Below are 144,179 nucleotides of genomic sequence, written 5' to 3'. Positions count from 1 at the left end.
TTTTTGGGGTTTGTTTTTTTTTTTAGGAAGCTGATATTTGAGAGAAAACACTTGCATCTCTCCATTTGTCTTGATTTATATCTTATCCCCATAAATAAAGGTTTCTTTCTATGGCAGCAACATTATAAATACTGAAGAAAGAAAAGGCATTTATTTTCCTATAAACCTTTTACACTCAACTGTCTCCCCCTTGTCACTCTACTGTGAAGTGGGACAGCTTGCTTCATTTAATAACCCCTGTGTAGTCTGTGCATTCCTTTGAAGTTTTGTATTTCTAATACTTTCTAAATAAAACACCAAACAAGCTCATCATATAAAGTGCATCCAGTCATCACCTGAATTTTAATGCTCCCTTTCTGAAGTCTGTTTTCTGCCCCACAGATTCTTAAATATATGTTCTTATTGTGTGCCTGGAAAAAGACATGACTCAGTGACAACTAAACCCATTTAAGTAGCCATTTGTCTCCAGATACAGAAAGCTTTTGCAAAGCTTGCAAAGCATTGCTCTGTGCCCACAAATCATATAAAGCCAGGGAATTAAATGGAATTCCCTGACCTAAAGCTTATTTAGAAAGAAGGAAAGCTAATCACATTTAAATAATCAAAAATGAGAGAACTGCCTGGGTCAGATGTCCTTGTCATCCAGGAACACGTCTCCAGAAAGGAGAGAGTGGAGAGGATTTAGGTGTGTATACATTTGCTATTCTGATAGAATCTGTCAGGCAGGTGTTTATGGACTTTCTGAGCCAGAGGCTACATCCAGACAACTACATTTAATATTTTCTGATGGACCAGGCTTCTCCTAATAGTTACAATGCCTTTCTGAACCCATTTTCACCTGCTGTGACCGTGATGTCCTGCAGCAATGAGTTCCACAACTCTGACTCTTTAGGAAGACATCTCTGTGCAATGCATCTGACAAAGTCACAGGAGTGACTTGCTATTTTTTGTAGCATACCTCTCACCTGCCTTCCATCACAGCTTTCTGTTCTCCCTTCTGAGATTAAGGGAATATTTGATTCCACTGGGTAGCACTGGGTACAGTTAGTATTGGAGTTGTGAAGACTGATTCCTACAGCACCTAAATGACTAAGTATTTTGTTCTCAGGGTTTTTTTTCTTAGTAATTCCTAATGTTCCCTTTCCCTTTGAATTTGAGTATCAGCTCTTCCCTGAGTGCTGGTAGGTAAATCACGTGTTTGTGTTTAGCAAGGGCCATTCCCTGCCTTGTGCATTACTTGCAGTCGCTGATAGAATTTCACTTGTCATTTTCTTAACAGGTCAGCCAGCATAATGAAATTCTTACTGCAAGATGAACTCTAGACACCAATTCAAAAATTTAAACTGAAAACAAATCAACCTTGTCTGCTGAAGGGTGAAAATGAGAGAAAATAGTAGGACAAAAGCATACTGTTTTATAGCACCTCATCTCTAAAGGAGCTGCTGTTCAGCTGTCTGCTTGGTAGCACAATTTACAAATCCCTTTATCTTACCAGGGATTAAGTTTCCAACCCTGAAAAGGATCAGTATTCAAATACTTCCCAGATTCTTAACAGTGACCTTAAGAAGGACTAAGTAGTGATTAAATTTTATATTAATCTCAAGTCAGAGAGCATTCAGTAAGTTCGTATTTGCTCAAGAAACTATAGACTTCTGAAGGAAACTTCTATATCCAAGACAGAGAGCACCAGCTCCACAGAGGCTCTGGCTGATACCACAAACAGTTGTTTGTGGTGGCTGTGACTTTCATACCTGTGACCTGGAAATGGCTCGTGAAGGGACATCCTGCCAATGGTAGACTGCAGGCGCCCTAGGAGATGAGCAAAACCATGTGCTTTCAAAGAAGTAAAATAAATACAAAAGAGGTTGCATTTTTGAGCCACTCTAGGAAGAAAAACAGCCAGATGAATCTTGGTTTGTGTGTTAGTTAATTATTTTTAAAATTGACACCAGAAAATATAATGCCATACACAGTAGAAGCAGAAAAGAAAAGTAGAAAATGTTTCTGTGAGCAACCATAAATCCCAGGAACTACAAGGTCTGGCACCTGTAGTACCACTAAATTTTTTAAGATGGCTTTAGAAAGTAGAGGCTCTACATGCAGAAGTCAGGTTCTATTTAATTATTAAAGCCTCTGTGGAATAATAAGAAAACAGATTGATCAACCAGATATTTAACAGTGCACAGGCACTGGGACAAAAAACATGCTCAATAAAATATATTTAACCCTCTGTAAGTATGTGTACACTTTATATGTATGCTCACATGCTGTAGCAAGCCCATAAGAGTGCACCTTCACAGCCTATTTTAAAAAAGCATTTAATTTTCCATCTTGTGCTGGCAATGGACTTTCTTGCCATTAGTGTTCAGTGCTTGGGCACTTCTGGGCAAGGAAATTAATAGTCAACAGGTCATAGCTCATACCCAGGCATGTAAATAAACTTTATACTTTTCGTGTGTGTTTCTTACAGAAAAATGTACTTAATTTGACCCATAGGAATTTAAATTTAACTACATTTGTATCTTGATGATCACAATAATTTGTTTTCCTATCTCATATGCAAAAGTATTAGGAATATTAATAAGATCACAGAATGTTTGTTAATTGATCTATGTTACAGCTTTAGAAGGCAATTTTGTGCACATAGTTAAATATAAAGAGACTAAAACTAGGATTTGCTTAATATACAGGGTTCCATTTGCAGAAGTGTTCAGCTGAAGTATATGAGTCTGTGTTTTATTTTCTGAGGTTGACAATGAAGAAGCAGGTTACATTTTGGTCAGAGGTAGAGTGCTGCAATATACATCTTTCTCCTTTTCCATAATACTACTTGATTCCTCTGATCTTGAGCATTCTAAAATTTTTTTTCTCATCTCATTATGATTAATTATATAACTGTAATTCCAAATAACATTACACAAATATTTATATGGAAAAGCAAAATGGCTGCTTTTGTTCAGAATTCAATCTGGCTTCTTTCCAGCAAACAAATTGAGAATTTTCAGTTTTCATTAAATTATCCCCTTTTTTAGCTATTACTCATTTCAGCCTTTTTAATAAAAAACCTTCAGTTTCAGAATATTTTAGCTAATTTATTAAATCTTTTAATGTACATCTCATTTGACTAGATCTAAATAAATTGCTGAACTAACAAAAAGACCAGATACCTAAGGAAATTGTTTCCCTAAATTTAATTAGACATACAGGCTTCCTCTGGACATCTTCCTCTCCACAAAGTACTTTCTGGAGTGACTTCACTTCCATGTTTTAAATGACCAGATTTTACAGGATATTCAAAGCACACAATAATAGAGTCACAGTCTTAATGATGGACAGTAATTGGGCAATCATTATTCCAGATGCTTGTATAGAAATACATATTAAAAGAAATTCAGATAAATAATACTTAGCAATATTTCCTCTTATTTGTACCCAGAATTTGTTGCATCAGCTCAATAGCAATAACCCATTGCTTATTACCTATGGCTCCTCCATGCTGCTGTAACAGAGGATCACTGCAGTCTCTGAATAAGTGGGTTTCAGCTATACCTTAGACTATGGAGTGTATACCCAGGATATGATATAATTATCCTGCAGTACAAAAGTAAGTTTTAATACTTTTAAGAGTGTGGATTGTGTAAAGGCATTTAGGTGTTCATTGGGACTTCCAAAAGCATCTAAGCATATGAAATTGTCAGGAGTTCAGTCCTCCTACACAACCTGCAGAGCACCCGTCTGCCTTGTTAGGCACTGAAATGCTTGTTAAAGTCTTGCCCCTTGCTAAGGAAAACTATGGCTCAGAACTGATTTTTCAGCCATTCAATGTAAGGTAATTATTGTGCCAGTACTGTAGCTGACCCACCTTCCAAAGTACTGCTAGAGGTGAGAACTCCTTCCTGTGATGAGCTTCCAGCCTGAACACTGAAAGTGATCGTGAAGCATTAACATAACTTTAAATACCAGGCAGAAGTAGCCCAAGCCCACTGGTGTTAGGCTGATCCTAGACTTTCTAACTACTGATAAAACAGACTCTTCCTCTCTAAAAGACACTGGGAGATATTTAACTAGGATGTCTTGGGTTTTCTTCTACTGCGTAGGAGTTTTGCCCCAGTGAGAGCACTGAGAGCTCTCTCAGCAGTAAGGCCTGAGCAAAGCTTGAGACTGACTTGTATTTGCAGGTGGATTGAGCCAGGATGGATGAAAGAGCCCCTGACCTGCTGCTCCCAGGGGCTGCTGCCCACAGAGCAGAGCAGCAAGGTAGCACTTGTGTTCTCCCTCGTGCAGAGCAGCACGGAGCATCACTCTGTGTATCAGCACGGCATGAAGTGCACACAGCTGGCACTGGTACATCAGGCTGTGACTCCTGCCCTTTGGAGGGGAACAAGCATCCTGTTCAGCTTCTCCTTCTCCAGGGACACCAGGCATTGCAAGAGGAGTGGTGCAAACAGTGGGAATGCCTGCAGCTACACCCACAGCTCTGCCTGATAACACAGGCAGCAAATGCAGCGGGAGCACAGGCAAGGCAGGGATGCAACAGTGACCAGAGTTCAGAGATATGGCTAAGAAGAGGTTTTTTAAAGCAGCATTTCTCAGAATAAGCAAAAAGCCCAGAATGGGAATGAGTCTTAAAAGAGATATGGACAAGCTCTTTCTCCCACTGTCCACTGAGATGAAGGGCTGGTAAGGAACAGCTATCCTCTGCAACCCTGAACTGAGGATGAGGGACTTTGTGGCTAAATTAAATAATGCTGGAGACCAATCCCTGGCAGCTTAAACAACTGGAATGGCACTGCAATGTCCCCAGTATCAAACTGGATCAGGAGACTTGTTAACAATTTAACTGAACAGATGACTGGGCTACAGTGCTTGTATCTGTGCCATAACATTTTTTTATCTACTAGAAGGAAGAGTCCTCACAAAATCCTCTACTGATATTCCTCAGTGGGCACTAGTTCACAGGAGTTTTGCAGCTCCAAAATCCATTCTGTTCGTGATTTGGGAACTGTCTCTGGTGTTTGCTGTAGTCATACCTTCCTGGTTTCACACAAATTTCTGCAGACTTTCAAACCTAAGGTGCAGGCACACTTGCTCATTCTCTTGAAAAAGAACCCCACAACAAACTACAGTCTCCTCCACACAGCAGGGCCTGTTATTACCTTGCTAATCAAAGCAAGTACTATCAAAGGACCTGCAGAAAGGAAACTTGCATATATATGTCAAGCTTCTTCCAATTTAAAAAATCACTCCTTGCCTAATTCATTAAACAGTAGGAAGTAGAAATGAAATGCTACATTTAGCAGAGATGCTACTGCTAATTATTAACCACAGTCTCTCATTAAACACTTGCCTATCATTCATTAGAATACAGTATGAACAAAAGAGGATAAAATATAACCGATAATCAAATTGGAACCTAATGATATCCAACTGAACAAACATGTGGTCATTTTCTCAGAAGACCAACTGGTGGCTTTATCTTGCCATTGTTAATTAATGGGGGCCTCATTGCCTGGAAATAGCGTGCATTATTTCCATATCACATTCATTACTGTCACAAATAAGGACAGAAGTGTACTTCACATCTGAACAAGAAGCACTGCCACAGGATGTAGCTTCAATTGCTATCTTTGTACTGCTTTATTTGACAAGGGGCAATTATCTTTACAAGACAAAATCTCCCCATGTGACTCAGGTTTGACTCTTCTCATGGTCAAAGGAGTTGCTTTGTGTAGACATTACATGATTTACTGCTCTTTTTGCTGGGTTCCAAAGCAAAACTGTGCAACTCTTAACTGCCATACTCATCAACTCTGAAAGGCAGATCAATATCCAGTTGCTTTGTCCTGGTAGCAAGTTAGTCATTTAGAAACCACCTATTCACGCTTGTGCTGAGGCCAGTGTTTCTAACTGCAAATGATGAAATTGCTAAGGTAAATGCTGCCTGTGTGGAATTCGGGGTAATAGCTCAAAGCAATATTTGCGGTTGTCACTCTTCCCAAGAAAATGCAGATTATAATGACCTATTTTTTTTTTTTTTCTGTGAGGCTTGAATTAAGCTGAATTCAATGGATAAGATCTTTTCCGTGGCTTTCTCAGTTTTGCCATCTAGATTTGCAAATCTGAAGTGTGTACTGGGGAAAAGAGAAACTTTGTGATCTGTGTGAGATTCTGCCTTGGCCTAACTCAAAGGATTCCTAGGAAAGCATATTCAAATTTGAGCTTGCTTCTAAAAATACACAAATGGCAACCACCTTCCTCTCAAATCCATTCCCATCTCCTACCATTTAGGAAATCAATTACAGATGATCCCAACTGTGACAAACCACATGAAAGTAAAAGCAGTAGGATTTAAACAATGTAATTCTAGATGTCAAAGTTAGTTGCCTAGGTGTCAACTGCTCAGCTGTGGTCAATCCATAATCAAAAGGCAACTGCAAAGAGCAATTCATTTGACCAATCTCAGCATGAGAGAAACTGCCTTCTGGAAAAGCCTGGTTTTATCCACTGATTACAAGAGTGTCTCTGGTAATTACCTTTGACATAGCCACCTTTTAGACAGATAGTTAAGTAGAGATGTATGTCACCTTATGTGCCACCTTACATCTACCATTCATGACAAAGATAGTACATATTGATGCAGTTTTCAATATGTAAGAATTCTGGGTTTCCAGGCTGCACAACTATTTTGTAGGTTGCTCCTTTATTATTTTCCAGTCTACCTCCAGTATTTCTGCCCTTTGACAGGAGCAAGTGTCCCTAGATTTTGCTTTACTTTTCAGCTCCACCGAAATGCACCAGTATTTGAATATGGGTTTCACAATATTTGGGGGACTTAGGTAGTTTTAAGAAACCCCTATCCTGCATTGCTTTGTTTTGCAGTTGTGAGCACACAGCAATTCAACACTCCCTACAGCTAAGGGTTATCATTTTTCTTTGTTCTATAAGTTCATTTTAAGACAGATCCAAAATGGCTGACTTGAAGATGGTCTTTTCTGAAAGAGATTGTTAATTAACCTGATTTCCCATGTTTGCTAAAATTTTGCATTGCTCTTTTTGCTAATTCCTCATCTCTTAACATGCCATTTAAGTTTGTGCCCTTGGCCTTCAGAACCAAACCTTCCTATTTCTTGATCTTGCAAATAGGTCAAGGGGCTGGCTCTTTAGTGCTTTCTATCACTCTTAGACTTCACTACAAGGAAGATTTTTGAAAACTCTGAACTGTCAGCATTTTGCCTGGTTATTGCCCCTCTCCTTTATTATCAGAAAATTTCCAAATTTATTACCATTGCAACACCTAAATTTCTGTTAGATTTTGTGACTGTCTAATCAGCATTAGCGGTTTAGTATAAGTTTGTCCAAAAGGTAACATTCATCTTGTCAGGACAGTTAAAGGATTAAAAATGAAAGAATTTGTCAATTACCTATTACATAAAGATTTGCTGTGACTGCTGCATTCCCAAATTAAGCTATTCCTACTCCTTTCCTCTAACAAGAAAGGGTGTCATAATCTCCCAGTCTGTTTCAATATTTTAATATTTTCTTGCAACACACTGCAACCCAGTGCCCATCAGAATCTTACCTGCAGCTTTTGTCCCCTATCTCCCTCTGCCAAGCACTCAAATTTGCACCCCCTGTTGCCTGCTGCCTTCATCTGGCATACTGTAACCACTTTTATCACAGATTGATCATGTTACTTTGCAATTGAATTTACCATGCCACCCAATGCCTTGGAAAGTAACTTATTGTCTCCAAAGTCCAAGACAGTGGGATATTTGATTAAGTTTTTCACAAAAGACTATCAGTTTTTCAGCTATAACTACTTTGGAATAACACTGTTCAGTTCCAGTCTGACTACATCTGTGAATAGCAGTGTTCATGCATTAGGTCTGGAAAAAAGCATTAATAAAAGATGTCAATGATAAGAAAATTGAATAGTAGGATTATGTTACAGCATAAACCACAGCATATGTCACAGTCGACAGGGCCATGATATACAGAGTAACATCATATAGCTTCAGAAAGCCTCAATCCACACAGAGCAACACCAGACCGCATCAGAAGACTTCAGGTGTCTGCCCATACAGAACAACATCACTTCTTCAGGCTGCAAGTGTCTGCCCTTCTTGTTCTTTAGCCCAATCTTTTATACCCTCATGTTCACGCATTGCACCTGTGTGCCCTCTGTTCCCTTTGGTGATTGGTCAGTGCACCTGGGCACTCCATGGCTCTTTGCTTTCAATGCTGTTCACCTGCTTTTCACAGCTGTAGCCCATTAGGAATGAGGTTCATCCACAGCCCCATTCCCACTTACCACAAACTGTGTACTTACAGGATTATACAAGCAAATTTAGGTATTAAATTGTAGGACATTTACCTTTTGAAGTGAGCAGGAATGTTTTCATGGCTGTCAGTGCCTCTCTGCAGTAGGGGCAAGATTCCAGCTCCACTCACACCATGGTCCTGTCTCTCTTGGCCTCAGAGGCCCTGCTTGCAGTTGAACACTATGGCCATTGGGTATGTGCACACACAGGAAAGAATTTGTCTGTTCTTATGCAGGTGATCCTCCATCTGAATCAGTCAGCTGTGCTATCATCATCAATGGCATGTAGAAGTTTTAGAGTGTGATTCATCTGATTTATTTAGATATCTGCTTTAAGATTACATGAATCACATCTTAAAACTGCCTGTCTCTCACCACAGAGCTGGGAGTGACAGCGATTTAAATGTATATAGATACAAATAGGTAGAAGTAACATCCATACTAATATTGTTAACAGTATCAGGGCCAGAGCGCAGGAGCAGGCCAGACAAACACTCTGTCCACCTTCAAGAAAGGATGGTGATGTGTGACCTGCCCATGGGAAAAAGCCCTAGATTTGGATCCCTTCTCAGTTCTCATGAGCTTTTCCAGGAAGTGCTAGTTGAATGAGACCAAAACTCTGTCAATGACTTTTCTAGCAAGTTTACAGCGTGGGCAATCAAGTTTGCAGTCCTTGGTCCATGGCATGGCACTCTTGATTTAATGTATGTTCCCAGAGTGCCATAGCTACTTTTTAACAGAATCCTGATACCAAGTTTCTCTCTCAGCTTTAGGTGCTAAAACAGACTTAGGACCAGGAAATTTTGGTACTGTATTATTTCTCTCTTTTCTCAGGACACCTAGGAATTTTCAGGATCAACGCCTTCTCACAGACAGTATTGCTTTGTTGAACTGCTTTACTGCTAGACGAATCACAGTTTAGTATCACATGCCATCACCTGGTAACTTCAACAACTGCACACATCTCCATCTGTTATTAAATGTTTACTTAAGCCTGGAGGGAATGAGGTGCCAAAAGACACACACGCACAGAGACAAAAGGCATTACTTTGTGAAGCTGCTTCCATACAAGACTAAAAAATTTACTGAGACCCCCATCCACAGCAGTTCTATGACCTGTTCTACAGGATGGGAACCAGAGCATCCCTGCCCACACTAACCTGCTGTCTGCTTATCCTGCCCACCTACACATGAACCTTCCAGCCCCTTGTACGAGGAACAGCTTCAACAGGAGGGGTTCAGCACCCCCTCTTTTTCATCCAGAACAACGTGGCTCAATGCTTAGTTCCCGTACATGCAACATAAATCTGAAGCTACTCAGTCAAAGAAGACAACATAATAAATAAGCTCCCATATCCTGTTTTATTGCTTTGGTTAGACTGAGCTCTATTGGGCATCTATTAAATCTACAGAATTACTGAGTCTTGTCAGGATATGGTATGAGATAAATAACTCTGCACAGCCCTGTAGAAAACAAGGTTGTTCTGGCATGCACAGAAGGAGCCCCAGCTTTTGCTGGAGCTGTTACAGAAAAATTAGCTGCCTGTGAAGCTCAAGCATCTCTGGCAACAACTCCATGGAAGTTTTGAAGATTTAAGTCTTTGACACCCAAGATACAGATTAAGTTGGGTTTATGCTCAAAGGTCTCTCAGTCATTTGCCCAGTAGAGAAAGTGTCATTTCCTCATGGTGGTGTAAAAGGCTGACAGGGATACCCTGAATATTGATGATACAGTCCTAGCTGTGGGTTCTCTGTCTTCCAGCAAGTTATTTGGCTATGCTTTGAGGGTGGAGGTTATCTTGGGCCACTGGTTACAGAATCCCTAAAACAGGCTTTATAATGACTTTTCAATTTGTATAATTTGATGTTTTCAAGAAAGGTAATTTGAACATACCGAATATCTTGACCAACCTGGTAGCAACATCATAGCAGGTGTTTCACTGAAATTTGTAATTAATGCAGAGATAAAACACCTTTAGTTCATACTTTATTATTAAATTTTCTCTCCATGACCCCTGCAGTAACTCTTCAGGGAACTGTAATATCATCTTTATCATATTTTTAGAAAAATATTCCCCCCAACTATTGCTACAGAACAATTTAAATTTCTCTATCCTGGATTTTAGTCTCAACTTTAAGGATTTCTTATCATCATCTGCAGCACAAGCTGCATGCATTTTTATACCACTTCTTCAAATATAAATAATCTTAAAATTCATCCATAAGAATATGACCTCTGTATGTTTACCTGGCACAAACTCTAGAAAAAATGTTCCCTGTTGGGAAAAGCTCAGATTGGGGAATCATTCCCTTTCTGACAGACGAGAGCATCAAATTCATAGACTTTGTTATTTTGAGACCTCTCTATCCACAAGAAGTTCTCTTGTGCTGCCCTCCTGCTTGGCCTCAGGGAATTTAGCAGTCAAGAGTCAGGATTTAGCCTCTGCCCCACTAGAAACTAATAATTCTCCCATCTTTGTGGCTTGTTTCAGGTGTAGCCTCAGCCTATAGCAGCTTACAAGACTCACACTGAACTGTCTTAGGAGGAACAGAAAGTAAGACAGGGGCATGGGGATGGAAACAGTGATTGCAGGCAGGCTGCCATGCAGACTCCCAAACCCATAGGGTGAGCATGATTCAAGCAGCTTTGACTCCTGGGAAATAATATGGTAATAGTTCTGTTCATATAAGGTTGTGGTTCTAGAAGGTTCCCCAGTTTTTCCCCCAATTGGTCATTTGGTGTAGAGTTTTCCATATTCCTAATCATTGTTTCAGATTGGACCCTTACCCTCAGATTCACCCCTCAACTGACCCTATATATGTATCCTGCCTATCCTATTCTGGGTCTTTGGAATTAGTCCTGTACTGTTTCTGGGCTTCTCCTGTTTGTTGTTTTCATCATTAAACCCTTTTACTTTTTGGACAATTCCATTGCATCCATCCTTTTATTTATCACCACCTCAGTCCCGACCAATAGGTCCCGGGGTTGCGGAGCCAAAGCCATGCCAAGCTGCCTTTGCTCAGCTGGAGAGGTCCCTTCCTTGGTTCCTCACAGCATGAACAGGAAGAAGATGTTTTGAATGACATCTCTTTATTTCCTTGTCTTCAGAGTCTGCTTTAATGAGATATACAGATTAGCAAACCAAAGTTAATTATTTTCTGACACAAATTAGGGGAGATGAATCACTGATTACTAAAGCAACTTTGAGATGTCTCTTTGCATGGCTTATGTAAAACAAAGGGAAAAGTGACAGCCACACAAAGCTCTGGTGGTGTCAGTAACACCCTTGAGGAAGTAAGTACGGGTAGATATTTCCACAAGTATATTTCACAGCCTCCAAAATCATAGAATCATCTGGGTTGGAAGGGACCTTAAAGATCATCTAGTTTCAATGCCCCTGCCATGGGCAGGGAACCTTTCACTAGACCAGGTTGCTCAAAGCCCCATCCAATCTGGCCTTGAACACTTCCAGGGATATAAAAAAATACTCTGGGTGACCTGTTAGGGTGTCTTATAAAAAAAAAAAAAAAAAAAAAAAAAAAAAAAAAAAAAAAAAAAAAAAAAGTGAATTTCCCAAATGCCCAAACGTGCCAAGGCATCTGGAGGAGCTGATATTAGCCATAATGGGCAGGATCCCACTTGCTCACATTTCATCTACCTGAAGGCTCAATATGGTATTCAACCAGGTTCTTCATACAGTTTCTGATAGAAAAGACATAAGTGAGATTAGCTTAACTCTTAACTACAAAGGCAGCCTAAGATCCCATCATGGTTTAAATAACTGTTTGACATAGAAGTCAATCAGACAGCTCCCAGTCTAGATGCTTCCTTTTGCACATTTGTCGCCTGGGCTTTTCTAATCACCCTGAGAAATTGCTTTAAAAATACGGATTAAGTGTTCTTACAAAGAAGCTATTGGGTTTTGTGGAAGGAAAGAAGTCACATGGAAATTTAGCCTTTCATCTTGTCTCCTGGCTCTAGAAGTCATGGATGAACTATACCCCCTGCAAAAAACAACTATGCTAAAACATGTAGGACTCTATTTGTATTAATAAATTAAGCTAGAGGCATAGGCCTGACCACTGGATTTTCTAGAGTGGCTATATCATTAGAATAATCCATGGCATAATTTTGTCTCAGGCCAACTAGCTCTTTCCTACACAAGCCTCAGGTACAGTTTTAAAGTTAATGTAAACCAGGGATTTTTTGAGTTAATACAAGTCAGGGATCAATCACTAAACACACAACATTTTTCAGAAGCTAAAGAGCTCCATAGTGTGGTAATGGCCAGATAAGGCCAGCTGGCTTCAAGGCAAAAAAGAGCTCCAAGTTTTGCTGAGTTTACCACTGGCGGTATAACTGCAGTTTATCAATAGCCCAAAGCAATGAAACCAAAAGATCCATATCTGGATATGGCACTTGGTGCCATGGTTTAGTTAAGGTGTTTAGGGCATGGGTTGGACTTGATGATCTTGAAGGTCTCTTCCAACCTAGTCATTCTGTGATTCTGTGATATTGTCCCCTTAACCATTCTACTGAAATTGCAATGAACTTAATCAATTTGGTGGTAAAAGGAGGAAAACTGGCATTATGTGCTTAAGACTAAAAATATAACATAAAACTAACCATAATATAATCCCCTTGGTGAAATCTAGACTCTGGATTTTGTGCTCACTGTTGGTGTCACTATTTTCACATGCAGCAGTGTAAGGAAAGTCCTTGGGGGTTTTGAGGGGTTTAACTGAAATAATCTGGGCAGGTTACTGTGACAGCAAAGAGTTGGGGTGTAACACCAGAGCTGCACAGGCTCAGAGATTCAATCACAGGTTCTAACAATAGTGATACTTGTCCAAATTATACCTTGCTTCCTGATAATGTATATTTGCACACTGCCTTGTGTGGTATGATCATACTGTTTACTTCTCATGAGGCACCTCCAGAGGCTAAAGACATTAATTTGAAATGTAGATGGTATAAGACAAGCCTTTAAATCCATCAGATCTCTCTACTGTATTGTTGCCCTCTCAGTGTGATTTCAGAAGCTTTAGCAATGCAAGAGCTGTGAAAAACAGGCTTTTGCTCAGTACTGGAGCTTTGACATCTGAGCCACCCCAATCTAAGTACAGTAGATTTTGTGACATGAAACATCAGAGTCAGCCTTTTCTCCTCTGCCCTGCTGAAAGACAGTATATTGGTGGCTGCTCACCTGAGAGCCCAACGTAGTAACTGCAAAATTCTGTGAAGCCCAAAGGTGAATATGTGCCAATAAACACAAAACCAGCATTTTGTGAGCAACTGTGGCATGCAGATCTCAAGTAGTGAAATGTTCTGTAAGTTTCCTTCAAGACCATGCTTCTACCAGTATCGAAAAAAGTCAGCAAAGTTTTTACATCTCAACCAAGTAACTCTCGTAAGCAACAAAGAATGTTGTGGTCCTAAAATGTCACATTTCACAATAGGAATACAAACCAATTTTGATTGTTCCATGTACATGAACTTTCAGCTACTCAGTGTCGAGCCTCCTTCTGAACATCTTAGCATCCATTCAGGACCCTGCTCATTAAACAAATGTCCTTCCACATTTAAGAAGCTGCTTGTTCTAATTTTAGCAATGTAGCAAGGACATGTTCTTGCATTTCTCTTCATTGCCATATTGTCAGCCTCCCAAATTAACACTCAAGATCCTATTTCCATGTCACAGACAGCAGTGACAGGAGAATTTATGGGGTTTAATTTGAAATATTGCCCTATTCCCTGCAATTAAGTTTATTTCTCTAAGTTCGATGAGAAGGAAAATGTCTTACTCTGCTACATCCATTCTGTTATACCTGCTAATTCTGCAGTAGCATTTGCCTCATTAAATTGAATGTCCCTATATGACACTGATGATGTTAAGATTTGGAACAGAAACTTTAGGATCTGGACCAGTAGAGAAAGAAGATAAATGTCAGGATGCAGATGCACCATAATGCAAGGAAGAAGCAGGGTATAAGAATGGCATGTTTTGGCACCTAGATTACCTCATCATCAAGTTCATAGCATATCTACCAACAGTTTCTGTATGTCTCACACCCAGGCTGGGTTTAAAAAGGTGAGCCTAAAATAAAGAACATCCTACATCAAAACTAAAACAAAGATTCAAGACATTACAAGATGATGGTAAGAAGATGAGGAACAGGGAAATCTATTTAAACATAAAAAAAACCTTTTTACCTGAAGGGGTGCTTAAAAATGGTAGTTGTGGAGTCTTCACTCTTGGAAATATTCAAAACCACACCTTGCAAGGTCCAAAGCAAACTGCTTTGGTTGACACTGCTTTAAGTAGGCGTACTGGAACAGCTAATCTTCAGAGGTCCTTCCAACCTCCACCATTCTTTGATTCTAATAGGGCTGGATCCTTAAAACATCTTCTTAAGGAGACAAATAATCATGAGCAAATTCTCTGAATGAGATTCAATGGGATAGTGAGATGAGATCAAGGTCATTATCAGCTTTTGTGGGTGCAAAAATGCTTATCCAAAAATATCAACTTGTCATCAAACTATGGAGAACCCAGGAAATTTGATGAGTACTCAGTCCTTTGTAATTTTTTCCTCCACAATGCATATGGACCAGACCACCTTGTCTACCTGATCAGCTTGATCATCTCAGATGCCTGAATGGTGGGTATGTGACTTGGATACACGTGTCTTAGTGCTTGAGATCATTCAGGTATGCGGGTGGGAGAAAATGAGATAACCATTCCTTCCATATAACATCTGCCTTTGAGCTTTATAATAGTGTTTCTACAATGTTGTAGCATTATTTCCTACAATGATGTGATGCAATATGTGGCAGGGTGAGTGAATTTTTCTTCCACAGAAGCACTGTAAAATTCAGTGCACAAAATTTAATGTAACATTTCCTCATAGGGGATAAATTAATACTGACCTAACTCTTGACCTTTGTTCATTTTTAAACTGCAGTTGTCTGCTTGTCTAAAAGATATGGGCTAGTTTAGCTAGGGGAAGCCTAAGGACCTTTGTTACAATCCAGCTCAGCCCACACTATCAGAATGAACCCTTCTTGACCCAGAGATGACAGCTACATTAACTTATGAGTACTCAGTTTAAAAATACAACACATTATGTCTAATTTTGCACATATGATTTTCCATTTTAATGCTAGCAAACAGTGCAAATCTTCTTGTCAATGCAGTAGCTCAAGCTAATCTTATATCTGTTAGTTTCCATCAAAATCTTAAGGACTGTAAGACTTACTCCTCTTCAACTCTTTTTACTCTTCTCCTTCCTTGATCTCCAATCTCAAGCACACAACACTTTTATGAACAGACTGTTTTGACAGTACCCACAGTACAATGATGAAATACGCTGCATGTCAAAGGCAAGCAGCACCATCTGCCAGTTCTTTCAGAGCACTGCAAGGAGCAGCAGGCTTGCACCAAACTTGGGCAATCCTGCAGTAGAAATGGGTGAGAAAAGGAAAGATGGTATTTCTCACACACTCGCCAATTCTCTATAAAATTCTAGAGTAAAGATAACTGTTATGTGCCATTGAATCTGTTCATGACTCAAACTAATCAAGATTTTTTTAAATACACCAAATTACAACATATTTTTCTGAACACTTTGATTTGTTGCAATAAAAAAGCATTCAAAGTAATATGCTACTTTAATTTAAAGGCTTTGGGGAAAAAGTTTCCTAAGGTCCAAGATGAATATCTGGCAAAAGAGACCTGACCACAGGCATTCACATATAACCAATATTCTCTTGTCTCAGATGATCCTCTGATTTTTCTAAAATAGAGTGTAGGGGCTGTCTCTAGTCCACCCATTTATATTCTTTCACTCCATTTACTCTCCATCCCCTTTCCAGATGTGTGAATATCTGAATGAATATGTCTCCCCGCACAGGGACAATTGGCTAGAGACTTTCCAAATATTCTTTTTTAAGAAACTTTTGGGAAACAATGCTTTTTCTGGTAGCATACAAGCAGGTTAGTTATGAAAACAGCCTCCTCCTCTGAGGAGGAGTTGATCCAAACCATTCTCCCTGATAAAAGATAAAAAAAGATAAAAAAAAGTAAAAACAAGATAGCTCTCCAGACCTCTAGCTTCCAAAGAATAAACACATGCCACAGCTCTGATCTCCTAGAAATACCCTTTCCTCAGACTGCTCTTCTGTACAGAAGTGGGAATTAGCTTTCTGATGGATGATATGTTTTAATTAGTGACAATAGCAGACTGAGTGAGGGGAAAGGAAGATAAGTCAGTCTGTAGATTTGCAAGTTCTGGCACAGAAAACATGTAGCACAGCAAGATCTAAAATCCAAAAGGATCCAAATACTAACACAAGGCAAACACATGCCTTTTCAGATGCTTAATACAGACTTCACATACTTCTAAAAGCCATCAGTTGAGTCCAGACAGAGTACCAGCTGGTGTCTGGAGATAAGGTGTTTTGACTTCTAGCTTGTCATTCATTTGTCACTCAAGTGAAAAACTGCAGAACTCACAAGATGACTAAGAAAATATTTGAAAAATAAAGGGCATCACTCCAGAGAAAGATAGTATTCTACATGTTAAACCAACAAGTGTAGGCAGAGAATCAGCACTGAGTTGGTAGCTGGTTCTACTCATATAGTATAAATCAAGCTTGTGAAATACTAAATAAAACAGAATAGCATAAAATATGCATCTGGTATGACCAGCTTCTGGCTCATCACACAACCTTCCTGGCTGCCTAGTGGCAAGACAAAAGGGACCCCCTGTGGCTTTCAATTGTAGTTCCGTGTTCCTTTGCAACCTCCCTCATGCTCAACCTCTCTTTCCATGGCAATTCTGCAAATTGTAATGTTACTAACACACAATTTACTATATTTAAATGTTTTTGTACTAGAAGGACTCAAGTGAAACTGGCTGTTGTTACATTTTATCATTTCCTGATAAGTTATGTATCTTCCACATCTTTGTCACATGCACAGGGCTGCCATATAGACATGTGCCTGCACTGTAACCCTCACCATCTGTACACTTATAAAGATGAGCATGTAGCAAATAAGGCTAAATGCAAAATGGAATGTGCATAGCAGAAAGTCACAAGACTCTTTACATAAGAAAAGCAATTTTTTCTGTTTTCCAATTTAAAACATGTACATAGTCTCAACTTCTTGATACTCACTAGCTTGATAATGAGTAACCCATATTATCTGCTTCTGGGGTTGTTTTATTTATTTTGCGAGTTCACCAAGTTTTGCAAGTTCTCTAGAACTCAACACACATGCACACACTCACACAAGTCTGTTACAAATTCTTCTTGTCAGAGATCCACATACTAAAGTGAATTAGAGATGCTAATTTGATCCCCATATCTAAGTGGTCTCTGGCTAGTGGCTCAGCCTAGTATTGGGTGCTGAGATACCAAGACATCCCAGAGATGCAGCTGGGGTGGAGTTCGAAAGGGGCTGCCAAAGAAAGCCTGGAGCTGCAGAAACATCTATCCCATGGGGACTGTGTAGCTGGAGGAAAGGCTCAGGCACTTTTTCTAAGGCCCAGCCAAGGACTGCAGTTCAGTACAGAGACAAAAGACAATCTCCAAGCTACATCTGTTAAAAGGCTGGAAGGTGTCTTTCCAAGTAAACTAAAGACTGATGCCAGAAGCCACTTTGGAAGAGTGCCATCAGCCCTGCTCCTGGAGCTCTGGGCTTTCTCTCAACCCAACACTGAAGTAAAGCAGTGGTATTACCAGAGCTCATATCCAAAGAATTCTCATTGGGAAGGATCGCTGGCCTATGGCATAGCTTATTGCTTGGGACAGGACTAGATCTAAGAGCCACAGACAACAGTAGGAGCAGGGGTGGAAGATGACAAAAAGGACTGCAAAAGGTATCTTCTTTAGACATGGTGGAACTGGGATAAGGTTTGGGCAACCCTGTCCAAGGGACACTCTAGTATTAGGTTTAGGGTCAGGGTAAGAGAAAAAGCCAGCACAAAACTACAGCTGTAGGGACCCAGAAAAGTATGTTCCAAAGCAAACTAAGGGCTAATGCCCTAAATCTCTAAGGAATATTCAGCCCAGAGGAAGCTCTTAGCTTAGGAGTAGTGTGGTTTATTCTCACCCGAACTTTCTAAACCTCACTAACACTTTTTGATTTAATAGTGACTAAAGAGGTTGCATAAACAGCACTGGTAACATCACTAGGAGATACACAAAGGAAGCAACATGAAGCGCTGTTGATTAGGTGACAATTTGTTACAAGTAGAAGTTGTCATCTATAGGGCTTTTTGTTTTAATAATGTTTAATAATGTTTATGTGCATTACAAAGCTCTTGCGTGTTTGTGTCCCCAGTCAGTAGCCCTGAATGCAGGTATTACTGACTGTCCCCACGCTCACAGTCACAGGCAAGTGGCAACCCAGGCTCAGTATTGATCAAGAGGCACTTATAGAAAAATATTGCAAACTTCTTACAGACTAATGGCCATTGCTGCTTTCTTTTGTATAAGAACTAGACCTGCTAGCATAATCTCAGTGATTAACCTTCCCTGCTGCCTTCTCTGTCAATGCTGTCATAAGTCTCTGTTGGATTATATGCACACATCTCCCAAGTGTTCTGCTGAGATCTGAGCTAAAGGCATCAGAGCTGCCACTGAAAGGAACATACTGTGCTCGGGTCTGCAAAGGGCACGTAGCCTTACACAGAGAAATGGCACAGTGGCACCTAGTGGTTATCACTGCCTTAGCTGATACCAAGCAGCAATAATCCTTGATTCATTAGGGCCGTGCCCTGCACCAGTGCTCAGACAGGAAAATATAAAAACTGTAGGGCTATAAAAGCTAAACTATAAAATACAAAATCTAAAGGGCAGGGGAAATCTGGAGGTCTGTCTTTCTGCCTCCCTTTCCCCTGCAGAAAAACTCCCAGGCACGAGGGGCCAACCCCAGGCTCAGTTATTCTCAATAGCTCTTCCAACCAACAGCTTTCATGAACTCATCCTTAACTTCTTCTCAACACTCCTTCATCTGCTTCCACATATTCCACAACAAAACTTCTTGATCATATGGATATTTGTACTATACAGGTATTTGTCATCTATTTTCATTGTTTACTCATTACTAGGAAACAGGTCAGTCCAGTTCTTTCTAAACCCCTGTCACCTTGATGCCCTTCTCTAAAATAATATCAATTTATTGTTGGGGCTTTGTTTAGCAAAGCCATTCCATTTTTTTTTTTTTTGGTCACGGTGCAAATAAAGGCAAGCTTATATATTACTCAGCTAATGGGGGAATTTATGTTGTCCATTAGCAACTCAGGCTAAGAAACTCCAGAAAAGCAAACAAGGTTGGTGGTAACTGCCCTACACAAGCTTTTTTCCAACCCCATCCCCAAAATAATCAATTTCTTAATGAAAGCTGGCTAAGTATTTGAAAAAAATAAAACAGCAATATGAAATCAAGCCAAAGAATCAACCAGACTGTACCTTGGAAGAAAAAATACTGCCTGCCATTGTGTACAAACACTCTGGTGCATTGCACTGCCATCCTAGACTGACCAAGCTGAAAGGAGAGGAGTATGACAGGGCTGCAGAACCCTGTCCCATCAGCCAGTACCCCCAGGGATGAAGGTACCACTAGAGCTGCCTGGATGTGCAGGATCCCCCTTCCAGTCAGACTTGCTTCCACCAACCTGAAACAATCAAACAAACTAGTAGAGATCTACATCTGTAACACCTAATAAATATACCTCTTCACTGCCACTCATGGTATTTTTGCGTTCTTTTTACAGTTTCCCTTGGTGTACATACACTGCTGTACTTTTCAACTCCCTCAATATCTGCTCTTAGTCTTGTTCCATTGTTTCTCAGATATCCTTTAAAATCAACACATCTGAAAGCTTCACTAAAACACAGGCAAAGCTAGGCTGGCCTTATGCAATGTGTTTATTGGAGCTTAAGGCAAACTCTCCTGTTCAGGGGTAGAAGGGAACCAGTACAGCCCAAAGCAGCTAAATGAGGAAGGTTTCTATATTTAATGACTTAGTAAAGCAAGATACCAAGAGGGGAAGCTGAGGTGGACTCACGAGCTATACATGAAATGTCTGAAAACACTGATTTCTGCTGAAACACATATTTGTAACAAGATCATACAGCTTCAGCCTTTCAGGAACAACTAGAAAATATTTGACTGGTTTAAAACTTATTTACAGTCCCTCTAACACAACCTGACAGGAAGGTCTGTGGTGCTGGCTCTTAGATTTTCAATAGGCTGATACTTTGACTTTCTTGAGCAGAGATGTTAATTGGCCGTACAGATGCTGTAAACACATGCAGTGCTTGTCTAGCAGACTTACATTGATTTTATGTGTAGAACTACACAGAGATATTAAGCTTGTGTGACAAAAGTTTACCTCAGCAGAAAGCCTTGCACAGAATAGTTTGTCATGCAAAAGAAAGCATTAACTATGCTAGCAATGCTGTGTTCACTGTACAGGTAGGTGGCAGAGATAGGCCTTCATAGAGTCAGGAACACTGCAGGTGATCTTCAGAGCCACAGTTAAGTCTGGGTGCTCAGGGTCATATTCAGAGTTTTAATATCTCTAGGGATGAAGGTTGAAAAATCTTTGTGTGCCAATGCTCAGTCACTCTCAAAGTAAAAACTGTTTTCCCATCACGTAATCATTTCCTCTGTTGGAATTTTCCTTGGTTGAAACATTTTCCCTTGTCCTTTCTCAAGATATAGTGGGAACTCAGGCTGAGGAGGCTCTGAGGAGACTCTCCTCACCAAGGAGAACAGTCTGTGCTGATGGGCATTCAGAGTGATTTCCAAGGCTTTTCTATACAAGAGGTCAGGCTGTATGTTGTACATTTAAGTCAAAGCTATTTTTCTTAATGAAAGACAGCTATTCTTATTTTAATATATCAGATCTTTCTCCCTGGCACAAATGGTCAAATAAAACAAGGCAGTCATCACTCTGAAAAATGTCAAGACACTTACTGGACTTCTGTAACATTAGGTATCCACTATACTTGTCTTTTCTTAACAATCCCAGGGTGACTTCCAAAGTGACAGATAGTGTGGCCTGCCATACAACTACACATGACCTAGTCAGCCCTGAGATTCATGAAGAGACTGTAATTCTATTTTTAGCACAGAAGTGAGGCTCAACTGGAGATGCTTCTAAAGGATCTTCTGAACTGCAACACAGTCCTCTGCACCAAGCATCATGTTACTTCCTGAAAATCTTATTGGTTTAATTGAAATCGTTTTGTGTAATTTTTTCTTTTAATGCAGAATATTCTGGTAGATCTGCCAGAAGATGCAAAGGAATTTATTTAGCTGCTGAAAATGTTGTTTCTGTGCTGTCAAGCCTTGTTAGATACTTCAAGCTAGAAAATTTGAGACTTGCTGTGCTTGCAAGGACCTTGATCAAATTGAAGAAAACAGGGAAATGGACCCAGAAGCAACTCCTTCTCTTTTTTCAGCAAAACAAGAATTTATTTTTCCATTCTGTTCCTATTCCCACTTTGGAAATGTAGGCACAGGAAGAATTGTCATTATATACTCTTTGGGACAAATTTTGGCAACTCCTCTCTCATGTAACTAACTGAATTTGAAAGGTTTTCCTGCTTCTAAACTGGATGCTCACGCTTGCACCCTCTCTGATATTCTGATATCTGAGACATCTCCCCCTACATCATGCATTCTCTTGCTTCACACAAGTTCAGCAGCATCCTCAGCACAGAGGCATCCTCAATAAACAAAATCCTTATTGACTATTTTCCTTTTGCCACTCAAATGTGAGGGTTCAGTCTATGCTAACTTAAGCTACTAGAAGTCAGAACTATTGGGGGTCTGCCAGACTCTTGCTTCTAAACCTGCCACTTCCCTTGTGCAGATGTTTCAGGGAATTTAGATAGATTAAATTTAACTGCTGAATACAAAGGCTTGATCTGTCAGCTGGGTCTCCCCACATTCCTACTGTCACTGCTTCCAGCAGCACCAGAATGAAATGGGGTCACACTAGTAACACCTTCATCAAAATGGCCATTCCTCCCAAACTTCTTCTTGGGTAACAGTTAAATTGGTCTGGCAGCTATTAATGTTAGAAGTACTAAAAAAATAGTATTTGCTGCTATTTTGAAGGAGTGGGTGCATCCTCAGATCCCAGGAGAACAGAGGCTTCACAGCTCAAGGGAGGGACCTCTGTCAGGTATCCTGCATCAAACAATATTCTAGAAAATGCCACTAGAAATCCTTCTCATTCATCTTGCAATCTCACTGTCTCACATGGCCCAGATGAATGACAGGTGACTTTCCACATTAGGGTGTGTCACTGTTACCTATCTCACTTGCTATCAGGATATAACCTAAAGGAGAGGCATCTGGGAAATGTGACACCTTCTATTGTCATGCATAAAGAATAAACCTCATACTGCAGCAGTCTGAGCTGTGGCTTTGTGATCAGGTCAGACTGGTGCCTTTCAATGCCATTTTGAGAGTCCAGAAGTGATGACAGAACAGCTGTGAAAGAGGCTAATCCCAGATAAATTATGATAAGAAGTGGAATGACAGGTCCCCCTGGGAACCTGAACGACCACGATAGTAAAGAATTCGGAGAGAAAGGCCTGGATTTGAATAGGTGAATGCTCCATTTAAGCAACAGAAGAGAACAGATGGCTGATTCTAGTCTGTTCCTTCAGGCAAAGCATGTTTTATTGTGAACTGCACTACAGAAATACTCAGCCCCATCTCAGTTTGGAAGTCAGAAAGCAACCAGAACTTGTAAAGTCAGAATGCCTCTCTGTGTTACACCCCTTATACTCATCTGCCAAGGCAGGAACCAGGCAAGACCCCTGGAATACAAGATTATTTATTTCATTTATAATATTGATTATCTTGGTGTCCTATGTTCTTCAAACACAGTATTTCCTTTGTCTACTAACCAATTTCAGGTATGGTATCAGCTGGCTCCCCTGCACACATCCACGAGGTGTCCCAGGCCCATACATGGAACGATGTATTGTCTCGTCAGCCTGCTGACCTCAGAAATCTGCCAAGTCCCTTCTGATACCGTCCCTGCAAATATCTAGGTATCTTTAAATGTAGACCCAATAACTTGTCTCATTAACCTCTGCAGACAAAGTATCTTTCCTCTATTCCCCTCTGTATGTACCATGAGTCACATGAGACTTTTGGGCACTAATACATCGAAGTTCGTGCTGCAATGGAGAAACAGCATCTAAATCTATGTCGAGACTCCATTCAAGCACTGTCTTCACTGAGATAGAAAGCCCCACGCGAGCTCATTACCATCCTTAATGAGTTCTGCCTGAAGGCAACTCATTTCTAACATAGCTTCTATCGTTTCCCTGTTTCCATCGTTATTTATCACTCGACTAATATTAGTCATGGTGAAGGTTTTATTGGCACTACCTTATGCGTATTTCCAGAACACGAAATAAAAAAAAAAAAAAAAAAAAAAAAAAAAAAAAAAAAAAAAAATCCAACTGTTTCTGTAGAACGGTTTCCTGCAGAAACTCTCCAGGAATTTGACAAGGCAGTAAAAATCTCTGTTAAATGATCTTATTCGGCAATAGCTACTTTAACATGTGCTTCTAGGTGCTATGGAAATGTTAAATACAACCATTCAACTTACTATAGCAGACACCCATGGAAAAGAAATCACTCTTATCCTTATGCAGACCCTTCTATTAGCCATTCTCTCCCCTCACCCAAATTCTCAATTTTCTCTGCTAATTTACACACCATGAAACGATTCTTTTATGATTTCTGGGTTTGAGAATTTTACCTGGAGCTAACGTCATGCTAATTGCTCAATAGTGCCATAACATCTCATGTTTAGTTTTTTCACCATACCACTGGAACGTACCAGACACTCGAGAAATACTCATTGATGGTCTGCAAAGCAGCTCCTGTTTGCTTTAGGAATCAGTAAAATAATAGACATGTTTTAAGATCTACAAAAGTTCACAAACCTGAACCTGCCTGCTCAGCAGCCTGCCCCTTTTATGGATGGAAATGCCAAGACGTCAGTATTTTGTAGCCATTCTGATTAAAATGTTTATTCCATGTATTTCTTTGTCCTAATTTCTGGAAAAACTTGAGGGTGAAAACAGCTACCTGTTCTTACCGTGCTAACAATTTCATTCTCTCAAAAAACAGGGCTGAACCCTACTGAAAAGTGCAATTTGTGAGCATGAAGCAGTGGGGGTGTGGATGGGGATAAAACTTAGACCGCTTCAGAAGTAACTGCTGAAAAAATCTATTTCAATGGTACATTAAATTCAGCTGCTATTACTACAATTCACAGCTCACTTAATCGTGTAATCCTAGTCCTGCAAGCATTTGTCTGGACCTGTGCCCAATATATAGCCCCAAACCCTAGGGCCCACCTGCAATGTGCAGTCTTTGGGAGAGGAGGGGGTGGAATAGCAGCTTTTCGAATCAGTTGTTTCCAATGTTTTTGAACTGGAATGCTGATATTTCATACTGAAGAACCACCTACATGCTGTGCTCCTGGACTCAAAACTTTCCAAGCATTCTGTCGGATGCAGGCAGCTTACCTGGGGTTTAACAGCCCTTTTATCAGCATGCACCAGTCCCCTCCCTCTGCTTGTATTTCCCCAGACTGCAGGAGACTCAGCCAGGCTAATTTCTACAAGCGACCTTGCGACTTCAAAATCTTTTTTTTCAGATCTAGATCCCTGCCTTGGTTTTCACAGAGGCTGTAGCAAAGCAGCTCGGCCACCTAACAGGATAAATCCCTGGCCTGTCTTTCTTTTCCCTGAAGGCCTGCGCGAGTTCTGGCCCAGGCCCGGGCACCCGCCAGCGCTGAGGCGGGAGCGGCTGGGGGCGCTCAGAACAGGGCAATACCCGCGGAAACCGGAAACAGACTGGGCGAGATTTCCCAGAGCACCAGAACTGACCACGGTCATGCCCCCAGCAGCTCCGAGATTCCAAGCCCTGCCCAGCTGCTGCCGCCACCCTCCTCCTCCTCCGCCCCTCAGCGCCTCCCCAGCCCCCCGCGTGCCGCAGCAGCTGGCGCGGCCGTTCCCCATTGGCTGCGGCGCCGCCCGGGCGCCGGCGCGGCCAATGCGCGGCGGCCACGGCGGGGCGCGTGGCGCGAGCGGGGCGGGGCGGGGCTGGGCACGTAGGCCGTGGCGGTGGCGGCGGCGGCCGAGGGCGCGGGGCAGCCATGGGGGTGCGCGGCGCGGGCCGGCTGTGGTGGGGTAGGAGCCGTGAGGGCCTGGGGGGCGGTCTGAGGGGGCGGTGGGACGCGGCTTCCCTTTCCCCAGCTTCGCGGACCCCGTCTCGGCGGGAGGGAGCGGGGCCCGAGGCTGTGCGGCCGCTCCGCGGGCCTCCTGAAAGGGGGTTGCAGCCAGGTGGGGATCGGCCTCTTCTTCCAGGCAGCTTGCAGCAGGACTAGAGGATATAGTCTTAAGCTGCGCCAGGGAAGGGTTAGATTGGACATTAGGACGGATTTCCTTATACATAGGGTGATTAGCTATTAGAACGGGCTGTCCGGGGCGGTGGTGGAGTCACCGTCCTTACAAGTGTTTAAGGAAAGACTGGTCGGTGCCATGGTCTGTTTGGGGTGATCGGTCATGGGCTGGACGTGATCTCAGGGTGCTTTCCTAACCCCATTGATTCTGTGGGGGCAGCGCTCGCAGTCGCGGGCCGGCTGTGGCCGGTCTGTGCCGCGGGGGCGGGGGATTGCTTGGTGGGTCAGCGAAGCACACGTAGAGAGATCCTAAAGATCCCAGCAGAAAGAAAAAGCCAAAAAAAAAAAAAAAAGAAAAGAAAAGAAAACGATGGTTATCTCTCACCCTAATCAAAGACTTTATTTGATTTGAGTAAGCAGCGGTGTTGTGCGTGCTTGGCTGCCCTGCCTTGCGATCTGGTGCTTTGAGGACAGCAAGAGAGCAATGACCGAGGTCAGACGGAGAAGTCCGAGGGGGCTGGTGTTCCCCATTGCCTGCCCCTGCCTCTTGTGTGCCGGAGGAATCGGTAAACGATTCCCATTGGGGCTCTTCCGATGGAAACGCCGAAGGTGCTGGGAGCTCTGCCCCAGGCTATGGCTCGCCCAGCGCACGTGTGCGGGGATGTGTGGGCCTCGGCACACCGAGCACTGCTGCAGGAGGGGGTAATTGTAGGAGGAAGTTCATAGAATCGTTATCATCATCCCGGGACAGAAGCTTTTTGTTTTATAATAGATCTCATATTTGTTTTTCAGTTAGGACTAGTAATAGCAGCATGGAGCTGCTTTAGCTGGTTTATTGATGCTTCTGATTGTGTGATTTGCTTACATTAGAAAACAGCTTTTGAAGTCAGATTATCTGTTTCTTTTTTCCATAATAACAAGGACAGATTTACATTTATCTGGCTTGATGCTTGTAGGAAAATTATCTTTTTATTTGCTGAAGTTGAATTAAACCTTGAATGTTTCACTATAGAAAGGAAAGTTATGCCACCAGTTTATGACTCATAGTTTAAAAAATGATGCAGTGATGGGGGACTAGGTGAATTTCACCATGTACTTTCTTTTGTGAGTTCTCTGTAGCAGGTGTATTTACATAAGCTAGAACTTCTCTCTTTCAAGAGACAGAAGTGGCTGAGTGAATTCTGTCTTCTGAAAGTATTCTGCTAGGGATCACCTAAAAGGTGAAGCAAGAATATGCTGATTTCAGTTTAATGGTCACATTCTGTCTATAGGAGGTTTTTTCTCTTGAGAGTGACTAACAAAAAGAAGCTTTTTCCATCCTTTTTTTGTTGCTCTACCCCAGCAGCAGCTCCTACTGTAGGTCATCATAACATGCTGTGACAGCTCCACAGATTGCCTTGGAAGTCAGTTTTCCAATGCTCACGAAGTGCTGCTTATGTATGGGTGTACTGAAGAGACAGAGCCAATCTAACACATACATCTGGTGGTGGAAACCCATTTTGATCACCCCAGAAGAAAAGGGTTGGGTCATCGTGCTAGAAGAAACCATTAGGATGGGGTAGTGGTGCAGTGGAGAGGGGACTGGTTGATAGTGTGGCAATTCAGTCCTGATCTCTGCTTGAGTAACCTGGAAGATGTTACTTCTGCCAGCTTCACTCTCTTGCAGAATGGGGGTAATGAAATTGACTTTTGTTGCTTGGGACTGATAAAGTATAGGTGATGCTGTGCAGTCTGTATACCATTGTGTTGTAGAGTTTCTGCATCACTGACCTGTTTTTCTGTCATGTTGAGAGAGAATCTGCAGCTTCCCATTCAAGTTGTTAGCCACTTGCAGCAAAGCTTTTTTATGTCTGGTTCTAACTTGAGTGTCTGAGCTCCTACTCTTTCCAGTCTTTAGTGGATTAAGAAAAAGTCTTTTGCTGGGTGGATTTTGTTACAGAAATGCTTGTCATGTCTCAATCTCCCTGACTAGGTAGAAGGAAGGATTATGAGGTTTTATGTACAAAGTATCAAGCAATAATAAGTTCCAGAAATAATCAGAAGTACAAAGCCATAAGAGAATGCAATTTCCTTCTATCTTTTAGTGTTATTTTCTTAGCGTTCTCAGGGTGCTTGAGTTGTTAACCAGAGAGATTTAGCTGTTGTTGTCCAGGTCTGTTCCTAAAAACATAAATCAATGGTAGACTAAGATCCTCACAAGCAAGAATGATGCACTACCAGTGCATCAAGTGCTGGTCCTAAAATCACTGTAACAGTGCCGAGCCTAGTTGGGACAATCCTGCATGATGTGATCCTATAAAAGATGTATTTGAGTGCCTGCTGTGCAAGAGGTTTGAACAATTGGCTTAGGAGTGTATAAGAACTGAAAGAAAACATAGCTGATGGTGGGGATCCCTGCAGAAGTTCTGGTGGTCTGGTGCCAGCAGGAGTTAGGGTAGGAGCTGTGACACAAGTCTCTCTGGAGAGCCATAGCAGGAGTGGTGTAACTCCAGCTAGCTTTAGGCACAAGACCCTATTTTACGTGATCCTATGGAATCATGTTTTAAGTGAGGAGGGGAAGCATCTATCTTGCCTTAACTTCCTTTTTTATCTGGTCTAACTGGAATCCCTTCCCACCACTGCTGATTTGCAAAGAGTGGGGAGATGATTTAGCCATGGCAACAGGAGAGTCTTAAATGTTCAGCAGGACTGCTGATGTCTTTGCTTGTCCTTGTAGGCACGGTGAGCTGCACTTTGTTCCTGGCAGTTAACGGTTTATATTCAGCCAGTGATGATGTGATAGAGCTCACACCAACTAACTTCAACAAGGAGGTCATTCAGAGCGAGAACCTGTGGCTCGTGGAGTTCTATGCCCCATGGTAAGAACTGCAGCTGTGTACTTGCTTGCTCGTATGACAGAGAAGCAGCACAGGAATCTGCTGCTGATAGCCCAAGGTTTCATTCAATTGTTGGCAGCACGGTTTGATGGCCTCATGACTAGCAAAATAACTGTACTTGGGATTTCTGCTTTAAATTATTTTCATGAGGGGAAAAAAGCAGGAATTGGCATTTCAAGTTTGCAAATAGACCCTGGTAGCAAAACCTATGCCATTTTTCTTCTTGATTTATTCTGGTTAAATTAGTATTAAAAATGACTGATTAAAGTGCAGTAGGTAAGTGAGCAAGTCTCTCACTTCTGTGTTTCTGAGCCTAATTCTGATGTGAAAGCACAGATCTGAATTCACACTTAAAACTTCCAATTTCCATTTAAAAATATTGGCTTTGTGCATCTTAATTTAGCATCCCTCTTTGTCTTCTTTCTGCTCAGGTCCAGAGTATGGAGTCTTTATTCCATTTAAATTCTGGTGATATATATATTCCATTTTTGTACAAATCCTCTGTTATATTGCCATCCAAAGCTCCACATTCTGGAGAAAATGGCCTGTTGTTGCGATAGCTTGACTCTGGACTGAGAGGTTTAGGGGAAGCCTTGCTGTGTCTCTTGTTGCTGCAGTCTGTATAATGTGGAGGTTTTTCTTCAGAAGCCTGAGTGATGGTATGATCTTGTGGCACAGGCTCTTTTCCTCTTCATGACTAAATCCTCAGTCTCCTACAGTTTGCTGTGACTGCTAAATAGTTGTGGCATGTGAATGGCATTTACAGTTTTTTGTTTGTTTTTTTTTTTTTCTAAAAGGTGTGGTCATTGTCAAAGGCTAACTCCTGAGTGGAAGAAAGCAGCAACAGCTTTAAAAGTAAGTTTAGCCTTTCAAATGTGCTTGTGGAAGTGTATTGAAGAGAGTGGCTGTTTGACATCTGGATTGAGAATGTGGAGAGGTTTGGTCCTTACAACCATTATTACTTTAGTCATACTTGTCTAGCCAGAAAAGTGTTATTCAGGCACCTGAAAACTCAGAATTTTTGTTTGATTTGGTTTGTTGTATCCTTTTTAAAAGAAGCCATTGAATTGTAGAGGAAGAAAGTAAATTCTGCCCCTGTGAATTCCCATTACTATTCTCTAGGACTGAAAACAGCTTTGTAAGCCATTGGTGTTGACTGTTTTTTTTAATTACAGAAAAATTAGTGATGTTGTGATTAGCTGAACTCTTGCCAATGTGAAATATATATTCTCCTTCTTAGAAAACTAAACAAAAAACCCCAACTAAATAATAGCCCAGACAATTTAAAATTTATTTTGTCATGCTGAAGAAAGAAGTGGACATTTATAGTGTTCTGTAGTTTAGTGCTTGTGGGGTAAAATACCTCTCTTCTGTTGCAGTCCTAGTAACTGCCCCTCTCTCTTCCCCCCTTCCCATGTGCCCCCAGCAGGGAAAAGGTATTAAATTGCTGTAGAAGTCTTGGGTGTCATTTTTTGTTTTGTTTCTGCAGGGTGTAGTGAAAGTGGGTGCAGTAGATGCAGATAAACATCAGTCCTTGGGTGGACAGTATGGAGTCAGAGGGTTTCCAACTATCAAGATATTTGGAGCCAACAAAAACAAAGCAGAGGATTATCAGGGTAAATGTGATGAATTTTTAGATGTTGCATGCCTAAAACCTTCCCTGAATGCAGTAATCATGGTAGCTATTAATGCTGTGTTGAGTGGATTTTCCTCCCTGTCTAGAGCTTGTAGTAATGGAGAGACAGATGGGTGGGAGTGGTTTGACCAAATTGTGTATATCTTAGCATTATCTAATAGCCTCACCTGCAGTTCATAGTTGTTGGAAGTTGATAGGGAGTTTCAAGGAATTATTCCTTTCTTCCTGTTTATTTGGAGCTTGCCATAAGAGTCACTCCTCATCAGAAAAGGTGTAGTGAAGTCTGTCTTGCTGCTTGTGTTTAAGTCAGATGTCCCACCACTAGTACCTTATCACTCATAGCCCAGTCCTGCTTTTCCTGAAAGATCATTAGGGTGAGGGAGGATTAAGTTTGTAATTAAGTTAGGGGCATACTTTAAACTGGCCTTTTGATGGTTTGATCATTATTTTGCTGCACTGCAGGTGGCAGGACAAGCGACGCTATAGTTGATGCTGCTCTAAGTGCTCTTCGGTCCCTGGTGAAAGAACGTCTTCATGGCAGAAGTGGAGGATACAGCTCTGGAAAACAGGTATTTGAGGGAATGTGTGTTTGCTTTTCAGCTGGAGACTGTCTTGTACAGGAGATCAAAGCTCCCAACTCAGTCACAGAATTGGAAGAGATGTCTGGAGTTTTATCTAGTCCAGGTGCCCTGCCCAGTGCAGGGCCATCTGGAGCAGATTGCTCAGGGCTGTGTCCCCTAAAGTTGTATCTCCAAGAACTGAGACTCCAAATGGACTGCGTTCTTTGGGCTACCTGTTCCAATGTTTGACCGCGTTCACATAGAAATCTTTCCTCTTATGTTTTAGGTTATAGAATCATAGAATGGTATTTCCTATATTTCAACTTAGTCCCTTTTGTCTCTTGTTGCAGCAAGAGCCTGCCTTTGTTTTCTCTTGTCTCCTGCACACTCTCATCACATGTCAGATGCTCAAAGCCCTTAATCAGCTCTGACTGTTGGCTGGACTTGCTCCAGTGTGTGCATGCCTGTTCTGTGGGGGAGCCTAGAACTAGACCCAGCGCTCCAGGTGTTTCACATTGTATTGAGCAGAAGATTGCCTTCTCAGACCTTCTGGCAACTCTGCATGGTGCAGCTCAGGAGGCTGTTGACCACCTTTGCCACAGGATTGCAGTGCTGGCTCATATTCAGCTTGTCCACCAGGACACTCATGTTCCTCTTTGAAAAGTTGCTTTCCAGCTAGTCAGGTTCTCAGTGCGTGCTGGTATATGGGGCTGTCACTCTCCAGGTGCATCTCCCTTTGAACAGGGGCTCCTGTTAGCCCCATTCTCCAGGTGGTTCAGGTACCGTTTTGCCTAATCCTAATCTAAATTAGACAGATTTTTTTTAACTCAGTAGGGTTTTCCTGAAGTTGGCTTGCTGGATTTCTTCCTGAAGGTAAATTGAAAAGCTTCCGGCTCCTACTACTATTTCTAGGTCACGGTGCAAGTACATTCTGACATCCTCAGGAAGGCCACATAGAAGACCTGGGTGGACTGTACCCTGTAGTGTATATCACACTCCCATACGTTTGTTTTGCCTGGAAACCAGGACTTGGTTCCAGATGGAGGTGGGGGTTGGAGACCACTTTATTCATGGACAGGTCAGTGCATGAAGAATTGAAAAAATGTTCCCACATCTTCTTGGTAGTCAGTTTGACCCTATTTCTCTTTTTTCATGAGAAGGTTCATTTGCTGTGTCTTGAAAGTGCTGTGGGGAGTAGGCTGTGTGTATTGTCAGTTCTAAAAAGGGAACGTTAAAGTTGTATGACCTAACACTGCCTGTTTTGTATCTTGCTCAAATAAAGATGGTTTGGTTCAATGTGACACACATAGGAGTTGGCCTGTGTGGGAGACGAGTTTTGGTTACTTCTTATGTGAGGGTCTGTTTGTTTCTTACAGAGCCGGGAGAGCGGAGGTGGAGATAAGAAGGATGTGATTGAGCTGACTGATGACAGCTTTGATAAGAATGTCATAAATAGCGATGATGTGTGGATGGTGGAGTTTTATGCCCCATGGTGTGGGCACTGCAAAAAGTAAATGAGGTTTTACTTTAACAATTCAGTTCCTGTTAGTGCCTGTTTTGTGTAATACCCTTAATCTCCTAAAAGAGACCTTGCATCTCTGGTATACCAGAAGTGATTTTTTTTTTTGTAAGGTGATCTAACGAAACTTTGTGGGCTTCTGCAAAGGGCCCCTTGGTGCTGCTCTGGCTGCACTCCTCCTTAGCAGTAAAATTCCCAGTTACCAGTAGAAACAAGAACTGGAAGTTATATTAAACTTTACATTCCTTCAGATGCAGGACATCAGTCTTGTTTAGATAACCCTCTTACCTGTTATTCTCAGCAAGAGACTATTTTTCTTGAGTAAAACATGCTACATAATGTTTAAGTGTGGTATACTTTTGTAGATCTGAGACAGCTTAGGGCACTTGTACTCTGGTTTTCAGCCTGGAGCCAGAATGGGCAGCTGCTGCCACTGAGGTGAAGGAGCAAACAAAAGGAAAAGTAAAGCTGGCTGCAGTAGATGCAACAGTCAACCAGATGCTGGCAAGCCGATATGGGGTGAGTGTGCTCTGCAGTGGTTACAATTTCCTTTTCATCTCTACCAAATCAGATTTCTCTTCAATCCTTACTGAGCTATTCCTTAATCTGGTACTACTTAAATGTTTTTTGCCAAAAATAAGTGACACATTCAATTTGTTTCCCACAAATAATTAATGAATGTCAGTAACAACATAAATAAATGGAGAAAGAGGAAAATAATTATTCTGGTTGTTGCTGAGGAGAAAGGCTATCTATTTCCATAACATCTTGTATACCTTTATTATCTGGAGTGAGAGGTCTCCTTCTTGAGACTGTAGGCTGGTTGGGCATCTCTGGAACCCATGGAGCCAGTTATCAGGGATCACTCAGTATCAGTTGCCCAGATCAAGTGTATTGCTCACCAAAAAAGAATGGATACTCTTGAATTTTTAGTACAGTCCACAGAGCTTACAGTGAGCTGCGTAGTTTCCCTCTAAGTGCACATGGCTGACAACGTAGAGGGAACAGTGAGCAAGATTTACTGGAAGTGTAGCAGAAGGAGTTTTTAAGGTCCAGTTACTGCCGTGTAGGCCCAGTGTTGTCCATCCCCAGACAAATCAGGAAATTACTGTTTAATAAATATCAAGGGTAAACATAGTCCTCACAGTGCTTAAACCTGCTGTGCTTGGTGCATCTAAACTGAGATAAAACCATTGCTGGTTCATCAGGCCAAAACCCCGAACAGCATTTTAGTGTACGTTCACCTTGGTTTGAATTGTTGCAAAGGTAGGAAGCTACAAAATTCAAGTCTAGTCAGAACATGTGAGACTCGATACATGAAGATGTTGAATCTCCTCCCTTGCTCTTAGTTTAGAGGACATCAGACAAGCAGATAATTTCCACCATAAATATTCAAGTTTATTTGAGCTGATGGTTTAAACTTGTCTTGCAGATTCGTGGATTTCCCACCATTAAAATCTTCCAGAAAGGAGAAGACCCTGTTGATTATGATGGTGGGAGAACTAGATCTGATATCATTGCTCGTGCTCTGGACCTGTTTTCTGATAATGCACCGCCACCTGAGCTCCTGGAGGTACCTATACATAATTTTCTCAAATTTCTTTTCTATCATACTCTTGGCAGCAGTTTTTACTGGTCTGTATGAACTCTACATAAAACTGCCTAAGTGTGATGCTTCTGCACAGTTTTGCCCCAGAAAGTAAAGGATGACAAGCTTTGAGTAACAAAAAGCTTAATGTTTATTTCTACAATCAATTTGTTGTTGTCTGGAAGATGATCAGAATTGTGAAGGCGTTAACAGGATGGTGCCAGGGTGTCTGAATCTGCTCTTGAGGAATGAGTGAAAAAGTTGAGTTCTGTTCCCCATCTCTTTTCGTACAGTAAGAGGGCAGGGCCTTGTCATTTGCAAGCTGTCCATTAGGAGATGTGTGATGAGTAGTTTTGCTTGTTGTCCAAAAAACTCCACCCTTTGTCAGGCAACTTCTTTTTTCAGCTTGCTGTTGGTAGATTTGAAATGGTGATCAGTTGTCTCCAAAGTGAGGTGCACACAAGACAGTCCATTGGGATGCAGGAAGAAAAAAACCAAAAAATACCTGTACTATTAATAACAATATTTTTATATGGTGCTTATTTCATCTCTCTTATCCTTCTAATTTTTTTATTTTGTATACTTTCTAATATTAATACATCAATTCATGTTGATGTATGTGTGTATGCATATAATTGATTTATATATATCAGAGGCTCATGCTTAGAAATTTATTTACTGGTAGGATGCACAATCAAAGGTTGGAGACCATTGTTGTAGGTCACCGGATCAATTCCTTTTTGAGACAGATATCACAAACCCAGTGTTGCTGTTACTGTTGCTTGAACATCCTCATCCACAGCAAAGGCTGCATCTGCTGGCTCTCCTTGTGCTCGCAGGCATTCGCATGGGCCTGGGGGTGCTCTTTCCAGCCTTGGGCAGGAACAGTGATGTTGAGCAAGAAGTGACACCTGACTGTGCCTTCTATAAGCCTTTTTTGGTACTGCAGTTTCTTGTTGCTGCAAGTCTCAACAGAAGACTTCGTGAATTCCTTGTAAATTACTCTTGTACTGGAGGACCAGTGAAGTAGAAGAGACTTGTAAGCTTTTTTGTCAAGTTGTTTCAATGCTTACTGCCTTGCAGGATGGAGTTATTAGGCTGTTGGAGTGAAGTACAGTCACAACTGAAGAACCAGATCTTACTGTCATTGACTTTGTGTGCTTTCTTCTAGATAATTAATGAGGATGTTCTGAAAAGTACCTGTGATGCTCATCAGCTCTGCATCATTTCTGTCCTGCCTCATATTCTTGACACAGGTACACATAGAAACAAGCAGACTTCTGTATGAATTTGTCACTTAAAGCATGTAGTTGTGGTTTTTTACTTGTCCAATTCTGTTTAAAAAACAGGAGCTTCAGGGAGAAATTCTTACCTGGATGTCATGTTAAAAATGGCTGAAAAATACAAAAAGAAAATGTGGGGGTAAGTGTTATTGTCCACTGGTCATCTTGGAAAAGATGTGAGCATTTCTGGGGGTAAATGGGATAAAATTTGCATGATACTTGTTTAAGCTACAGAAAGAGTTGTTCCTTGTTCAGGGAAGCATATCTTGGTATTTCACTAATTATTGGAGAAGGGAATGCTGTGACTTTAGAATAGCCCTTTTTTTTTTAATTTCATTCACCTCTCAAATTCTGCATTTACAAGTGATACCTAAGCATTAATGAGATTAAGCATCTTTTACTCTTGTCCTGAATACTCAAGTATTTTAGGGAAGTTTTTTTTACCATCTTTTGCTGGTTAGTGAGTGTGCCGGTGTGACTTTTCAATTCTAAAAGAAACATGTAAATTGCAGTTCATTAACATGTTTCATGCTCTCAAAGAAACAGGCCAGCAGGCTATGCCTTTACTCCTCCTTTTCTTAGGTGCAGGTTAGGATATCTGGGACTTCTCAGCAGAGTGAGAGGTGTTCTGTCACACTAACTGCTGTGAACAGGAGCAAAATGGCATGAAAGCCTGGGGAAAATGCTGAGATTGGCTTGTTCCAGAGGTTCCTCAGGGGTCTTGCTAAGATGAGAGGAACTGAGACTGAGTGTCCTTAGCTAGAAATCCTCCATAGTGATATTTGGACAGGACTTTGTAATCTTTAGATCTGTGACTTCAGTACTTTTAAACCTTCCCCTTAATACCAGCTAAAGTGTAGCTGTGTGTTCACCTTGCTAACATAGTTCTTCCCCTGCACTGTGTTTAGTGGCTGTTCTTATCCAGGTTTTGGTGGTTGTGTGGGTGGGGCTGGCCTAGAGGTGCTGCTGAGAGGGGGCTTTCTTCTTTGCAAGGTTCAGGATCAGGACTTTCCTTTATCCTGCTGACTTTGAAAGTGTCAAAGGCAATACAAGAGCCCTGCTTGAACTCTGCAGCATTTCTGGATATGTGATTTGAAAATTATTGTGGTGTCTCTCCTCATTATTAATTTTCTATTTCATCTTTTCCTCAAGGTGGCTGTGGACAGAAGCAGGTGCTCAATCAGATCTTGAGAGCTCTCTGGGGATTGGAGGCTTTGGGTATCCAGCAATGGCTGCTGTTAATGCTCGGAAGATGAAATTTGCCCTTCTGAAAGGATCATTCAGTGAGCAAGGGATTAATGAGTTTCTCAGGTATGAAATCTTTAAGTGACTTAAATCTTTCTGTATCTAGGGCTATGATTCTTTAGACTACAAGACAACTTTCCTGCATCACACAAGACTTGCATGGTTAAGGAGCATTAAGATGAGAATTCTGTGGAGTCAAGGAATGGTTTCCATGGCGATTGCAATAAAGCAGTCGTTACCTTTTTGTGCAGCATTAAGTTGGCCATTTAGACTTAGGTAGTTTTAGTACAGTATTTGAAAACAGAAGTAGACTTTGATGTTGAAAATTTCTGTTTCTCTTGTAACTTAAGAAATAACTTACTAATGAATTCCATTTAATTCAGATGGTGCATTCTGACCAGTCATTAGTAATGTGAAAGTCCCCAGTTTGGGACTCACAATGGGAATCATAATGGGTGCTGTTGAAGTTCTTGAAGTTGTATATATTGCTGTTCATCTTTCTGATTCAGTTTGGTCCTGTCTTCCCCCTCCCACCTTTCCATTCTCCTGGCACTTGATAAATAGATTGGGAGAGTTGAAACAATCCATCCAATAACTCACTGCTCAGCACAAGTCCTGTGCAACTCTCTCTTGTGTAGCTGAGCAAGAGCCAGTACTGAGAAGAATGGAATAGGGAAAGGAAATTGAGAGGATGACAAGGTAGCAGCAGCACTGAAACAGAGCAACTAAACTTAAACTGTTACTTTAGTGTGGTCAAAGTGAAGTGGGAACTGTGCTTCTACATTGTCCTGGTTTAGGACACATTTTGGAAAAAAATCCTAAAGGGGTTCTTTTAGAAAGTAAATTTAAGCAGCCCCACCCCCAACTCATTTGGGAAAAGATTTCCTTGGAGAAAAGTGGGAAAAAAACTGTTTATTTAACAGAAAAAGCATTTGCTAGCACAAAAAAAATGAACAATATTAAACAATAAAACCTCTTGCTCTGAAGAGATGACTAACTTAGACAGTCACTTTCGTGGGTTGCAGTTGGGCTTACTCAGTCTCTCATTAGTCCCTCTGGCTGGAAATGCCAGACTAGACTAACAGACTATTAAAAACCACCTTGAAAGCATTGGGTGTGGGGGATCTTTCAAAAATTGAGAGCAACATCTAACGAAGTGCATCTAGTTAGTTAACACCCATTAACTAACTAGTTAACTAGTGACATCAGAAGTCACTATTAAGTCCTTTTCCCTGAAGGACTTCTATGGCCTAAGAAAGTATTACACCCAAGGACCTGATGAACCTGTAATTAGTTGGTTAGTCCATCTTTGGGATGCTGCAGGTGAGGCTACAATTCTAGATAGTACTAAAATGAGGCATTTAAGATCCCTATCACATGATCCAGGTATCAACCAAAGAATGATAAGGGGGAAAACCCTCACAGTATCTGGGCACGGGTCCTAGGAAGTGTGACACAAATCTTTGTGTGTATAGATGATCTCTATATGCAGCAAACCCAGTGAAAGACCATAAAACAAGGGATTCAACAATTAAAAAAACAACAGTAGCAGAAATTGTCTTCTCAAATGATCTAAACACTAAATCCAGACTTAAAACCTTATACATACATGATATGGCGAAAACTTATGCGACTTGGCCCATAAAAATGCACTTCTGCTTTAGCAATCATGAAGCAAGATGACAGAGAGGAGACCGTGCTTAGTATGGCAAAGAAGCTCTGAGCACCTGCAGATGCTGTGCATGGCCCAACACATGTAAGAATCACAGCTGTAGAGACATGTCTGCAGAAATTACATAAGAGGAGAATCACAAGAAACTCAAAGAAGAAATTAGAGAAGAAATTAAAGAGGGCTTTCTCCAAATCTCAGCAGTACAGATCAAAAGCTCTGGTACCAAATGCAAACATCCCCCAGATAGGGAAAGCAGGTACACCCCACAAGCTGGGCTGTGGTTCTTCCTGTGTGATTATAGAGAAAACTTGAAGGATAGAAAATCTACTGATGCTCTGGCTCTGGTGCTTAAATTAAAAGACAGCAAGGCTCAGAGAGGAAGTTCCACCGAAAAAAGCAGCTCCAGTAGCCCGTAGCCAATCTGCCAGGTATGATGATGATGACAACATGTTCAATCCCCTTAAAAGAACCTCGAGAACATATGCCCAGGGAAAGAAGAATTACCAAGCTTAGAAGGACCCTGCCTTTATCCAGGTAGAGACTAAGGAAAACCATATTTTTTAGACTGTGTAGATTCATTAGCCTGGCACATCAGAAGCTCAAAAATATAAAGTCTTAGTCAACACTAGTGCACAGTGCACATTAATCCCATCAAGACATGTGGGGGCAGAATCTGTTTCTATTGCTAGCATGACAGAGGGATCACAAGATTTTACTCTAATGAAAGCTGATGCAAACCTGACTAAAAATAAGTGAAAGAAATACTCTACTGTGACTAGCCCAGAAGCTCCATACATTTTAAGCATAGACTTCCTCTGAAAAGGGTATTTCAAAGACCCAAAGAGACTTAGGTGGGTGTTTAAGATAGCTATAGAGACAGAAGGTGTTAAGCAATTAATCACCTTGCTTAGACTATCAGAGAACCCATCTGCAGTAGGACTTCTGAAGGGGGAAGAGCAATGAGTACCAATTCCCACTTTGACAGTGAACCGCCAACAGTACAGAACAACTCAAGATGCTGTGATTCCCATCCAGAAGATAATCCATGAGCTAGAGAGCTAAGGGGTGGTCAGGAAAACCCAATCACCCTTCAACACTCCCATTTAGCCTGTACACAAATCTGAAAGAAAATAAAGATTGACAGTAGATTGTCATGCCTTGAATAAAGTGACTCCACCATTAAGCACTGCTGTGCCAGACATGCTCAGAAAATTCCTTCAGAGTTTGGCCCATATCCTCTCATTCTCTACACCACTCAGGATTTTCCATGCCTGGGTCTACTTCTGGGCTAGGGGTCTCATCAGCTCCTCTGGACATCTCAGCCCTCACTCTAGACAAGCTACAGACCATATAAAGGAAGCTTACTAGATTAAATACTAGGACACTGGTATCTTTAACATTTAGTGGAAACTGAACATTCTCAAAAAGTGACTTAACAGATTCAAAGGAGAAGAAGGAAAGGAAAGGCTGAAAAGCCTCATCCCCTGCTCCTCCTCTAACAAGCTGGATGCAATTACCAATAAACCCCCAAAACTTGCTACTGGAACTAGGATGCAGGGTAGGATGAAGAAACCATAAACCATACGTATGTTGAACAGACTCCAGTACCTTTGTAAACTCCCTATAACTCATAATCACAGAGCCCAGCACAATAGCTATTCTAATCTATGCCCCTCTACTGTAAAAGTTACATGTTAGGGATAATACTGGAGCTATTTCCAGATAAGAAAAAAAGCATAGGGACTGGAAAGGTATTAAAACCTCAAAAAAGCCTAACAACCAGAACCACATGAAGGCCTCCACCCCAAGAGACATGATGAATTCATTATGAACATGGCTACTGACTGCTTTATCCCAATACAGGGAAAGTACAACTAAAATGTAGTTCGTACGGGGTTTTTCCACTTTCTCAAGCCCCATGGTCAGCACCAGAATAATGTATTTGTCTTGGTTTAGGGCAAATTTGGGAGAAAACTTCTAAAGGGGTTCTTCTAGAAAGCAAATTCAAGCAGCCCCTCCCCCAACTGGTTTGGGAAAAGATTTCCTTGGCGAAAAATAGAAAAAAAAAACCTGTTTACTTAACAGGCAAAGCATTTACCAGCACAAAAAAAAAACAAAAACAAAAAAACCCCAACAATATTTAACAATAAAACCTCTTGCTGCTCTGAAGAGATGACTTAACTCAGAAAGTCCCCTTTGTGGGTTGCAGTTCGGCTCACTCAGTCTGTTATCAGTCCCTCTGGCACAGGAAATGCCGTGGCCCAGTGGGCCACAGATGTGAGCTGCCGATGCTCTTCCAGGTTTTCAGTCCAGAGCAGGTTTAAACAGTTCCAAGAAAAAGAAAAACCACAGTCCAGGGAACTTCTTTGCCTTAGTGTCCTGGTTTAGGACAAATTAGGGGAAAATATCTCCAAAGGAGCCCCTTATAGGAAACCAAACCCTCCGCAACTTCCCCCCACCACCGGGTTCGGGAGGAATTCCTTCAGAGGGGAAGTGGAAAAAACTTGTTTATTAAGGAACAACAAAAAACACTCCCCAGCACAAGAGAAATAGCCCAAGATGACCACAGATGTTTTCACCAGTCCAAGGGGGTTGAGCTGTATCTCTCTTCGCCGCAGAGGGTACGAAGCTTCTTTCGCAGACCCCGGGGGAGCTCCTGCCCGGAGTAGGTCCGATGTCTTCGGGGGGGGGGGGGGGGGGAAGGGAACAATGGAAACCGGGGAAAAGGAAAAAAAAATGGCAAAAAAGCAAGCCAGCGAAAAGCAGAGAAAAAAGAGAGGAAAACAGAGCCAGCAGCCAGCCGGGGGGGGGAAGGAAGACAAAACAAACTGAGGACAGGGAACAGAAACCACGATTGGGATAATGAGCATGAAAATGTCCTGTCCCCACGACACTTAGATAGCTAAAACCTAACTAAAAGCAAAGGAAAGTTCTGTCCCACTGCCTGTTCTGCAGACAACACTGTTCAGGAGAAGGATGTGGGGGAGTAAGTGCAGTTTCTGATAATAAACTCTGTGCTTCTTCTCTCTCTTCCTTTGCTCTTGGAACCAGTTTTAAAGGTGCAAAACTTATTTCTGGGCTAAACAGACAAATGGGGATACAGGCATTATAAAGTCACCTCAGGACACACATAAAGTACCAGCTGCTGTAAATTATGCAAGAGCCCTTGACACCTTACATTAGAAGTGTTATTTCCATGTCTGTCCTCGGAGAATGGCAGAGAACAGCCAGAATTGCAAAAGTAAATGCAACAGCCTCTCCCCACCTTGCCATAAGAAGCACATTAATTGAATGCAGTTCCTACTGGATTAATGAAATCAGTGCTATGTTCTTATCTGTGAAAGTGATCAGACTTCCTTCTTAATGCCAAAAAAAAAGAACATTCTTAGGGCATCAAGTTAAATTCAGGATATAGATGCAAGAAGAGAAATACCAGACGGTTTGCACTAATGCATGTGAAAGTGTCTGCCCTTGTCAGACATGCAAATTTTCTTAGTCTATAATGTCCACCTTAGTGAAACCTCTCCTGGGTGAGGCTGGATGGTGCTTCCAGGACACAACAGCCAATTTAACAGCTTATATTGCATTAGGTAATTGGTTTGTTTATTGTCTTATCATGCAGCACTACTTGCTAGAATAGTTTCTGCTGCCTAGAGAAAGCAGTATAATCATAGCTGGTGTGGCTGACCATTCACTCAGCTGCTGTAGGCAGCTTCTGCAATCTAATAGGCAGTGTCAGTACTGTTAACTACAAGTAAGGAAATTGGCACTGTGAAGGGCAGAAAAATTGTGAACTCCATTTGGGGAGGAATGCTAATTCAGTCTTATTTGCCTCTGAAAGATGCAAAGGGATTAGCTCCTCAGGATTTTAATGCTGCGCTTTTTGAGCAAGCCTAACTAACAAGCTCAGGATGGAGTGTCTCAAACGAAGCTGGTTACCTTGTACCCTTTGGAACCCATGGAGGCTGTCTCCACTAAAGATCACTGGTGATTTCCACTAACACCTGCAGGTGACTTCAGAACTAGAATTACAAGCTCCCCTTGGAGTTGCCTTAAGTGATAAACTGTGAAAGAGGCTGCACTTATCTGTGATTTTTACACTGCTTAAATATGAAATAGTTATCTAACAGATGTCTTCAAATCCAGTTGTAAATTTTCAATGCTGCTTTAAGGGCTCTGTCATTTTTTAAAGCTTCTTGAAGTTCTTGCATCCAGACAGTTTAGATCTACTTAAAGAAATGAAATCTTGAACTTGTATTCCTCTGTTCTGAAGCAGGCTCTGTTCCAGGTGAATAGAGGTTGGAGGAATTTCTTAAATTTAACTTCTACTTGTTTTTTCTCAGGGAGCTCTCTGTTGGTCGTGGTTCTACAGCACCAGTGGGTGGTGGAGCTTTCCCCAAAATTCATTCAGTTGAACCTTGGGATGGCAAAGATGGTGAGGTAAGAGATACTCCATTTCTGAAAGTGCTCAGCAATTGTGTTCAGAAGTGACAGGATAGAGTAACTAACATTTGTCAGTGTGAAAGTTCCTGTTCTCACAAGATTGTGGCAAGTTGCGTTGATTGTTTCCCATTATCTTTATCCTGCCGGCAGACCAAATGGTACATTGATTATCTGACATTGCAGACCAGATGTTCCTGCCTGTTAGGATGTATGATCTGAAAGCTGGATCACTTGAGGCAGAAATATTACCAGTGCTGACTAAGGGAGGTGGTAGTGCATGCATTCGTGACCCCAGTGTTGTAGAGTTCTGAATATGTTGACCTTGCCATCAAGTTCTTAATGCCAGAAAGCTTCTTAGGTAAAGCCTGTGTAATAAATAATATGATGACCAAATCTGCCTTCTTAAGGTTCAACATTGTTGTAAAAACCAAAGTTACTGCAGTCCTTTGATCTACTTCAGATAGATAAAAACACTGAATACGGTAGTGGTTTTGTTACATCGTTTATTTGTATAGCCTTCATCTGGAGTATTTTGATTAGTAAAAAACAACCTCCTAGTTGCTCACTTGTCCTGTGCTTAGTGCACTTTGAGTGCACTGAATGAAAGAGATGACAGGAGAGAGCTTTATTCTCAGGCAGGATGAAGTAAGAATCTTTTCAACTCAGGGATCTCCTGGCATTAAGCACTTCTAAACATGTACTCAAAACCTTCCCTTTTTAACAGCTTCCAGTTGAAGATGACATTGATCTCAGTGATGTGGATCTGGATGACTTGGGTAAAGATGAGCTGTGAGATCTTCAGGAAACTTCTTTTCTTGGGAGAGCCTGCACAGCAGTTTGCAGCCTGGATCACAGTCAGACAGATATTTCAGTGGCCTTTTTATGGAGAAGTAGCACATGACACACTGTGCTATTGGATGCACTGCAGCAGTGGACTGTACGCATCTCAAGAAAACATTGCAGAAATTCTATGAATTGTCATAACCAGTAAACTTGATTGTATTCTGTGTAACAAATATTTTGAGGACAACATGGATATTTCTTTGGAACATCTTGGGTTTTATTTTGTTGATAATGTGCTGTTTGAGTGTTACTGGAGGCTGATAGTGTAACCAATTTTAACTGTATTTTTTTTCATGGAGGTGGAACCTGCTCAGCTTCTGTTTCAATTAAAGAATAAAATATTTTTTGACACACAGTGTTAGTCTTGTATAGAGTAAGAAAGGTGCACATAGTACAAGCAGTCCCATTTTGGATGACTCTTGAAAGTGAACTGTATAATAGAGAGGCTTGTACAGAGAGGAGTCCTAAACCACTTCCTTGCTGTGAGATCTTGACAGTTTGGCTAAAGCTTGATAAGATGGACAATCTCAGTTTAAATGGTCTTCAGTCTTCCTTTTCCTATTCCTTCTCAGGGGCTTTCTCTTTCTTTGTGCCAGGCTTCATAAGATCATTAAAACAATGGAAATGGGTTGCTGTTGCAGTGAGTGATGCTGGGAGCTGTTGGTCTTTCCCCTGGATTAGTGATGAAGCTAATCTGTTTTAGGGCATAAGGATTTCCAGGTGCTAATAGAAAACCACTCTGGTGCTGTCTCCAGCAAATAGAGTAATATTTCTTCACTTCCCATCTGGCATTGTTTTGATCTGAAATTGCTATTTCCTTTGGAAGGGGAATCAGGACTGTGAATAGGGATGTTTACTGCTGCTTTTTTAATAAAAATACTATTATTTTATTGCTCTCCATGTCTTGTATATTGGTGTCTAGTGAAGTGACCCTGATGTGATCAGCTTGTTTATAAATAAGGAGTGAAAGAGCTGAAAGATTCCCCTTCTTTCAAGGAAATAACATAGTATTTGTCATCTGTAAGAGATTGCCCGTAGCTCATCCCTATGAGAGGCAGCGTCAGAACCATGGGCAGCCAGCAGTAACTGCTGATTCTGTGCAGGAGATGTGCTCCAACCCTTAAATCATCCCAGCAGATGAGCTGTAATGGAACTGTTCTAACTGAAATATCTTTGCAAAAACTAAACTCATGAGTACTGAGGACTGTAAATCATATTATGATAAGTCCCACAGCACTTTTGAGGATCTTTCCTCTTAAGCTTTTGGGGTTTTTTGTTAAATTAATTGAACTTTGGGCTTTGCTCTGATGCTTTCTACTTTTTCTGTTTGGATTTTTTTAAGTTTGCTTTGTTAGAAACACCTAGTAGATCCATTAGCCACCATACTTTTTAAATTGTTTTATTTCAAGTCCAGTAGATACTCCATCTTTGTAATTTACCAAAAAAATAAATACTACCATAGTACCTTTGCCTCTGAAATATGTTTTTGTAAAACTATGAATAAGAGATAACTTTTATTGTAGTCACTGTAAAAATTACTAGAAGTGGTAGGAAGATCATCCTGCTACAGTATCTGCATTTTAATTTGAGTTTCAGCAGCTAAAGATTGTTTTAAAGTAACATGATAGTCTTGAAAATTAATAGATGAAGCTTGAGCAATTCTTCTTTAACTGCAGTCAAGAAGACTGAGGTCAATCTTGAAATAAACATAAGGGTAGTATTCTTGATTACTCAGTTGTAACCCAGGGATGTCCATGCCAGGCTGCAAAAGGAAGTAACGGCTTTAGTACCAGTAAACCTGCACAGTTCCAAGCTCCAGGGGATTGCTTTTGTGCTCCTTTCCCACAGGTGCAATGGAGCTTTGTATGTGCCATGCTTAAGGTGGGAATTCACCACTCAGCTGATTCTGCTGAGAATCTGCTCTGCTTCTTGTTTCAGGTTGCCTAATGTAATTAGCATTGAGAATGCCTGTGCTGTTTGAACTTGTAGCATTTTTGCGTGCTTCAGCTCTACAGCAACTCATCTCTGTCTTCCCTTTATGCAGTGGAACCCGTGCTTGCTGATTATAGGCTGTTCTGAAGGCCTGCTAGCTCATTTACTGCTTTAGCCTAAATTGTTTAGAATTGCAATTCAAGATATGGGGAAGGAGAAAGCAAGTACTGCTGCTTGTTGAAGGCATAGATTATTTATAAATTACAGCCTTTTACAGAGGACAGAGGTGTGACAGTCCTAGGATTTAGTTCCAAATTAATTTTTCTTGTTTGTGTTGATCTGAATGTTTATAGTAGATTTTAAGCTTTTTATGTAAAGGAACAGATCTGTTTTGTTCTGGTAGCTGTAAACATCAGATGCTTCAAAAGAAAATATAAACAATCTCTCTGCATCTGCATTGTAATCTGAGCCTACCCTAATCCAGTCTGTAATCAGCTGGGATTAGAGCTGCATCCAGGACTCCTATAATTGCAAGATGTGAGCAGATACATGTTCTAACCCCAGGACAGTGGAAGTGTTCATTCAGCTAAGCTGAGAGAAGCTACAGCATGTGCACCTGCAGTCCAAATACATACATCCATTATACTTGCTGCTGCAACTTCATCCAGGTGTTTGAAGACCATGTTCAGGACATCTCTCAGGCGCTTCACAGACTTCCTGTTTGGCTGCAGCAGCATTGCTTGGAAATTCACAGGGAGGCCATACCTCGGAACACAACATACATGAACATCTGCTGGGAAGGGCCACAGCTGTCTGCTCATGCCCTCCCTCCTCAGCCTCCAGGCATGCCCACTGGTGGTGTGTTGCAGAAACAACACTGCCTCCTTATTGGAAAGCATTTTCCTTTTGAAGCCAAAAGTCAGCTAAACAGTGTCTTTCTGTTTTCCCCTTCCCTGTAAGTGCCCCCAAAAAATCGTTTTTCATCAGGTTCGTATGTCACTCTTTTTTGTGGACATCTGTATTGTCTCCTGTGAGCTCCTGGAATTAAGTAAGGCACACACCTCGAGCAAGACAAAACAAGGTGTGTAAGGGTTCCTCCCACAAATGAACTGCACCAGGAAGAGAGCTGTACATTTTGACTTCCCCAGGAATCTCTGCCTGCACTCTGTGTTTACTCACCTCAGGACGGATTCAACAAAAACTCTCAAGGCTTTCACATGAATCCAAGCCACAAATGCTTCACTGAAGTTCACCTTCAGCCAGCGCAGTAAGGGGCCCTGTGAGACCAGAACAGTGCTTTGATCCCCTCGCTGAATGAAGCAGGTCCATAGCCAACACTGCCACTGAGGCCATCATGGGCTGCTAGGATAGTTCCCAGGCTGCCTGATAGTGGCTCCCAGTCTATCAGAAACTCAAGTGACCTTGGCCAACTCATTGTTATTTTTCCCATGCCTCAGTTTTATGGGCTAAATGGAGCTCACCAGAGACAGCTGGAACCGTAAGGCCATTTCTGAGAGAGGTGCTTAGGCATGCTAGTAGCAAACGCTGCCACTATGTGGGCCACCAGCTCACAAGGTGCTACTTACATATTGCTGTTTCTTGTCGGAAGCTAATTTCATCAGCTCTTCCTTTTCACACTTCAGTTCCTTCTCATCATAATAAAATTCTCGAACCATGAACCTACAATTGAATGGCATTTTCTCTCACAAGCCTTAGTCCAGGCAATATGCACACTCATTTCTTTTTCCCCAGGAGAAGCAGGTATGGGAAGTTGCTAGCCATTTAACAAAGTATGTGGAGGGTAGGAGTTGAAGTCACTCCCAGAAAGCCAGCTTCCTGCTCTCAGCAGAATGAGAGCAGTAAGGGCAATTCCAGGATCTGTAACTTGGAGTTTAAAGAACAGGATCACTGATTCTGCTACCACAGCTCCTTCCCACCCTGCCTTCTCAGTGGCTTTAGGACCAACAGAAACCCAAGCAGTCAAGAAGTCCTAAAACCAGTGATGGATTCAGCATGCTGCACACCCAACAAGCCTCACCTGATCCTCATCTCTTGCTAGCCTGCCCTGCCCAGCAGTCAGGGCTTCTTACCTGTTCTCCCTGGCTTTAGCCTTAAAGTCATCCATCACTTTTCTAAATAGGGTCACAGTGAAGAGTCCTCCCTCTGCATCCTCAGCAATCATTCTGTGGGAGGGAAATCCACTGCTGTGATTTGACATGGCAAATCCCTCATGCCTTTTTTAACCTACCTTATCTTGCTCTTTTGCAATTCTTTTTATTTTCATAGGAATGATTTTTTTACCCAAGGTGAAAGGATGAGTTATTATGGCTTTTGCTAGTGCAAATGACAGTATGCTGAATTATTCTATGCGACAAGAAGCAATTAGTAATGCAGATTTAGTGTTTCATCTTTTTATAAAGTACTTTCCATAAAGCTCCATGTGATTACATATGTCTGAACTATACCTCAATTAATGTAATAAATTGTCTGTTTTACACAAAAAGAAGCAATGGCCTGTTTGAAAATAAATAGAAATAAATTACTGGAAAAGGGAAGCTAATTGTAAAAAAAACTGACCTTTTTTTCTTTCATCTGTACTTTCCTTCAACAAACTACTTTGTATTTGAATTGCAAATACATTAATGTGGAGCCTATGCATTTAGACTAGTGATTTCCTCTAGGATCCACCAATTTGAGGGGCTGAAACATGACAGGGATCTCTGAAACAAACACAGCTTAATTTGGAATTTCACTTACTTGGTGGAGCGAGGTACTACCATATCTGAAAGTGATTCATAGGTCTTCTGCCACTGTAGGTAGCTTGACCTTTGAGCAACACAAAACAAAGCACAGTAAATAAATACTATATACTGGAAAGCAAATGTTGATACATATAGTTAATTAAGCTAATAACTTAGGGGTAGAAGGGTTGAGCTCCTTATGCGTGGTTATGTCATTAAGACACATTAAGCCTCTCCTATCCTTTCCGCTCCTAGTCACCAGCTGAGGAGGTGCTTCCCTCAATGCTACACCCTCTGTCTTCACCTTGGATCTTGGCTTGAGGAAGGGTCAATATCAGGAAACTGATGGTGAGAAGAATGTGGCATATACTTCTAGGCTGCCACACAGTGTCCCATGCTCCAGGACCCCTGCACAAGCTGCTCTGGTCCATGGGTGCTACATCTGCTATGTGCAATCCCAGAGCTGATCTGGTGCTAGACTGCACTCATGGTGAATGTCAGCCCTGTGAGAAAGGGAACAAGGGTATGGTAAGAGATTGCAAAGAGAGAAATCTCTTTTTAGTGTGAATAAACTCACATAATGAAGTCAACAAACACCTCAGATAGCTTTTTGCAATCTGTTTTTCAGAGACAGAAGAGTGATGGTGCTGTACGTGTGTGTTGGGACAGGGCTATATGGAGAGGAAAAGTTTTGTGTAGGGCTCTGAGGAGAACATGGTGTAACTTCGCCATTGGTAGCAGTCATCCTACATATAGCCACTTAAAAAGGCACAGCCAGCAGAGAGAGATTGTGAGTTGAAAAGGTCTAATTCCTTTTAGAAACTGGCTATGCTGCAGTAAAAATCTGGTTTTCTTTTAGCTCATACTATTCCTATCAGGAGACTGAGAACCCACTCATAACCATGAAGAACCTACATGCCAATTGTCGTGCTCCAGCTTTGATGCAGTCTTTGTCTCCCTCTTTTGTGCTAGCAGGTTTCACCTGTGTCTCATGAGCTGCCCCAACCTGACCCAGTATCACCTGGTTCTGGTGCTTAGGCCTGGGACTCAATGCCACACGGGGTGTGTGCACACACTGTTGCCTTACTTTGGCACCACGACGAGCAGCGTGATAAGATACTCGGAATTCAGAACAAAGTCTTCTTTGTGCACAATGTCTGCCAGGGTCCGGGTCAGCAGATTTCCCCTAGAAAAGAAGACAAAGTAAAAATAACAGTAGCAGGAACTCAGCAGTGGAACATTGGAGGCATTGTGCTGTGCGTGGAGATGCTAATAGCATATACTGGGGTAGAAGAAGGCCTAGAAGAAGGTAGCTAAAGGACAGGGCTACACTTCTTAAATGGCTGTTTCATTATTTTTACTGCAACTAAAAGAATCAAAAAGTAATTAATACTAAAGGACATAATATTGGTGACTAGCAGGAGGCCAGTTTATGCCCTTTAAACTTAGAGGTTTAGGGTTTAGCACCATTCTGCTGCTATTGTTTTTACAGTAAGGGTGTAAATACTTGGGAAGTGCACATCTGCTCCCAGTCATCGCCACATCTTGTGGGAAGCACCTGCTCTCTCAGGAAGCCTGTTGAGCTGCTTGTGTGACCATGCTGCAGGCAGAGTACTTACAGACCTAAGCCATCACAGCAACCTGGCATTCCTGGACTGTTGTGGACCAGCACACTGAGACACCTCCTGCTGAACAGCAGCGAGAGCAGCAGTCTCATGCACAGGTGGGACCTTCAGGATGTCTCCAGGATGTCTCCACACACTAAACCCCCCTGATCACATTAATTCCTAGGACATGTAGATAGCCAAGGCTGGCTGTATATGGCTGGAAAGCACTAGGTGTGAAGAGGAGTTGCCCTCCCTGCCACTCGGCAGGAATGAAGAAGGACCTAAACTATTAGTTTTGGGTTTGAGGTTCACTGGGCCAGTGTAAATATTAACTAAGTGGCTGGTAACTTATTAGATGTTTGTTCAACCCAAGCTATCTGGCCCTGGTGGACACCAGAGTTGACAGAATTTAAAGATAGATGGAATGATGACAAGGAAGATTGTCCCTGGCCATGAGGTCTCCATTCTTCTCCCTCCTCACATTGCTGGAGCCCTGGCCAGCAGGCTGCCAGCCTGGCTGGCTGCAGTGTCAGGCAGCCACCTGTGTCCTGTGCCCAATCGTGAGTAGAAATACTAGCATATATGAGCATGTGTTGGGTGAGGGCTTATACAATATCATCTAAGTTGTTTTAAATTTGCTACTTACTGGATTTTATCATTCTCCCCAGTGATATCCTAGAAAAAACCCCAGGTATTAGCACTGACATAGGCAAAGACTATAAGCAGATGAAGACAGGAGAGAGAACATTTAGGAAGCCTGAACAGTGCATTACCTGAACCAGCAGAAGGAAAAAAGAAAACAAAAATATAACTGGGATGCTAGTGAGGTGCAGGATCAAGCAAGACAGAGCTGTTTCCTATGGAAGCTTTGCAAATGCTGTTCAGAACATATGGCACAGCTCCATAAGGCAAAGGAATCCACCAGTTGGCACAGCTCATCTAATTTCTGACTCCCTGAAGTCCCATCAGAGCAAAATAGTTGACTTCTTCCCAGACTGCCTGCTCACACTGTCAATAAAATCCTATTAGGAACTTCAGTCTCCCTGAGCTGATTTTGAGATATGCTGACCACACCAGCTGCCACCTGTTCTCACTGGGTCTCTAAATGCTCAGCATGTCCCAAAGCTGGAAAAGTTGTTCCCAGAAGAACACAACAAAGGGTGTGAGCACACACTGCCCACATTTCAGCCACACAACAGCATCCCCAGTGCAAAATACCTACATAGTTTTCTTCTCCAGGCTTTGCAAATTTCCTTTAATGTTGTTGTATGCAGCTGATCGGGTCTTCAGGTCTGTTTCTATTTGAGTCACTTGCTAAAACAAAGAGTGAAAAAAGGGAGTCAATGCAGTGCTTGAGGCCTTGTTCTTGCCTCTGTCCCACAACTACCACCTTAACACAGAGAAACAGCTGCCAGCTCCCCTAAAACCACCAGCCTGTGGCCAAAAGAGAGCCGAGGTCAGTGCTTCCCTGGGGCAAAAGCCTCTGCAGGAAGTAGGGTTCAGTCAGCTGTTGCTGTTGCTGTTGGAGTGCTAGAGCTGTATCTAAGGGGCAAGTTCATGGTTTTATTTGTTACCTACACTGAACAAAAACACATCATCCCTTTCTGAATGAACTGACAGTGTAAATAATTTATTCAGCCTGAAGACTTTTGATTTAATGTCAGACTAACAATTTCATGAAAAACACCTCTGAAGTGGAGAATAATATGGCAGTATATGAAAAAAAAATACAATGAAGGAGATTAAAGTGCATAAAACATATCAGTGTACTCTAGTGAATCTGATGAAGTGCCATATACTTACAGACTGGATAGGTTTCAATAGATATATCATTATTATTGCAGTAGAAATTAAAATAATATCAACTGCTGCAGTACAAAGTGTGTGCTTCTGAGTTTGTTCCTGCTCAAACCAAAGGCAAAGCCTCCTCTCCCGCCATGAGAGGAGGGATCACAACCAGCCAAAAGACATGCTTCCCCATGATGACATCTTAAAATCTGGAGTACAGTTTACCTTTGCTAATGCTTCTGATATATTCTTCAGTGGCTGCTTTATGGGGTATTTGGCCATGTCCCACTCAAACCGTGTCAAGTAGCTAATTAGGTCAACTGAAAATACAAAGAGATGCATGAAAGCAGATAATGTACCAGATGGCAGGTCAAGCTTTGGGGAGTAGTCCCCAGCTATAGCTTAGGCATAGCTTTGATTAACTTTAGATCATTAACCAGAAGCCTACTTCTCAATTCTTACAGAGATTTGATCTTGATCAAATATGCACAGATCCTATGCCAAATCTAATCAACTTCCTAAACATCCCCAAAAGTTAAAAGTTAAACCAAAAATCTTTTCTGCTTTACACCTAACAGTACAGAAAAAGTGTAAAATTATTTGTATCAGTGGGACACAGCAGTGTACAGCTACTCTTCTTCACAGTAAAAACAGTTTTGTGTAATCTCAATCTTGATTTCTGCAATATGCCTGAATTTAATCTCAGCAACAGCTATTAGAAAAATACTTTGTGCCCAGGATCAGCAGTAATATTCAGGGCTGCTGAGAGCTTGATCAAAGGTACTAAGACCGTAGCAGATGTCACTTCTCTGTGATTCAGTCAAGTGCTCACTAGAAATCAAACAAATGCAGGTGCGATGAGGAATTCCTCATTGACTTTGCACACAGAGGTCCTCATTTCACACAGAGACTATTTATATAATAGATAAATCCAGTCACAGCATCCAAGAAGAGAAATTCACAGCAAGGACCTGTGCATGCAACCCCCACAACAAAGCACTCTCAGACCACAGGGACCAATAGCTTCTTCACAGAATGAAGGGGAAATGAACACATACAACACCCAGCTCCTAGAACAAGATTTTCCTGTTTCACTGTTGAAGATCAAGGGCTCTTAATGTTAGGAAACATTAAGGCTTAGTACATTATGGTACCAAATAAAGAATTCTCCTCCAGCAGCTAATGAAATCAAACAGCTCTTTGTCTGAGTCCTGAGAGCCTTTGGATGCTGAACTTACCACTACATAGCGTTCTTGCAGACCTTTCTAGGATGGGGTAAAGTCATGCATCCTGCCACAATGAGAAAGGCTGGGACTGCCCCCCAGAAATTTAGGGAGACAAGGGGAAGGCAGCAGACAGAGTCTTAAGGTCTAGACAAAGAGGCCAGAAGCACTGTCACATAAAGGGTGGGCTTCCTTCCAGACCAGGAGGGTAAATATGGAGAATGTCTGGGAAGTTGCCCTAGGGTGATAGGGAGCAAAACAAGCTCAAGGTGCCAAGTAAAAGGACATGCATGCTGGGGTCCTTCAGTGTTCTTTGCTGCCTTGTTCAGGGAGTGAGTTCAGTCCCACAGCAAGGTTTGAGCACAATTTCTTGGGCTGGACTTTGAGGTTTAGGGGAAAACTTTTTGAACCAAGATGCACGAGAAGGAATGTGAAAAACTGTGTAATTGCCATACTACCAGGCTGAGGGTACTCTGCACTCTCATGTGATACTGAATACCCTTGGCAAGAGAGCACTATCCTTTCCATGGGCTTCTCTCACCCCACAACAGAGTCAGTTTACCCTATTAGATTTCCAAAGCATGGAAAATCTTATGTTAGGAGAAATAGGCTTCTTAGCAAGAGATAAACTGCCTGGAAGGCAGAGAGCACTTGCCATGGCAGTGTTTTCCCCCTGTTCCAAAACCACAGCTGTGTCAATGTCCCCCACATTCAATGGACATAGGGCAAAGATCCAATCCTTCCTGCTAATATCTCATCAGGAATGAGCAAATTATCCTGCACAGGGAGGGTGCAGAAAAGGGGCAAAACTGCAGAAGACTGGGAGAGCTATGACATAGCTGCTGTGTGCACAGTTCTCCATTGATGCTTGCTTGTGATCTCTGTGGGGAAGGCAGAGAGGTCAAAAATACTTCAGCAACAAAGTTCACATAGCATTTTCAGCACGAGGTACACAACACAAGGATTCCACCCTGCTGCCTCTCTTCTAAGCTCGTATGCTTAGGCTTTGCAGACACAGGCTCTTTAAAGACAGACACTAACCAATTTATAGCTGATGAGATGTAAAAGTTCCCTGAAGAACTTCATATGTCCTTTCTATCCTCACATTCCCTGAATCTCAGTAGCATCCAAATGTTGGGCAGTTGAGCACAGCATGAGTTCTCAGCTCAGTTTTCCAAGCTCACTCCGGAGTGAGCTTGCCAGTGCTAGCTGGCACTGGTGCAGGTTAGTTAAGTAGCCTGATCTTGGGGATGACACAAACTACTGTGAACACACTAGCAGAGCTGTGTTTAAAATGGCAAGCAGCCCCAGCACCCTGATGCTCCTGGAATGGCATCCCTCATTTATGGAATCTGTCGAGTCATGTCTAAATGGCTTCACAGAGCTGCCCACCCAGGAGAGATGATTCCTACCAGCTCACAGCTGCCCAGGGAACCCATAGCCTGCATGTCTCATAATCTAACTTACACACCAGCTCTAAAACACAGTGTTAAATACCTCCCCTCCAAAACACTCAATTCTTCAAAATCGTTATGCTTCCCATTTTGCTTTGTTTTGGGCTCACTATAAAGAATGGAGTTATTCCACCACTTACCAAATTTTATAATTCATTTAGGATTAACATTTCCATAAATGGAAGAGAATTTAGTACGAATCTTTGAAGAAAAGCTTTACTTAAATTTCAAGAAAGGTTATTTATGCTGTTATGATATATTAAAAGTTTCTATATTACACAAGCATACATTTCCCTATATAAGAGAGAAATTTGCACGTGGCTGCTTTCAGCTGTTGTACACTGGAAAGCTGAGTATCTGTGTGTGTGTGTGTGTGTGTGCAAGTTCATGAAACTAAAAGGGCTTTATTTTTTACTATTTTGCATTTTTTTTTCCTAAAAAGCTAGCAAAAAGACTTTTTAGATACACAGCTACTACCAAACTGCTATTGGGGTTATATACAAGTGAGCCAAAGTCAGTGTTACTTAAAACCATCTTGGGATGGTCAAATAGTATGAAACAGGACCACACAACAAGAAATCATGTCTTATAATTTTGTTTCTGATTTCACAGCCTCAAGAAAGTCTTCAACTTTATAGTTCTTTTACTAATCAGAAAGGGAAGGAGGAAGAATTGGTCCAGTAAAGTTGCTGATGCTTATGAAGACTGACACTGGAATATATTAGGGGAATCCTCATATACTAAAGCTGACTTCATTTTTTTAAGATGCAGTTAGTAATCTTAAAAAGGTTAATGTCCTAATCCAATATGATTTGCTTGGATGACCAAACCCAGAGAGAGGAAATTAGTAACACATGCAAGTAATTTCCATATCTTTCTAATAAAACACATGCAGAGATAATAGGGGGAAAAAATGGTGTAAAAAGGGGAAACAAAGGAAATTAATGAAACCTGTTGTTTCTCAAGTCATAGGGATATCGTGATCAAGCTACGAGGTTGTTACTTGAGAAATCCATCGTAACCTGATCACTGTATCTCTACAACCAGAACAAGACTTGTGTCTAGCACTAATATACACAAATGCATGCATGTAACAACACCACAACCATCAGTCCTCAACATACTTTGGAGACATTTCATTTTATCCTTTAGCCCTGAAACACAGTAAATGGGATTATTGTATTTCTCGAACAGTTGCACCCATCAAACATCAGTTTTATATTATTTAACGACATTTCTAAAAGAACTTCCTCCCCATCCTTTATTAATACAAGTCTGAAGTACAACATTGCAGACAAAGGGAGATGGACTGTACACTCTTAGTTTATCCAAAAGCATCATGCTGTAAGTCTGTAATCAGCATGCATATCACATCCAATTTTGTTGTATTTTTCCAGAATAGCTGGGCAATGCAAATTGTTGTCATACAACAGTTGTCATACAACCATACAGAATGAGATTTAGGTGCCCTTAAGAAATCAAGCCCAGGCAGGGCACAGGTGTGCTAAATCATGTTAGGAATGTACAAGGATGTCTCTTACTTTCATCTTCACTCCAAAGTTAGCTTCTGCTGAGAAAAATGGGAGCAGGCTAGACACATTCTTATAAAATGTTGCTGATGGTTGTCCTTTCTGAAGTGTGAGGGTTTCAATTCCACATACTCAAATTCTGAAGCAAGCAAAAGCACCATCAATGCATTTAAACCCCCACATTCACAGCACCTACCTCCATTGGCCAGAAGATTTTCCTGGACTTTATCTTTTGAGTCCTCCATAACTTCTCCTATGTACTGGGCTATTTTCTTTATGACGCTTAAGTGTAACAAAAGAAACTTTGTTAGTGAAGAAACAAAATTACTACAAAACAGTTTCACAGTGATCTGATAAACACAGAAATGACCAAACAAAACACTTCTGAAGCAAAGCAGGTTAATTTGCAATTCAAATGATAACAAAAATCTAGGACAATGCAGAACTAAATGTCTTACCTCTAAATACACTGATCTCTGCAAAAACATAGGTAATGTCATTTTGCCTGTGCTCTGGACTTACAGAATATCAAGATTCAGTCTTCTGTACACTCATTATATGCATAGCAGAAACCAGAAGGCAAGAAAGGCAAGAAATTAATGTTTAAAACCCCCAAGGTGATGAAGGCAAAGAAGGCTACATACAGACACTGACTGAAGATCTGTTCCATAGGATGCTAAAGAAATTCTTAGGGCTCGCTGAGAAAAGGTTCTCATAAAATACTCAGGGCAAAATAGCAGTGTTATCTTGCTTGATGGGGAATTTCTTTCTTATTTCTTTTCTTCACAGGATTCGTTCTCTCTTCTCTCTTAGCATGGTGGACAAGACATTCCTTTAAGGTGTAGGAGGGCTAGATTCAAACCCTTCTGCCCAGTTCAGAGTAGCGATTTGTACAGAGACCCTCCTAGAGAACACAATCTCCACTGTGCCACTTATTCTTTGCCCATTTTAAGAAATGGATTCATCAAGTCACTCTAGCAGTAGTTCCCCCTGTCTCCAGTCAAAGTACCCGTTTCATACAGGCTGCAAGACTTTCTGGTTGTTTAAGTATCCCTCTGCACTCAAAAATATTCACAGAATTTGGCCTGCAGTTTGCTAACTGTCCGAGGTTGACTACACCTTGTATAAAACCCAGCAGCTACAAGGTTACTGCCTGATCATTAAATTGGCAGAGACACGAAGTGGACATAATCCTTGGCATTGTGACAGGGAGTGAAACAGCAGGCTTTATTTCTGCTTCATTTCTCTTTCTTTCCTTACTGAGAGGGAGACTACAGCTGCAGATGAGCTGGAGACTGAAAGGGCATCTACAGTGTTTGGACATTGTGTTACGTGACTGAACAATGTGTTGTTGTGATCAATCCTATGGTTTTCAAGAGCAGAAAAGGGACTTTGGGCCAGGTATACATACCTGGAAAACATCAGAGAAGAGGATTTTTCTTTCATGTGCTGCAAAGCAGTTGCATCTATCTTTGTTACTGTGAAGAAACTTAAGAGTCTTGGGAAAGGTTTTCCAGTCCTATGACAGGTAGGAAAAGTCTGAGATTGCTGATGCTGCCAAGAATACTGTACGCAAAATTTGTGCTGTTTGGGGTCAGTTCAGTCTGAAGAAGAGAAGATCTTGTCATTTCAATATATAAAGGGCTCCTATAAGAAAGTTGGACAGAGGCTTTTTACTAGTGCCTATAGTGACAGGACAAGAGGCAACAGTTTTAAACAAAGAGAAGATTTAGACTAGACATAAAGAAATTCTTTACTGTGAGAGTGATGAGGCACTGGCACAGGTTGCCCAGGGAAGTTGTGGATGCCCAGTCCCTGGAAGCAGTCAAGGCCAGGTTGGATAGAGGTTTGAGCAACCTGGTTTAATGAAAGGCTTTCCTGCCCATGGCAGGGAGCTGGAACTAGAGGATCTTTAAAGTACCCTTTCAACCCAAATCATTCTTCTCATGACCCTGGATAAATGCAGTTCAGAGTGCCTGCAGGAGGAATCTATATCACTCCAGTTCTCATCCCTTTCTCAGAGCTGCTGCAGTTTTTCACCACCTGGCTTCAGCCGCATAGGGACCCACCAGCAGCTGAGGGTTGTTAGAGCACAGCACATTTTGCCCATACTCAGGCTGTAGGGGGGTTGAGGGATCCAGCCAAAGGTTCCCTGACAATTGCAACCTTGCCAAGCACTTCTGCAAATATCAGCTTGTAGATAGAGCTGTTCTTTGTTTCCTTCATGATGCTCAGAGTGCCCAAAGAACTTGTAACAGGACAGAAGTTGGTAAAACCAGCATAGCAGGAGGCTAAAGACATTATGGAGAAAGCAGTTCACAGGGACGTGTATAAACCAGGAGTTTCTCCAAAGGACCTGAGCTGCTTTCATTACTCTTGAGTGCATCTGGTGGCTGACCTGACAGGTGGGAGACAGCTCTGGCCTCTCTCCGTGGATACAGAGGGTGGGACAGGTGTGTGCACCTGACAGTCCTACCTGCCCAGGCAAGGTACCTGCCCTTCCCACCCACACATCCTGTGGTCCCTGCAGCAGGATACAGCCACACTGTGTGGATACACTGTGCCAGAGATATGTTCTCCAGTCCTGCCTTAGCCTCTGTGCCTTACATTGCATTATGTGAAATGCAAGTGGGATTGACTCACCTAATATATTTCCCATGCAAAGACAGAACCTATCCCCTCCATGCCACTGATATCTGGGGTAAATGACAGGAATCAGACCCCTGGAGGAGCCCCACTAACTACACTGACATCCAACAATGGGCAGTTTTCACAACCAAGTATCAGATCCCTGCCTTTAGATAAAATGAATCCCATCTTGAGCAAATATCATTATCAAATTATGCATTATAAAAAGAGTTTCAGCAAAACTGCTTCAAGAAGTAGTAATTAAAATCTGTAAAGGGAGTAACTCAATTTAATCTATTATTATGTCTTAAGACTCTGATATTTTGCTTCTGCAATGGCTGCAATGTCATTAGCTTCCAAAAAAAAAAAAAAAGTCTAACACTTTAAATGATGCTGGAAAGAAAGGGTGCTACCCACCAGGCCTCCAAAACACTGCAGGGAGCAGAAGTCCTGCAATCTGAGGCCACTCCCAGGTATGCCACTGACCGAGGACCAGAGAGAACCCCCGGGTAAGAGTGACCCAGGAGACCGTCAGCTTTTGAGAGAGCTCCATGCTACCACAGGATGACATGGAAAAACACTCCTCCTCCCTGTGTAAATAAATAATAAAAGTATGTGGAAACAATAGCTCCTGCAAACTCTTGCCCCTTCTCTGCTGTCCTGGCAGGAGGCAGCGCTGACAGGTTTGCACTGCCTGGCTTTACTGGCAGCTGTGTTTATCCAGCAACAGTTCAGCAGGCAGCTCTTTCACAGGACTGGAACATAAATGCTCAGGTCATCTGAACAGGCTTGAAATCCTCTGGATGCCATTTACTTCAACCAAGTGCGAGTGCTTGGCATTTTAACCCTTGAATCACAATTTAGACATAAAACCTGAGGCATTTATTTAATGCAAAATGCTTTTCTATGTCCTTGTGGGATTCAGTCTGCTAATACCTTTGATTATTGTTATTCTCTGTTACTACTAGAATGCATTTTTCTTATTTTTCAAAACATTGTTCTTATTTTTAAGTCTTGTTGTTCCTTCCTGGTTACCTATCTTGACAGGTAAATGAGACAAACAGGAAGAGTCCTTGCCTCAGCAGATTACAGTGGAAGGGCCTCACTGACCCCTTTGCTCCGTGCCTAGAGCCCATCAGAGGGTAAGAGTCATTACTGGCATTAAAGGGACAATTAGTGGAGTAAAGTGGTGTTCAGCTTGAACAAGCAGCTGTATCATGCTGCCAAGTAAAGACAAAGATAACAGGAGTCAGTGAGCCTAAGGAGCTCCTACTGACATTTCACTTCTAACTGCCCTCCATGTTCTTACATGGATTCTGCACTTTTCAGAATTCCTAATTCTTCACAAAGCTGGGAATTTATTATGCCTTTCTGAAAAATCAGTTCCGATGATTTCTGGCAGCCCTCAAACCCAGATCACACAGCTGCTTCCTATCTCCTACCCTGACTAGAGACACAGAATCTCAGAATATTCAGAGTTTGAAGAGATCCACAAGGATCATCGAACACTTTCCATTAGAACACATAGCAGATATGGGCACTGTCTCCCCCCAAATTTGCTCCCATTTCCACTTCCTCAAGAATCTCTGCAATTGAAGAAGAAGCTGGAACATGTTACAAAGAATATGGGGCAGTATTTTTGGCAGGGTCATGATGGAGTTGGCTTTGTTCATAAATTAAGTTGCTCTGTCTTGCTTAAAAGTCCTGAAAAATCTGTATGGTTTAGTTTTAGGTAGTCCTGTGAGGAGCAGGGTGTTGGACTCAATGATGATGATGGGTCCATTTCAACTCAAGATATGAATCATATCTATGATTCTAAAAGATCAGTCTTGTGTGCTACCCAGAGTTATCATATGCAATCATTCTAATACAACCCTTGTGTAGCACTAGTAAAATCAGAAAACAAAAATGCTATGGAGAAATGTATTCTAGCAGACCAACTTTTACCTAAACTGCCTAGCATAAATGCAAAGAGTTTATATCAGGGTTTCTGTATTTCTTTGCAACTGCCACACAAAGATCTGTGAAAGGATTGAGCATATTTAGACAAGAAAATGCTTATCAGTCCAGACTGGGAGAAAAAAAGGCAAAAAGACCCAGAGCTAATTCATATGTGTGACCAAAACTAGGTAAGCTGCCAAAGCAAAAAGTAGAACAAAGCAGAAAAACCCAGAAGCTTATACCTTCACTGCCTCAAAGTCTACCTTGTTCCATAAAGTATCTTAAAACCTGGCTTTTTCTGAGATTGCTGTACTACATTATTCTTTTGTATGCCCAGGTCAGTTTGTCCCAAAAGGCGAACTTGGTAATTATCAGCAAGGAGATCATGTGAGTCTTTGCTGAAGTAGGTTTGGTGCAATATGAGTCAATACTCTGGTTTTTAAGGAGTTTAAAAGTCTGAGAGGGAGCAGTCTGGACTTCATTCAAAAGAATATAATCCTTAGAAGTCCTCTATCTGGTTGAAAAGGGACAGAAGGTTCAATAGAAATATTCAGTCAAAACAAGATCAGGGAGGGCTTCACATTCTCTAAATGTTGTTTTATCAAGTTTCTCGATGAGGTGGGAGGATGTTCTTTAAAACAAAAACAAAAGCACAAAACAAAATAACCCCACAACCCACCATTTAAAGCAGTTTTCTTATGAGAAACAGCTTCCCTAGCACTGCCACTTGAATGGATTGCTGTGCTGCCAAAGCTACTGTGGATATAATTCAGCTAAATTTTAAAGAATGATCCTTTCTTTGTGATAACTCCATGACAATCAACACAAGGGTTAAACAAAGCCTATCCACTTTAGTCCAGTTATAGTCCAGGCTGAACTGAGTCAGACTGAGGTGAACACAAGGACATACCATCCCATAAAAACAATGTCTGTTTCTCATTTGTAGGTGGTAAATAAGATCTATTTTACCTTTCAGCAAAGCTATCAAGTTTTCCCAACTCATCTGACAGACCAACAAGAGCATCCAGTGTCCCCACCTGTGCAAAAGATGAGAAATAGGTGAAAGATGCACAACTTGTCTAAGGCTTTTTTTGTCAGAGCCTTAAGGAGACTGACTTGTCCTTAGTACATGTGAATTTAACAGTTTGGCAGAACCTTATTTACTTGGTGGAAAATAGTAGCAATTCCTTTACCAAAAACTAGGGCATAAAAAGCCTGTTCCAATAAAGGAAAAAAAGTATGTGTAGTCTCAAGATTACAAGGCAGTGTCTTTCTTCCTGTTTTCAGTTCGTCCTGTATCATCAAGCTGCATAGAATAGTCTTTAACCAAACAAAATCATGACTGGAAATGCACACAAATAATGCACACATACAAACAAGTCAGATGTACTGAGAGAACAAAGGGAAGCAGCACTTATTCAAAAGGGGGTGTCAGTCCGTGTTCTCTGTTATTACCAAAGCAAGTCTCTCACAAAGCCATTTCTGACCAATATCTGCTTTTTGAATCACTGTTAGTCATAACCCCATATTTATGGTATTGCAGCATAATGCCAAACCTTTTCTTGTAATGTTGCCAGCACAACATTATGTAGGGTCATTCTAAGGGAGAAGAAACAAATTTTATGTAGAACAAATAGAATGCAAATGGGCATCTTCAGATACTCCAAATGCTTTACTTCCTTCAATATAGCAGACTCTCACCACCACCAGTGGGGTAAGGTCCACAGATGATAAAAATAAGGTCAATGGATGATAAAAATCTTATAAATCTCAGGTGTGCATACAAAAAAGCAACACTTTTCTCTCTGTCAGTAGTCTTGCTGCCATGGCTGTGGATAGTCAGCTACTCCCTTTGCATTAGCAATCCATGATATACCATGCTGTATGACTTTGATCACTAGGAGCAAATTGTACATGGAATGCAATGCAGTTATTTAAAATCTCACTCATGTTCACTTCTTATACATCTACCCTTCCAATGTGAAGCTCAGCTTCAAGCACAATGATTTATTTCTCTCTGATCAATTTTCAGTTAACTGAACACAACTCATCCCCCAACCAGTCTCTTTCTACTCTCTGCATATTATCCCAAATGATAAATCCCTGCTGCTGTTTTGCCCATACACAAACCCCTTCCTCACTTACCTTTAAGTCTGGAATATGGAATTTACTGTTTCTGGACAGGTTGGATTTAGATGTCACAGTGTTCATTCTCTCCCACGCCTGTAGATTTGTTTTGTCTCCTGGGGCAGAAATTAGCCAGAACTCTGACATGATCTAATATTTTCCCTTCACTGCTGGTCACTGTAGAAACTCAAAGCAGGTAAGTAGCTAAAAGAGCACCACACAAAATGTGTTCTTCCCTAAGAACAGAAAGAGTTAGAACAGATCACTGATTTCTTTTCTTCAGAAACACCAGGAGAGTGAGTCAGTTGTGTGTCTCAGGCTGAAATGGAACATGACCTTCTCCAGAATGTCACGGAAAGAGTGTGGCTGTTCCTTCCTTCTCAGGATTGTTCCATCCAGTTTCTGCATGAAGAAATGAAGCTTCCTCCTCCCCTTTTCCCTCCCAGCCTGTTCCATTTGCCTTGCACTTTAAGTTCAGTGCCTATTGGGGAGCTTGGGGGCTTCACCAAACCACCCAAAAGTAATAAAGAATTTCTGCTTGATAAATATTCTCTCTCAAATTGTTGGACATTTGCAAGGAAAAATAAAAGCAAGACCTCTGCAGAACATAGAGGCTGAAAAAGATGCCACTGGCAAGACAGAATATTGCTCTCCTCCGTGTTTTTTCTTCCCAGGCTCGATAGGAAGGAGCTGGAGGAAGGCAAGCCCTGGTGTACAGGGACGGTATCGGCAGAGCCACACAGCTGGAACAGTGGCAAGAATAGAGAGACAACTACTGTGGTGCGAAGCAAAGAGATGAGGGTAGGAGAGCGAGCAGCTGGCAACACACCGCAATCCTCCGTTCCTTCCCGAGAGCTCCCGCGGAGCATCCCCGCCACACGCTCTCGCTCTCAGGTGCGCGGGACAGGGCAGGTGCGGCACTCGCCCCTCGGCACCCGCGCCGGGCCCCGCCGTGCCCGAGCGCTGCCAGCACGGCTGTGAGGGGCTGCCGGGGCCCCGCGGGACACTGCCCGCTGCTTTACCTGCCCGCTGCTTTACCTGCCCGCTGCCTCTCCTGCCCCTGCCGTGCCTGAGGGCGCCGCTCCCCGTTCCCGCGCCGCTCCCGGCGGCTGCCGGCGCTGACGTGCCCGGAGCGGCGGCCGGGCAGGGTCGGGGCGGAGCGCTGCGAGGCGCGGGGCGGCCGCCGCATCCACGGGTGGGTGCAAGGGGGCCGGGGCTCCCTCCCGGAGTACAGGGCGCTGCTGCGCCTGGTGCTCTAAAAGCTCTGTCCCACCTCTGACTAGGGCAGCTTTGCATCTCCTGGCTGTCTTTTAAACTGGCGCAAATAATGCAGAAGCCATTTGTTTTTATTAAACACTAACTACCTTCAGCAAGTCTGAAGCTTTTGGAATAATTAAAGAGACTTCTAGGAAACTATTGTTTCCGGGACTTCCCTAAGTGCTTCATTTAATAAATACACGGTGCAGGACTCTGCAAAACAGTGATGCTTACGTTCCTGGTGATGCTTCTTCCTTCACGTGTAGCTGTGGCTTTTAGTCCTTAGCAAATCTTGAGCTTGTCTTACATTGACTTAAGCTTGGTTAAGACACTGGGAGTATTTCACAGATTGTGTGAAATTATGTTCTCCAGGGATTTCTAATCCAGGCATGCTCTGAAGGTAACAAGTGTCTATACACTCGGTACCTGCCTCTGAGAGGCATCTCTGCAAGAGGGAGTTGAGCCCCCTCACTGGGGGTTATCCAGTTCTCATCTTCCAGTTGAGTTGTCTAATACTTAGGAATACTTGTCATACTTAGGCAGTCTCTGCTATTACTGGGGGCTTATTTTCTTCCAAAAATTGTGTATTTTTAACTCATGTTTCTCTGTAACAAAGGTAAATGAAGCCTCTACAAGAAATTAAACAGAAGGATGCTCTTGGTTTTCCACATGACCTGTTGTAAACTGAGAGGGTTTGAGATGCTGGGGGCAGGCAGGTCTGGTCATGCACAGAAGCAGAGCTCTTGACACTTCCAAGAACCTTGAATGAAGACCCCTAAAAGATTTATGTGTCTTCAGCACTAGGAAGAAGCAGTTGATGCAAGGCACACTGAATGATGCCATGTAAATCATGCTTTAGATAGCTAATGTGTAGGTCAAGGTCTTAGACCCTAAATGTAAAGATTCTTTAGGTTAACGAAGGATTAATCTTTCTTTGCTTCTCTTTAACATATTTAGTGATATATAAAAAAGCAATACATGTGTGGAGGAGGCGAGTCTGTACTGAAAGCACTCCAAAAAAGACATTGAGAAGATTTGTAGCTGAAATAACCATTTCATAGGGATTTTTTGTTTGCTTGGGTTTTTTTTCCTTTCTAGACTAATTAAACATTCAGTTCTCATAACTGCTATGATTCTAATTATTTTCAATCATAGTGTCCCCTAGGGCATGACAAAGGGTTTTCCAGAAGTTATGGGAAAAAATGAACATATTGCTCTGCGAGATGGCATTCACAGAATAAGTGATTATTGTCTAATCCTTCTTTTTTGTTTGTTTCTTTAGACTATACATTTTAATAATGAAAACATACTTAACTGATGTTTAAGTATCTACATCATATATATCTTTACCCACAGCTTACAGGTCTGAGAGGTACTGTAGACCTGATCACCTATATAAGGCAATTCTTTCCCATCCCAAACCAAGAACACTATTAACTGGATCCTTGCTGCAGTCTCAAGCTGTGCAAATGCTTTGCATAATTAATTTTAGAAATATTACATTCTCATAATCTCCTTAAATTTAGAATCATGTAAGTTGAAACTAGTGCTAACAGATGAGAAAAATTTCTTGCTGCAGAGGTGCTAGATTTTAGGACTGTTTTTCTGTACACATGCTTGTTATAACAAATAAGGTAAAATCCAAGCCATAGCGTTGTTTGATTTCTGGATTCTGCAATATACACTACTTAATTCCTGAACATTTTTATATCAGGAATGCCATTTTCCCCCTTCATATAGCTTTTTTACTATTATTAAAGCGAAATATTTTATGCTATTTATTGTTTTAAAAGAAAATTAAGAAAAGAAACAAGAACGATTTTAATGTCTAAACAATGTCCTGTTGAATGTTTTCCATTATCGTTTTTTCTTGGTTTACTGTGACTTTTCAAACTTTCTTCTTTTTACCCCATTACATATTTTTAGGCTGGATGAGGCAGCAGTGAAGGTGAAGGGGAAGGAGCAGGCAGCATATGCTGAGGGACAAGGATCATGCTGCAGTCTGGTGGTAACACAGCTCTGCCAGCTCATTTCCCTGGCTGGCCCTGCATGTGGTGCCATGTGATCTCAGAGCTGTCTAATTCCCTCATGATCATCACGTGTCTTTCTGCTCCCTTTGATCCACCAAAGCAATGAACTTTTCTGTGACTTTGTCTCTCTCAGTACTTGTGAGTACGTCTTCAGGTGTCACATTGAGGGAGAAAAACTCTGCCTCCAAACAATCATTAAGGGTATTGAAATACCCTACTTGAGGTATCTCCCAAGATAACTTTCTCAAACAGATAACCAGAATTAATTACCTAGACAATTATGACACTGACACTAGAAGGAAAGCTGCTATCTCCCGTGTTCTACACCTCTAGGAATTCTTTGTAGGTTCAGACATCAGATGCTGCTGAATGCTTTTTGAGTGCTCTGGAATATGCTGCTGGGCCTTCAAGCTGCTGTTCTAGGATAACACAGGTCTTCTGCACATCCCAAGCCATAACAACCAACCCCCCATGAATGTCTGGGATTCCTTACAATATCCAGAATTGTGGACTCAGCAATTCAGTGAATTCAGCAATTCAGCTTTAAATGTCTATTAATAGCTCATGGTGCTCTAATCAGACTGTGGAACCTGATCAAACTCACCCCTATAGAAGACATGCAGTGGCTGCTGCACCACACTCCTTCACGCTTAATTAACTGCATTTACCAGGGATGATATTCAGCTGCTTGAGCTTCTCGTGCCACCAGAGATGTCCCTGCACATCCTGCCTGCCTCCAGATTACACAGCAGAAGGGTTTGGATTTTCCATAGGTCTTGTGTCAGCCCCGTCCAGGAGCCCTGGATACCACATGGCATCTCAAATGTCACTAGACAACCTACATATAAGCAAGTAAAGCCTTAGCTCTCTGAAATGGGAGCTAAACATCTAGTTTAAACTTATAGGTACCTATATTTAGGTGTGCTCATCTCCCAAGAATCTCAGCTCTAACACCCCCTAATACAACCCTGAATAGAGCTCTTTTTAGTCATGATATTGGTATCATCATTGTGATACACCATTCAGGGAACACCATGCATAAGACTTATTTGAAACTGCTTCAGATCGCTTCAGTGCCAGAGTTATGCACTGTTAAAAATTTAGTTGCGATTTTCATTGTTTCTTCAACGTGTGTATGGACTGGATATACATTATTTCAGTCCTTGTTTTTGGTACTGTAAATTGGAACAAGAATCGTTGGAATTCTGGATACTGGTTTTCTTTTTTTTTCAACAGTGATGCTACAAAGAAATAAGAATGTGTCTTTCTGTGGTTGCTAGCAAGGTTCTGATCAGCAAATCTGGGACTCACTGTTTTCCATGGCTAACGGACACGGCTTGCCACAGGGTGAGAAAATTAACCGCCTCCCCCAAGGCTGCAGGAACAACTCCTGCCTTCCTGAGTTCACATGAAGACCATCGAGAATGACGCCGCAGCCTGCCTGATGGACACTCCAGACAGGGCTCTTTGTGTCCGGACACAGGCCGGGCCCTGCGGAGAGGGCACACGGCTGCCCGGCTCCTGCCCTCTGCCCCCATCCCGACTCCTGGCAGCGCCGCGCTCCGGGGCGCGGGGACCGTGGGCAGCGCCCAGAGACGAGGCAGCAGAGGAGTTGCTTTGCTGTGAGCTGCGGAGCCAGCGGACCTCGCTGTCCTGCGGGTTTGCTGTGCTTCCCCGCTCTCCCCGGTGTGAGGCAGAGACGGAGGCAGGGGCAGAGCCGCGGTCGCTGGCCGCTCTCCCCGCCGGGCCCCGCACGCCGCCGGCTGAGGCCGAACTGGCGGAAGCGCCTCGCCTTCCGCTTCCTCTCTGCCCGGGAAGAGGCGGGCGCAGCTGCGGCCATGCAGGTCTCCAGCCTCAACGAGGTGAAGGTCTACAGCCTGAGCGCCGGCAGGAGCCTCCCGGAGGTGAGGGCGGCGGGGGGAACGCGCCCAGCCCGGCCCGGCCCGGCCCGGGTCCCGCGGCGGGAGCCGGACCCGCGCGGTGCCGGCGCGGGGGCCGAGCCCCGGCCCGGCCCGGCCTGGCTGAGCTGCCCCGGTCCATGTGCTCTTGTACTGGGATCGTTACCGAGGAAGAGCTCTGAGTGGTTCTTACATTAGAAATGCGGTTTACATGAGTGAACCTTTGGCTGTAGCGCTGCTGGTCCACAGACCCGTAAGCAACACGACCTCGTACGTTGTCTTGGTGTGGAATGGTTAAACTTATCAGTGGAAGGGAAATTGGAAGATAATCAAAGAATAAAAGAATTAGCGGCCTAAATGTCTTATGTTTCAAATGGTTGGATAAACTTTGATTCTCGGGTTCCTGTATGAATAATGAGCTCAAGACTGATGTATACCTTTGCTTGCAGTGGCTCTCTGACAGGAAGAAAAGAGCTTTACAGAAGAAAGATGTGGGTGAGTTTTCCCCTCGAAGGGTGCTCAGCAATTCTTGGCTACTCCACATACATAACATGCAGACCCAGAGGAGACTCCTCACTGACTGATACACAGTGAGTGACTCCACACTGACTGATACATGCTTATCCTTAAGTCATAATATAAAAACTACAGAATTAAACTACAGATAGTTATTTCAAATTCTCGTATAGCTTCAGGTGAACACTGTATAACCAGTGGTGTTTTAAATTTTAGACATTAAATATTTGGATTGTGGATTGTAACAGAAACATGATGGATGAATTCCATGTTGTCCCTTATGTTAAAATCAGACCATAAACTCCTCTGTGATCCTGTGCTAATCTTAGAGAGCAAGACCACATCATTATAGCCTAAGCTTCTTACAGAAAATAAAAAAGGCTATTTGGAATCACTGGAAGTGTTATACAAGAAACTTAACCAAGAAAAAAATGCATAGAGATAATGGGGTGTAAAATATCTTATACAAGGCTTTAATTGTGAAAGTGTGCAATGAGTATTTGCTACTATGTTGTATAATAACTTGTTACACAGTTATCTTGGAGTACTAATTTATTTGCACAGGGGTAGTCTGCTTCTTAGGGTTAGCAGACTGTGTTAAACTGCTTATAATGTGGTAATTGTAATATCTGTAAAGGATATTCCCTATACTCAATTAGCTCAACATGCTTCCTTAGGAAACTGTTACAGTTTTTTTGACTGATGGAATTGTGCTAATTCTGCACATTTTTTTCTTTATAGATATCCGTAGAAGAATTGAACTTATTCAAGACTTTGAAATGCCCACGGTTAGCACAAAGATTAAGGTATCAAGAGATGGACAGTATATTATGGCAGTTGGTGAGTTAACAGTCTCTCTAACAGAGGCCAAAAGTCCTAGGTAATCTTGGGTGCAGAGTGACTTAGTGTTTCAGGCAGAATTGTTAAGAGTTCATTTTAAAGTGTGGAACTGAACATTTTGCTGGAAGCTTACTTTTAACATGTGATAGAATGGCTGTCTTGGGAGTGGTGCTGTGCAACACTTCTGTTTAGAATACATGCATTCTTAGAATCATAGAATGGTTTGGGTTGGAAGGAATTTTTGAAGATTATCTAATCCAACCCCCCTGCTGCCAGGGTTTATAATACAAATAAAAAACTAATAAAACAAATCCGTCTATAATACAGTTAAATGCTAAATTCTGAATTACTCTTAGTGTGTGTATGTTAAATAACTTCTGAACATGATTGTTTGAGTATTGCTTTATAGGAGGGGGATAATCTGCATTTTGTGACTGTCAAAATGGGATCCAGACATGAATCCTTTAGTAGGTGTTAGTAACATGAGGAGCCTTGGTCTTTCAGATTTACTGGAAGGTGTTACTAGATTCTGTATGACAAATCTGGTTGTTAGAAGAACCTGCATGCTAATGGGGTGCTTACAGAAACCAGGCTGTAAGGTTGTGTTACTAAGAGGTATGTTTTTCCAGTCACAGAGGCTTTGGGAAGATCAGAAGACTTATAGTAGCAACACAGTAAAGCCTGTATATATAAGACACTATACTTAAAAAAAATGCTTTTGTGTTATCTTTTTGTTTAACTTTTTTATTTAATTAAACATCAAATTACTCTTTCAGGAACTTACAAGCCCAGGGTCCGCTGTTTTGATACCTATCAGTTATCCCAGAAATTTGAAAGATGCTTAGATTCCGAAGGTTAGTATAAGCCATGGCTGTTAGTACATAATAGTACCTGTTAGTACATGTCTGTCATACATAATTTAGGTTGGATTCAAACAGAAATTCTGCTCCCTGTGCTGAGGGACACAATGTACTTCGGGGGACCACAAGAATCTAGAGTAAAACCATCTACGTTTCATCTCTGAATTTTCCCCTTTTATTCTGATTTCAAAATTCTTTTCTTGCCTGGAAAAGAGGGTGTGAGTGATGTAAGATTTACCTTGAGCCAGAAAGTGTAGGGCTCAGAGGGTGAATGTGGCTGAAATCTGTGTTCTGTTTGGTGGATGTGATAAGGACAAAGGCTGGGTGGTGGCAAGATCTCCCTTCTTAACCTGTTCTGTGAAGCAGTAAGGTAGGAGAATGCACTGTGAGTTGCTGTTTTCTCTCTCGAGCCCAAGCTGAGTAGGTGAGTTACAGGGTAAAGAGAATTTCCTGGGGGAGTGTTGGTTTGTTTGTTTGCTGGTTTGGTTTTCTGTTTGTTTTCTGGAAACAAGGTACTTAGGGGTAGATGGTAGCATGACCAAGGCCCTAATTACACCTTATTTGATACTAATTTGGTGGGAGAGCAACTGTGGTGAGGAAAATAAGGATCCGTCTAGACAATGGGAAAGGGAGAATCAGCTGGCAGTTAGAGCAGGGCAGGAGCTGCCACAGCTCTGAGCTTTTAGGATGCTTAAATTTCAGGAATTATGAGGTTATTTTGTTTGTTTAGTTTGTTTTTTTTTTGTTTTTTTTTGTGGGGGTTGGGGGGAGGGGTGGAAGGGTTGTTATTTCAGGTTTTTTTGTTTGATGATGACTGATGACTGAAAGCTGGGATGTAGGGGTGACCAAAACAATGAGAAAATGAGCACATTCATTATAGAAGAATTGAACTGGTCTGACTATGATGGGTGTGAAAGTGATGCAAGAAAGAAAAATTGTAATAAGAGGATGGGGGTGTTTCTGTGGTCTCTGCCTTAGGACTACAAGGAGTCATGTAAGGTGAAGGAGCACTGTTAGGCAGGGTTTCAGAGAGGCTGGGGAGTGGAAGGTATGGCAAGAGTGAAACCCTCTTTAAAAGAATGGAAGTCATTGTAATCATAAATGCTTGCTGCTAATTAAATTTTTTTGAACTGGCATCTTAGTAGACTGCAGAAGTATGTTTAATTTTAAATCTAGCATAGAGTCACTTCAGGTAACTTTAAATTAGTTAACTTTAAATTAATTATCTCATTTAAATAGAACCAATTTAGCTGAATCAGCTACTCCCTAATGTTCCCAACTCAGCTCAATTACAACTAGGCAAAGTTCAATATGGTAGTGTTCAGCATGAGTAGTAGCTTTCACATTTGTGATTTTTTCTTTTTTTTTTTTTTTTTTTTTTTTTTTTTTTTTTTTTTTTTTTTTTACCTTAACTTTTTTTTGTGGAAGTGCTGACCCCTTGGAAGGACTGCATGTGCAAGTTTATGCATATATGTCCAAACACATGTAATTCTTTATCATCTTTGATGGATTACCAAAGCTTCATGGGCCACACAGTCACTGAAAACCATTTGATTAGACATTCCCACACCCATAAAATACACACCCATAAAATACATGGTTGAATATTGTGTTGAGGAACGTGTCGAGTATACAAGAACAATAAAAAGATTACAGGATGCTTCATATGTTTCTGAAGTTTTAGAAAACTACTTATGGTTTTGCAAATCAAGTTACATAATTAGAGATCTTACTAAAGATTAATGCCTGCATTATGCATTGGCACCTGTGGGGAATACTTACATGACTAAAGATTAGCATGAGTGTAAATGTTTTCAGGATTATGCCAATGTCTGCAAATAAGTTTGCTTGCTTTGTTGACTCAAAATTCTCTTGCTCTCTCCTCTAGTGGTTACGTTTGAGATTTTATCAGATGATTACTCAAAGGTATGTTTAGTAGTTTTCAGTGTATAAATGAAAAAATTGTTTAGTATGTATATTAAAATGCATTTTCATATATAGTAAAGGCAGTCAATCAACACGGCTTTTGGAACAAAAATGTTTTTTAAAAAACTGCAAACAGGATAAACATTGTTTGCACCTTTAAAATTTTGTTTGTTTTCTTTGTGTCTTTGTACTATAATTTACTTTACAACTTTTAAAGTTTTTTGTCTGTTGGAGAGAAAAACTTCAAATAGTGATCTATCCTACAAGCAAAATAATATGAAAAATGGAATTAACTTTTCTTTCTGGGCTAACATTTAGTCACAATCCCTTGTGACAAGTGATGCACATGTACACTGTTTTTGAAAGGTGGGATAGCTACGGGTAAGTTAACAACCTGATTTGTCAGTGTTGTTATAGACATGATGGTGATGAGCATTTGAATGAGGCAAAAATTGTGGAGAGAAGTAATATCTTTTTTCTTTAGTTTTATTTTTAAATTAAGTGCTGTACCGGAAGAAATCACCTAAGTGTTTATTTTATGGGGTTTTTTTTCTGTGAAAAGACCTTGCCATTTCAGGTATAGGTTTGTTTTAATAAATACTGCTATTTGATCAGAGACATGATCATCTAGCCTTGTAGCTTGTAGCTTTTTTTTTGCATTTTTCCCATGAGATTTCCAAGGAAGCACATGAATTCAAGTAGCAGAAGGTAATGGCTGATATTTCATAGTAGCTTCCCACTTGTCTGTCTGGTGGAAAGTGTTTCTGGCTCTACATACCAAATAGTCATTTGGGAGACTGAGGAACATGTTTTCTTCCCAGATGTTTCTGACTGGTTGTGAACAGAAAGGTGTGTGTGTTTTCAGCTGAAATGGGTGCTGTATTTCAGGCTGAAGCCATACTTTTTCAGCTTCATACTTTTTCAGCTTCATCTTTATATTTTCAATTTTATTTTACTAAAACTTAAGAAATCATCAGAAAGAAATATAAACATCAAGTTGCTGTCATAATTTGTGGACGTGTTAGAAAGAGGGAACAATATTTGAGAAATTACACTTGAAATTTTTAGAATCATAGAAGTATTGATTGGAATGGGACCTTAAAATATCATTTTAATGCTTGAACAGTTCTGTCAAAATCTGTAGGCATGGTGGTTCCACAGATTTACTGAATAGTTGCAGTTCTGCTCTACCTTGTCATAAAGAATTTTTAGTTCCTGTTAAACCTGCCCAGGAAAATCTTAAGTTTTTACTGTTGCTACTGGAAAGAGGTTTTTTTTTGTGCTGTATTCTGTCTCTTGCCAATCTTGGTAGCTCTCTTGGTGCTCTCAGCATCCTTTCATAGCTGGGGAAAATCGTGTCTCTCCAGATCTGTTCCTGCCATCCCTGTAAGGTTGCTTTGAAGCTTATTTGCATTTTCACAGTGAGAGCACCTTTTTTCTTTCATACAGATTAATACCCATAAGGCCAGTTACATTTCTGTGCTTTTCTAAGTTTTAAGCCTAAAAGTCTTAGACTTGGACTAAGTTTTAGACTTGGGAGAGAGCGTAGTATATTTTTTCCCACAGCCTTTTGCCAGGAGACCTGCATTTCCACATAGTATTTTTGCCACACACCAGTGCCAATGCTTTTGCTACCCTTAGGTTATAGTTTTCTAGTGGTGACCAAAGGTAATTTAGTAAGAAGAAAAAACAAACACGATTTACAGTGAGCCATATCCACTACTAATGAAAGAGAACACGAATATATTCAAGTCCAATATTGTAGAAATTTGTGTTTAAATGGAAAATTTTTAGTGGTAAGACAATTATACAAATTTTTAAATAAAGATGACAGATTTAAAGTAACTTGCGTCCCTCACCTTCCCTGAGTTTCTCATCCTTATTTGCATTGCTAGCAATGTAATTCAGCAGTAGAAAATTCCAGATATTCGCTATGTGCTGTTTTTAGAAGATGCATGTACTACACAAGCCAAACTAAAGTGTCACTTTTCTAATCCAAGCTAAATAGGGATGAGGCTCAGAGACAAAGGTTTGGCTTTGATTATCATGCATGGCACGAGTTTGGGCCAGGTCAGCTGTTCCTCCATTGCTCAGGGCCTGGTCATGGTTTGAGGTGCAGCATGAGTGCAATGGGTGATGAGGGTGATCCCGTTGCTGGAGTGGGAAGAATCTCTTCCTGTGGGTATGTGCCATCTTAACCTGCCTTAAGGAGTGTAACAGCAGGACCTGGCCTATTTTATTTACTGGGGTAGATTGAAATCTCTAGTAATGCCTCCCTTTAGGTTTTTCCAGGACTGAGCTGTTTGTCTACGTTTCAGAAAGAAGCAATCTACTTATTCAGTTGGCAAAGAAGAAAAATGCAGAAAGATCATTGGTGCCATTTATTGGAATGCTGTTGTGCATGAGGATGTGTAGCTCATGTGCCTAGCCATGTGAACATACTGGTGTCTGCACAGCTTTGTACCTGGAAGAAATCACTAACTGTAGTGTCTTGAAGGAAGTAGAAATGTTAATTTTGGTGCAGTAGAGCATGAGATAACTGTGTTGTTCCTGACTGCAGAGTCACTTTCAGGGTGTCTCATTTACTCTTGTGAATATTCATATAATTTATATTAATAAAACTGCTGTGGCTAGTGAGAATGATGAAGGAGTAGTTGATTCTATCATTTTAGTAGAAATTGTTTGAATAAGTTGTGATAAGGCTGTATGAGTTTGAAAAAAAAACTCCCTGGAGTTTGTGCTGTAAGACAAGTTGGGGAGATACTTGTCTGTTTCTGTATGTTTCAGTGCTTTTAATTTTATTTTCAGATTGTCTTCTTGCAGTGTGGCAGATTTGTGGAGTTTCATTCGCAACATGGCCATTACTACAAGACAAGAATACCAAAATTTGGTAGAGATTTCTCTTACCACTACCCATCGTGTGACCTGTATTTCGTAGGAGCAAGGTATTAAGTGGAATATTTTGTTTTAGTTTTGTTAGCAGTGTTTTCCAATAATAAAATGAATATTAAAATATTAGAAAAGCTGAGAAGTGGAGGAAGTGGCAATTCCTTCCAAATTAATAAGGAAAACGGTGAAGAGTGGAAAATGTGGGAAGATTAAAATTAATTCAGTTCCCCATGCTATTTTTAAGCTGTTTTTTTTTTTTTTTGATTCTTAAACCACGTATATCATGTATTTGCAAATTTGTATTTAAAACTGCATGTCAGTGTATTCTTTTAAAGTGTTTAGCATTTAAGCAAAGTAAATAACTTTTCATATCCTGGTTGGTGTTTTATTGCTGTGAAGTGTGAGTTAAATCACTTAATTTGGTTTCTGAAAACACACAGTAAAAATAAAATTAGATCCTTAGGGTTTCAAACAAAGTTAGTAGAAATTCAAGATGTAACTTAAATCACAGGAAATTAAAAGATCTTGAGAAATGAGTTAATGTATCTTTTGGCTGGAAAAAATAATAATTGGTAGGATATTGAAGTATAATAAATAAATGGTGAACATGCACATTTTTCTCTGTATTTTGAACACTGAAGTATATATTTGTCTTGTTGTAAATTGTAAATTCTGAAAGTTGTATATTTGGCAAAATTAGGCTGTGAATAAGAATCCTTACAATACCTCCAAATTTACAGCAGTGTTTTTCAGTATTTGTAAGGCACAAGAGTAATTTTGGGTTTTACTTTTGTAGTTCTGAAGTGTACAGGCTAAATCTGGAACAAGGAAGATTTCTGAACTCCCTGCAAACCGAAGCTTCGTAAGTTCTGTGTAATGCATGACCTCTGTCTTCTTTCCACCAGGTGGAAGCAGACTTCTAGCATGCTCACCCCCAGTCCTCTCTGAACACTGCCCAAATACTTTGCAGCGTCGAAAAAGAACATATGCTGAGTCTGAGTCTCATTTCATTTTATGTTCTGTAATTTTTTTGTTCTAGTTTTTATGTTTAATTGAATTTTCTTTTGTGGATATTTTAAAATTGCTTAATATGGACTAAATAGGTATTATATAACTTGATCTTAAGAGCATTTCATTAAAACTTTGCCATTATTACTCAATTTAGCCATCATATATAGAGATCTACCCACAGGGTATGTACTTTCCCAGACATGTCTTTGTCCTTCTGCTCTTGAAGTAGCCCAAAGAGAATTTTACATCTCCAGCATGTGTCTTATTCTTTTGAAAACCCTACCGGAGTAGGAACTGAGCTTTTTTCATGTGGAGAGAGGCAGATGAGAAGAACAGACTTCACTAGATAGAATGGCTTGTTGGTGAGCAGCAGCTGGTGTTTGGTGGGCAGAATAGCTTAATGGAGCTCAAAAACTGAGCAACAGGAGGAAAAAAAAAGGGGAAATCCTGGAATGGGAGAGGTAAGGGTGTAAAGTAAAATCTGGATTAGAGAGATGTGACTGAAGTTGTGAGAAGGTTTTGAGGTGAGGGAGTTGGATGAGTTACAGAATTAGAAGTAGAGAGTTTTGAATGGAAGAAGTTGGAAAGTGCTGGGATAAGTGGTGTAGAAAGAAATACTTGTACTTTGGAAGAATTGCTGTTGAAATACAGGGCTCTTGAGTGCCCTGCTGAGAAACAGAATACTTGGGTGAAATAAAGGAGATCATTGGTCAGACAACATGTTGGAGATGTAAGCTATAGAACATAAGTAATCATAAAGATCTTTTGACATAATTAGAATCAGAGATTCATTTAGGTTGGAAAAGACCTCTGAGATCATCAAGCACAACCATTAACCCAACACTGCCAAGTCCACCACTAGACCATGTCCCCAAATGCCTCATCTAATGTCTTTTAATTATCTCCAGGGATGGTGATTGAACCACTTCCCTGGGCAGCCTGTTCCAGTGCTTGGCAACACCTTCAGTCAAGAAATTTTTCCTAGTATCCAATCTGAGCCTGGCACACCTTGAGGCAATTTCTTCAAGTCCTATTGAGTTAAGAATACAGTGAAGCAGAGTGATGTGGCAGGGCTTGGTGGTAGGTGGTGGATATGGGCAGAGGAACGCAGAGAACCTCAGAACCCAGGCTCCTGTTCAGAGCACAGTCACATGAAGGGGGGTCTTGAAAATTTCAAAGATGGAAATTTCCCAGCCTCTGTGATTAACACATTCCAGTGCTTAATTATCCTCACAGCATAAAAATATTATCCTTACATCCAGTTGGAACCTTACCTGTTTGAAGTAATCAGCATTGTCTCTGCTTCCTGGTTTTTAGTAAGCTCCCCTTAAGTATGGGAAGCTGTTGCCATCTGTCCCTCCCTTCCTCCCTCCCTCTCTCCCTCCCTCCAACTTTTGCTTTTCCAGGCTGAACAGTAGTGTACATGATTATAGAAATCTTATTAGTTGTTCATGTGTTAAATTGTACTGAGGTCATTAAACTTGCTCTTTTTTCTGTTGTAGAGAGAGTAATGTCTGTGACATAAATCCTGTACACTTCTTGTTTGCTATGGGGACGGCTGAGGTAAATGTTTGCATTCCTTTTTTGAAAAGGGCAGTAGTGTTTGTTTCATTTTTATATTAATTTGCAGGAGGATAAGAAGAAATCATGAACCCAATTAATTTAATTGGTCTCATTTGCTATAGTAGATATAGATAATATTAAAGATGACTTTTCAGAGCATAGTGCAGATAAAATACTGGAGTTATTTGGTTGCTGAGCACTTGAGATTTTGCAGACGGGAGTGAAAATAATGTTCTCTCATTTTGCAGTGTAGCCATCTGTAGAAACTAGCTGGCATGTGTACCCCATTAATCTTAAGAAAATTAGTGTTAGTGATTTTGATTTAGATTGCATTGAAAAAACTACAAATGAAATGTGTGCACCCTGTATGTCATTATTAGAACAACTCTTGTTAACCTAGGAAATTTTGTTAATTATTCCTTAGATTAGATAATTCATAATTTTATTTAAATGTTTTCAGACTCGACTGCATAAGCTTGAACCATATTTTCTAAACTGTTTAGGGTAAAGTGGAATGCTGGGATCCTAGAACTAGAAATCGAGTTGGGCTGTTGGACTGTGCATTAAGCAGTGTGACAGCAGACACAGAGTGAGTAAAGGCTACCTTTTCAAATTGTGTTGTTCTGGATTTTTCAGAAGTTTTGGTTGTTTTAGAAGTAAATTCCACTTAACTTTAAAATGGCCTGCTTGTTCTCTTGTCATTGCTAGTGTGAATAAAGGATTTTCTTAGTCACAAAGGAATTCTCTTAGACACTGATCTAAGTAGTAGTGGCTATTTTTGTATACAAATACACATTGTGAATGTAAACAGTGCAGCTTTTTGAAGTAGTATTTCTGAGTGATACCTGTGAATTATGTTACTATTAGGTAAGAATTAGCTTAGCTATTTTTTAACATTAAAAAAATTATTTGCAGGCTTTATTGAAAGAATGCCTAACTATAAGCATTGTGCTTTGCAGGATAGAAGGTTTGCCATCCATTTCAGCACTGAAATTTGATGGGGCTTTGAATATGGCTGTTGGAACATCTACTGGGCAGGTAGATTTGACTTCACGTACCACAGTTCTTAGGAGATCCTGCTCTTGAAATTCCCAATCCAAGTCTATCAATACATTGGGTGCAGTATATATCTATTACTTCTTAGACCATAAATTACATGTATAGAGTAGTAATAGTCAAACTGCAATTTAATTTTATCAAATGCTTGTACTCTTCAGAATTTTGTAAGTACCACTTTAAATCATCATAACCTACGTACTATACAACTGCAAATTTGCAGTTTTCTTATGACTTGAGTCAAGCGTGTGGGGAAGTTGCTGCTTTTTGGGACTATGAGTACCATCTCAATGCAACATACGTGCTCTCCCTCATCTTGATGTTGTCTAGAAAACCAGAAGTTACTGTCTTTCAACTGTTACTTTTATGAAGAATCATTTCAATTCACTTATTGTTACCATCATATTTGTAAAGGGAAGTGTGGGGATTGTTTCCTGCCTTCATCAGTATTTTCATGGGTTTAGAAAATGGTAGCTTCTTCAAGAGCAGATATGTGTGTGAGAATTGTATTTGCTATGTTAGTGTACAAGTCAGACAAATTTTGTTGTAGATGGTGTTTTTGAATAAATAAACTGATAATATTATTTTTTCCCAAAGATTATTGTTATTCACACTTTACACATGAAAGATTTAACTTTCTCAAGTTCCATAGGAAATTTTGGAGATAAAATACAAGTTTCTGGAACACAGGGCCTGTACTTTCTACTTTCCTTGACATAAAAAATTGCGTTCTATGGTGTTTCACTGAGGGAAAGTTATATTCACTGAATCTGGAAGGGAGTCTGAAAATTTAAATCATGTAACAACAACACAAGAATCTGAAAGTGAAATATTACTAATTATGAAATACTAAGAGTATTGAAACAAAGAAAAAGGTTCATTTTTTTTTTTCAATAGAAATTAAGAAGTCTTTAGAAAGACTATTAGGTCTTAATTAATTTTTCTAAATGGAAACATGCTGATGTTAATATACCTGGTTAGAATAAACTGGGCTCACTTACTAAGTGGTTTTCAGAATTCACAATTATTTATTTTATGTAAATCCTGCCTATGTAAGTAAAATCTCAAATTTAGTTAAATGTTTAGCAAAGATCTGATAGGCATGAGTTCCTCATGATCTTACAATGCTATAAATTTAATTTGTCTCTTATTCTTCAAGGTCCTATTATATGATCTCCGGTCTAGTAATCCATTAATAGTCAAAGATCACCACTATGGCCTGCCTATTAAATCAATTCAGTTCCAGCATCAGTTGGATTTAATTATCTCTGCGGATTCTCGAATCATAAAAATGTGGAACAAAGATACAGTAAGTAGTTTTATGTTACTGCATTCAGATTTTTAAATTTTTACTTTATTTGGGTTGGGAGTTTTTGGGGGTTTTATTTTGGTTTATTGTTTTTGAGTGTTTTTTTGCAGGTTGATTAATTAAACTGAAATTCAGTGTAAAAACTTGAGGTTTTAATGTCTCTTAATTTACATAGCATTTTGTCCTGTCTGACTAAATCAGCATCTGGGAAGTTATTCAATAGCCTGTCAGGTATAAAGATGTAGTCTTAGGGGGTTTTTAGCTGTTTGTACATGTCTGGCCAAGAGGCTTCTTTCAGGAGAATGATTTAAATATAAAAAGTAGTATCTTAGCCATTGCCTTGGTTTGTATATTTCTCACAGTGTTCTTGAATACATGCAGTTATGTCTTTTTTCACCAAAGAAAACGTGTTTATTCCAATTCCCTGCTCAAAATAGGGTTAATTTCAAAGGTAGATCAGTTAAAGACCTATTAAAATCAGGTGCTGCTTATTTTCAGAGGATCCTATTTGGAAACCGAAGCAGATACTATGCATGGAGCCAAATAACAGTGTGTCTTAACACTGTATTAGGGTATTATGTTGCAATGAGCAATGTCTTTATCCTTGCCCTTTGCGCCTCTAAGTGAAATTGAAATCTCTAATTTTCATGGCGCTCCTTTCATTGTCATGCCATCCTCTTTCTTATCTCTGTCAATGAACCTTACTATGAATCTGTGGGGCAACATATTTTGTTACCCCATAGATTCATAGTAACACATTGTAACTTGTTTTGGTTTGAGGGGATGTGTGTAGTCATTGTGTTACTTCTAAAAAACATGCTTCATCTATGCTTTTCTAACTTTATAGTGAAATATAAAGAGAGTTGTAGTAGAGACTTTTTTTCCCTGATTATTTGAGGCAGTCACTTCAGTATTGTTGTGCTGCTTCATGAACTTTCAACAGCCTCTTTTATTTTTTCTGTGATTGCAAGTAGTTTTTTGTAAGCTCCTCTGCAGTTAATTGTTACTGTTTGAAAGAGCAAATAAATTATTGGTTATTATTTAAAACATCTGTAGTGGCCTCTCTCCATTTTTCCTAGGTATGTATATTTCCCTCCTTGAGAAGGAAGCACTGTAAGGCTTGTCAGGTGGCCTCTGGTGGGAAAAGGGAGGGTTTCTCACTGCTTGAAGGCAAAGATAGCTTTGGACTCTTTCCTAGAGTATGTTCCAGCTGGCTCCATCTGTCCCAGATGCTGGTTCCTGACTATCTCTGGCCAGGAACCAAGTGCAGAGGCAGACTGCGGGTGGAGAGCATATGGCTTTGATACCAGAATAGCCCCATGCTGAGACGTGCCTTGGGGTGGGGAGCACCAGGCTTTTGTCTGCTGAGGCCAGGGTGGAGGAGGACTCCTCTTAATCATCAGGGAGAGACCAGAGGTGGGTGGGGTAACAGCATGTAACTAAGAGGGAAAGGAAGGGCCCAGAAAGGTAGGTGGGATTGCTGCAGGGAAAGAAAAAAAAGAGGAATAGGATCAAAATTTACCTTGTTCCTGTCCCTCATTTAGAATTGTGTAGGCATGTAGTCTCATGCTTCAGATTATGTGGTCCAGTTGTTAGAGACTCTTCCTTTACTGGCTGTTTTGTGTGTTGGCTTATAAGAGCACCTGTATTTTGTCTGGGTTTTTCAGACTGTGTTCCAATTATTGAGAATGCTGTTTCCTGCTTTTATCTCTTTCTTAAGTAACTTTTATAACTTCAGTTCTGAAGTCTAAGCTAGATACCACTGTATGCTCTTACTACTTTTATTTTATATCAAGACCTCTTTAAAAATGAGTTTATAAATCATAAATAAAGTTCTGAGCTATATTTCATTTCATGTAGACATTAGTACAAGTGGAAGAACCAAGCTCCAGATTCAAATTCCACTCCTAATCCATTTTTTCAGCTAATCATACTTAGCAAAGTAAAATTATTTAAAGCTGCCGCATTCAGAGGTGAACAATGTGAGGGTTACACTGACAATGTACTCAGAACTTGTGGACCTCAGCCCCACTTTTGCGTAAAATAAAGGAAATCTGACATATATATTCAATACAGAAGTGTAAACTGAGAAATTAGAGGTGCCACTGTACATTGCTGTGTCTTCAATTACCAGTAGGCTGCTCTTCCTTGTAAGAGATTGAATCGGAGATAAAAGACAATACTGTCTTCCTTGTGTTATGTTCAGATATTAATAAAATTTTCTTGTTCTGCAAAGTCTGTTCCATCTTTATTCCATCATGTTTCTTAGCTTCTATAGTAGCTATTATTAATGTTTAGATTTACTGAATTTAATTAGATTGTTTGGAGTTTTTTATTATTTATTTTCTTCCTACAATTTCAGGGAAAGATATTTACTTCAATGGAGCCAGAACATGATATAAATGATGTCTGCCTTTATCCAAATTCAGGTATGTTAAGTATATTAATGTCTTGTTAAATTCAAAAGGAAAAGAAGCTTGTTAACCCAAGGTGTGGTCTTTGTTTAGGTGACACAATTTAGGTCTACTTTCCTCCTTATGGCATAGCTTGGAATAAAGGGTTATGTGTCAGTTAGTGTCCTTGTTTCCTCTGCATCTCTATTATATAGGACCCTCTTTGCAGTTAGAAGCTGCTGTGCTGTTAATTGAGTGATTGACCTCTTTTACGCCTTCACATATCTGAAGTGACTCATCTCATAAGAATAGGAATTTTGACCTATTCTCTTGACGAATTCCCAGATGAGTTAGAGCTTGCTTTCTAGAGGTGTAGAAAAAATCTCTTTACAGCAAATTTACACTTTTTTTTCCAAGTGTTTCAAGAATTTGATCTTTCCGTGATTTAAATACAGCACGTAAATTGTGCTGTCCCTTAGGTTTAATACTTTGGTTTTAAGTGTACATTCCTAAGTGCACAAATTTGCATGGTTTTTGTGATTGTTTTCAGACTTGTTGCATCTCATAATGTTATCTTTAGAGATCAAAGCTGAGGATCACTTTTAACCAAGGTTTCCAGGACTTAATTTATGAGTAAAAATATTTTACAAAGTGATGGTTGAATGTGCATATATGCTTTGGTTGTACTTCAGATTGCAACTGGACTTAATTTTCTTGCTTGAAATGAGTTGCTTTAGTTCTTAAGTATGATGTGACACCTACTTCCTTTTTAGAAGGCAGTACTGGAAAAGATGAAGTAAGTTGGGCCTACTAGGATGGCACAGAGCAAAAGTCTGGAAACAGACAATGCCTGAGTTGCAAACTGCTATTATCCTAATTTTAGAGAGAGGTAGCAGTAAAGACAGAGGAACTTGGACTTTGATTCATACTAGCAGCTCAAATGTGAGATTGTAGATAAATGAGTGTGAGATTTCTAGCAAGTTAAAACTTATCTGTCTTTTCTGCCAACTTCAGTTAAGAATGGGTTGGAGGTTTCTTTTTTTTTTTTTTTTGACCTTATTAGCAGAGTACATGCCATGTGCCCTGGTTGAATGTAGGAGTTCATGTGGGTGTATTTGAGAATTGCTGTGTGGTGACAGGGTGAACTGTGCACCCTGGAGACGGATAAACCCTCATCCATGGTGGCTGCAGAGAAAGATTGTTGGAGTGAATTATTTTCAGCATTTCACCCAGGTTTCACCTGTGAGCTTATTCGTTTCATCTAAAAGAGAACCTGGCAGCAAATTAATGTCCACACAGCGTCAATGAAGAGCTCACCACAGGGAGTGGAACAGAAAAAAGTTATTTGTCAATGTAGAATCATAGTGTAATTTAGGTTGGTGGGTACCCCTGAGAGTTGTATATTTCCTACTCAAAGTAGGGCCAACTTGAAGTTAGGTCCAGCTTTGAAGTCTGATCAGGTTGCTCAGGTCAAGTTTGAATATGTCAAGGATGGGCCTTACTCAGCTGTGGATGCTGTGGTAGCCTTTGTGGTATGTGGACATGACTCGTGTGCTTTTGCAGAAATGATTTTCATGAGACTCTGCAGGACAAATCTTGTAGCACAAAGAATTGAAAGCACATGTCTCTCTGATGTTGCTATTGGGCATTGCTTTTCACATGTCTGTGACTGAGATCCAGATTGTGCAGGCCAGTTCTGTGTCCCACATCTGCTTAAATCAGTGCTGCTTTTCTTATTGTCTGTATGGGGACAGGTTGATTGTTTTGGTAAGAACTGTTGTGGGAAGAAAACTGTGTTGTATTTTATAGTCACATGGAGACAGTGGGGCAAAAACTAGAGCATGTTGCAGTGGAAACTGAGAGATTGAGGATAAGAGGTGGTGCATCACGTGGTCATCATTAATACTGTTGGACCAGCATTTAAGATGCCTTAGAACCACCTCATGCTTCTTCAGAATTTAAGGAGTAATCATGACTGAAAATTTGAATATAAGGAAATGCTTTCAGTAAGATGGACTTGCAGTTATGGAAAGTTGGAAATACAACAGGATTTCAGTATCAGTATGAGTTGGGCTCAGTGCTCTTACTGGTGCCCCAGCATTTTCAGAGCTCCTTTAGATGCATGGCGCAGAAAACCCAGGAGATCTTTGCCTAGCTTGTGTTTTAACACTTCATGTGTCACTGCTGCTCAGAAAGGCAAAACACCGTTTTCACCCTTGTTGGAGAGATAAGGATTTGATGGGTGGATTATTCAGGGGATGAGGAATTGGTTGGATAGTCTCATCCAGAAAGTGTAGTGGTCAACAGCTCAATGTCCAAATGGAAATGAGTGACAGATGGTGTCCCCTAGGGCTCTATATTGGGACAAGCTTTATTTAGTATCTTCATTAATGGCATAGACAGGGGGATTGAACTGTCTCAGCAAACTGGCAGATGACACCAAGCTGAAGGATACGATGCCATCCAGGCATACTTGGACAAGCTTGAGAATTGAGCCCATGGGAATCTCATCCAAACCAAACTGTTCTATGGTTCTATAATTCTATTAGTTATTGTACACTCAAGATCAATATACTGTGAACTGGTTTTTTTGGTGGTAGTTTGTCATACTTAGGCATTTTTAATTTAACTATTTTACCAACCAGCTTCAGTATTAGTACCTTTCCTGGGAAGCAAACCCTTGTGTATCTTTGACCAAACTACATGATGACAAACTTCAGTGGATCTCTTAATAGTTGAATATCTTCCTCGAATATCTTCCTCTGATCACACATGAACAGAATGGGGCTAGGGGAAAAAGGTTTACCACTTATTGAGTCAATTTAACCTTTAGTCAGTTTAAGTTGTTGAATATAAATGAAACTCAACAATATCTTCAGTGTATACAAATCTGTGTCCAAGTACTGTAAGAAAAACTAAAAAGGTAAAAATCTGCATTTTCTAAAACTGCTGCTCCTACGTATTATCACTTCATACTCCCATTTTCATTCTTGTACATTCATGATACTGTATTGAAGACCATTTTCTAGAGAGGGTCTTATTAAAACTTCTGAAAACGGGCTCTCCTTTATTTCCCTCCTACAGTAATCAGACTAGGCTGTTATGTAGTTTGTTAGGGTGTAGTCTCTTCCCATAAAAATTTATTAAAACTAACAAGCTGAAGCAATAAAAATGCATGGAATAGACTTCTCATTTAAGAGTTGTTAACTTTCCTTCTTCTATTTCCCTTGTAGCATACACTCATATACTGTTCAGAAGTCTGTTTTTGTCCTTTAATTATTGGTGGAAGACTCTCAAAGAGGAGGTTTTACTTCACCATCATCTTTGAAGCATCTGCAGAATTAATTTCTGTCCTTATTTCTAATGATTCCTATTCAGTCAATGGAAAGATGCTTTGTCTTATGAAGTATTAGTGAGTGTGCTGTTAGGGGAGCATGTAGCTTGTATACTATACTGGCGTACTCTGTGTGTGTATGTATTCAAGCATATGCTATAAATTCTTGCTTTTTCCTTAAATTGCCTGCAAACCTTTCCAGGCACAGTTTTTTAGTCTGTTTGCTGACTAAGCTTTCACAAATATCTTGCTTTGCTGGGAAAGCAAGCCCCCTTTTTTCTGACATTGTAAGTCCAGCTGCATTGTGTAGTTATAATAAAAGGATTAGGTAGGAAGGATTACTCCACCCATGGTAATTGCATTCCTCTAGTTGGGTGTAAATTAAATTTCTGCCCTCTGGGTGTGTAGTAATTGACCCAATTATTCATAGTCTCAGTGGCATATGTTGCAGTTCTTTCAGATCAGAATGTTATCTAATTTGATGGCACTTTTCTTCTTCATAATCAGTCTTTTGTATTACCTGTTGATCAGCTACATTGGAAAGATAAAGTTGAGATAAACATAAAAGTATGTGGCAAATGTTCTTATTACTCTTTTATGTAGAAGGAAATTGAGAGTGTTCTTCATCTTGAACTTAAAAAAGTTGATTAGCAGTAGGAGATTTTCTGCAGATTTTAGTATTCCTACAGTATTTTTTTTATATTCAGTGGTGTTTCTTGGTTATATTCATTGATACTTCAAATTCTACATTTACCCTGTTTGGTTACAGCACTAGGATTACTCCTTTTGAAGCCACAGTATCCTATATCTCATTTTGGGTCAAGAACCTGCTGTTGTATTTATTTCCCAAGATGAAATATGAATGAAGGTGTAAATCATGCTATGATTTATGGCTCTGTTGAGGTGTGTGTTTAGGAAAAAAAAAACAAATAACCACATGTACTAATACCAATGTATTAATACTGCAATTTTATGTCCAATGTAGTTTTTAACTGCAATGCTAACTGGATTTGTTCTAAGCAGTATTAAGGGATGAACTGCTCACATTTGTTATGAAAGTTGGCAGCCTGCACTTGTCAGAGCTTAATGTTGCTTAAAGTGGTGCTGAACAATAAAGATAGAGGACAAAAGTGAATGAGTATATAGAAAACTAAGCTTTGTTAATTATGCTGATACCTGTGTTATTTGATGCAACAATTTATTACAGGTCTTGATTAATGTCCATTGCAATCCAAGAATATGTACTTTATGAGCTTTTTTTAAAAATGGTATTATCCTCTTCTGATCAATATTTTTAAATGTGGAAATCTCTTTTAGGAATGCTGATGACTGCCAATGAAGCCCCTAAAATGAATATCTATTATATACCAGTAAGTAATACAAGTTGTTGCTGATATTGCTCCTAAAGACAAAATTGTTTGGTACCATTCAGGTATTTTCAGTTGAAACTAATATCTACATTGTCTGAGTTGTCACAATAAAGTAAATTTAGGTTGACCATAATTTATTAATGTAACATGTTGAATTACTTAAAAAACAACCCGTAATTTGCCTTTTGCTACTGGTTTCAAAACTGGTTAGTGGCTGCAGAAAATTCAGGTGGAGTTTTTTTTGATAGCTGATGAAAAAGAATTCCTAAATAAGGACTATGTTTTTTAAGATAATAACTTTGCTTTGTTGTGAAATATTTCATTAGTGTCTTTAATATGTGGTGTTCAGTGACATAGCAGTAAATATTCTTCTCTGTTCTGACAAAGAAATGACATTATGTGACTTCAGGTATGGCTCTTGACTGTAACTTCTGCTCAATGCCCTTCAAATGCAGCTTTTCATGGGATAAGCTTTCCACTTGAAAGGCTTAACTGTAGGTTTAACTATATGTTTTATCTCTGCAGATTGGTTTTAGGGAGACTTAGCAGCAAGCCTTCTGGTGTCAGGGAATTGTAGAGAAAATTAAACCTGCATTTCGTTCTTGGTTTAGTTTCTACAGTGTGTTCTCTAGAGGTTTGCTTGTTCTGATAGAAGATAAATAGTAGGACACCTATGTAAATTTTACATGCAGAATAGCTGACCAGACTATAAAAATACATACACTTCTTAATTAATTTTATTCACGTTTTGGACAAATTATAAAATTTATTAATATTGAAATATATATTTTAACTATTTTTTAAATGAGCCAAAAAGTCTTCATTTAACTAAATGATTTTAAATTAATTTAAATTTAATTTTTTTCAATTAATTTCTGGTCATCCCCCACTGCCATATCCACTGTGTACAATCTTGATTACATTCAGGATGGAGATTTATGAGTTTACATTTCTCTTTGTGGAATAGAATATATATACATGTTGTATTTGCATGTCTAAACACAATAGTATACCCCTCTAAACAATTCTGTAGTCTGATATATTTACTTATATTATTAGATTTTTGCATTTAAAGAGATGTGGCATTTTATACATGAGTTATGTCAGGTTGTTCTTTGGATGTGAATTGCCTGTTTCGGTAATTCAGCCGTACCCAGCTCACATTTTCTTAACTGTGCTGTTCCATGCTTTGAATAACAAAGGGAGACAACAAATATTTTTTTATTTATGACAAAATATTAGCTGTAATTAGAAGAGGAACACTTTCTTTCCATTTACCTTGTCCTTTGTAAGGCTGAGAGAGTAGCTCTCCAAGCATTTTTTTCTCTATCATATTTTTTAATTAATGGATTAGGGAACACCAGCTCACATATTTTCAAAATGTGATGAGTTTTAAAACTGGAATTGACTAGTTAGTCAATTTAAATAATCCAGATGCAAAAAGCATTCCTTCTGTCACTAAAGGTAAAGTTCAGCTTCTCTCTGAAAATTGTGCAGTGAGATTTTGTTTTATGGAGCTGTGCATGATGCATGAACCTGACAGCTATGGCACATGAGAAGTTCACATCCAACTTAGCCAAAAAGTTATTTCATTGTCTTGATTGTCACCAGTGATGAATGTTTGTTAGAACTTGTTCAAGCTAGCATTATTTTGAGTATTCTTGCACATATTGTAAATCAAAATGAAACATACTTAGTTTTTACTCTCTCAAAAATCTCTCATAGAATCCTCTGTGAGTACTGAATTCATGTTTCTGAAGTCAGACAAGTAATTTTTAGTTAAGAAATATAAGCACTCTGTATTAGATCTCAGATAATACCTAAAGACAATATTGCAAACTTAAATACTGACTAATAGTATCTAATATTTTTGCAGCATGTAGGCTATTCCAGTGAAGATTAACATAAATCTTGCCCTAAACCATCTTCCTGTGTGACCATCCCTTGATTTTTGTTACCTGAGTCTGCCTAAACTCATTTGGATGGTACCTTTTTATGGGTTTTACAGTGACATGAGTATGCAGGTGGACCCAAATGAAGAATAAAAAGCATAAATCCACATAAGTTCTATATTTGAAGTATTGTTGTATACAAGAAAATTTAAAATTTATTTCAAAGGCTACTGCCCAGTTTAAATTTGCTTTTCAAATAAGCTGAACCTCTCCAGTTTGTGTCAATGGCTTTGAGTTTGAAGACTGTTGAACATACCTGAAATACTGTTGTTACTTTTTTAGTTGACAATCTGTAGCTCATTTCAAAACATGAAATACTTACTTTAGACAATAGAAAAGTTAGACAGTAGTGAGAAGTTACTTTGAAATAGAGACAGAAATCTCGCACTCTGGTCTGATTTTTTTACCCTTTTTGCAGGCAAGACAGAAGGGGCTGGCACAGCCAGTGTTGCATAATTGAAGGGTGTTTTACTACATTTCCTAAAAATCAAGTGTGTAGCTCACTAAATCTGTTTTTGTTGACTGTTTTATTTTTTAATCTACCTTTTAAATGAAGAAAATATTAAATGGAGGACTTGTGTCAGCCTTCAACTGCTCCAGGGCTTTTTTTATTAAGGAAAACTTAATGTTATTAACACGTTCATGTTACAGTTTTATTCCTTGATCTTCCAGACTAGTTATTTGAGCTCAGAGTAGCACACCTGTCCTTTGGTTTCTCTGTCAGTAGATGATTAATACATGTGTTTTTTCCATCCTTGGAAGACTTACTAATTTCCTTGCACAGGCAAAGTTTAGTTATGTGGGTCTTTGGAGCAAAACTTTGAAGAACTATATTACTTGATCTCTTTTCATGGTGTCATTTTCTGTCTTTTTCTAAGAACTAGGATTCACAATTTTTTTAATGAGTAACTTAATTTTCTCTTTGTTTCTTTAAGGTAGACTTGAATACTACTAAAAATGTGTCCTTTGTTTTTGAGATGTTGACAGGAACTGAGTTATAAGTCTTGTTGAATTTCACAACAGAGTAAGTGCCTGGGAGAAATGCTACTAACTGCAAAGGACAGTTACGTAAATAAAATCCATTCAATTGCCCGTGCCTGTCATTGGCCTGTAGTGCTAATAATTATTCTCTTGTTTTCAATGCTCACTGGAACAGCTATAAGGAATTGCCATGGCTATGATTAAAGAGGATACTTCAAATCCCAAATGTATGGTGCTGTGCTCTACGTAGGGAGAAAAAAATTCACAGCAGTGGGAGTCTTGCAGAGCAGTATGTGCATAGATGGCTGCAGACAGACCCAGCATCCGCTGTCCGTGATTGGAGTTGGCCAGACAGAGCAGGACTGTGCCCAGCCCAGCATACCCAGTCTCTCAGCAGGTTTTATTAGTGTGGGCACAGTGCTGTGCTAGCGCAGCTCATGACTGGTGAACTGGAGCTGGCTCGTGTCCGGCCAGCTTGGAATGTGCTCTGGCTGAGCTCATGTCTGACTGAATTATCTGTGTACGTGTGCCCGTTCTCTGCATTGTTAATGCCAAAGCTGAATTTCCATTTCAAACCCAAAAAATTGCTGTCTCTTAACTCCAGGATTATAAAAGATTTGACAGTGAGTATCATAATATTGCTTGTAAAAGAAATGGCAAGCATCAGCTTTTCATGCAGAAGTTTCATCAGGGTAGGTATGACAGTTGAGATAAGGAATGTCTGAGAACACTGCATTTCTTATAAAAAAAGTAAAAAATCACTGCAGTTTTTTCTTTTGTGTGCAAAGATGTAAGTAGAGGAAGTACAAGGCGATTTTTTGGTTTTCTAGAAAGGACAGGCAGGTTTGCTTTTCAGTGGCAAGATACCTCATAGAGGTACACAGTGCCGAGTAACCAAAAAGCAAATTGAATCTGTTGAAATGAAAAGTTTGTGTTACATAGGTAACATCTTGAGTGGCTTAGAGACTTTGTTTTTGTTTTATTTTGCTGTGATTTAATGAGGGCAAGTGCCTCTGAATTCCTGACTGGAATCGGGCTGTTTGCCATTAGTTTAATAGCTAACTTGCTGTTTATGCAAACATTTGGAACCTGCTTATTGCCAGCTGGCTTCCAGGTACATCACTTTGATGTGTGCCTCAGGAAGGTTGAAATGAAAGTTGTGTGTGCCTTGGGATAGTTTTTAGACTACTGACTCAGAAACGTAAGTTGATTCAATAGTGCAAGCAGGTCCTGGCCAAAGAAGTGAAGAGAGCAGACGTTTCTGCACATGACACATGGTGGTCCACTGACCTGGGATCTAAGATGAGTCAGATTCTCTTTAATTGAGGCTGTCATGTTCCATAACATACAAGGTTCTCTTTGCAGGTTGTACAGAAAACCCCCTATGTGTCAGCTCCTGAGTGCTCTGGGTGGAGAGCAAGGGGCATAGGTGTTACTCTTGAGTGTTTACTTCTGGTTACACAAACTTGTCTGACCTTAACACAAATGTTGCAAATCAGTCCTGTCTCATTTATTGGACTTGAAACTTTCAGCTGCATGAACATACTGAAACTGAAACTTGCTCTATTCATTAGGCTGTTAAAAGAAGAGAGCAATTAAGCATGTAATTAATTGAGTGTAATATTCTGTGTTCTGGATTTTCTTATTTTCCTGCAGTCTTGGCAGAGCACTCCCTGTTGAGGCTAGAAGCAATGTACTTTTGGAATAGTGAAGATATTAAGCTCTTTAAGGAAAAATAAATCCTGGAGCGTCTCTGGCTTCTTTTCAGGTGGTTTTGGAAAATAATTTGATATCCTAGCACTCCCCTAGTTCAGGGCTGTTGGATTTATAAACTGGAAATGCTTCAAGAGCAAGTATTTCTTGCCTACTCAACTATTCAGTTTCTCCAAGAGTATAAGGGTTCTGGTTTCTAATACAATACCTACTTTGGACATGTGGCCGTCCCTATTGTTAGAAATATCATTAATTTTGTCGTCTTAAAATTGTGTGGCTTTTCAGCTAAACCAGCCATTGCTGGTACTTCTTGCCTTTCACACATTCTTTAACTGATTTTGTTTTCCCTTTTTCTTTTTTTGATACTCCTCCAATCTGGTTTGATTACTGTTTATCAGCATCTTTCTGTTTTGAATATGCATCAAAAATATGCTTATCCTTAAAAAAAAATTTTCCTTGGATTTAGAAAAAATACGGTTTTACAAGACCTAAGAAAAACTAGTTTTTCCTGAGTGGTTATCCCTGAAATAACATAATCACTCATTAAGGCAACAAATCCTATTAGTTTACATGTTTTCATTTAATGCTTGGGTTATTTGGTGAAACAAATCTGTAGAGGGAGCTTGTACTGAAGGAAATACAAGTGAAAGCAGTTTTTAATACCTTAGTTCATTCCCTTTATTTCTTTCTGGATATTTGTTTCGAGTTCTAGAATGTAAATTAGGGATGAACATGCTTTGATCATGGGTGCCCAAGTGAGCTGCTTCTAAGTGGCTGAACTGATCAAAGTTGTGTTCAATTCACTCACAGACAGGAAAAGCATTTATTAGAAAAAGGTATTTTCTGTCAGTCTGTGACAGGGTGCTCTCAGTAGTTCTATACAAGATGTTATGACCATCAGATACCTGTGTTTACAGTCTGTCTTTTTTCAGTGTAAAAGACATGGGAGGTTTCCCCTGTGTTATACTCTCCACACTTAGCTCTATGATCACAGCCTTTCAGAACAGTTTTATCACTCTGAGACTTACATTCTTCTCCATTTGGAATCTGCTGATTGTCTTTTTTTCTGTTTTGGGTCTTTATATTATAGGAATACAAACCTACCTGTCCACATCTTGTACTTTATGCCTTTAAGGCCAGTGTTCTATATAGTCAGCTGTCATTCAAATAGTTTGTGGGTGCTGTTAGAGTTACAGTAGGACCTTCTGTACAGATTTTTGGCTAGTGTGGTAAAAGCTGTGAATCAAATGATGCAATTCTTATTATATTTGTGTTAGGCATTTTGACACTAATAGAAAAGATTTGCAATAGAGTGCAAGATTTTTATTTATTTTAGAATGTTTTCATGTCTTCTAATTGGGAGTATTAGGTCATTCTGCATAGGTGCTGCCTCAAGTGTTGTCTTGAAGATCATACGATGAGGCTGTGTTTTTTAGAAGACAGTTGTTCATCCTGTTCAATACAGCCCTTCCCTAACATGTTTTTGGTAAAGTGGAAAGCATCCATGAAACTGGCTTGTGCTAAGAGATTTTTTTCTATCCTGAAACAATAGATAATGTAGAAAAACATTTCATAGTCTGGGAAAAAAATATGGTAAAATAAAATGGTAGTTGTGACGTAAAATGGAAAATGTTGGTCTTAATCTTAGTTTGTTCATTTTGAAAACTGTGAAATGACTGGAAAGAAGGGTTGTTATGAAGTAATGTATTACGGTTGAACTCTAGGGCTGCCAAGTGTCAAAAGAAGAAAGTTTCCATTAATAAAATGATACTTGAATGCATCTTTGGCTTTTAAACTAATTCTGAGTTTTGATATATCAATCATGCAAAATTGTGTTTTCCATCTAAAACAGTATAATCCTTTACACACACAAAAAAAAAAAGTCTGGTGAATGATACATTACCTATCTCACAGTATTTACAAGCATAGGAAAAAAGTTGTTTATCTTCACAAGCAGAAATGTGAGCTTCCTAGTTTTAACCTAAACACTTCCAAACTGAAAAATAACACCCTGGGCTTATTCCCAACAAAGGATATCCTCCATTTCCCATGTGCTGGCTGAGAGACACAGTACCACTTACCACATATATATAGAAGGAAAACACCAATGTGTGATGATCAGGAAACCATTTCTGATCTTCCTGTAAAACTTGTTTTAGATGTTTTCAGGTGCTGATGATGTACTAGTCTAGATTATGATCATGTATGAACCCTGCTAAGTGCTGTTGTGGCTGTTAGTATACCAGGCAGCACTTCTTCAGTATTTTTTACCCAGACAGCAGCACGCTGACAGTAAACTCATACGCATAGTTTACATCAAACCCTTCTAGAGCACAGGAGAAGACTCTTAAAAGCAGAAGTTGTATGGAATTATACCAGGTGATTGCTCTGACCATTGATAAAAGAATCATGTGCTTTTTAGTGTTGTGACTGTTTCTCAAGCAATTAGTGGTAATGAACCTTCTGTTCTTGAGTTCTTATTTTAAGAAACGTGTTTTGAGGGGGGAGTGTGTTCCCCTTGTTTTAAGCCTTGAGTATCTGAAAGATATTTTTTATTTGTGAACTTGCACTTGTTCTTTTCTTTTGGTCATCTGTTCTTCACTTGATTTCTGAAAATCTAGAGATGCAGTTTCCTAGCTTCAGTCAGTGAAGAGAGAGACAGTCATAGATAATGAAAATGTATAATTGCTGAAAGAAAATTTTGTGCTGTGCTACATGTCTATCAGCATGTAATAAGAACTAGAGTGTTTTAGCTTTTGAATCAAAAAAGACAAAGCATGTGAGAATTTTCTCCATGTAATAATTTCTACTCGGTCTTTATTTCATTACTTTTGAAAGTAAGGGTAACTGTATTGTCATCTTCTGTGTTGCACTCAGAATTGAAACGTCTTGTGACTTATGACTGTTTATGCAGAAATAATAAAAGTTACAAAGATCTAAGATTTTCATCACAGAAGACCTTAGAAGTAAATAAAACTATCACATATGTGAAAGCTTTTGAATATTTATTTGAAAGCTGCTTTCTACTTAAAATTATTTCCTGAGTTATGCAAAATTTCTTTAGCATTATTTTCTGCAATGAAGTTGGTTTATGCTGAGCTTATCTTCATTATCTGTCTGGAGGAACTGTACATTCCCAACAGGTAGTTTCTTTTCCTTCCCTTTGTGTTGTCTGGCATGAGTACTTGCATAAACTCAGAGAGAAGTCTTCCTCCGAGTTTTGCAAAAAGCAATTAAGCTGCAATGGTAGGGAGTTATTAGAAACTCACACATTCCTAGATTTCCGGTAGTTTGTCAGTCATATAAGGTAGACAAAGAGCTGGATTTGCCATTACCTTTACATCTCTAGCATTCCTCAAATTTCCCTAAAATACAGGTCATCCACCAGTATGTTTTGTTTTAATGACTGTAAAGATATTTATACTGTAACATTCCTTGGCATCTGGTGTGTACTGTAAGAACTCTGTTATTCCCAGCCACTTAAAAGCATGAGAGACAAGATCCTACACAGTATGACAGTTGAGGAATTTTCCTGTCCCAACAAGAGAGATTGATAAGGGGACATGCTGGGCATTTCTAGCTTATTTGTGGTGATTCTTACTTGTTAATTTAGATTGCAGTCAGGGGCTGTTGCATAGTTAATAAAATCAATGCATGTGTTACTTTCATCTTTGTTAGTAGTGGAAGTTTTGTCTGTTGATGGCCTATGCCCTTCGTATTGCAAGAATGGCATATATGCCATTATGTTGTGAGAAACAGATTTCTGAACATTTTAGAACAGTTGGAAGCTGTGTAGAAGTTCTTTTCTTGTTCAAAAGGAAGGCCCAGACATTATGAAGTTTCCCACTTACCACTGCCTTGTCTGCCTCTCCTGTTGTCCCAGTTGCAAATGCAAGGAAAGAGCTTCCCAAGGAATTTATCCTTTCTAATGTATCATGATGGAGTGGAGGTTTTTGTTAGACTGTGTAAACCATGAAGGTGGTATTGTTTGTGAGGGAGATTGTGCTGGTTCAGTGGCACAGTCACTGAACAGTAAATTAACTTCATGAATGTTCTGATGGATACCTGAATCTATGCAAAGGAATTGGTAAAAGCACTTAGTGCAATGTGGTAGGGAATGGAAGGTGTGGATGGCCAAAGTAAAGTGTGGTTCCTAACTTACTGTCAGCAAGGCATTAGATCAGCTGATCATACCTGATCTGCACTTTTTTTTTTTTTTTTATGGATCAAGAAAGACAATCAGGACGTGTCCATAGGTAAATAAAACTGGTGAAGTGAGTCCCAGCTGAACTTATAGCACAGCATTAAGGCAATTTACCTAGTTGCCTCTCTTTTTACAGCTGGTATGCCATAGAACCTACTGTGTTAGAATAAGGACAGACTTTTGGTAACTCTTGGTTTATTTCCAACTGGTATTTTTGGGAAGGTGCTTGAAGCAGGTCGCGGTTGTAACACATACTTTGAGAAGCCACTCTCCCCTTACCTTTTGAGCTTCATTTGATTAGTTGACTTTATGTAAAAGTAGTGTGTTCTTGTACTTTAAGTTTCAATGTATCTTTCTTCACATTGTCTATAGGGAGTCTGATAAATAACAGATGTATAGCAATACTGATGAACGAAGTGTTTGTTTTATGTATGTCAGAACATGATAGGGACATTGGTGGAGGCATCAGACTCTGCTCTTAATGCCATGGCTGGTAAGTCACAGATTACTTGAGAAGTATCCCTTTTTAGCTCTGTCTTGTGAAGAAAAAATCTATTCTGATAATCTTATTTACAATTTTAAGGAGTAAGTTTGTTTGCTTGAGGGTGTTTTTTCCCAACATTATGAGCACCTGGACCATTGTTTCCTTCAAAAGATAGTGGCTTCACCAAGAGCACTCACAGTGAGAGCAGACCTGTGACTGGTTAACTGACTGTAGTACTTGTCAGACCAGAGGGTATGAGATTAAAAAAAAAACAAAACCCAAACCACCATTATAAAGCCAAACTGCTTAGAATTAGAAAAAGAAGTACTTACTATCTGATAACTACTGGGGTAGAAAGATGCATGCAAGTTCCTGCAGCAGTTTTTGTTTAACACTGGGAAGATCTTAAAAGCAACGTTTCCTTTAACACGCTCTCTGAGTAAAACCTCCAAATAGTTGATTTGGCAGCTTCTATAGCATAGTGAAAGGTAGGGAAACCAACTATTCAACCTCTCTGATTAATGAATGTGCCAAAAATGTCTGGATGTGCTGGAGTTAGGATGAGAGAAAGAGCCAATTCATTGTATAGTTCAGTGAAATTTATGAGTGTGTGGGCTTAAAACCAACTGCAGTGCTCTTGTCAGTAGTATGCCAAAAGGGGAGAGTGTGCTATTTAGTCTCTCTTGGTCATGTCTGTACTCCACTGAGTACTTGATGTCTTTAAAAGCACCAAATTTACACCATGTGATGCAGGGTGAACGAAAGCATGAAATTATGAAGAATATATGGGAAATTTGTTTGGAGTTTATTCCCCAAACCAATTTAATTTAGAGAATCAAAGAATTTTCTTCAGTCCATAAATAGAATTGCGAGATTAACAGGGCATAATTGGAGTTGATTGTAGAGCATTCATCGGAAGACTGAAGATTACAAAAGAATGGTAGAATTCAAAATTACAAATTGTTTGGAGCACATTGGTTGCTATGGGAAATGCTGTGTATGGAAATGTAGTAGACAGAAACATGACAAGATAATGTGATCCCTAGGCTCCTTCCTAACACGAGCTGATGTCTTGGGCTGGCTATGGTTGAAGGCCAAAAGCATAGTAACAAGAACAGAGAGCTGCAGCTTTTCACATCTACAAAAGATAAATCTGGGTTTTTTGAGTTACCAGTTGCAATTTATTTAATTTAACTGTTAACAAGGTGCAGCAAGGTCTTCTTTCTTTTCTTGACTTCTCAATGCATCTAGATGGAAACTTTTCAAAGTTACTACATATTGAGATCTGTCTAATTCTTAAAATTAGAGAACAAAACATTGAAAAAATACTCTTAAAATGAATAGTAATTAATATTTCATGTAATTGCATTAATTAAACTTGGCTATGCAATTAGGAAGCTAATTATGTTTAAAATGCAATTGCACATTTCTATCACTGCCCACACCCTGGGGATGATAATTTTTTTTACCTCCCTCATTAGACGTTCTGTAATATTTTCCTGTTAAATGGTGTGATTGAAACTGAGAATATGCATGCATAGATGTGCATTTGCTTTCTCCAGCAATTATATCCTGTTAAAGGTTTTAAATGCTTTATATTGTGCCATTTCATTAAAAAACAAACAAAATTAAGATTTTATTGTTACTATTTGTCTTCTCCAAAGAATTTTCTTTTGCCCTATAGGTAAATGTGTATGTGAAATCTTTGATTTCACATATAGATATAGATATAGAAAATATATTTAGTTTCAAGAAATGATAGTCTAGAAAATAATCTCTCCCTGTTGAAGTGCTTTAGGTTTTATTTTTGGTTTTGTTTTTTAATGGGAATGGAGGAATGGATGAGCCACCTTGGATTGTCAAGTCCTATCTTATCACAAGCACTCAGATTGTATTATGTTTTTCTGGAATATTTCATACTTCATCTGTTAGTTGTTCCCCATTATCTCCACTTTAAAAAGCTGTTAAGAGTCACACTCCTCTTATGATTACCTCTGCTCTAGTTTATAGTGTCTCTGTGATATATTTATTCTTGTGCAAGCATTACTGTTTCAGAAATCCTTCTTGTGCCATTCACAATCCTTGCTACAGTTTGCATTCACATGTACTGGACTTGTACAAAATGTCTCCACCAACTCATTAATAATTTTACACAATCCACTGTACCTAGAGATCTGTAGAAGACCTTAAATATGTGCTATTTTTGTTGTAATCACCATTATTCAAATAATACAGCAGTGAATTATTTAATTAGTACATTTTTGCTACTCAGTAATGGTCTTAAAATGTGTAGAAGGTACCACAACACATAGATTTTTGACAGAAGGTTTTACTTCTAAAATACAAAAGAACAGTGATAGGATGTATTTTCATGCTTTTTTGTTACTAACTCTGTCACTATGGTGTGACATGATACGGCCTTACAGAGTTAATTTTTGTGAAACTGAAATTTTCTGAATCTGCTCTGCATGCTCCTATCTCATGCAGCCACAACAAATAATGCCTCATCTTTCCAAAGTCTCTGGAACTGTGTGGCTAAATGATGTCCACATACCTTAAGTTAGTCTTCTAGAGGAAATTTGGACAGTTTAAACTTTCCAAATTCTACTGAATAATTTTGAAATCCGATTAATGCTGTCTGTGAGCATTTTGCATATTTTTGATTGCTAAAATAAACCAGTGAAGATTGGGAGGGTTGAGTCTTACTGTATTTTGACATCTTGTTTATTGCTGAAGAGTTTATCACTGCCTTGTTTGAGATCTTCCAGGAACTTACTGTTTAACATCCAGAAAAACAGATTTTGGAATCTGTTTTTACTTCCTGAGAAGAAAAGAGCAATTGTTCAGTCACTCCTGTTGAATTGGTCTCAGAAACCTTCAAACAGATACTTAACAATACTTGTCTGGATGTGCATTCATAGTAGTTTAATGTAAATCTCTTGACGTCTGACTGTGGAAGCTTCTACACATCCTGAGCTTCTTTTAAGTTGTTGAACATGTTTAATACTAGTTAGGATTAGGGCAGGTTTTTGTAGCTGTAAGAGCTCTGCTGTCAAACTGTTGAGTCGTATTTAAAAGTGTACAAGTGCTGTCTGGTGTTTCAAATTAAAGATAAGGAACATTTGTTGTGGGCTGGAAATAATACCTGTGCCGTCCTAGGGTTCATTAATTTTAGGAGAATTACAAACCAATGACAGGATGATATTTTCTACAGAAGTGCTCAGGAATTAGACATGGCCAGAGAACATTCTGTACCATGTTAGACTTGTGGTGCCACAAGATTACGAAGTCAAACATCTTGTAGAATAGAATACAAAGAACTGTGATTTTTGAAGTTAGTTTACAATATTTTAAAAAATATTTTTCTATGAACATTTTTCTCCTCTATTTCTTAGACAGTTTGGTCTCAGAGTTGTTTTTTCTGCTCAGTTGCATGCTAGACCACTCATCATATTTCATGTTTTCTATGTGTAGAGAAATATTCTAATGTGTATAAGAAAAATTTTATATTAGGTGGCACAATACTAATAATTATTAAGTACGCATTTTTACTTCCTGTGGCTTGGAATAAGATGAAAGGCAGTGGTGAGGTGTCTGCATTACCATTGTAGTGGTAAGCTTTGTTGTGGGGAGGAGGGCACTGGTGTGACCCATCTGTCACTCTGCCTTGCAGTGTGGTGGTGGGACATTGAGGGACAGCTGTGCTTTGTCACCTCCTGGGTGCTGTCTCCAGCTGGTGAAGGAGGAAGGTGCTGGGAGGAGAGCAGAGCACAGAGCACCCCCTCACTCGCTGCCAGCTGGGCCCTGCTGGTGGCTGAAGCTCCTCTCTTGATGGGCACAAACATTTTCAAAGCAATCTTACTGACTTTCAGGAGCAATTGGCAGAAATTGTCTCTAGAAATGGTTATCCTACAGAAAGCAGAATAATAATGAAAACAGCAAAAAAAATAATTCCATCACTGTTGGTGCTCATGTCTGGTTTTCCCGTGCTAAAAAGTATTTGGATAAAAGCTAAACATAGATGTGTACTCATTTAATAATGATTTTTCCATTGACTGAGTGCAACTTTTCTAAAACTTGTAGAGAAACCTATTTGGTATATTATGAATATTGTAAAAATTATGTCTGTCACTTAAGTTGCATGCAATTACCTACTTCATAACATTTTCTTATTCATGTTGTGAATTTTCAGTGCATTTTTCTCTGTGAGGTGTGGCAGATTTGTACTGTTCCACTCCAAATTGGCAAGTATATTGCTTGACCTACACAAACTCCACAGCTTTGTTTTGTTCTGGTGGCTTTAACAGGGACTGCAGGCCAGGCTGAGGTGGTGCTGGTGCTGGATGACAGCAGCTCCAGGGGGTCCCAAGGGGTCCCACTTGTGTTGCAATGTGGCCACTGTATGGAAAGTCATGAACTGGGGAAGACAGGCCAGTTTCACTTCTCCCACCTTGTCCCTGGAGGCCCAGTGCAGACCAACCCTGACAATTGTTGCTTTTGTACCTGGGCACAGGAATGGTGAGCCCTGGGGCCTGGCATTCTGGAGTACTTTTAGCATCATCCTGGGATGGCTGTTGATTGACAGTAGAGCCTTAAATTCTGCAGTTAATGCAGTAGCAGTTAAATTTTGTGAAGAATTACTATTGCAAAAGAAGGGCATTTCTTATTTATGTTCTTGTCATTGTGGCTGATATTGTTTGCTGTTTCTATTTTTGAATTTCTTCCTAAGCTTTAAAAAATGTTTCATTTTAATGGACAAAGCAGAACTCCTAAGGTGTCCTACAATAGGTAGACAAGTGGTTTCAGTGGGGTGGGAGAAAGGGAAATAAGGTAATACACATACACAGACATCTCTGTAGGTTTTTTCTTTCTGTCAGTTAACATGTGAAATTTTAATAATGATTGGATTTTCTATTTTTTCCTAGTATTCTGCTACTGCTTTTTTCCATTAATTATCTCATTTCCCCACTTTGTTTTCTATAAGATCATCCAATTCACTCCACAGATTATTGTGAATAATCAGGTTTTTTTCATGTGTTTCATGGCACAGATTACGCCCCATGAAAGGTTTTACTCTCAGTATCAGGTTTTGCGTGTAGTAGCAAATGTTGTCCTTAAATTTTATTACAAGAGACGTTTTGTTTAGTTAGTAAGCAGCTTGGGAGTTTTTTTAATAAGAAGGACAAACTACTTAATCTAAAACAAAATTACAGGTAAACTTAAGGTTCTTGCACACCAGTCATGCTTTAATGGTCTGGTAATGAGGCACAGATCACTGATTTCTTAAGTGCATGAAGACATTTAGTAGATCTAGACTGCTTTCTTTTTAATATAAAAGCTTGGCATTTAAATAAGGGGGTTTGGGGGAAATAAAAAATCAAAATCTGGATGGAGACAAAAGCTACTGGAATGTTGGCAAGAAGTCAATCTGAATGTTATATATGTCATTTATTCCTGGAGCAGATGTGGGGATTTTGGTTAATTAAGTAGGTAAAATGTTTCTGGTTAGTGACATCTTGAGTATTTCCTTGGAAGCTCTTGGTAATTGGAATGGAATATGCAGCATGGTAAAAAAAGTGCACTTTTTCATTTGGTATGTAATGGTTCTCAGCTAGGCCTGAGATCTTAGGAAGATAAATCATATTTAATACAGAGACAATAGTGGGCTAGAATAAAATACTATTCTCTGGAGAGTTACAGGCAAGAATATGCTAGATAGAATGTCATGGTCTAGAACACAATTTTACAGGGTTTTTGTGTGTAGTTTTCTTCAAAAGAAGACTTTAATTGGAAGAAACACACTTTGTAAATGAACAGCATTATCTCATACTGTTAATCACCAATCACATTAAAACAAACTATGTATATGTTAAATAAATAAAATCACTTCTAGTTGTTTCCATAATTGAATAGGATCTTAAAATGTTGATGTATCACAAGAATTCCTATGGTTGACTGGAGTTTTTAATATTAATTTTTAGCAAACAAATCAGAAACCTCATTAAAAGTCCCACTATGGGATTTAACCGGTCACTTAGCATTCTAAAATGTCAGCTGATTTACACTAGAGAAAGAAATGCAGTGTTAGATTTTTCCATGTAGCTAACTCACCTACTAAAATAAGACTGCTGGAACAGCTGAGTGTGGCTGCATGAGTCAAGATGGAAAAGAATCTCCATCAGAACAGCGGGAGGGAAAAGTAAAGGGAGCTGATTTTTAACTTGAGGAATTGGAGGAAACATATATGGAAAAATACATTGATAGTGCTACCTAATATTGTGCAAACAAATCCTTTGCTTCATCATGGAAATATGCAAATATTTTTAATATTTTCTATTATTTGTTCATACAGTCTGGGTTTTTCCCTGAATAAAATACATGAAATATATCTGTGGTGTTACAATTAAGATAAATAGGGCAGAGTAGGATTCAACATGATTGCATAGTGAACCAAACGAGTTCAAGATCCAGCAGCACTTTACAAATTAGTTGCTATCTAGTGCCATTAGTTTGTAATTTCTTCTATAATGTTTGCCTCTAAGCTTTTAATAAATTAATCAGACTGGGACCACTTGAAACAGTTAAACTTGAAACCCCCCAGACTGGCTGGTCTCAAATGACCTAAATTAAAATAACACATAATCTATAGCACTCTTTCTTGGTTTAATAGGTTTAATTGTGTTCTCTAAGTGCTGTGGGATTAATTTGTTGTTCCATTACAGCCAAGAGCCTAACTGTAGGCCTTTTCTGTAAGAAAATGCAATGTTATAAATTTTCATAATATCCACAGGTTTTAGGACCTGCCCCAAAATGGTGTTCCTTCTTGGACAACTTGACTGAAGAACTGGAAGAGAATCCAGAAAGCACTGTTTATGACGATTACAAATTTGTTACCAGAAAAGACCTTGAAAATTTAGGTAAAACAGTTGTATACACCCTTTGGCTGACTTCTTTGTTCAGTTTTTGAACATTTACACATCTGATTTTTGTAATTTAAGTGTGATGTATGAGGACTGCTAGAAATTCACTGACAGTAGTTTTCTCTTGTTTTCTTGCTTATTAATATTCCAGACTGATGGCTCTAAGTTCTTTGATTCCCAACCAGTATAACACAAGACACTTTTATTTCTCAGATTTTTATCTCAAGAAGGTGATTAATATTTGCTGATATAATTTATCTGGGCATCTGTTGTGCTTTCATATGCCATATGAAAGGCATAGGAAGAGAAGTTGGTTTAGTTGTCAAAGTATTTTTGAGGTGCTGAAATAGAATTTGGAGCTTGCAGCCAAAGGCTGCCCTATTTGAATATAGTAATTTTCAGAAAATACAAATCATTCTAGGGCTAATAGTTTCAAGAAATTGAAATACTGACAGTTATATAGCAGAGAAGGTAAACAACCTTGTCCTGAGGCAGTTAGTCCTTTTTCTGTCCATTACATGGTTTGATTGCAATGTTTTGCTCTAGTTTACTTAATTTACCTCTGACTGTGAGTGTTGGGTGTGACAGGGCGAACTCTTTAATTAAAAAATCTCTCTATCACACTAAAAAAGGGATTATCAAACACCTATGAACTTTCAAAAAATCCTCTGGAATTCTTTGTGAAGTTCTATAGAGCATAGTGCATGTGGGCATTTTTTAAAAGTGCTCAGTAATGTGTTTTATGACAAGAAAAATGGGTCTGGTTGCTCTGAAGAAGATTAAATTTTTTTGCTGGCCAAAACAATTCTTATTCCCTATTTTACTTAGTCTTGATGTCATGATTGTGACTGTTAGATTGATATTTTGCATTGGCAGTGTTTGTTTGTCTTAAGGAAGTAAAGTGACTGGTTTGGAATACAAGTTCTTTATATATGAAAACTCTTTAAAATTCTCTGGAATGTTTTTCCTAGGCCTTGCTCATCTCATTGGATCATCATTGCTCAGAGCATATATGCATGGCTTCTTCATGGACATAAGACTTTATCATAAGGTAACTAAGGCTGAGTCTTGTCAATTTTTATTCTTAACAATAAAATATATGTGTTGTGGATTTTCTTTGTCTTTTTTATGGCTTTTTTGTTTTGGCTGGGGTTTTTTTTCCATCCAGATAATGGACTGTGTCCTGTATTATTGGTATTTTCTTTTTACTTCCTCCTGTTTGTTTAAAGGCGAAAATGATGGCCAACCCCTTTGCCTATGAAGAATATAGGAGAGAGAAAATAAGGCAGAAGATAGAAGAAACCCGTGCACAGAGAGTTCAACTGAAGGTAAGTCCTAGAAATAAATAGTGTACTTGGGGGAAAACTATTCATAAAGAGTAATATATTCCTAAGTGCATCTTATAGTGACTTAGCATTTGAATCTGTTTGTCATTGGACACACAAAATAAAAGCAGGTCTCATCTCATTTGCCACTTGAGCAGATAATCCACTGGTAAAACTTCGCATTTTCTATTCTGTCATTCAATTACCTAAGCCATTAAAACATGATACTCTGGAAAGAGATACATGAAAATTGTATTGTGTTTATAACTAGTAACTTTCTAGATTGGATCTGTTCAACATAAAATGAGAAGGAGTTGCTTTTAAAGCTCTAAAGCTGATGCATTGGAAGTTAAAAATAATATACAAGTTCTTAAGTCGTCTCTAAGTGCAGTTGCTTCACTAGTACCTAGAGATACTTGAAACCAGTCAAGGAGCTTTTCTGCAATATTTGTAAGAATTAAAGCATGTAGGTTGCATGTGTAAAAGGCTAATTTATTAATTGCTTTCCTCTTTTTAGAAACTCCCAAAAGTTAATAAAGAACTTGCTCTCAAACTGATTGAGGAAGAAGGAGAAGAGCAACAGTTTAGTAAAAAAAGAAAACAAAAGGTGAGCTCTTGTTTTGGTGAATTCTCTAGCTGGGAGCACAGATCTAGCAATGCTTACAGGATTCATTTTTTTGTTGTTGCTGTTTGGCCAAAGAGATTCAAAATACCATTGGTTCTGTTTCTTATAAGTAACTTATTCTGGTAGGTGGCTTTAAGATGGATTTGACTGTAGCTGCAGCACAAAAAAGACCATATAGTAACTTGAAGCTAAAAATTATTAAATACTCACTGTGAAGATAATATGGGTTTCACAGGACTCCAAAAGCTGATTAATGCAGTCTCAATACCACAGCTGTTCAAACAAGACCTGTTATTTGCATTTGGTTTTGGTATTTTGGTGGTGACCATGATAGGATAGATGTTACCTATAAAATTTAAGTTAAAATTGCCTTTTTTGTGTATGCAGTTAAATATATTTTATGGAATAGCCAAAATGGTTTGATTTTATGCACCAGGAGTTCTTCTGGATGTTAAAAGTAATCCATTTCTCTGCTAAGAGAAGTTTTAATTGAAGAAATGGGTAAATGTTTAATATCTAATGGGAAGGCACTTCATAGGTGCTCATTCTCACAGGAATATAGCATTCATGATAGGCAGACACTAGCTGCATATGATAAATAATGAAATCTTATGTGTTGAGGTTAGTAGGAAGGACGAACTATTAACAAGATCCGTGGTGGTGAAACTTAAGTGAGAGTTCAGTAGATGGGGACTGATTTGTCTTGGAGTACATAAAGATTGTGTTATTAAGTGGACTAAATAGAGTGTATATAAAAATGTACATTCAGGTTATTTTTATGAAACAGTATTAGAGTCCTATGACAAGCAATTTATTTTAGGCTTTGGGCTTTAATTTTTGGCTGTAGTTGAAAGTTACACATTTGCACTGGTTTTGTGTTTGAAATTTACTCTTCTTGTTTTCTGTATCCTTAGTTCCACCCTCCTTTTCTTCAGTAACAATGAAAACCTAGCACAGTGGTGGGATTAATATGCGGGTATAAGTTGAGCAATGTTAAAAAATAAGCATTTTCTATTAAAAAGCTATGTATGCAATAATTTTTAAATGAAAATAACTGGTCTTCTCATAAGATGAATTAGTAGCTTGAACTGTTCTGAATTCACCAGTAGCATAATTTACACTGAGTTCATTTTACTTTGACATGAATTAAACTGCCTTTTCCATTCTGTGTGTGAAAGTAGTGGAAAAAAAAGTGTTATAATATGTATAACAACATTTCCTCTTAAGTATATACAGTAAAATAATAGTAGCATTGCATAAAGACATGTACCCTTATAATTTGTTTTACATGTTGTAGACTCATCCCCATCAGGCAGTATATTTGCCTTGCAGGTACTGCTGATTAGTCAGCAGATATCAACATGTCTCCACACTAGCTGGCTGAATGTATGAGAAACATTTATTTGAAAATATTAGTAATTGTGTATTTAAAGTGTTTGTATTGTACATTAAAAAAACTCTTGCTTACAGGTAGCTTAAAACAATCTTTATAAAAGTACAATAACCATAAATCTTGATTTTTATTTCACCTGGAAGGATAAAGTAACTGGCATTTCATATGCTGGTTATTAATTTTGTTTAATTAAGAAAAAGTGTTACTTATTTTGTTAATGTCTGTTTCAGAATTGTCTAACTTGCTCGTGCTTTGCTTCTGTTCCAGAATCTGCCCAGCCTTCTCAAAGATGATCGTTTTAAGGTCATGTTTGAGAATCCAGATTTCCAGGTGGATGAGCAGAGTGAAGAATTTAGGCTACTTAACCCACTTGTTTCTAAAATAAGTGAGAAAAGAAAGAGGAAGCTAAAGATCTTAGAAGAACTGGAAGCACAAGGACAGGTAAAATATTTTCCATTTGGATTAAGAAAACTCCATAGGCTTTTTTTTCCTCTGTTTCAAGCTTTCAGACTTACCACCTCAGAAAGATAGAGGCAATGCAAGAATGTCTTATCTACAATAATTAAGTGTAATTTATAATTTTAATCTAGTTTTTAGATGCAATACTGTTTTTGCACAAATACAGGTTTGAAAAACATAAAATATATAGATGGTAACAACTTTATAATATATTTTCAGCTTATTTGCTGCTACTGCTTTTGTTCAAAAATTGTAGTTCTCTTCAGCTGTATCTGTGTAAAAGCTGTCACATACTCTAATTGCAGGAGTGATTTGGAAAGAAAATTAGTTGATGATTTCTTATTTTATACTATTTTTGTCTGCAGGAAGAGGAGGAAGAGCCAGAAGGAAAAGCAAGTGATGCAGAAAGTTCTGAGAGTTCAGATGATGAAAAAGGCTGGGTTGAAGAGGTCAGGAAACAGCGCAAGCTTTTACGCCAAGAGGAAAAACTAAAGCGGCAGGAAAGGTTCAAGGAGGATCAGCAAACATTACTAAAACCTCAGTTTTTTGAGATTAAAGAAGGAGAGGAATTCAGAAGCTTCAAAGACTCTGCCAAAAAACAAAAATTAATGAAGTAAGACTAATGTTCCTTTTTTAATAGGTGGGGGTGGATGATTCTCAAGTATTTCCCTACAGTGCGGGCCTGCAATGTTTTGGCTTGGAAGCACTTGCTGGTAAAGCTACATTTGGTGATCCAGGGGTATAACTTAAGGTGACATGGTCGTTGAATGCTTTGTTTTATAGATAAACAAATACATATTTAAAGTAGGACAGAGACACAACACAAATGAAATGAGTAAGATACTACTGAGTCAGATTAGGGGATCCATTACTCAGTGTTAGTGAAGTGCTGTTCTCACAGGTGACAGTGATGGCTTGTGAGACTGGTTATATTTCTTCACCAGTGTCAGTATGAGGTTAACAGACTGGATGTTTTTAATCTGACTATCTAAAAGGGTTTAGAATGCTACATGAGTAGTCACTGTTTTGGGAGTAGGATCAAGATGGATTGACATGGTAAAAGAAAAATTATTTTGTTTGGGTATTTTTATGGCATCTAGAAATTTTCAAAATCTTCACTGTCCTTATAATGTCAGGACTTACTATTTCTGTTTTTCATTTTGCAACATAAAATATCAGGCTAGGAGGGTGTTTGAGTGTAGATTTTTTGGTTTGGTTTTTTCATTTCCTTAAATTGATGATCATCTGAAAAAATGGGTACATTGATAAGCATGTCAAACTAAAGAAAGAGTATGTTAAATTAAAGGATTTGGCTTTGAAGTGCTCAGTGGCTGCAAATCTCATTGATTTAGTTTTTTTCAGAGGTGAGTTGAGCCCTTCAGAAGATGTGATTTGATAGCATTTTATTGTTTGGAGCACAGACACTCATTAAACCTTTCAAGACAGTAGCTTCAAAGTTCTTGCAGCACAGCTGGTGCAGAGCAGAATTTTGACTAATGTTGGAAATGGGTTTTTGGGCTAGATGGATCTCATAATAAGCATTTTGGTTTTATTTAGAATGAAATTATACAGTTGAAGAAAACAAAGTGAATATAATGGGACTGCTTATGTCACGAATGACTACAATTTAGTTGTTTTATGATGGGAATTTTTAGGAGACACATAAAGAAATACTTGATAAAAATTCAACCTTTTAACTAGAATGATCATGTAAAGAGGATTTTTAAGTATTAGCAGGATAGCATTCCTATGGTAGTCAGACGGTCAATGATTTCCATGTTGTACCTGTAAGATCTCTTTTAAGTAGAAATAGTGGTATTTTATAAAAAGGGATTTATAGCAGTTCAGCAGAACTGATGGCCATGTTTTCCTTAGCAATTTTTTATCAGCAAGTAATTTCACACAGGGAATTTTCTTTGTTCTTTTTATTGAATATACCCACTTATTCTGAACTTTTAATTTCCTTAGATGTTTCCATTAATTTTCTTATGATTATTTTTCTTTTTTTCTTCGTTCCAGAAGATGAAGCAACTTTTTAATTTTGTCAGTTTTTCTTCTTTGTCAGGAAAAAATCTGCTCTGGATACTCTCACAAAGTATTATAGGTTAAAAATAATTCTTTTACATTGTGATTAGGTTTATAGTCATATTAGCTGTAACTTGGAAGGGGCCTGAAACACTGGTCAAATGACACTGTATTCTCAGTGCAAGTGAAATATTTCATTAAAAGGCTATATGGCTGCAGACTACTCATATATTGTTCTTTTGAACAAATTCAGCTGCTGAGCTCTAAAGAAAATTCTCAAGGACACTCAATTTGAAGCATAAAGATTTAATTTTGTTCAAAATATGGAAGGCTTGAATGTGAAAAACAGTGTGGAAATTCAAGTAAATAAGCCAAGACAGTTATAAGGAAGAGAAACATTTAGAAAAAAAATAATGCAGTGTGACACAGGACAAAGTAAATTTTTTCATCTGGGTTTAAGGGAAAAAAATAATTTCTTCACCCCAGGAAGAGCAAAAGCAAATACCACAGACCTGTCCTATCAATGAAGGAATAACTGTGATGATGTAAACCATCAAAAGACTTTTAACAGACTGCTTGTAAAGAAAGGAGAATGTCTTAAGATTTGCTGCCAATAGATACCCTCTCTGGTAGATGCACAGATAGGCTATAATGTAAAATGTAAAAAAAAAAAAAAAGGAGAGGAATTTGAGGAGAGAACAGGATGACCAAAAAAATGAATGTGGTAGCATCACTTCCTTTGTTTTCTGAGTTGCTGTCATTGAATTGACTTACATGGGGTTTTTTAATCTTTGTCTAAGCAATTAGTTCTATACTCACTGATCCCCTTTGTGTTCATCCAAGTATTGTTCTCAGTATGGAGTTTGGTGTTTGTCAAATTCTTAGAAGAAATTTTAAAACCAGCAACTGATATCTGTTTCATATAATGCATATCTGATATTATTTTTGTAGTCACAATGATTTAGCCTGTGTTGTGAGCTAGCTTGTTTGGTTAGTAAGCATTTTTACATATTAGAATTTTATAGAGAAAATAAATATGTTTTGTGCTGGCCTTATTCATACTTAGTGATAAGTAGTCAGCATTAAAGTAATTAATTGAAGTAGCATACTGGAAAGACTGTAGTGGCATGTACAATCTGTTGAGGCTGGCATGTTTGTCTTTGATTTGATATATCCAAGTTACAGGATGATGGTCTGTGACCAATATAATTAAGTACCTTAATACCTTCACTATGCATTTAATGGCTAGATGTTCTTTTTTTCTCTAATCATATAATGTTCTACCTGAGGAAACAGTTTATGACTTATATAAAACTGGGTGTTTCTTTTGACATGTTCCTGACTCAGCACGGCTCCAAGCCCAACTTTTAAAGCAGTGATGCGTACTATAAATTTCTTTCTAGACCAATAGTCTACACATTTTTCTGTGCAGGAAAGCTGCAAAATTTACTTACGGTTCTATAAAACACCTTGTTTCAAATCCATCTACATTTAATTTTCCCCTTTTGTACTCTTAAGCTTGCACAACAAACCTGCAAATCCTGGCTTTCTTTCCCTGCAACATAAGTTTCCTACCTAGTAACTTGAAAGGAGACCATAAAAGGAGAGGATTTTATCTGTGTGCATAGAGTTCTTTTGATTTACTTGATGTCCCTTTAAAGAGTATGTTACTGAAGTTAAAACATGTCAAAATCAAAAACTATACTAGTAATATTTTATAAAAAGTATGACAGTTAATGTATGTGTCTTCAGAGGCGGCCAAGAAAGCCAACAAAAGCATAGTTGATATTTCCTAGTATTGCTAAAGAGACATTCCTGTTCTACAGCAAGAAAAGTCCTGAAAAACTGTCTTCTTATGATGAGAAAAAAATTTACATGGGTAATTTTTTGTTTGGTTTACATTAGGGCAGGGGAATTTGCTTCCCACAATGTTGTGAATGGATCCCTTGAATTAATTTGTTGAGGAAGATGTAAAAAAAACCAACCAAAATAAAAAACCCAGCTGTTGCTTGTGAATCAGTATGTACAATTCACTAACACTTGAGGTCTGCACATTTTCCGATAAATAGGGCCAAACCCCACAGCATGTTGCTAGGATCTACTAAATTTAATTTTTCTCCTGACTGAAGCAGTGTCTAGGCAGTCATGCTAAATAATTGCTGGGTAGTAGCCATATTTCTCCAGTTCACTTTCAAAGGGGAGAAAAATGGGACTTCACTTGAATGTAGAAATCCCGCCACAATGTTAGTGACTGATCTTCTGCCACAGTTAGCTCTAAGGCTTAGCTTGTCTTTCCGATTCGCACAGATGGAACAAGTTTTTACATGTACTCAATGAAAAATATACTACAGAAAAAAATACAAAGTACCTAGTCATGAGAAATAAAGTGGTTCTTGACAGTGATTTTTCATTGTTAATCTGAAAAGTCTTTGTTACATGAAATGGCTCATTAACCAAAATTCAGTGGACTTCAGAGACTTCGTGAATAGGCCACCGCCATGAATTCTTCATACACAGTAAATGCCATTGACTTTGGTGACTGCTATTTTTTTTATATATAAACTCTATTTTTATGATGATTTATTTTCCATTTTAAAAATTGTACAGAAAATGTCTCTTGGCCCTTTTCAGAGAGAGCTAATGAGGCACTAATAGTATCTCAAATTACAGAAACTAATTTTGTTTACAGCTAGGAGACTGTTCTCTAAGCACATGCAGAGAGTTTGATTGTACAAGCCGTGTCATATTCTCAGAGGGTGCTGCTTAACTCATAGGACCTACATTATAGGAGAAGGATGAGCCATGTTAGAGCTCACAGGTGCCTTCAGGGAGGCTGGCTGAAGGCAGCACTGCCTGCCTGCCTCCCCCTGAGCTGGAGGCTGTGTGGGAACAAGGTGTTTTTTTACTCCTCAGCTGTTCCAGTTTAGAGCCCCCCTTAACTGAAGTTGGCAACCATGATACTAAATACCAACTCACAACCTGGAGCAAGTGGGGCAAGTCCATGTGTCTTGCTTTTGCAGGGCATTAACTTCAGTGGAGGAGAGCTGAAAACAGTGTCAGTTTTGTCCACAGCACCTACCCCTTGTTCACAGAAATGCTGGAGTTTGGTGCCTGAGGGAGAGGCTCTACACCAATTTGCTTACAGAAACTCAGTGATAAGCACTGGGCTTGAAGGCATATGCTTCTGTGGAGCTCCAGTCTGGGCCCAGGGTCTGTCTTTATCACATTCTCTTCTTTGTATTTTCTTTTATTCAGTAAACTACTTAGACTGTTGTGGGCACAGTGTCCAAACAGGCATTTGGGCTTGGATTAAGTAGTGAAGTGGATTAATCTCGTTCGGAGATTAATTCGTTCTGGTGTTTAGTCAAGCTTACTTCCTTCCCTCAAAAGTGTTTCCAATTCAGAAATTATAAGATTTCAAGAAAACGGAATATATCTTGTATTACTTTTTTTTATTTGTGCAGTTTAATATCACCAACTTTTTTTGATACTTCAGAGAAAACTATATTAATAGATGGGTGTGGTTTCTTTCTCAACTAGAATCATGTTAATTTTTAGCAGCAAAACCAATGAACTTTACATACATTTTAAAAGTGTTTCTACTGAAAGCAGTGTCTGGAGGGAATGATTTGAATTTATCTTTCTTTCTGTTTCCTGAATGTTTTTTAATTTAGTTATGACATTTCAGGGTTTCAGAGAAATTGAGATTAGTTTTGACTGCATTATCAACTTTTATTATAGTAAAAAAAAATGGCAAAAATAGGGACTAATGTTAGTTTTTCTCTGCAGGAAAACTCTTGAAGATCGTTTAAAGCTTGAAGAAAAACTTGGCACACTCAATGTGTCTGATACCACAGTAGGCAGCAAACAGGCAACATTCAAATTAAAGAAGGTGAGCTATATATATATATATATATATATATATATATATATATGTATGTATATATATATATATAATTTTTAAGATAATGCGCAAGTAACTTTGGTTTTTGCATGAAAGAACAGGAACTTGAAACCGTCAAGCAAATGTCCCTCTTCATTTCTTTATAAGCTGCCAATTCTTCAGGTTCTTGCCAAGAAAATGAAAGGCTCCGGTAGTACTCTGTGTTTATCCTGTATAACTCAGGCATCACTCATAAAATCTTATGTTCTGGTGGAAAATAATGGCTTCCATCTTTTAATAGTTTATTTGCAGAGGTACCACCAGAAGTTTGTGGCCTTGCCTGACTTTAGTGCCAGCACTGATCAGATCTCCATATGCAGATCCAAATGCAATTTAGGGTGCTGCAATTTAGGCTTTCTCTTGGTTTAGCATGTTGAGAGGTCTCAGCATGATGAAAGCAGAGCTCCAAACCACCTTTATTATTGACCTTTCGTAACACAGGTCACAGGAATGAGCTCTGGTCCTTTACTGATTGTCAACTTCCATATGGAATGTGTAGTTGACTACTGCCTATTTACCTTTCCCAAGGGTTTTGATTTTCCATTCTAAAGAATTTTGTAGATTGCATACAGGTGATTGCTTTATAGTGTGGGGACAGTTAAATAAATGCCTATGTGCATTTGCCACTGCTGCAATACACTTAGGAATTTTTTTACTATAAAATTGCTTAAGAACTGAAGAGAGGATCCAATTTAAAACCTGAAGACCCAGATGAATTGATACTTGACATGACAAAATTTACTTTGGTTAAAATTAGTTTTCCTCAGGTAAACATCTTTGCTATAACACATTTCTCCTTACCACTGGTCAAATACTGTTCTCACTGGTAAAACACTATCATGAAAATGGCTAAGTAATTATTTTATTGACATGTTGGGTATGCCTGAAGGAAAAAAAAAAAAAAAAACCTCAGAATTGTTGACTGTTTCTACCTTACTTAGTTTACTGATTATTATCTGTTTGCAGATGTCCTTTTTCATCAGTTTTTGATTCCTATATTGCTGGAATTTAAAATGTGGTGACTGTGGAATAAGTTGCAAATTCCTCTGCAGTGGGTAGGGTAACCTTTCTGGCAGTTTTACCAACTCTGTAACTGATGGTGTCTTGCAACTTATTAAATGGGCTTTGCAGGGCTTCAAAGCACAGTCTTTTTTACAGTAGCTTTAACTTAAGAAGTGCAAAGCCACAAAGTTTTTTGCAGTTGGTGATGCACACTGAACTGTCACCTTTTACTGACAAAGATTTGGGAGCAAGATAGACAGACCTTGCAGGAAGAAGACAGACACAGCAGTGGTTCAGAATGCCAAATTTACTTGATTTACCAGATAAGATACAGCTTTGAGGATTTTCTTCAATTATGATGCTTCTAACATTTATGGATTTTCTTTTCCTGACTTTTTACTGATATTGCTTTATTGAAATATGTACACGGTAGTCATGTGCATTAAAACAATTTTTTAAAATCTAATTTAAAGAAAAATAATGCATCTGCAGTGGAGATATTTTCTCCTATCAAGAAAAAAACAAAGTAAGACTTAACAAGTCTTCTCTTAAATAAACAGACTTTGTATGTATCTTCTGAAGTCCCAAGGAATGAACCAGGGAGAGCTAGGAGGAAGTCACACTATGCAGTCTCGGCACTCCTTTTCAGAGGATGAAGAGTTAGAGTTAATAAGCCAAAAAAGGGATTTTAGCGTCACTTGAAATGTCAGCTTCCACTTTGTGATGCCCTTTCCTCAAAGGGCAGGTGTATTTAGGAGTAGGTGGAAAGATTTAGTAGGGGAGAGAATTGTCCTTCCATAGTTGGAAGTTGGTGTCACTTCAACTCCTAAGTCAGTGGAACTGAGGCTGAACTTGGCTTCTGCAGGTGTGGTATGTTGGCAGCCTCCTGATGCCCAGCTACCACTGACAGATCCGGTGATGAAACTGTTTGTCATTGATATTTCATAGTTTAGTTTTCAGGGAATTTGAATATGGTTCCTACAGTGTGGCAGCTTATTTTTCAATTTCAATATGCTTTATCACAGCAAATACATTAACAAAATACCAGGATTTCTAAAATACCAAAGTACTTATATTGCTGGGACAGTATGGAAGATGTTTAAAAACCCCAAACCTTAAAGTTTCTGATGAGATCAAGGTCATTCAGTTTCAGTACACTATAAGTAGCTGTCAACATGAACTTAAGTAAGATTCATCAAGATTCTTTTATAAGAGGTCTGGAGACAGAGAGAAACTACCTGCATTTTCAAATACTAGGTTTCTTGTTGGTCTACTTGCAGTGAAAATGGGAATTGATAAATTTCATCAAAGTCTAAAAACCAGTAGCTTTTTCTGCCTTGATACCAGTATGGGCTGATTGCTATATTTGGTAAACTGGTTTGTATCTCACCTCAGCCAAAATGCTGTCCATGCAAGCAAACCTCTAGGTCAGTTTAAATGGTGTGTGAATGGGAGACTGAGGGAGATGAGCTCACGTGGATGCTGTTGATTACAGAATGAGATGCAGTGGGGATGCAGCTGCATCCACAGTGGTAATTCTGTCACACTGTCAGTGCAGTTATCCTGGGCTGCTTGAAATTGCTTTAATTGCTGGAGTACTTTTTGACATGGACAGTTACCTGAGCTTGGCTATTTCAAGTCTGCTAGTTACAGTTTATGCATAGTTTAAAGAGAAGCTTTAGTCTTCCAAAGAAAATAATAGTTTGTGGCTGTAAGAACCATTTCATCTACATGGTACATCAAAACATCTTCCAGCATGTTTTTGATTAAGGGAAGAAACATTAATAGATCATGTGCCACAGGAGCAGAGATTTAGAATTACTTTCATGTTTTAGAATTGCATACAGTATATCAAACACTTTCAAGAACTCCTAAGAACATGTTTTAGGAAACATGTATGCTTCAGCAAATTTAACTAATTGTTCTGTCTTTTTAAAATTAAATGGTGTAATATTAAGCCTGACAGATTTCAAGAAGCATTTGGACAATACTCTTGGGCACATAGTGTGGCTCTGGCCAGGGAGACTCCTGTAGGCCAGGGGCTGGATTCAGTGATTAAACTTGAAAACACTAGTTAACCAAAGTACATACTAAATAACCACAAATTTGGTTTGATGTTCTTAAGGGTATTTAAACATAAATTATGGAGTGTATTGTTAAGCATTGTTTTTTTTATCTGAAATATGTTATTCACTGTTTTTTGATATCTTTATGTTAAATGTTTGCTTTGAAAAGCTTGGAAAGATAGTGCCTAAGGATATCTAGAATTAACAGTTACAGTCTGACACAAGATAGCATGAGGCAACTAATGGTAACATTTCCAGATCTGCTTAATGGAATTCTGATTTGATATATTGATACTGGGACAATGAGATGATGTGTAAATTTACAAGAACCTGAATCTATTTTTGTTTTAATATTCCAGTCAGAGCAGCAAAGGAAACAGCAGGAAGCTGAGAAACGACATCGTCAGGAGAGGAAAGCCCTTCGGCGCTCTGCCAGTCACCTCAAGAGCAGAGGTGGAAGAGGACGACTATTTCATTGATTTATGTTGGGTTTTTTTAAGAAACTTTTAACCTCATTTTTCATTTGAAAAAGGGGCTTTTTCGAATTGGGACACAGTACTAGTGGATTTGATTCATTGGTGAACACAAAACCAGAACTTCCTAAACCTTGTGTTAATTATTTCAAAGTTTATGAAAGCTGAAGTACTGACCAAAGGACACTATGAATATGGTCCATTGTGAACTGTATTTGTTCAGAAATCACCAGCAACTGGTTATTGTGTAACCCTGTATGTTTTCTATATAAGAATTTATGTATACAACAAGGCTGCCTGCCTTTTATTTAACTTAAGAGCTGTGAGTTTCAGTTTCTGAAATCTTTGTGACTGCTTAGATAAAAGATCAAAGGTAAGTTGTTTTGTCTAAAAGCGTATCTTTACAAGGACACAACAAATTTTTCTGATTTGTGAAGGATGACACACAGTTGTATTTTTCAAAAACTGACTTTGGTTTTATATTCTTGGGTTTCCTTTAGTAGCAAATGGTATAAATGGTTGTCGGAACAATTGAGAATGCCTGATTTGGGTTCCTCTGAGTCATTCTGTAAGGAAACCTCTCTTGCCACACCAGTGTACAGAGGGGAAGCTCAAAAGGGTAGTCCTATTAACTTAGACTTTGTAAATACAAAACCTGATCCTGATGTTTCTGTTTTGGAAAGCCAGCCATGGTTCACCATAGATCGAGTGATGTATGTTCATATAACAAGCACTTTAAGGCCATGCCAGTAGTCACCTATGCTTCAAAAAAAGAGTTTAGTTAAATAACTTAAAAAAACCCCTTGAACATAAGTAGGTCATTATTTAGCAAATAAATTAGGTTTTACCTTTGATCCTAAAGGAACGTTTTTATTGCTTTTTAAAAGCCTTTATGAATTGCCTTTTTGCTAGATAAAGAAACCTGAACTTTGGATCCAGCTAGAATCAGTGAATCTCCCTGTCACTGGAAATCTTTTTGAGACTCGTAGTTTCTTAAGTGTTTTGCTTTATAAACCAGAGAGTTATTAATCTGGTCAGGTTTCTTGGACAGTATTTATAGAATGTTTGCAATTACTTCAGTAAAAAGCCTTGGTTTCTCATAGCCTGATTTTTTTTGTTTGTTTGTTTTGTTGTTAGATGATAGAAAAGTTAGACACATGGGTAATTTTTTTCTCGCTGACTTAATTTTGCCTGCTTTAATTCGTGGTTTTAATTTTGTTGCTGCCTTTAATTTAAAAAGGCCCTTTTCACCTGATATTTTCATCTTTAAAAACTTACATTGTAGTCATCACTTCTGCCCTTGCATTCAACTAAATGACGAGTCTCTCAATACCTAGTTTTCTACCTCTAGCTGTCAAATTTCTGCATTGTCCCTAAGCTTCTCATGCTTTTTATTTTTTTATCTTCCCCCTGGAGCATTATGTTATCTCTTAGAAACTATCTGTGTGCAATTCGGGTGTTCTTATATCATACACAGGGCTATAGGAATGTGGAAGGGTTAACAGTGGAAACTGGCCTCCATCATTGACACAGGGAGAGCTAGGGACTGAGTGGACGGAGCTGGCATTTTAAGAGCAGGATTTTGGCAGAGTTTGCTCCTTCTCATGGTGGGCCTAAATCCCATTATATTTGATCTAGAGCTGCATTTATGGTTTGAAGGCATCTGTATTTTACAATGATTTTGTGGGCTGTCAAGAGCAGTAAAAAACTAAATGTGGTTGATCTGCAGGGTGGTAACGCATTGAGTTTGAAATGGTTACATTTCAGCTTAAAATGAGTGTATTTCTTGTGTTTTGAGATTTTTCTGACTGACTGGTTTAAGTCAGTGTTTTGCTTTTCATGCACTTACATTCATAATGCAAGTATTATGATAGTATTGATCATGCATTTAGGTTGAAGCCTATATAAAGGAGTATGCTTTGTACTCTTAGATAGAAGGCACATGACAACTGCCCTTAGCATGCTGTTTATTTCACCTCAAAGGAAATTGGGATACATTTTAAACACCTCCTTTGACCTGCTGGCAATGATCTTCCTAATGCACTCCAGGACATCATTGGCCTTCTTGGCCACAAGCTTCATGGACAGCTTGTTATCCACCAGGACCCCCAGGTCCTTCTCCACAGAGCTGCTTCCCAGCAGGTTGGACCCCAGCCTGTGCTGGTACCCGGGGTTATTCCTGCTCAGGTGCAGGGTCCTGCGTTTGCTTTTGTTAAATTTGAAGCTGCTCCTCTCTGCCCCTCTCTCAAACCCACTGAGGTCCTTCTGAAAGGCTGCACAGATCTCTGGGGCATTGGCCGCTCCTCCCAGCTTTGTGTCATCAGGGAACTTGCTAAGGAGGCTTCTGCCCCTTCATCCAAGTCATTGATTAATAAGTTAAACAATATTGAACCTTGGGGGACACCGCTAGTGACAGTCTCCAACTAGACTCCATGCCACTGATTATAACCCTCTGGAATCTGCCATTCAGCCAGTTCTCAATCCACATCACTGTTCACATAGGCACCTGGCATGAAACATGTTTAGATTGCTGAGATTGATTACACAGATTAACAGCAGATTAAAGTTGTTCTTGAACAGCTCTCTGGGGAAGATTGGAAGTTTCAGAAGAATCTGATGCATCAATGCAACATCATTGCAAATGAATTAACTTCATCATGCAACCAAAGCAGCATTTTTTAGGTGTCAGCCTGGGTTTCATCAATGTTTTTCAGTCTGCAGTTACTTAATTTTCCATACTGCAGGAATCAGTCTTTATCCAGAATTGCAGTTCCTAGAAGCTGAGTAGCTGCTGGGATCCTTTGTGACATTTAAGGTTCATACTCTTAAGGTAAAATGTGATCAGATGCTGTAGCCTCATGGAAACCCACATATGATTGTTTCATATGCGTGAGAACTTAGTGGTGAGAATCAGTTTTAATAACTTATAAATAAATGTGAGTGAAATGCTGGTGAGATAAAGGAATGACTTAAATCTGATGTGTCACCTGTACTTCAGTACTTTTTTACTCCACAGGTAATATGATTTATTTCAGTTAAGCTATTAGTCATTCAACAAACATTGAACCAAAACAAAGTATCTAATGTTCTTTCCAAAATTCTGTTACCAAGCCAAGAATCATGCTGTGTTCCTGTGGCTGGTATATTGTCTGAAATTAAGAGCATCTACCAATTTAAACAATGAAAAAATTTACTGTACCCCACACTGCTTGTTTTTAATATCTCAACAAAAGAAACATGATTTTAAAATATTACCCTGTATACATAGCAAGTGTGTGTAAAATGCATATGCACATTTTTATACTTGTGGGGTTTATGTATGGAGTTTAAAGCAGGTTAGATATTGTCAAGCTTCAGGGGGAGTTGTGAGAGAGGATGGAACAGTTTTCAGATTACTCCATCTTGCTTTGCAGCAGCCTTTTATATTTGTATTCTTCATGTTTCCGGGTTTGAAAATGGGGAATATAATTTAATTTCAGGAAGAAAGGACCATATTGCAGATGCAGGAATGCAGTGAAGCAGTGCAGCTCCTTGCCTGGGGAGGTTGTGCAATGTCCATGAAAAGATTTGTGATGTTGGATTAAACATCTGCAGGTAGAGATGTCTGTGTACCTTCAGGTGTAGTGGAGCCTTCTCTGAGGAAGAGGAATGGTTTAATGAACTTTAGAGGACCTCTCCAGCCTGATTACTCAATGAATGTTGTAGGGCATAAGGAGGAAACATATATCATTAATTGACTGGAGTAATTTTCCCCCTTTGTCTCATCCTTCCACCGAATCACTCACTAGTTTTATCTTTTTATCTCTTTCTTAAAGATTAAGTACTTCTTTTGGCATGTGTCCATAGCTAATATATTTTGTCTGATCTTGAGAAATATGGGGATTTTAAACTGAATGAAAGCACATAAATATATTAATAATTTTTACCTCTTGTATTTCAAAGCCCATTTTACTCAACAACTGACTCTTTGTGTTGAACATTAAATAGTCCTGTCACCAAAACAAACAATTTATAGTAAAACCTGCAGAAAATAGTAACATTTAGCACCTCTTATAGTTTATGCAACTGGAAGAAAAGGAATTCCTGAATTTTAAAGGATATCTAGGTCATAGAATCATTGATTCATTTGAGGTGGAAAGGACCTTAAAAACGATCTAATTCCAAGCCCCCTGTCATGGGCGGGGACTCTTTCCACTAAACCAGGTTGCTCAGAGCCCCATCCAGCCTGGCCCTGAACACTGCCAGGGATGGGGAGTCCACATATGCTCTTGGTGACCTGTGCCAGTGCCTCACCACCCTCACAGTAAAGAATTTCTTCCTAATATCTAAACGAAACCCACCCCCTTTCAGTTTAAGACAGGACAAGGGCTGTTCTCCCTTGTCTTATCTCTGCACTCAGTACATGCCCATGTGCACAGTACCTCTGCAGCTCTCTTGAAGGCTTCCTTTAGCTGTTGGGAGGTGATCTAAAGTCACCCCAACCCTTCTGTCTCCAGGCTGAACCACCCCCATTCTCAGCCTGTCTTCATAAGAGATGTTCCACCCCTGTGATCAAATTAGTGGCTCTCCTTTGTTTTTTAATTTGACCCAGATCCTTAATCCACATGGGGTCTAGTTGCAAATTTCTGTTGATAAAGTGACATGTTACTTTGTGTTTGTCCTGTAAGTGGCATTTGCATACAAAGTACTTGTGAGTATCCCCTGGTACAGACTGGTTTGCATTCATGTATCAGCAGAGTTAAAATAAGTAGGTTTTTAAACAAGTGAATGAAAACCACAACAACCAAACCATCCATATTCGTGTAAATTCAGAAGTGTGTCTGCCTGTTGCTGACTGTTTTTCAGATCTCCATCTTCTGTTCTTTGCTTAGTGCTTTAGACTATGGAACATATCCAAGAAGAGAAAATCCACCTTGACCATATTCAGAAAGGAGTTCTTTTTATCTTACTCTTTGAAAAGAATTGATTGATTGTTGTACTTCCTTTGACAACTATATTTAATTAGAGTTGAAGGACAATAATTTTGCAGTAAGATCAGGTATAAATTGAAATGCTCTCATTCAGTGGGGTTATGATTACTTATAGAGATTTGGGTCAGCTTATCTATGAAGGCAAGTCATTGTTCCCAGTTAATTCTTCATTGAGTAGGGGCAAAAGTAAAAATTTCATTTCCTCATTAAAGAGAAAACTAGGCAGTTGAAGTGGGAAATACCAGCCCAGCCCTAATCAGAATTTATACTCCCAATTCCTGGAACCACCCTTCCCTTCCCTACAGCAGTTTCTGCCAAAGCTGCTTTCTTTCTCTCCTACTTATTATCTCGTTTGAACATCTGGCTTTTTCTTCTAGAGTGCCTCTCTCACCACTCCACTTTTTTTCTGTTAATATCAGGATCTCTGGTACAAATTTGTACAGATACAGCACAGATTTGAGAATGAGAACTAAAATGGTAATAGTAGACTGGCTGTGTATGGGTACATCTTGAGCAGAAAGGATTTGTGTGAGCTTGGAGATACAGAGAGCTGTGGCACCAGAGGGGTTTCAGAGAGCTGGTGCAGTGTTGTACGTGTTACTGGCAACAGGCAGCACAGTTGCTTTAAACTTCTCAAAATCCACTTCTGCTCTGTGTGTATGTGTACTGTTGTGCTAGCTCTCCGTCACTAAAGTCTGGGTGTTTTGCCTGGGACTGTGTGTTTTATATTTTTTTAAAGAATTTTACCTGCAGCATTAGTATAATTGCAATGTACATTGTATACATATGTACAATTACACAAAACATTTAGCATTCAAAAGCATCCAAATGATATATTTTCTGATTTCAATCATGAATATTATGTCCTTTCCATTTACCAGCATTTCTTCTGTAAATGCATTTTCTCTGTTTTTTAACCTTTATAATATGCTACAAGTGAAGTTGCATACAGCATGGGTCATAAAAGACCCTACCTGTGAGGATTTAATCATCTTATGCAAGTGACAGTGTTGTGAAAAGTAATTATCTTGGCTGTTGGGGTTCTGCTGATATTCTTGTAAACTGAATCAAAAGAGAAATTTCATCATAGGTACTTTGTTTTTCTCCTTTCCCAGATGCAAATTGTAGATTGCCCAATGGGACTATGACACTGTTGCACTAAAAATGAGGCAATATTTTAAACAGATCTCCACAGCAAATAAATACCCTCTATCAGAGATATTTTAGACAGGTTTCAACAAATCACTTTTGCACAATGTCATGGTAACTGCATTGTTGCAATTGAAGTAACACTAGAAAAAGAGTGTAGATGATCGTTCTCCAGTTCTTAGGACAAGGCCTGACACTGTTCAGTTTACAAGTACAGACACAGCCAAGAGCATTGTGTAACATCTCACATGTGCCTGTAGTTGGGGACTGGTGTCACTCATGCAGCTTAGCCACTAAGGGAAGACATTAGAATGATTGGTAACTTTAGAGGCAGTTATTCCAGGAGAATTCGAAGGTGACGATCCTTTATTCCTGTAATTCTGTCTCCCAAACCATGAAAGGTTCCAGTTAAAAACTGGAAGAAGATGAAGTTTCTCCACAGCAGAGGTGAGGCACAATTCTATGTCAAGTATTCAAGAAATGCTTGTCATCCCTGGAGTGGTGGGAACGAAAGCTTGCTTTGGTGATGGCATTTGGGATAGATGTGAGGGCAGGGCTTCCAGGATATGCTGGATGAGTAATGTGACCAAAGCAAGGAAGATTTACTCCCAAATAGAGATAACACTGCACCTCAGGGTGCTACAGGATGAAATGACCAAACAAGGCAGGTGGCTTCTTCCCTCCAGAGGATCTCTCTTTCCCTTCTTAAATGATGTGTACATGATGTCTACTGAAATGATTTCTAGAAAGTAATGCTCAAAAATGGACATCTGCCTTGGCCTCTAGTGATGTTTACATGCTTCCTCTTAATCACAGAAAAGTAATTGACCTCTGGTGTCAGTTATGACACACTGTTTTCCCTTGCCTCTGAAGATCTGGAGAATCAGAGTTCTTTCCTTCAAAGAGACCATTTCCCATGAAATGGAAGGAATTTCTCATAGAAAGGAATAACTTAGAAAAAGTCACTGTTTAGTAAAGCAGTCAGTAAAGCAGCTGGAAAGAAAGGGAGAGAGGAGGTGTGGAAAATCATTTGAGATTTGGCCAAATGTTTCTCTCAAAACATGTTCCAATTAAAAAAATACTTTATCAACATAAATAAATGTCAAATTTTCAAGAGCTGAAACTAATCTGCTCTGATTTGGGGTTTTCAGTGAAAACTTTCAGTGTTTAATTTTATTGCCATTTTCCCTTAGAAGGTGTAGTTCTGTCCTGACCTAGTGTGGTTTCTTGCACTTCAGGGTCTTTTAAAAACTGGATTCCTCCAGCCAGCATGGCAAGGCTGGTACAGCTGGTCAGGTAGAAATAGTAATGTAGAGTCTTTCAAACTTTTTCTGATTTTGCTGCCCCCTCTCCCCTGCAACATTTGAAATTATTTGGCTTAGATATTTGGGCACTATCTAATCACAAGGGGTAAAGTGCTGGGCTGTCTGAACCCTTTTTATCTTCCTTTCCTACTATGTAGGCATGTTTTTGACACCTCTTGTTATATTTTCTCGTCTCTGTCCAGCTGAGGAAGGCAGTGATACAAGAGCTTTGGGGCACCCGGTCCAGCCAGGGTCAACCCGCCACTGATAGACAACCTCTTCATTTTTTAATTTTGTCTTTAGCTGTTAAGTTTTAACAGCAAAACAATTTCTGCACTAAGTAGAAATAGTAGGAATGAAAATTATTATCAATGCTTTTTTCCCCTAGCGTAGTTGGAATTTGGTGACAACTAACAAACAGGAGCTAAGTGGAAATGATTTCTTAATCACAGGAAGCCTTGGAGCTTCTGAATTTGAGACACCCCTACTTCTGGATGATTTCATGTATCACTTCATCTACCTCACTGTATTGAGTAATGCATTTTATGGCATCTACAACTAACGTCAAGATACAAACAGGCAGAAGAACTAGATGGGCTTAAGGAGCTGTTATTGTGTAAGGTGCTTGTACAGCCAACCAAGTTCTACTTTATGAGCTTGTGTTACTCCCGCAGGTCAAATTTTCTGCTTCTTGGCTAAGACAAGAATTGGGACTGACCTGTGGGCTTGCTCAGAGTTCAGGCATGCTGGAATCTCTAAACACAGCTCAGAAATCCCCAGGACAAGGCTGCCCTAAGATTTTGGCAGCATCTATGCCTCTAGCCTTCCCTCTACTGTGCATTCTCTGAGCAATCTTCCTGCTCTTTCTTGAAAGCCTTGCGTATGTCAGTGCATTTTAAAGCTGGTGTATCCAGAAATATCTTCAGTATTTCAGCAAGGTGCCATGGGCTCCCAGTGGATCCTAGGTAGTGCTCTTCACCACCAAGCTGAAAAGCAATAGAATCAGAACTTTCCATAGGAGATTTAACTTTCTTCCATAAATATTAAGGGTCTATAAAAGTAAAGTTGGCCACTGGGTTCAGAGAAAGGAGTATTAAACCCTAAGGCAGAAGGACATAAATATACAAGTGACGGTAACTATTCTGGGGCACTTCAGTCAGATTCTAAATCCAGTGTTGTAAATGCCTCAAAGCAAGAAATTTGAAAGCTATTCAGTTTTCTTTGAACACTGTTTTGCATGTGGATTTTAAGCACTGAAAGAGGGAAATCTGTTATGTCAATAGGATATCATGTGTTTTAGCTGAAGAGGCGGTGATAATGTGAGGGAGCTGTGGTGCCATGCTCCAAATCTTTCAACAACAGACCTGTATCTCGGGTGAACTAAACTAGCATGTGATCATTGAGAAGGACTTCTCCCAATTGAAAGTTCTTACTTGGGTACATAACCACCCAAAGGCAAAGAGAGCTAATCTGAATGACTGGTACATAACTTCTATTGGCTCTCATGGATGCTGTTTGCATTCATTACAGAGAACCCACTGCACAGGATGAACTATTACTGAATCATTTCTTAGAATTATCAAGCATAAGACAGCTTTCATCCCACATGCAGGCTTTGAACTCCTACTGAATATTTTTTTCAGTTAATTTTCTTTGGGCTTTTTGTTCCACCGGCAGATCATGTCTTTTCCATCTACACAGCTTCCAGAGCAATGGGGTTGACCTTGCTGCTTTGGTGCAAGACACTCTCGCTGGCATTGGAGGAGCTTTACCCATGCTGAGATGATGTTGGCTGTGTATTTATTGTGACAATGACAAGGCACTGGTTTACTGGTTGCCTGCTGGTTTGGGTGCTGTTAAGGGGAAGGAGTCTGTCATGCTGGGGTAAGAGGAAGTGGCTGTGTAGGTGCTAGAACTCCTTGGCTATCAGAGCTGCTGCCCTGGCCCCTAATAGTGGCTGGGCAGAGCAGGCCATGGTTTCTGCTCTGCCTCAGAGGCCAAAGTCTAGCAGGGTGCTCTGCTTGGGAAATCAGATCTGCTGTATGCTTTTCACAAACCCACTTCTTGGTTACCAAATGATTTCCCAAAGTGGAATGAGGATGCAGGAACACACTGAAAGCTGTGTAAGATTTCTGCTGTTCCATTGCTTCACACACATTCCCAATGTGCTGCGGTGGGTCCCAAAATCAGAATAGATGACGAGGACAATGTCTCAGAAGAACAAGGTAGGCAGAGGCAGAAAGATGGGAACAAACATTTCAGAAGGGCCTGTGGAAATAGGACAAGGGGTAATGGTTTTAAACAGAAAGAGGGCTGATTTAGATTATATATAAGGAAGAAGTTATTTACAATGAGTGTGATAAAACACTGGCTCAGGTTGCCCAGAGAGGTGGTGGATGCTCCATCTCTGGAATTGTTCAAGGTCAGGTTAGAAGGGGGGCTCTGAACAGTCTGATCTAGTTGAAGATGTCCTGAGCTTGTGGCAGGTGGTTGGACTATGTGACCTTTAAAGGACCCTTTCAACTTAATCTATCCCATGATTCAGTGATTCTAGAAAGTGAAAGTTTTTAAATCCATAGACTGTTTCTGTCAGAGCACTGTCTTAACTGCTGTGGGAATGAGCTGAAATTTTGGTCTGCTCTGATGGACAAGACTGTTTACATCTTTGATTTCCTGATAGTAGGGCATACCATACACCAGGAAGGTGGTTAAATGCAAATAAATTCTGCTTTAAACAGAAGATAGGGGAAAAAAGGTGCATTCCTTGCTCTGAAATTCATGATGTAATTAGAGACTGTATTTGTCAAAACATCCCTGTCCCCAGTTGCTGTTGCTAATGATTTAAACCAAAGACATCCTTTTCTCTGGAAGATACAATTAGTGAGGAATAAAAAGAATCTTTAAAAATATTTATAAAGAATCAGAACCATACACTGGAGTTTTTTCTTCTATTTTACTTCTGAGGTAGCTCTGCTGGTCTGAAGAAGACCAGCAGTCTATTTTTGTGTGGTTTGTGCCCTTGAGACTCCGTGGATCTTGCTCACAAAGATGACTGGAGCCACAGTCAGGAGCAAGTTAGGTCTTAAATGCCATTTTTAGTTGACCTTTATATGCAGAAGGCTTTATATTTTCCCCCAGAGAACAGCTTCAGCATCTGAAGGTGACTGTGTAGGTTTCTTCCATGGCTGTAGGATTAGACAAGGGCAATGGTATTGTAAACTGACAGAGCACCTGAGGAGAGGCGAAAATGCTGTGAACATTTGCCACCTCAGATGAGTTGTTTTTTCTTTCATATGACTTTTCTTTGAGCATTGCATAGTTTTGAGGTAGCCCATGTTGACTCGGACATGTGACGTGTTCCTACAGCAGCACCTTCTACCTATTACTCAACAAGCTACCAGCACCATTTAGCTTGGGAACAGCCTTAGCTGGAAATGGTTTCTGTATACTCTTCCAGCTTCCCCTTGAAGCCTGTAGATTTTTGCTTCCACAACGTTTACTGCCACTGCGTGGTGTGGCACTTCCTACTGCTAATGCTGTGCCTGCCTCCGTGGCTTCACCTGAGCTTCATTCCAGTTGTTGGTTTTGAGGAAACAGTGAGGCAGCTGTTTGCTTCTTATCCTCTTTGTGACAATGCTGTTGATTTTGCAGACTTCTTTCATGATCCTTTTCAGTTGTGTCTTTTCCAGACTAAGTCCTGAGCTATTCGGTAACTCCTTGCACAGAAGGTGTCCCATGTTTGGGATATCTGTAAATATGCCAACAATTCAAAGTACTTGGCTTTCTAAAAAGCTCTTAGTGTTATATCTTGCCTTTTGCTTAGAAAATAGGCTTGATTTCTGTCAGTTCTCAGGGGGTAAGAGGGGAAGTCCTCCTGTGGGTTCATAAATTGTTATACACAGGAAAGAAAGGGTGGCAGTCAATATGCTGTTTCTCTGAGAAGAAAAGGAGAGTGTGGGTGTTCCCAGAGACCCTGTGCACTTCCATTTATTTGTAACTGATTTGGAAAGATAAATCATCACCCAGGAAAGTAAAAATAAAGAAGGCTGCCCAGAATTGTAGAACAATTCAGTAAACTTAAATAGAAAAAAAAGTGACAGCTGTGTGACATGATGTGACATGGCAGTGGCACATCAGCTGTGCAAAGTAATAGGGAGAGGCAGGAAAATCCAGTCACCTGCAGGGTCACAACAGTGAGCTCTCAGCTTGTTACTGGTATTCAGGAAAGATTTTGGACAAAGTTGTCTGAAACCATTGATTCGGCATTCAGCAATAGTCCAAAGGTATCGGAAATGAGAGGAGAGAAATATTAAAAAAAGTAATTAGTATCTGCACTATACATAAGCCTCAAGAGCTCCTGTACTGTGGATGTTAGTTTGAGTTCTGGTCAGCTCACTATGAGAAAGGTTGTGGTACAACTATGCACTGAAAAGAAACAGCATTTTTTATAAGAAAATGAAGAGCTTCCTTGCAAATAAAGATGAAATAGTGGGGAACACTTCAGCTTGGAAATGGAGACAACTGAGCAGTCATATCATAGAAGCCTATGAAATAGTTGGAGTGGTCTGTAAAGGAAGTTTGCAAAACTAAGTATTATTCATGATGTAAGATCTACATACTATCAAATAAAATTATCAGGTAGCAGGTTTGAGACAAGCATGTAGGGTTGCATGTATGATAAACATGTACATTGTGAGACAAGTTACCTTAGGCTATTATGGAGGCCAAATATAGGTATTAGTCCTAGAAGGGGTGAGATATCTAGTGAGCTTTACTGTACCTCAAAACCTGGATGCCAGTTCCAGCTCAAGAAACCTTCAGTGATTGCCTGAAGCTGGAAGGATTTGTTGAGAAGCTCACTCTGTACTTAACCTGTTCCTTATGCCTTTCCTTACTTATCTGCAATGGAGCAGGGAACTTTGCTCTGCCTATAGTTGTCTGTGAGGGGGCCGAAAGCTGTGAGATTTCCATCACAGGAGCTTAGGAGCAGATTAGCTGAACACCTAACTGGTGCAGGGTAGGTAGAGCTTATCCTCCTCCAGAAGCAATGCTACACTCAGGGTCCTCCAAAAGTCACTTTGTCCCTTTTCCTGCAATTTCATAGAAACAGTGAAAGTGCCTACCTCTCTACTTCCCACCTCTGGCTTGTCATTGGGACATGGCAGAAAGGGGTCCTGAGTGCTAAAGGGCAAGAAAAGCTGAAACCAGGACAGAGTCAGCAGCAGATATGCAGTCCTCTCACCACTGGAACCACAGTGGAGGTGGAGGGTAAGTCACACCTCTGAAGTTCACTGGTGCAGACATGCTGGGATGTGGGGCCAAGGCCAGGCTGAGCTAGAAGCAGGTTCTGTGGGTGCTGGAACCAACATTGTGTCAGTCTGGTGTGTTACTGGCAGCCTGCCCACAGCAGAATGCAAGGGGCAGAATGAGGTTCTTCCAAGCTCCAGGAGAAACTAATTGCAACCACTGAGCCTGTAGGAATGAACTGCTGTTATAACATCACAGCAGAAGTGGTGATGATCCAGATGAAACATCTGAGGAGCAGTTTCACAACACATCTGGCCCATGAGCTTTCCATGGGAAAAAGGGCAGAACATGAACAGGCTTACAGGATGGATACCAGTCTCATCTCTGCTCCTTGTTTCTCCTTTTGGTAATGTTGTGGTTTTGTACTGTAAGTCAACCCACAGGGCTCTGTAGTGAGATGCAGGGCGCAGGTGCTGATGCTCATGCATTTCAGAATGCACGTTCTTCAAGAACAGTGGATTGGGGAAGTTGCCACTAACTTCAGTCTCCTTCCTGCTCTCTCTGCCCCAACAATACCAATCCTTGTAGATACCACTGAAAATGGACAGCAAGGAACTTGAAGAGCTGAGAACAAAACACAAAGAAAAAAATCAAAAATTATATATTTGCACTTACAGAGATGAATTGAGCTCACAAGGAAGTCAAAGAGAAGAGCAAGAACTAGCATTTGCAAATCACATCATGCAAAAAAAAAGGTACAAGCAAACAGTAGATTAGTGCATTTCCCCTTATGTCCTCTTTGAAAATACCTGAAGATTTATGTGAACTATTAGCTTTTTTTTTTTTTCTCCCAGGGTCTTATCCTGAGGTCTTCTGTTTTTAACAGACAAGTACTATTGCCAGGAAAGTTGCTGAACCTCTGACTTTCAATAGTGGTCATCAGCCTTAAGTCTGGAAGACTGGAGCTGCATTTAACCACAAACACCCAAGACTGGAAATCCCTCCTCAGAGGCAAAACAGCTTCCAGTCTCTGACTAGGTACTGTGAAGAAACCTGAAGATGCTTTCCATGGCCATATCATGCCTGTTATGAGGCTGAGCAGTCTGAATTGTTTGATGGCTCCTGCCCAAGTCAGCCTCATAGTGTCTACCACATATGAGTAACATCCAGTCTGTGAACCACAAGTAAAACCACTTCAGTTTAGTTCCATTAAGGTATGTTCTACAAATAAAAATTGAGAACAGCTCCTTGCAGCCCACAAATGCCTTCTGCTTCTACAAGTCCTCTCCTTTTTCTATGCAAGATCTTTCCCTAATGCTTTTGAAACGAGAGCAACAAAAGAAAACATTTCTAGCTTATTTTAAGCTGTTGCTGATAACATCTGAAGTGATTAGAGTATGTTTATTTAATTTGGGTTTTTTTTGTTATTTTTCATTCATTAAATTGATGGGGCTTTAAACAACCTGGTATGATGGAAGGTGTCTCTTGGAACTAGATGATCCAGAGGTTCCTTCCAACCCAAACTATTCTATAATTCTATGAAACATAGGCATAGAGCAAAAAATGAGACCATGAGGGATGTCTTTGTGGAATAAAATCTGGCTGGAAGAATGCCAGTCTTACTGTTAGTAGTCTTGAAGGTAGTATTTCTGTCATCTTGCTGGAAAGTAGAGCCTGATAGGACATAGTTTCTTCTGTTCCAAAAGTACTTGTGTTTTTTGGTTTTTTTGGTGGGTTTTTTTTTTTTTTTTGGTTTGGTTTTTTTGTTTTTGTTTTTGTTTAAAAGTGTAGTTTTGACATGTTTAAACTCTGAATTCCCCAGACTTTTTAGGCAGGACTCTTGAAGGATTCAGGCACCACTCACAACAGGCCAGAAAGCTGTTGTCTCTTGCACAAGCTGACTAGAGAAGTCTTCATGTGTTCACCCCTGAGTAGCAAAATATTTTGGGGATAGGGCTCGCCTTGCTCAGCAAGCAGGACAGGTGTCCTTTACCAAAATTTCAGCTTGGACTGCAGACAGAAACAAGGGTTCTAGAGCCTGTGGTTCAAACATCCCATTGTGAAGCATTACTCATTTGTACCCATAACATACAGCAGAGGAGACTTCCAGAACCAATTCTCTGTCATGTCTCTTCTTTCTCTCTGTCCAACCTATTACAAAACTTTTGGATAGGTTTGTCAACTGCACCTATGAACCAGCCTTGGGCTTTCATGGCAGACAGAATATGGAAAAACTGAATTTTCTGTTTTCTTGAAATCAATTACAATCAAGCATTTTCAGTTCCTAGCCCACCTACAATCATTTTTTTTCATTTTTCTGTTCAGCACTGCAAGCCCCTTCTCTCTTCCCTCCCCCAGTAAAATCTGCATGTTCCTAATCCTAGGATTTACTTAAGCAACTACAGAGGATCTTGAAATGGCTTCTCCTCCAACTGCTTTGTCTCCAGCTGGAGACAATTACCAATTTGTCCAATTCTCACCACATATATTATTAAGATCAAAGGCAGACCTCAAAACATTAGTAACTAATTTCAGTGTTATAGTTCTAATAAAATAAAAGCGGGCCCCTATTAGGCAACATCTCTTTTGTATGTGGTAACTTCTTCATTGAATTCTGAGGTTTTCTTCCTTCTCAGATAGAATTAATCATAGTTGCAAGGATCTATGGATTACTGCTGGTTTTAAATTTGAAGCAGGGTGGCAGATGGGAGTAATTTGGTTATGTCCCCAGCAGGAGCATGGAGAGAAGCAGAAAAGTGTCAATAATTTGTTTTTTTCTCATTCTAATAAAATTCTGCATCCAGTGATAGAAACTCTTATTGCAAGGGTCTCACTTTATCACAAAGCTTGCTAGCAGATGTTGATTTGTTCTATACCAGTGCAAGCAGGAGGAAAAGAAAGTGCCACAGTTCGGTCTTCTGGAGAACAGATTTGGGCAAGCATAGAAAGAGGTAGAAGCTGGATTTACTGTGATGCTCTGCTGTGGGGACCCACAAGTCCAAAGTAGGGGCTGTTGGAAGGGTCTGGAGAGGGAAAGGTGAGCACTGATTCCCTCTGTGGTGCAGGTAATCTAAGCCTGAGACTTGCCACCAGTTAGCACAAGCAGACAGGAAAATCAATGATGATGAGAGGATTATGTCTGAAACCACCTTACCTGACTTGTGTCCCAGTGCTCAGATCAAGGCTGGAGTAGCACCACTCTTGCAAGCATGATTCACAGCCTAAGAGGAGCTTATCCCTGGGGCAGTTGGATAGGGCTACCCAGGAAAGAGAGGCATTAGAGATAAAAGACACAGGCATAGGAGCAAGGTCCATAAAGTGTGAGAACCTAAGATCTATCTTTCAATCTCTCCTGAGGTGTGAACTGGAATGCTTCACTGAAGATGATCACTGACATTTCCTCTGACTGTCTGGCTGCTTCTCTTTCATAATGAATGTGGCTGCTGCTTCTTGGGCTGTCAGTGACCTCTGTTGTGGGTAACTCCTCCCAGTGTGACCCTCCAGGAGCTGGAGGCACTATGAACACCATGTTGCTGTACCTCCATCAGCAAGCAGTGTGCACTGCATCTCTTGGCTTAGCCAGAGTAATTTTTGTCACTGAATCATTTTGCAGCACCATTCTCCCCATTGCCATCCCCCCAGACTGTCAGGCAATGGATGAGGTGACATGGTGGCAGTGTGTGGGTGCCTTTAGCTGGTGTCAGTGCCTGTGTGTGACAGGCTAATCCCCTGTGCATGAGTTGGGTAGCTGGGGTGCTCTTGGGTAGCCCCATCTGTCTGGATGTGCTGCAAGATAAAGGGGACATCTTAAACTGCTGTGGTAAAATTTGTTAGAGCTGTTCTGCCAGAGCCTGGAGTTAAAAGAGACCTTTTCCATGTAGCAATGCCAGAAAAGATGATCACAAACAACTGGCTGTCACGAGTCTGCTCTGAAGTGCAAGTTTTTGCAACACCCCAATTTAAGCAGTTCCATCCTCCAGTGACTCCAAGAGTACCAATCAACTGGGAAAGCGTCCTGCTCACAGGGAGAGATTTGCTGGAGGAACTTCTGTCGTAGAGTTGCATCTGCTCCATCAGGGCAGCATGGAACAAGCCAGCCACTGCCAGAATCTCTGCCCTGGCTGCCTGCATCTGCATCACTTGGGGTGGCCCTTCTGCCCTTTCAGGGTTGGCCATGGAGCAAATAATTCTCTTGAGATTTTTACTTGGACATGAGTTTGACATCACCTCTGTTTGGCCTTTAATCTTCACACAATTTTTATTTATGTTTTTAAGCTTAGATAATACATGGGCTAATAATTCTGTAAGAGGTGTGGGTCTGGATTTCTGCCCTATTTCACATCTGCAACATTATAGATTGGCTATGACCTGCCACAGCGTGGCATCTTGTGTCATTATAGCCCCAGAGGGTTTCTCAAAGCCTAATCTGAAAGCTGATTTATGGCAGTCCACCTCGACCCACATGAGCCATTAGCTCACTTCTGACTCTTTGCTAGGTTTCCTGAGTTTCTGCCTGGTGTGTTTCAGAAGCAGAAAGGAAAGGTGGGACTTCTGCTGAATATGGGCCACTCTTCAGCCAGTCACTGGAGTTTTGCCAGTTCTTGCCAGATGGAGATTGAGCACTGGCTTTGTCAGATGAAATATTACTCATCCAAGATTCAGTGGCATCTGGCTAGATATTCTTTGCTTCCTAAGAGATTTTCTATTACTTATCCCAAGGACTTTGGTTGTGGATCCGGTACTATCTGACTATAGCTTTTCCTCTAGCTGCTTGCAGTGAAGCATTTATGTACACACAATCACAGCAGATAAATCTCTTAGAATGAGACAATCATAATCTCTTTAATCAGCACATTGTAGTAATCCCTCGTAAACAGACTGGCTTCAGCAAACTTTTTACTAGGTCAGTGTCCTCACTGATCTTTTCCCTCTTCAGTTTTATTCTGTGTCAGTCATATATCAGAAGGTGTTTCAGAGAGATCAAGAAATTAAATGATTATGTGTACAACCAGGAGCTGATAATATGCTGGCAATATGATGATAATATTGCATGCATATGCTATTTGGTGATAACAAATCTAAGAATAGCAACCAAATATATGTAGGAAGAATGCAAACACATATTCACTGTGGTTTAATACATGGGAAATTCCAGTGGCTCTAATCTTAGGGCATTCCCTGCTCAACCAGCATTTACAACAGGCTTTTGTTTGTTTCTCATTCACATTTTGTGCTGCTGACACTGCAGAAGTTAAGTTGTGTTTCTACTCACACACAATGTTCATATGTTACTGTAAATGTACCTGTGGGAATGAGGTATTGAAAGAGCAGGGAAGGTGAATTACACACCTGCCTCCAGCAACCTCTCCTTCTCTGAGTTTATTCAGTTGCTGTAGAATCAGTAAAAACATTTCTAAAGGAAAAGTGATTCATCCAAAGTGCTCTGACAAGAGGTCAGCTCTCACTCCAAAAAATGGAGAGGAATATCTTAACAGAGGAAAGCCAGTGGTGCTGCCTGCCTACAGCCCCCGCTCTGGCCCTTCACACCATGTTGGTGTTAACACTTTTGCGTGCATTTTTTAAAGGAGAGTGTTTCTAAGTACGTGTTAGGGCTTTAGCATGCTGACTACTGCATTGGAGGGACTCCAGGTAAAGCAAGGAGAGCAACCGGTGTCTGGGAAATTGGTGGGGCTCTTCTAAATTGTCAGATTATATTCTTGTTTCAGTCAAGGGTCAGAAACCCCAAGTTTGTGGCTTCCTGGAGAAACCAAGGAAATTTGATGGGAACGAAGAGTGCCTCAGGCATCCCAGGATTTGCCTTAGAAGAGAGGACAGTGTACCCATTAATGTTTGCGTTCTTTCCCAATTTATAGGTCAGCTTTAGCAGGCCTGCACACACTTGAAAAATGAATGACAAGCTGCGTCCAGCCCCGTGGGTCTTACTCATGGGACTAGTCCTTACTCATCATATCGGCCCCCGCAAGGCCGATGAGACTGCTCCTGTGATTGAGCCTTTTGGCAGAAAGGCCTCTTCATTCCAATGGGGATCTGCTTGTTTTGCACGCTGTAAAAATGCAGACACCACTGCATCTTGAAGGCAGCAAGAATTTTACCTGTGCGAGCTCAAATGTGCAAAGGGTCATAAGCCCACCTGGGACAGTCCTGGAGGCTGGGGCAGTCCTGGCACCCCAGTGAAGGTCTGCAGAAAGGTGCTCTGAATGTACATCCAGGCACAGAAATTTTTAGTGTTTTTGCTTCTCATCCTGGAGTCTCCAGAGCATTCCTCTTCCTAAGGCTATGACAGTAGATACGACCTTCATGTATTTTTAGTTGCTGTAGGATGTATGTCATTTAAGTCAATTGAGGAAGGTGGAAGTGGAGGCAGAGAGTGCCCATTCATGTGATGTGCTGCAAAGGACATTTCTCTGTGTCCCTGTTTTACCTCATGCAAGCAAAAATGTTGCCACACTTATCTACAGTGCAGCTGGGATCCAGGAATGGGAGTAAGCCACAATGTGGGCAGCTGAAGACTATAAACTCTGCATTGGACTGGTTCCAGATGCAGAGATCTACAACCCTGCTGATCACAAACATCTTGGGCATCCCTTTCAATGTGGCATCTCATCAGCAGTGTCCTTGGCTGTGGGTGCTGATGCTAGCTGTGTTTTCACTGAGTTTTCATCTCTGTGTGCAGAGATGGATGCATGGGCATTGGCCAGTGGAGAACAGTGGTGCTTCCTGCCCTGCAGAGCAGACAATGGTGGGACACAGCAGCACTGGAAACCTCTTCATTATCTCAGCTTCCCCTTAAAGCAGAGTGTCTGGAAGGAAGGATGGTCTTACAGTTAGACCACTAGACTAGTAGAACTGAACAGCTTCTACCTGTACTTTCCTGTGTGATTTTGAAAGTCACTTAAAATCTGCTTCATTTTGTTTGATTTTAGGAACAGGAGCAATTCCCTGTTTCATAAGAGAAAAGGTTTTATATTGTGGCTTAATTGCAAGGAAAATGTTTGTGAGAATATAAAAAGTAAGAAATGTGAGAAGCTGATAGGCTGTGGCACTTGGGGGGTCCTGTTTGATGGTGGTAAATGCGTCACAGTGGCAGAAGCCTTCCAAGTTTGATGTGGGTTCTTATTTTTCTCGAGGTGTCTCTTACAGATGCACAAAGTTCAGCTTTTTGTAGTTAGAGTGATTTTTGAAGCACTCAGCCTAAAAACAAGGAGAGATTTTACCTTGCTGCTTTCAGTGATCTGTGTGTAGGTGAATTTGCCCATGAAGAAAAGTCCGTTCTTATGGTGGGCACAAGGCTGCTGTGACAGTACAGTCCTGCACCACAGCCATCACTGACAGACAGGCACAGCACTTGGTAATCTGTTTAAAAACACCTATTTAGGGTCAAATTGCTCTCAGGAACAGACATCCAGAAGTGCTGAGTGATCTACCTGGAGACCAGTTGGCTGGTATGTCTACTGTTTTTGCCCCATCACTGAGGACGTGGAGAGAAGTGAAAAGTACCTCAGAGAATTATCTGGTAGCCTCAGACGACATTGGAATTTCACAGTTAGTGGTTTTGATTGGGATTTTCTCATCCATGTTTTTCAATCAGTGGAAGGTGTTTTTAAGCAGGGACCTCTGTCCCATTCAGTAAAATAGTGCTGACCAAATTAGGGTGGGGAAAGGCTTTGCTGCAGAGACATGGCTGGACCTCAGAACAAAGAGCCAGAAGGGAAGGTCCATAAGTAACTTTGGCTGAGGGATCACAGGATCCTTTGGACCAGCACTGGACTTCTACAGGGCCATATTCTCAGCCAGTCAAAGCTGTTAGTGCTCTTTTCAAGACAGCTGTTCTGCAGAGTATAAGCCATCAGCTTATAAACTTAAGTTTCTTCTGAAACTTCCTTGGAACTGATTAAATAATCTAAGAAGGCTCCATAAATGCAAGCAAATGAGGAGTTGGACTTGGCCTGCCCATTTGAATGAAGTGATGGGTGTATTTCTCTGAATCTTGACTGAGACTTTTCGGGTGCTTTAGCTGCCCAGTCATCAGCTCCATCCAGCATTATGGGTTACACCCCTTAGCTGCTCCAGCAGGCAGTTTGATGTCCCAGCTAGACAGCCCATCTGCAGCAGCCTCTGCTGCTATTTGAGGAACACAAGTGGGACAAATTTGCCAACCCAGTTAGTCTCAGAGAGAGATGGCCAGCAGGGAGAGGCTGTCTCTTCTGAAAATGCTCCTCCTCTTTCTAAAGGGAACTGGTTTTGCAGTTAGTAGTTAGGGAGAGGCTCTATCTTAGCTGTTAAAGAGTTCTGCTTTGGCTTGCTTCAGCCCATGTTTTCAAGGGCTCTTCTACATGTATATGTCAGAAGTTTGTTGCTAAACCAGAGACATTTTTTGTAGGAGTTCTGAAGCATCTTCCACAGGCAGTTTTGTGCTGATTAACTGCCACAGTTTAAAGCTTGTTGATATTGTCAAATTGATTGGGTTGTTGAAATCGGTTTGAACTTGGTTTTGCTTAAGTCATTTTCTAAACCAGTCTTCAAAGCATGCTACTACATTGGTGAAGAAATTTGAGAATAGACATGTTTTTTTGCCTCTCTTTGCACTGTGTGCGACCAATTTTTACTTGAACAACAGTTGTGGTTCATATCAGAGGGTAAAATACTTATTTGACACTTTGAAAGAATTTGGTAAAATCTCAGATCTAGATCTTGTCCTTTCTATTTAAGAGTGTGCCAAATAAAACTAAGGAAGATTGGTTTTAAGAAAGACAGGAAGTCAGAACAAAAAAATTATTCACCTTAGTTCATATGCTATAAAGCAGCAGAAAGATGTAATAAATTACAGATATTTTCACAACATCATTAAATCTATTTATCTTTTCAAGGTCAACTGTTTCCTTTTTGTCAATGCATTTTGGTTATGCTTTTTTATGATCTCTTTTCCACTGCCAGGCCACAAAACTAAACATGCTTTATATTTTTCACTGTACATTTCCTTACTTCCTGTTCTTGCCTCTTTACGCTCACCCCCAGAGATCTGGGATGGTCTGAAGGCAAGACAGAGCTCCTGCTGTGTTTAATGATAGCTTCAGGTCTGGATGGGTAGTTCACTGCCTGGGTTGCTAATTTTGCTATGAATAGGATTCATAGGCCTCTATGAAATAGAAATAGGCTGCTCTTCAGTAGCTTTCTAGTAGGTTTGATACAATTTATTCATATGTTCATATCAATCCAATCCATATCAAGTTCACATCAATCCAATCCCAGTTGTCACCACAACTGAGTTTAACCTGCTCTCAACCTGATCTCTACCAAGATGCTCTGAGCCTTTGGATACATCTGTCCTGCCTGGATTTTCTCCTTGTAATGTTGTTTCCTGTGTTGTTGCTGCAACAGTTCTTTTTACAGAAAAATTGGCTTGGTGCTTTTCATTAACCAGTAAAGAAAAATCAGTGCCCCAGCAGTGAGGGCACAAGCAAACCCTCCCTTTGCTGTCAGCTACACCATTTGAAGATATCACTGACTCTTCAGGGTGCAGGTGACTGTCAGTTTTCTGCAGCTGACCATTTCCAAAGCTCTGATGCTGGACAAGACCATACAAACAACCTCTGATTATCTTCAGCCACAAGGATTTGAGGGCTCAGCACTGCTATGTTATAATCTGTGTGACTTTGGGAATAGCAGACTGGGGAGTCCTGGTGCAGAGGGCTCCTTCTGCTGAGAGATCACAGGCGTGGCTGCTGCGAGTGAGAGGGTGCTGTTGTGAGACACCCTGGCAATGAAAATGCCTTTTTCTGGCAGAGACAACTCTGTTCTCAGCCTGTGTGTGCACTCAGAGGTGGACTAGACACCCCCTCCACTGATGAAGGTTTGCTGCTGCAGCTTGTGTGGTGTCTGTGGAGTGTCTTGGCCTGCTGCTATACCTAGCATGGTTTGGACCTAAATAGGTTTGGACCTAAGTCAGCTTGGATTTTCGGGCAATGTTCATTCCACAGCTTGGGAATTAGCTTGGACTCGGTCTCACTAAGTGGTTTGGATGTTGCCACTCTGCTGCAAAAAGCTGAACTGAACTGAACAGATCTGTTCTGGCAGGTCATTGTCCTCAGGATCAGAGAATGGGCCTGGGCCCATTTTATTTGCTGGTATTACTGTCCCCTTTGTGCCTCTCTCTGTGTTCAGTGTCTGCACCCGGTTCTTCTAAATCCTAAAGATGGCATTGTAATACAAAGGCATGACCTGAAATAGGACTGACAATTCGTCACACAGGGAGACATCTCTTAGGGTTTTCTGCACACCCAAGGTCACCCTGTGCATTCCAGTGCTCTCAAGGGACACAGGAAATGGACTTGATTAGACAGGTGGGACTGGAGTAATGTGGTCTCCAGTCATCTTTCCTAATAACTTCACAGGAGTCCCTGCACCAAAAGTACTAAGACCAAGGGAGTAAAACACAGGGTAACAAGGAGCTGAAAGTTTGAAGTTCTTTTCTGGCATGGCAGTTTTGCTTTTGGCTTTCACCAAGTTTCTCTAAGCTTTAGTGTCTTGGCTTTGAAAATGGAGAAAATAAGTTACTCCCATGGTGTAAAACCAAAGAGGAAAACTCATTGAGGATCCATCAGCAGAGTTCATTAGATCAGCAGATGGGAGCATTTGTGTGGCATTCATTATTTGCATCACAGACCTCCCATTTTCTATCCATTTAGGAGGTTTTCTTGCCAGGGTGTCTTGTTGGAACTGCCACTGGCATCTGGGCATGGGCTGTGCATTTTACCTGCTCTCTGAACATTGATCAAAGCCTCTGGGAAGAGAAGCCAGCAACATACTAAATACGTGTCAGCTCAGCTGTTTTCACATGCAGAGCTTTGCTTAGCCTGCGAAAGCTTATTGTCTCCAAGCCAAGTAATTGAAGGAGTCAAGGCCCTGTTTAACCTTTCGGGAAGAGCTGATGCTTTGACATCCACAAAGAGCTGCTTTGCTTGAGGAGCTAAAGGTTCTTTGCAAGATTAGGCTCAGGTATTACAGCCCAGCACATGGCTGCTAGCTGTAATGAGTAGGTAGATGGTTGGGGCTGGGATGTGGGAGTCCTGGGGTTCAACTGACTCCTCTGCCTGAGGGAATCTGAAATTGCACATCTTCCCAAGGACATTGCCCCAGCCACCAAGAATGAAGTAGAATACTCTTGAGGGAGCTGGAGAAAGATGTTACAAGCACTCTGTCCCTCATGTTAGATCTTTTGCTTTTTATAAAGTAATGATTAATGCAGAGGATAAAACCCAGTCTTCTAGCCCTGAAAAATTAATTTCAGGCACTGCTTCCTGTTTCTGTAAACTGAAAAGACTGACAGTTACCCACACTAGGGTACCTTAGAGTTCATTTTGTGATGGCAGACCTCCACTTTAGTCTTGTGCTGAGACAGCAGATTTGAACCAGGAATATTCAAAGCTATGTGTTAAAAAGATAGTAGTGGTTTTCCACAGTGTTTGAGCCTGGGCTGTCTGGTGAATGGGGTGAAAAATTCAGAGTAGAGTAACACAAATTTTTCCAGGAAATGTTCTACCTGAGATCCCAGTCCCCATCTCCCAGTCAGTGTGCCTGTTTAAGGCAGTCAGGAGTTAAGGGAATATGAATTTTACCCTACAACTGTCCAGCATTCAGTACAGCTGTTGCTTTATACATCATGTTCCATTCTGTTGCAAAATGTCTGTAACAAACAAACCTGTAACACCTTTCTTTATTATGTAAGCTATATTTATACAGCAATTATTTCAGCTCTTTTTTTCCTCTTTAGCTGCCACTGGCACCGTTTTCAGTGCTTCTGCCTGTGTTGGAAGTGAATTTAGACTAACAGACCAAAGAACTGTTGTTCCTAATCTAATAGCAATCATATTCGGCAATTTTGTGTTAAAAGTCATCTAGTTAACAAGAGGAAAAATTAATTTCACCACTTTTATTTAACTTTATTTCCTTTGTCCCCTTTGAGATTGTTACCATGGCAACTCAAGTCACCCTCTAATTCAGCTCCATCATTCCTCAACCTGGAAAACAGGTTGCTGTTTCTGCTCGTTGAAGCAGGCAACACGTGAGACATTTCTCCAGTGTCATGCCTGGTATTAGCAAGGTACTCCACAAGCTACTTTGGCATCTTAACCTCTATAAATCTGTCCAGTCTAATGAGGATCATGGGTTATTTTAGGTGGTGGGCTGTTAGCTACAGTGTTAAAGACCCGACTTTCATCTATATCTTTGTGTAAGCAATTCTTCATATTTGCTCTCCTTATGGACATTGCAATAGCAGAGGAATCTTGGAAGAACATTTAATGTACGTAAGAAACCCATTTTACTTGCTAAATTCTGCAATAAACACATCATTTATTTAATTTAAAATGAACAACAGGATCATCCAGGTCCCACATAATGTAATGAATACATTGATTGTAGGCAATTAATAACACTCCTTTTTATTCCAGAACATGGCCAGAAAGCCAAGTGTATCATTAGCACCTACTGAGGTGCCAGCTGGGTTAGTATTTATGTCCAAAGAAAGCCAATAATTTTTGTTGTGTTTGAGCTGTGGAGTGGCACTAATATACATCCTCACACTCTTATAAAACGCTATTTTATGTTGCACACAGAGGGGTGATTCTTGCTGTCCAAGCCCTGGCATAAGTCATAGAAATCTACAAAGAGCTGGGCCAGCACTTTGCCATTACACTTAACTCATCCTCTGCTGATGCCTTGGCAGTGAGCCTGGTGTAATGTGAGGCACTGTCTCATGACCCTGAGCCCAGAGACTAAGAATACTTAAGGGCTCTGGACCACAGCTGTTTTTCAAGAACAGTCTTCCTTAAACATCAGTTACCAGAAGATAAATGACTTGATGGGCTGAAATGATTGCAGGATGGATGCTGCTGCTTTCCTGCATTTCTTGAGGAAGCTCCCTGCTTCATTCTGCCTCCTGTTCTGTCTATGGCTGGTGCAGTGTTACCAGCATGCAGAAAGCTCAGGACACACTGAGATGGACAAGGTAGGTGGTCTTCAAGTCATCTGTACCTGGCTGATATGTTTTCCATCAGGTTTTTGAAGCTGGGCATGGAGCTGTTTGCAATTCTTTTGACTGGCTTTAAGTCTGCTTCATATCTGCTCTGTTCTGAAAGGTCTTTCGTGCTTATGATGAAGTTAAAAAATCCAGGTGCTTCTGCCCAGTGAGTGGTACACAGCCGGCCTGGAGTGTATTTATGAACTGAGACACAGGACAGAGATCCTGGTGTCCCATTCTGGGAGTGGACAGAAAAATGTTGCTTCTTGGTGAATGCCTATATTTTCACTACATGGGGATGCGCACCCAACGGTGGGAAGAGGACAGAGCTAGATACCTGTCTTTTTTTTTTTTTTTTTTGGTTTTTTTTTGTCTCTGTAAGCAGTTACAGAAACCTCCTTAGCAAAAAAAAAAAAAAAAAAAAAAACAACCAACAAAAAAAAACCAAACAAAACAAAACAAAAAAAAACCAAACCAAAAAAAAAAAAACCAAAAAAAATAAAACCACCCTCCCCCCAAAAAAACCAAACAAAAAAACCCCAAAACCAAAAGACAAAACCAAAACCACACACAAAATCAAGATTATGAGAAAAAAAAAAAAACAAACTTAAAAATCTCCTATCTCCTCCAAAAAGGTACTGGACTGTGAGGCAAAAGAATAATTTGACTTTTAGGTTCTAAGCAGGGCTTTGTGGTTGACCACTGTCAATTGATGGTGCACAAAGCCAGAACTTTTAAGGCCTGAAAGCACTGTGGTGCTGGGAAATCTCTGCCCCACCAACCACCTACTGTTTGGCCTTGGGGTAGTCATGTCATCTGCCTCTGCATCTCTGCTTCCTTCTTAGAATATGCCTTGTCTGTGTACACTGGGTTCTCTGGGGTAAGGACCAGCCCATGACATTTATTAATATAGTGCTTGGCATGCTGGAGCATGACTCCACTGAGGTTTCCAGTTGCTACTGAACTGCAAAATAATTAAAACTGTATGTTGAGGCTTCTTTTATGTAATGCTGTCATCTAGACAGTTGATGCTTATAGACTTCTAGATTGAATTTGATTTAGACCTCAAAATTATGTGTCTTGCTTACAAGATTATTTGCTTACTGTGTGCTATATTGTCACGGTTGCAACCACTGGAGAACTCCTCTGCATGTGGAAGTGTAGCTGAGCATTTTTCCTGCAGGGCCTTTAGTCTTGGACTTGTCCCTGCTTACCCCAAAAGAGCACTCAGCAGAAAATACCCTTGCAAGCATTTTAGAAAGGGGCCTCTGAATTTGCAAACTCAGAGTGAGTCTGCCTTTGTCTCAGAGGCCTGAACAGCCACAAACCAAAGTGCTTGGCAGATCAGAAAACCCTCTACTGGGCACATGATCCTGCCTCTCTGAGGATCTGAGTCCAAGTCTTTTGCAGAATGATGTGACATGGAAAAGCTCTCCTGTCACCAGCCGAACCAATGCCTAATGAGAAGCCAAGTCATTGTGGTCACAGTGCTCCTGAGCTTTCTGCCACTGCAGAGCCCCGGCTGCACTTGGTTTGCTTTGGCTTCGCTCAGAGCAGGAACAGAGGTCACTCCTGTCTGGTGTGAAAGACTGCATGGGAATACTCCACATATATCCTAATGTAACACCAAGTCAGCAGCACCCATAACAGGAGACCCCAGAAATACTGGGCCATGGTTTCCATCTGAGACCATTGACAAGTGTTGGGCCACCTACTAAGAGCAGGCTTTTAGCTCTTGTGCCACATTATTCCCAGAGCTTTCACCTCTTCAGCAGGTTGCAGTCTTTCACATGTGCTCTTGGCTGTGGGGGCCCTGGTGTGACCCAGAAGAGAGCAGCTGTGGCTCCAGGCAGGACTAAACATGTAAACTATCAGTAAACTCAGCTCTGAACTTCCAAGTTTCCTCTTTGGTGCAGATGGTGTAGCCCTGAAAGGTGTGCTCTGCCACGTCACTTATGCAGCCAAGCAGTGCAAACTGTAGCAATGAGATGATAATCCCCTGAGAAGGAGTACAAATTAGAGAGGAAGTGCTCATTTTCAGTAAATGGCTTTCAAATAAAACAACCAGGACGGGACAGCTTAAAAAGACTTTTAATCAATCCATTTTACTTCTGCTGCTTAGTGCCTTATGACTACTAATCTTTTCCTTGCTTACATTTCTTTGCCAGCTTGTATTGTAGCCCAGCCCAGTAGCCTACATTAGGCTTCAGCAGCAGCAAGTTCTGTTGTACCAGAAAC

General features: G+C 40.0%; 3 protein-coding genes across 6 annotated transcripts; 2 read left to right on the top strand and 1 right to left on the bottom strand.

The window, feature by feature from the left end:
* Positions 1–25,490: 25,490 nt before the first annotated feature.
* PDIA6 (protein disulfide isomerase family A member 6) lies at positions 25,491–43,800 on the top strand. Its single transcript, XM_053972521.1, has 13 exons — positions 25,491–25,568; positions 28,497–28,638; positions 29,454–29,511; positions 30,146–30,272; positions 30,755–30,861; positions 32,229–32,362; positions 32,776–32,890; positions 33,804–33,944; positions 35,131–35,215; positions 35,309–35,381; positions 36,395–36,553; positions 42,503–42,599; positions 43,327–43,800. Exons 1-13 carry the CDS (start codon positions 25,535–25,537, stop codon positions 43,393–43,395), a joined length of 1,341 nt encoding a protein of 446 aa, XP_053828496.1. The 5' UTR covers positions 25,491–25,534; the 3' UTR covers positions 43,396–43,800.
* Positions 43,801–44,828: 1,028 nt separating this feature from the next.
* ATP6V1C2 (ATPase H+ transporting V1 subunit C2) lies at positions 44,829–63,523 on the bottom strand. 2 transcript variants are annotated; one of them, XM_053972522.1, is made up of 13 exons: positions 63,454–63,523; positions 62,434–62,651; positions 61,258–61,325; positions 55,916–56,001; positions 51,739–51,833; positions 50,948–51,039; positions 49,206–49,304; positions 48,135–48,203; positions 47,468–47,560; positions 46,964–47,057; positions 46,557–46,654; positions 46,013–46,142; positions 44,829–45,207 (listed from the first exon to the last, which is right to left on the bottom strand). In XM_053972522.1, the coding sequence occupies exons 2-13, from the start codon at positions 62,560–62,562 to the stop codon at positions 45,112–45,114; spliced, it is 1,149 nt and encodes a 382-aa protein (XP_053828497.1). In that variant the 5' UTR covers positions 62,563–62,651; positions 63,454–63,523; the 3' UTR covers positions 44,829–45,111. The 2 variants fall into 2 exon arrangements, with proteins under 2 accessions (XP_053828497.1, XP_053828498.1); XM_053972523.1 differs by lacking the exons at positions 46,557–46,654; positions 63,454–63,523 and having other exon boundaries at positions 45,119–45,207; positions 62,434–63,401.
* Positions 63,524–67,259: 3,736 nt separating this feature from the next.
* Positions 67,260–117,340, top strand: NOL10 (nucleolar protein 10). 3 transcript variants are annotated; one of them, XM_053973894.1, is made up of 21 exons: positions 67,260–67,606; positions 68,050–68,095; positions 68,858–68,956; positions 69,733–69,810; positions 71,705–71,742; positions 74,566–74,687; positions 75,428–75,493; positions 77,145–77,205; positions 77,709–77,794; positions 78,165–78,243; positions 79,421–79,570; positions 81,933–81,999; positions 86,615–86,667; positions 102,792–102,918; positions 103,893–103,972; positions 104,151–104,249; positions 104,764–104,853; positions 106,532–106,705; positions 107,089–107,336; positions 112,538–112,640; positions 116,119–117,340. In XM_053973894.1, exons 1-21 carry the CDS (start codon positions 67,541–67,543, stop codon positions 116,236–116,238), a joined length of 2,052 nt encoding a protein of 683 aa, XP_053829869.1. In that variant the 5' UTR covers positions 67,260–67,540; the 3' UTR covers positions 116,239–117,340. The 3 variants fall into 3 exon arrangements, with proteins under 3 accessions (XP_053829869.1, XP_053829868.1, XP_053829870.1); XM_053973893.1 differs by having other exon boundaries at positions 74,551–74,687; XM_053973895.1 differs by lacking the exon at positions 67,260–67,606 and having other exon boundaries at positions 68,050–68,190; positions 74,551–74,687.
* The last annotated feature ends 26,839 nt before the right edge of the window (positions 117,341–144,179 follow it).

This window comes from Vidua macroura, chromosome 3 (assembly GCF_024509145.1).
Source record: "Vidua macroura isolate BioBank_ID:100142 chromosome 3, ASM2450914v1, whole genome shotgun sequence".
NCBI lineage: Eukaryota > Metazoa > Chordata > Aves > Passeriformes > Viduidae > Vidua > Vidua macroura.
The sequence above is the reverse complement of the archived record's forward strand: the minus strand, read 5'-3'. Positions and strand labels throughout refer to the sequence as shown.

Coding starts and splice junctions, on each gene's coding strand:
- PDIA6 (XM_053972521.1), top strand. CDS start 25,535: ATGGGGGTGCGCGGCGCGGGCCGGCTGTGGTGGG. Junction 32,891..33,803: donor TGCTGGCAAGCCGATATGGG/GTGAGTGTGCTC, acceptor CTTGTCTTGCAG/ATTCGTGGATTTCCCACCAT. Junction 33,945..35,130: donor CGCCACCTGAGCTCCTGGAG/GTACCTATACAT, acceptor GCTTTCTTCTAG/ATAATTAATGAGGATGTTCT.
- ATP6V1C2 (XM_053972522.1), bottom strand. CDS start 62,562: ATGTCAGAGTTCTGGCTAATTTCTGCCCCAGGAGACAAAACAAATCTA. Junction 56,002..61,257: donor CTTGATAGCTTTGCTGAAAG/GTAAAATAGATC, acceptor GTTACACTTAAG/CGTCATAAAGAAAATAGCCC. Junction 49,305..50,947: donor AGCCTGGAGAAGAAAACTAT/GTAGGTATTTTG, acceptor CTTCTTTTCTAG/GGGAAATCTGCTGACCCGGA.
- NOL10 (XM_053973893.1), top strand. CDS start 67,541: ATGCAGGTCTCCAGCCTCAACGAGGTGAAGGTCTACAGCCTGAGCGCC. Junction 74,688..75,427: donor CTGTATTTCGTAGGAGCAAG/GTATTAAGTGGA, acceptor TTACTTTTGTAG/TTCTGAAGTGTACAGGCTAA. Junction 104,250..104,763: donor CACAGAGAGTTCAACTGAAG/GTAAGTCCTAGA, acceptor TCCTCTTTTTAG/AAACTCCCAAAAGTTAATAA.